The sequence below is a fragment of the Delphinus delphis genome, chromosome X (genome assembly GCF_949987515.2).
Source record: "Delphinus delphis chromosome X, mDelDel1.2, whole genome shotgun sequence".
In the NCBI taxonomy this organism is placed as follows: domain Eukaryota; kingdom Metazoa; phylum Chordata; class Mammalia; order Artiodactyla; family Delphinidae; genus Delphinus; species Delphinus delphis.
In genome coordinates this window covers 111,543,595-111,664,022 of record NC_082704.1, presented here as the reverse complement: position 1 = coordinate 111,664,022, position 120,428 = coordinate 111,543,595, and the positions used below count along the sequence as shown (strand labels likewise).

At 46.5% G+C, this 120,428-nt stretch overlaps 1 protein-coding gene across 1 annotated transcript; it reads right to left on the bottom strand.

Moving 5' to 3' along the window:
• Positions 1-2,467: 2,467 nt before the first annotated feature.
• RAI2 (retinoic acid induced 2) lies at positions 2,468-62,424 on the bottom strand. Its single transcript, XM_060002927.1, has 2 exons — positions 62,074-62,424; positions 2,468-4,430 (listed from the first exon to the last, which is right to left on the bottom strand). Exon 2 carries the CDS (start codon positions 4,404-4,406, stop codon positions 2,826-2,828), a length of 1,581 nt encoding a protein of 526 aa, XP_059858910.1. The 5' UTR covers positions 4,407-4,430; positions 62,074-62,424; the 3' UTR covers positions 2,468-2,825.
• Between the last annotated feature and the right edge of the window lie 58,004 nt (positions 62,425-120,428).

The following is a 120,428-nucleotide window of genomic DNA, read 5'->3' as shown; positions in this document are numbered from 1 at the left end:
TCCGGTGCGACAGCAGGCCCTTCGCCCTTCTCTTGATTCCCTAGCGAAGAAGATTCTGGTTTCCACCAAAGGCTGAGAGGGGGGCAGGCAGAGGGTGTCACGGCCCCTGTAGCACAACCCTGGTCCCAACACAACACTCTTGTGTCTAGGGTTCACAGATCTCATTGAGCAGGTCTCCCAACTCGACAGCCAATCCCCACCACAAAGGCCTCTCTCCAAAGACCCCAGTAATGACTGGCAAGGCCCATGGATGGGCACGGCTGGGGTGGGAGCAGAGGCCTGTTCCAGGGCTGGGGGATGGCCCACGCTGGCTCAACACCCACGGTTGGCGGTGAAGCCAGCATTTCTCACCCAACCAGAGCTGACATCTGAAGAGAAACGGGCATCTCCAGATACAACAAAGAGGAATTCGCAGCCTCATGTTTATAACGTGATTACAGGTTACAGATGCCTTCCTTTCCACCTAGATGTCACTCAGTCAGCTTTAAACACTTGCTTCTAAAGGGCAAATTGAGAATTCTGTTCCCTCAGAGACAGATGAGCGCAGCTTTTCCCAGTACATTGTGAAGACAGGGGCCCTGCTGGCTGGTGCAGAAAGGCCGCCTAGCACTGCAGGGGCAACAGAAACTACCACAAACATGGTGAGAAAAGGCCAGCAGGTGAATGGGAAACGCTAGTGCCTAGGCACATCTCTGTTGGTTGTATATGAAACTGGAATGCGCACGCCATGCTCAGGAAGCATGGCCAGAAGCCCACAATGGGAGTAAAACTGGAAAACATGGCTCCATGCAGAAGCTTAAAGGATGGAGTCTGGCTGGCGTAAGAGAACGGGACTAGTCAGCCTCACGAGAAGCAACTATTTGGTTATTTCTCATCGTGTCACACTTTGAAAGAGAAATTTTAACAACACAGGCAGAGAGCAGGAAAAAGAAAATCCATTATAGGGGTATGATACAGGACCAGCTACAACTGTAACCCTATACACGGAGGGCCTGGTAATAAAAGAACAGACTCGCAACTGCTTTCCCTCCTGTTCGTGTTCACAGTAACAGCTGGATACATACTAATTGCAAGAAGTGAAAGAAAGAGGCTGAACTTTAAAAGCAGGCATGCTGCAATCAGTCTCTCACCAGCACAATTTCAGACCCAAGTGTGCTGCGCCGCCTAGCAGGTCTATTTTAAACGCACACTCACGGTTCCTCGTTGGTATGGATGGCTTCGTGCTGTTCTCTCCTTCCAGGTGCATCGCTTCTGTCCGTCGAGAGGTGGTTTAACGGCGGGTTCTCAGCCTCAGTGCTGTGGACATGGGGATTGGATCACTCTCTGCCCTGGGGGCCGCCCTGTGGGATGCTTAGCATCCGGGTCTCTGCCCACCAGGTGCCAGGAGCACCCCCCAGCCCCAAGCCATGGCAACCAAAAGCGTCTCCAGGCATTGCCAGATGTTCCCTGGAGGGCATGATCACCCCCAGTTGGGAATCACTGAGATAAACTAATAAGGAATGGCTTTCTCTTCCCTCCTCGACCCCACTCCCAAACATCTCTACCCAGGGCCGGGAACTTGCGTGAGACACCTCCTAATCCACTGGACTGCCCTCTTGTTCTGAGTGGCCTTCGGTAATACTTTTGACTTGCAAGACTATTAGTCATTCAGAACAGTGCTCCTACTACCCTTGAAGAGAAAGTCCTTTCAGCTAAATTTTGGGAGGAGGGAGGAAAAGAAGCAGGTAAATTTCCCTTTAGAGACATTTGTCTGTTTTAGTCTATGGAAGGTTTCAGACAGAATTCTGCACATCCAGGGTCTCTGTGAACATGAGAGGGGGGATTGGGTACTTGAAACTCACCTCCCCACCCCCTGCCTTTGCCACATTTCTACAAATGAAGAAAGGGGCCAGAAGGGGAAATGACTTGCTCAAGGTCATACATATTCCTAATCCTCCTTTTCTTTTTTTTTTTAAACATCTTTATTGGAGTATAATTGCTTTACAATGGTGTGTTAGTTGCTGCTGTATATAACAAAGTGAATCAGCTATACATATACATACATCCCCATATCCCCTCCCTTTTGCGCCTCCCTCCCCCCCTCCCTGTCCCACCCCTCTAGGTGGATGGACACAAAGCGCCGAGGTGATCTCCCTGTGCTATGCGGCTGCTTCCCACTAGCTAGCTATTTTACATTTGGTCGCGTGTATATATATGTCCATGCCACTCTCTCATTTCGTCCCAGCTTACCCTTCCCCCTCCCCGTGTCCTCAAGTCCATTCTCTACGTCTGCATCTTTATTCCTGTCCTGCCCCTAATCCTCCTTTTCTGAGGACATAGGCCAATATGATCCTTCTTTGCCCAATATGCCCGAAGAGCTTCGGTCTCTAAACACGGATAGCTTGCAGTGCTTCACAAGCGACAGTTTTGGCCAAACCCTGCCAGTTCAGGAATGCAGATTTTATAAATGATAGAATACTGCAACCAGTTAGTGCAAACAAACATTTATTGTGAAATAGTCATCCTACCCTTTATTAGGTATTACATCATCAAAGCACTTTGTGGCAATGAAAATAGCTTTTTTACCCCTCTGATTCACCCAATATTCCATTAAAGCTGCAAAAAAATGTGCAATCTGCTTGAAAAATAGGTTGCTCTTATTTACTCATTTGTGAAAAGTCAAAAATTAAAAAAGAAAATGAAACTTGCTTAGAGCCAATTTGCCTTCCCGCTTCCCAGCTACTCCCCAAAATAATTAACAAAGATAATTTGTTTTAAATGCCTTTTTATAAAACCAATGCACCTTTCCCCATATTATAATCATAAAAATTTTAAAAAGCCGTTATTTACTTCCTTGGAAAAAAGGTGGCCAGCCGTTGTTTTTTGATTGGGAGCATGTGTATTTCCTGGGAGTTCACTTTCTTTAACTTTATGCTCCGGTTTTTGACGGGTTTCCTAAGGGGCTCCGCGTTTCCCATGGACTCTTCTCCTGGGCTGTTGATGTCATAGCCCTGAAGCATGGAGTCTTCTCTTTTGAAGGAGAAGTTTTTGGTGGACACCCCCGAGAGGCCTTTGATCTTGCCACAGAAGACGGTAGGCACAGTGTCTTCCACGGAGACGATCACCTTGGCCGCCTGGGACTCGCTCACAATCTCAATGTTATTTTCAGCCTTGACCTCACTGCTGGGCTGGCTGGGTGGCTCGGCGGCAACGCTGCTGCCCATGTGACTATCCATCGCGGCTGAGGCCTCGTGGGGCGTGGCAGGGGCAAAGGGCACTTCCGTGCCACTGGGAAGTTTCTCCATCACAGTGTGACCTGGGCTGTCCGCTGACCCGCTGCTGTCATACAATGTCTCAGGGGGGGGCTCAGATTTCCGGTGGGCTGCCAGTGACAGGTCTAGGGCTGCATCTTCCTGGCACATCGGGGGACTGACTTCGCCAGCCTTGAGCCAGGGCACCGACTTCATGGAGAGATCCAGGGCCTCGTTCTCACTCCCCATCTTGATGACGGTGTGGCGGCCGAGCTGGAAGTACTCCCTCGGCGGGAGGAGGTCGAAGGGCTTCAGTTCCTCCTTCTGGAGAGGGGTCTGGGTGCCTTTAAACGGGTGTAGGCCGAAGGAAGATGGCGGCTTTCGGAAGCTGGGGCTGAACTTGGATTCAGAACTCTGAGGCACTGGGATGGGGATGGGAATGGGGACCGGCACAGGCAAGGGGACGATCACAGGGTAGGGAACCAAGAGGGTGGCTGGCGGGACCAGGGGGGACAAGGGGGAGTTAAAGGGCTGGGGGGGCACAGGGGCGTATCCCGGCGGAGGCTGACAGGGTGGAGGGCCGAGAGCGCCCTGCGAAGGAAACAAATTCTGGAGCACGGCTTCGAAGGGCAACGTGGGCTCCTGCGGCTGGCTGGGGATCCTGAGGTCCAGGAGCTGGGGCTGGGCCTCGGGGTCCTCGGCTCCCTGGAAGAGGTTGCTGTGGATGGCGCTGGAGGAGCACGGGGCCTCCTGTGGCAGGACCAGAGGGGAGTTGAGGTGCTGGAAGACGTGCTGCTCCAGCACCACCGGCAGCTGCACGGGGCCCTGTGTGGTCATGACGTAAGTGGCGTTGCCGTTAGGGTTGAGCTCAGGCGCGGGGCTGCCCTCCACCTGCATGTGAATGGGCATCACCACCGGGCTCTCCCCGAGGCACAGGGGCTGAAGCACGGTGGCCGCTACCTTCAGAGCCATGCCGCTCTGGGACTCAGCCGGGGGGTTCAGAATGGACGGGGCCGGCACGGTCACCAGGGCCTTCTTTACCAGGTCGGTGGAGTTGATGTTCCAGGCCTCAGTGGTGATCAGCTGGGCCATGCCGTTCTCCAGTCTGTTATTGGCCAAGGCAGGGGAGGAGTCGGTCATGTCCATGGAGAGGTTCTGGGACTGCAGATCGTCCATCACTCAGCTCTGATGCCACTCGGCCTGCAACACAGAACACACCATATGAATCTTCCTTCTGAGACTATAATTGCCTTGAGAGCTCTCTCTACATCTTTCAAAAGTTTCCACATCTTAGTTAACCGGGGAGCACACCCATCTCTCTGTGTATACATACATGTTACAGATATTTCCTAACATATACGAACACACCCATACGATCAGCTGTGCGTGGACAGCCCCAATTTAACAGACGATTAAACTATAAACACAGATGATGTAATGACTAAATAGCCAAGTGCGGTTAAACAGAGTATTGTGAGGCCGAACACTCCCTCAGCTTATACGTTTAGCCTGCGACAAACACAAAGTTTCATTCCACATCGTTCTATCGGACAGTTAAGATATGCGGGGATTGGACTTGTTCAAATTCAAATATGCAGCAAAGACTTACTTTCCTTTAAGAAAAAAAATAGAACCCTGTCACGTTAGAATATTGTATGAAATTGGAAGGGGGCCATCCCAGTTATGGAAAGCATTTAAAAAACTCTTTGTAGCAGCAATAATTCTTCCAAAAGAGGCTTGATGAGAGGAACAGCAGTGTATTTATACGAGGCTCATTACAGCTGTCTCCCTCCAACCAGTGACACCCCCTTTCCTCCAGTAATAGGAAAAGCCACTCCAAGGAGTGAAGACAGGATAACTTGCACGAATGCTCATTGGGTCCAGCGTCACTGTCCCCATTCCGTCTGTCTGACCTGTGACCTCTCTCTCCTAACTTCTAGCTGTCAAGAGGAACAGATGTTGACGAATCTAGGGCCGGGGAAACGGAACCCTTGTTGGAAATAAACATCCTCAGAGGTGAGATATACTTTCTTGATGTCCGCGGCACCACTGGCCACCTCCTGAGAAGCCAAAGAAGCCCAGCGCTGGTGCTTCCTGGAGGAAGCAGGGCTGCAGCTGCGATATGGCTCTCCATGGAAACGCGTCCATATTTAGCCTTGTTACCATGGAGAAGGCAGGCACCATGTCTAACTTGGGGATCTGTGCAGCCCTGGAGTCTGGTTGGGCTCAATAATAATTCAATAATCCTCAGTCTTGCCGGGCAGGCCTTGGGCAACTCCGATTCTTGACCTCACCTGTCTGAGCGGTCTAGACTTTCGTCCTGGGGTCAACTTGTCCTTCTCTCCTCACCCCGAAATTACCAACACAACCTCCAAAACAAGAGAGGCGGCCCAGCACACCATGGGAATAGAAGTGAACAAACGAGGCCTCACTACAGGAAGGCAGCTTTAAGAAATGAACAACTTTGTGATATTTCCAGACAACCACAACGTGTCAAGTGCACAGAACAAGGAGTTTCTCTGAAGCAGGAGGAGGGGAGGACAAGGGGAAGGATGCTGTGCAGAGAATCCTATGGAGAAGGAATGGTGAGTGACGCCCTCGGCAGGGCACACTGCGGAGCCTCTGAGGAAGCCCGTCCCCAGGGAGCCTGAGGGGGCTTGCCCCAGCTGAAGGGCCTGGTTTTTCCTGAGAGGAGTGCTCCCTGATTCAGCCCAGAAAATGCCGTGCCTCCAGTACACCATTCATTCATTCTTCCATGCATTCATTCACCCACCCAACCAATCAATTTGCCGAGCGCCTACTGCCTGCCCAGCGCTTTGCTGGGGGCCGGAGATGCTGTCATGATCTTGCAGATGCTCCTGCTTTCATGGGGATTAGAGTCTACCGGGGCTGCACGCCGTTGATCGGACAGAGACTGGCTAGCATGAGAAGGCGGCAGCGTGAAGCCAGGAGGGGCATCAGCCTCGGCGGGACAGAGCTCTGTCGGCCACTCACGGACAGCCCTTCGAAGGCCTCCTCCAGAAGGGCCACCCTGTCCCTCACAGTGGCCAGAGCTCAGGGCGGGGTGGCAGAAGGCTGAAGGGAAGCTTGCGCGGGGCTGGTGCGGACAAGGACAGCAGCGGTCAGAGGAGGTACCGCGGCCACCCGTCCGGCCCGTGTTTCCCGCGGCCTCGGGACTACCCGGCTGTGAGGCTGCTTTCTCATGACAGGCTACACGTTCTCGGCGCCTCCCCGACCGGCTCCCGGCACATACCTTCGGCTCCGGCGGCGGCTCTCATCTCTCCCCGCGCAGCCTCACTCCTCTCCCGGCCTGGCCCTGGCCCTAGGACTGCTAAGCCTCCAGAACCTTCCCGCTCAGAGTACGAGGCCGTCCTGCCAGAGGTGAGGGTGCCGCCCACAGGGGGCGCTCAGTGCCTTTAAACTCTCGCCATCGGGCCCCTTGCCGGGGCCTCAAGCCTCTGGGGACAGGGCCGGGGCCAGATGCGCTGCGGGACGGGCCAGGATGCAGGTGGCAGTGTGCGGCATCTCGGGGGCCAAGGGCGGGGCTGCCACCCCTGCCTCCTCCCACGTGACAGCTTTGCACCTGCCTGATGACTGAGCCAAGCAGGCCCGGGGAGCAGCCGCAGTCGCTCACCTAGAGGCCTGCTGAGACGACGCCCGCCGCTCCCCACCGGGGACTGAGCACCCGCTCCGCGTCGCGTACCACGCGGGGCCCAGGACTACACTGCCTTCGTCAAGCACCCTCCCGCCTCCCAGGGGGCTCTTCCCCTCTTCCGCCCCGCTCCTCCTCCCCTCATTCACCCTGACAGCACGCCCCCCGACTCTGGGTCAGCAGCTGGGGGGCCGGAGCGGCTGTCACTGTGGTAGGAGCCAGTGCTGGAAGCCGCAGGGATGCCCTGAGGAAAACAACCAGCTCCTGAGATGAGGGTTCACAGCGCAAGTCTGTGTCCCTGAGGACAAGCCAGAAGCCAGATGCCGACTGGAGAGGTCGTGTCACAGAAACCCCGTAATGCTCATGCTGAGGGAGTGCCGTTTCTTCAGAGGTGGCTGGGAGCCTTTCGTTTGGGTTTTTCAAAATATTAAATGGATTTAAATGAGATCGGCCATCATTCGGCCTGCACCCATTACCCCCGGGGGTATGGGGCGGGGCGTAAAGGGAGGGGAAGTGGGCGATCTGGATTCCGCGGGTGCTGGAGACCCTCGCTCTCTTGGCGCGTGGCCAGTTGCCTACGCGCCCCCCAGATGGAGACCCTGCGGAGAAGCCTCAGGGCACAGAGCAGCTGGGGAGGTGAGGAAGGACTGTCTGGGGCAGTAATTGGGCTCAGAGACCTGTGGGGTCACAAAATTGCCACCTGAACCCCTTGTCTAACTATCACGAAGATCTAAGGATACCAGAGGCACGTTGTCCCCAGGATCTGTCCCTCAGCTTGGAGTCCTCTCGGGCCTTGACCTTCACCCAGCCAACTCCTGCTCACCTGTCAGACGCTGGACTCTCATCCTCTGAGATCTCCCCCAACCCCACTGAGCTCCCACAGGACCCCAACTTACCTTGGCAAGTCCTGAACCTCCCCCTCATACTGGCATTGCCAGTATGAGAAACCACTTTCTCACCCGCTCATCTTTATAACCGTAGCTGGTGAATCCTTTCAGAAAGGAGGGCATGAATGAGTATCTAGGCCTTTCGCAGCCTGGCGTTCTCATACCCAGCGTCTTGTCACATTTATAGAATCATGGCATATCAAGACTGGCAGGGACATTAAAGCTTACATCTCTGTCCTCTTCCCGATCTTTTTTACAGATGAGGAAACCGTGACCCAGAAAGGCTAAATAAAACTCGCCAGAGGCCAGTTATCACAGAGGTCACCCTGCTCTTGGTGTGGAGAGAGCAGAGGGTCAGGCCCACAGGTGCCACGGAGGGGAACATGGCAGTCACCCACCTTCACCAGCCAGGGGGAGACTCCAATGACGAGACAGTAGATGCGAAAGCACTTTGTGGACAGTGAAGAGTCTGACACGGTGACCTGTGAATGGATTCATCCTAGGGTCCCGTGTTTCTCTGACACACACGGACAAAGAAAACCAAAGCAAAGCGACACGTGTGCCGTTTTCCTGATAAGGAGTTACATTCGTGAAGAAGCCAACCTGGGGCCCAACTCCCAGGCGGTAGGTCAGTGACCCGCCCCACATCTGCACCCCACCGGGCGCCCTGCAAGCCGAGCCTGTCTCTCAGGCCTCCTGCCTCCAGAGCATCGCACAAAGGACTCAATTTACCTTACAGGCTTCCAGACAGGTTGACATTTTTTTGACAAGGATTCATTTATAGCTTAATTTCAAAAGTGAAAACAGTTGACCACTCAGATAATTTAGACTACTCTCTAGGTCGTAGAGTCCATCTATTTCCCTGTTGTGGGCATTTAACACCTAATCTCTCTCTCCCTCTCTCTCTCTCTCTCTACACACACACACACACACACACACACACACACACACACACACTCACACACTCAACTTAATACCCTCAGCTACATCCTAAATGATCCCATGGGGACCCCCTGAGGAGCCTGCACCGACTCCAACTGAAGGAAGTTCAGAATGTGACTGTGAACCCCACTCTAACCCAGGACAGGATCCCCGAGACCGCCTCACGCAGAGCTTGATTTCTGAGCTGGGAATTTGGACAAAAGCCCTGTGGGCATGCCAGGAGCCCTATATCACCTTCTAGAGAGGGGCCTGATTTTGTACCGTGAATTGAGAGCATTTTCACCACAGAAACAACTATCAAGACGACCGCAAGGCTCCTGGTCTGCAGCACCAAGCGCCCCTGAGGAAATGCTTGAGGACTGGGTTCCTAGGTCTGGTGGGCAGGGTCACCTCGTGGTAACGCAAGCCAGGGGCCACTGGCTGCCTGGGAGCCCTGTGAGGACCCTGGGACCACTGGAGTGAGGTCACGTGGAAGTGAGCTCAGCCTCACGGGAAGCAGTCTTAGTGATCTGGGTAGATTCCACCTCCAGGACCTGGATGATCTAGGGCGGGCCATTCTGGAGTCCCCTGGTCCCGATCCTGGGGACACCCCCTTCAGCCCGAACAACCTGCAGATGTGACCTGCCCTCCTCTTCCCCTGAAGTCAGCCTCACCTAGATATTTTATCAAGATAAATTTCTTCCTTTAAGACATTCATTTTCAGGACTTCCCTGGTGGCGCAGTGGTTAAGAATCCGCCTGCCAACGCAGGAGACACGCGTTCGAGCCCTGGTCTGGGAAGACCCCACATGCCGCGGGGCAACTAAGCCCGTGCGCCACAACTACTGAGCCTGTGAGCCATAACTACTGAGCCCGTGAGCCACAACTACTGAGCCCGTGAGCCATAACTACTGAGCCCTCGTGCCTAGAGACGGTGCTCCACAACTACTGAGCCTGCGCTCTAGAGCCCGCGAGCCACAACTCCTGAGCCCATGAGCCATAACTACTGAAGCCCGTGTGCCTAGAGCCCGAGCTCCGCAACGAGAGAAGCCACCGCAATGAGAAGCCCGCGCACCGCAACGAAGAGCAGCCCCCGCTCGCCGCAACTGGAGAAAGCCCGCGCGCAGCAACAAAGACCCAATGCAGCCAAAAATAAATAAATAAAAATAAATAAATTTATTTTAAAAAAGACATTCATTTTCTAAAAATATATCCCGATACTACGTGTTTTCCAACACGTAGTATCGGAAATCAACAGCTTTGGTCTTTATGGAGCCTGTGGGCAGCCATCATTTTTTCAGGTCAGAATTGGATCGTCCATGTCCGTGGAGCAGCAGCATTACCTGAGAGCCTGCTAAAAATGCAGAGTCTCGAGCCCCACCCCAGACCACCTGAATCAGCACCTGCATCTCGACAAGCTCCCGGGATGATCTGCGCGCACGTTCACATCTGACAGGTGCTGGCTTGGCTCCGGTTCTCAACTTGGCTACACGTTAGAATCACCCGGAAGCTTTAAAAAATACTGATGCCTGGGTCCCACCACCAAGACTCTGACTTAATTGGTCTGGGGTACAGCCGGGGCATTGGGGTTGTGAAAAATACCCCAGGTGGCTCTACCTCTACTGTGCAGTCAGAATGGCCTTAATCCAAAGGCCAGAGAACAAGGCACCTGGTCAGCCAACCTTCTTCTTAGTGGCTGATCTTGCTTCTTACTTCACAGAAAAGACTAAAGCCATCAAGTCCGGAATTCCCTCAACTTCCACCCTGGCCGTCACAGAGTCTTCCCATGTGCCCCCGCCCCCGGGAAAAAGTGAGGTGTCACTCCTTCTTGCAAGGCTGACTTCCCAGAGACCTCTGTAAGTATCCTCCCCCTCCCAACTGCACCTTATTCTAAATCTATTTCTTGCTTTCGATCCAGCACTTAAAACTACGGCCTCAATGATCAACCTAATGGTGTATAAAAGTCACCAGCCACTTACTATGAGTGAAACGAGCAAAGCATGACTCGCATCCTTTAATACAACGTAGATATGGTTTCACCATTCAGGACCTGATATGCACTAAATATCTAAGAAGTAATTCCAACTGGGTAAAAAATGGTTTTGCTCTCCCCATAGGGCGTAATGATTGTCAATTACTTGCCCCAGTGATTAAATTTTCTGAGCTTCAGACATCAGCACAGGGCGTTTCTACTGAAGCTGTGAACATAATTATCACATGAATGGATTCCCAAATTGGCTACGATACGGCGAGTACACGAAATAGTCACCTGGCTTACAGCCGATTGCCTTTTCCACGCAGAGATCTCCACGGCCCTCCGAAAGGACTAGGACAACCCAAGCTAGCTTTGGGAACGAGTCCCCAACACGTTGCTTCATTTATTAAAACGGTGGTGGCCATGCAGCTCGTGACGAGTCTCACCTTCGTGAAGGTGGGCAGCGGCCGTGGGGAGTTCTGCCAGAGAGGACTGAGTGCAGATCTTAGCTGTGATGTGATGTGATATCGGTGAAAGATGGGAGCTGTGAGACCGTCGGGCAGGAGGAAGCCGCGAGCCTGAGCACAGTAGACTGGCCACTGACGCCAGGGCACCCCCAGGCCTCCCGGGAGCAGGGTAAAGTCGTCATTTTACCGTCTCATCCTTTTTATTCCCATTTTCCTATTTTATGGCAAATGTAATAAATAAATACAGGAAGACATATATAATTTAACAATGTGTATGTGCTGAGGGGGTGTTCAATTCTTTCTTTTGTTTCTGGTAGGAGTGCAAGCATGAAAAAGGTGGAACTCGGCAGGAGAGACAGAGCTTCCAAGGCCCAGCGAGACTTCCAAGGGTCCGCCCCTGCCTGAACGAGTCTTGGGGTCACTGGCCCAGGCCACCCCTCACATTCTGCAGAGCAGGAAGCTGAGGTTCACTGGTTGAGTGAGGCTCAGAGGTTGTAGCGTGCAAGACTCAGACCTGTGCTCCTTCAAAAGCAGTTCCTCAGCCATTGCCTTGGGTTCAAATTTCACTTGAGTCAAAGGGGTCTGTCCCCTGCTACGTCTGTATCCTTAACCAGAGTCCAACACCAAAGTATGTGGGATGGTCTGATTCAACCATCAGACTGTCAAACAGAGTCTGATGGGTGAGGAGCTTGATAAAAAAAGATGAAATACACCCTCGAGTGCATGGTATCTAATGGATAAGAAATTGAAATAGAAGTAAAAGATGAGATTCAAGACACACACACACACACACACACACACACACACACACACACACGAGCTCTTTGTGACTGGGGTAAAGTCATTTTGTGTCCCTGGGACCCAGTTTCCTCTTCTGTAACGTGGGGTACTGCCCCCCTCTCATGGTGGGGTGGAAAGTTAACTCAGGCCTCCCACGAGTGAGTGGTGTCTGCGGGAAGGAGTCAAACCCGGCCTTCTAGGAATTGCTGCGGGTCCTGAGGAATGGGGACGTGTGGGAATTCAAGAGACTTGGATGGAAGAGGGAAAGGGCACAAGGGGGTGGGGGAAGGGCAGAATGGGGGCGGGTCTTTCTGGGCCACGCCCATGACCCCCCCCCCCCGCCCCCCGAGAAGACGCCAGTCCCTATCCTCCCAACTCCAAAGCCCACAGCGTGGGTGAGGGGAGCAGCTTGGAGGGAGGGACCAGGAATGGTGAAGAGGGAAAGGTTAGAGAAAGGAGGCAGGCTCTTTTGGGAGTTCTGGTTCATCTTTAAACCAGGCCAGGGGAGAAGAGAAGGCCAAAAGGAGGGGAGAAGGTAAGAAGACCCTTCGGCTCCAGTCAGAGCATGGCTTATCTCTCTTGGGACTCCACTTCCAGAGCAGGGCAGGGTCTGTGGGGTGAAGACATCACAGCGCAGTCGGGAACCCACGATGTGCCAAACGTCCCTACGACGTGGTAGGATTCCACCAGAGCACAGGAGGGATCTGGGGTCTGGCTGTGGAGGGTGCCACGCAGTGGCCCTGGTTCCTTTCTGGCCCAGGAAGAGACTGTCAGATGTCTTTGCATTTCCGATCTCATTTTAGACTCCCAGGTACCTCCAGCCTGCCCACAGAGGACCTATGGCGGCCCTCGGGCTGCAGGTCTGGGTGCGGGGCCGGAATAGAGAACTAGGTTCACGTCCACTCATGTATGTATTCTTTCAAAAACTACCTGAGTGCCTTCACTGCATGCCAGGCGTGCATCTCCTAGCCCTCCACCCTGATGCTGTTTTCTCCACATGCTCATTGCCTTCTCTCTCAGCTCAATTCCCCAAGGATTCACCAACTGATACTCTCCCAGGGCGACCTGCTTCTAACAGGGCTCCCTCAAGGTGCACAGTTCTTGCAGAGGTAAAGGAGTAAGTCTCTAAAAGGATGCCAGTCCCTAGACAGCAATGGGAAGAGATGTCAGTGCGGGGACCCCTCTAAGGTAGAGGAGAAATGCTTACTGTTCAGGGAGGGTTGCCCCTGAAACTAAGAGGAAGGAAGCACCCTCCTCAAGTCTTGGTGAGCCCAGGGGAAGGGGAGAGACACAGATCAGAATCACCAGAGAAAATCATAAAGAACTGCTGCTGGTGGCAGGGGACACCCACCTGGATGTGGGCTGTGAGAGCCCAGGAGTGTCCACCCCTGCACTCGGCCAAGGTCCCAGAGCCTTAAGCCGGACACACAGCACCCGAACACCCTCGGGTGCCGGTGCCGGAGTGGCCATCTCGTGCAGGAGCACAGGTCATGTTCAAGATCTCTGGCCAGGGTCTATCATCTTAAAAAGCTATGGTGTTTGGAGATTTTTCTGGCAATAAAGAAACCTCTTAAATAAGGAACAAAGAGGGAAAAAAACCTGCTCCTGGAAGAGAAAATACTTCTAATTAGATTGAGATACAAAGGTTAAATTTTTGTTCTGGGAAAAGGACTGTTTATAATCCCGTGTCATTAGCAGGACATTTTCCAGAGACTGGTGTGCCAGAAATAGGCCCTCCGAGGGGTCACTGGAAGGAAGGGGTGCAGATCTGCGAGGCGCAAAGGACTGGAGTTCCGATTTTCCCTTTATCCTAACGCACATGAGCCGCTCACCAACTCTCGGCATGAAAACTGTGCCAGCCTCACCTGGGCACTGCCCCCTGCCCCCCACTCCCGAGAGGGGTCAGAAGTACAGGCTTCGAACTCAGACAGGCCTAGGTTCAAATTTCAGCTCTGCCTAACTTTGCTACCTGTGTGACCTTGGGCAAGTTACTTCTAAGCCTCAGTTTCCCTCTGTGCAAAATGGAGGCTAAAAGAGACCTGGGGTGGGGGGAAGAGCTGGACTGTTGTAAGGATGAAAGGAAATAATCAGTGTCAAGTAGCTGGCACAGGGCCCGGCACTTAGAAAGTTCCCAATAAAACATGGCTAGGGCTGCTTCCCTGGTGGTGCAGCGGTTAAGAATCCACCTGCCGATGCAGGGGACACGGGTTCGAGCCCCGGGCCGGGAAGATGCCACATGCCGCGGAGCAACTGAGCCTGTGCGCCACAACTACCGAGCCTGTGCTCTAGAGCCCACGAGCCACAACTACTGAGCCCGCACATCTAGAGCCCGTGCTCCGCAACAAGAGAAGCCACCGCAATGAGAAGCCCGCTCACCGCAACTAGAGAAAGCCTGCGTGCAGCAACGAAGACCCAACGCAGCCACAAAAAAAAAAAAAGTTGGTGATAATGTTGAAAATAACATGGCTAACATCATCATCACCACTACTGTCACCATCGTCGTCACCACTGTCACTGTCTTCAGCTTCATCATCATCAGTCTCACTGTCATAGCCATCACATCATCACCATCATTACTGTCACCTTGTCACTAGCATCACTGTCATCATTATCAGATCCACTGCCTATATTTCCTCTCAGTGTCTTAAGTAGCATTACAAACGCTCCCAATGGGTTTGTACATTCAGTTTCTGAGTTAAAACCCTGTTTGTTCAGAGGTTCGTTTTAAAATCAGCTGCTAGGAACTGGGAAGGCATTTACCATAGAATTAATATTACATCTGATGGTGAGGTTTCCACAAAAACTCACTTAACCCCCAGCATAGCTGAAATATTGAACATTTGCGGTGAAAATAGAAAACAACACTGTTGCCCTACAGGAAATGAAAGACAATGGGAAAACAATTCAATAAATACAAAAATCTACTTCTCATTCAGGCTGGGAGGCTGGGGGAGAAAGAAGAGGTGGCCAGAGCCTTTTGTATCTGGAATATGGACTCATGAGCATTTGTAAAGTTCCAAAGTTATAGCTGATTGGCTGTGATGCGTCATTTCACTTCAGATCCTACAGTTTTCTTTCTCCGTGACAGAAGGGCCTAAATAGCTCTCTCCTCTCCTGCCTAGCTGCAAGATTAGGGGCATTTTCTCAAAAACAAGGGAGGGGTGGAAGAGGAGAGGAACTGGGTAAGGACAGGAGGGAGAGAGAAAGCAGAAGAATTTTCTGAGATAACTGGGCAAGAGTTGAAGGAAAGAAGGTTGCTCGGCTGGAAGAGAGAAAACCCAGAAACTGAGGAAAGCGGTGAGAAAAGCGCTGAATGACCTTTACTCAGCTGCCCAAAAGGGATCGCTGTTGAGCTACAACCACATGGTTGCTGTGCAGGGTGGTGGAGGGAGAGGCGGGAGTGGAGCTTCCCAGCAGAATGAGGGAAAATAGGAAATTGTTCACCAGCACTAGAGGTACACGAGAAAGGTGATCCGAATTCGGGGAAAGCTTCTCCCATGCTTTTAAAACCACCAAGCACATTCACTTATGACTTGACTTGGCAGTCGTAGAAAACAACATAGATTAGTCTTCTTTTGGTGCCTGACCTTTGTCTTTGCTTACCTCTCAGCCCCTCCTTGGGCAGTCAGAATTGGGTTTCCTCTATCAGAATTGGGTGTTCCAGAATGGAGCTGATAAACTCATTCTCAATGAGCTCTATGACTAATAGGTTCAAGAATTATGTTTCCTTTATTGGTATAATAAACTGAATTCAGTCAGTGATAATGTTATGGACGAAGAAATGAAATCCTAACTGAGCGATTTCAGATACCAACCAAAGGGAGGAATCTTACTTATCTTGAAATCCCTCCACAGAGACGAGAGCCTACAGCTACGACCAAGTTTGCTGGCTCCATTAAAAGGCACTTGACGTGCAAAAAGGGGATGGGACATGGCCTCAACCTTTAAGCCTTCAGAGCTTACAGAGGAAGTGAATGCGAGTCAATTCTTCATTCCTTCCTAGACTCAATCAACAAACACTTGCTGTTCACATACCAAGAACCACATGAGTATGTGGCTCCCAGGTCCAGAGGTTTTAGCAATATCTGGAACTGTCTTCACAGGGCCCTGTTACTGAACTGGCTACCTCCTCCAGCTCTGGTCTCTGTCTCACCAGGTTTCTCTGCAGAGGTTAGGGGTCTCAAAGGACTGCACCCCCACGCACACATGCTACTGCAATGTCACAGCCACGGTGGAAGCCTAACGACCAACTGTGGCAGACACGGTAAGCGGCGGGGGGGGGGGGGGGGGGGAAGCTGTTGGGTTTTGATGATCCCAACTGGCTCCTTATCTTAGTTTGGGCTCCTCCACAGACTGGCTTGACTGCAAGAAGTTTCTTTGGCAGAAGATCTAGAAAACACCAGCAGAGAAGTGAAGCAGTGAGACTGGGAAAGGAAAGAAGCCAACTTATCAAGTTAGTTACCACCGCGGGCGACTGGGGCTCAGCTGCACAGGTAACACTGGGAGACAGTGGAGAACACCTGCCTGGGCGGTGGGGCACTTATTCACCAAGCCCCAACCACCAGACGTCAAGGGCTGCTCCTGGGCGATGTGTTAATTCCTTGGCACTTCCAGCCAGCCCAGCACGCGGGCCTAGGGCACTCCTGAGACTAAGGGAAAAAAGCCTGAGGGAAAACCACAGGTATTTTCAGCGAGCAGCCTTTGGAGTACAGGGGTCACTCTGAGAGGGCATGGGGACAGGATGTCAACCATGTCTGCTACACCAGCCATGCCCTGGAAAGTTCTAGTGCTTATTATGTGACGACTCAAATGTCACCAACTCAGGCCACCACGACCAGGTGTTTCCCCAACTGCTGGCGCTTTCTGTGACCCCTGTGAAGAAGACACTCTGTTATGGTAACAATCTCCAAGCCACAGAGGGATCTGCTAGAAGTGTGCCTTGAGATCTCATAAAGAGTCAGGCACATGACGAGGCCAGAGACAGCTCCCTTTCCAAAAGCAAAATGTTCCAGAGATGCTCAGCTTGGCTAATGTGCTCCTTCGCTAGAATATAATTTGGGCCCTCAAGAAGGTTCTTTTAATCATATTTGTGCTGGCTGGAACACAAGATGTTCCTGGGATGAGTCATAGAGGGAGTTTCTCTTCTAGTGATCTTGTGTTCCAACTCGGGGCCCAAAAAACAATAAATAAACAAATACCACTTCACTTCATCAGCTGCGCACCGCCTCAAAATAATAATATAGCAACCTCGACCCGAGAAGTACACAGACAATGCAGGAAGAGGGCGGAGAGTGCTCGTCTTTTCAACAGGGAGCCTTCTTTCTGGAATTCTGTTTTGTCAGAAGCACCCCTCTGTCCGGAGTCAAGCTCTCTCAAGAACAGAACAAGACACTGCAGAATCTTTGGGTTGGTGAGTCTTTGGAAATTCTAGAAATGCACTATATTTATCTTAAAGCAAGTCTCGTGGTTGCAGCTATAGCATAAACAATGCAAGGGTACTGTATGGGGAGGAGAAGCTGCAGTGTAACATCTGGCTAGTCGACGGTGAAGATTATAGGTGTTATTTCCTATTTTCTTCCAGGGAAGAGTTCTGGAATGTGCGTTCACACATACACACATGCATACACCCCACGGTGGGCAAGCAGATTCGAATGAGTCCGCCTGTCGTCCCTCTAACACTCAAGGTGGTCCCCAAACCCAGGATCCGTGCTAATTCTCCTTTGTCCTCACCTGCTCCACCCCTGAGTTCCAGTCACTCAACCTTTACTCCCAGAAGTGACAATGTGAACCGGGTCTTGCCACGGGGCAGGATTTCAGTAGAGGAGATGGTGGAATGAGCGGGGCAGGCGGTCCAGAAGCAGGAGGAAAGGCACCAGAGGAAAGGTGTGGAGCCCGGGGCCCGGGCCTGGGGAGGGCCTGAGGGAGAGACAGGGTGCTGTGAACATGAGAGGCGTGTCTGGCTCCTCCAAAGGGGGTTAAAAGTTGCCCTTCGGAAATGAACCCATGCGCCAAAGGATTGCTGACTCAACCAACACAATTTTGATGCTTCCACAGGCCCTGCTGAACAGAAGGTCATGATTCAGTCATGAGACCATTAGATAGGGAGGAAAAGAGTGAGTAGATTAATTTGCGGGACTTGGCTAGCTCTCCCCCCCGCCCATACACACACTCACACTCACAAGATGAGAATAATAAGCTATTTACTAAGCATTCGCTTATTATGTGCCAGGTGCCCTGCTAGGCATTTCACATTCATTTTCTCGTCCGCTTTCTCAGCAGCCCCAGCACATCAGTACCACCTTGGTTTGAATTGGTTTGTTCCCTTTTCTTTTTCCCCCACAAACTGAGCTGTGAAGCCCCAGGGAATGGTTGTTCCGATGGGAGGAAGGGACAGAGCTTTCCAAGAATGTGAAGGACACATTGCAGGGAAGGTAGGTCTGGGGGATGGGAGAGGGGAGGAGAGGGCCCCATGTGGGGGGGCTGCTGAGGGTGGCGAAGGGGGAGTGTCTTCTTGCCTCTGACCAGAGCTTAGAACTCCCGGGCCTGCTTCTGCCCCTGCAGCAGGCCTCAACCTGAGCTCCCCGCTCCACCACTGCCCCTCACCAGCCACCCCTGGCCCCTGAAGGACAGCTCTCTCTTCCTAAACCTCAACGAATCCCAGGTAAGGGTTCATTCCCACCCTTCCCAGAAAAGGATGTCATCTGCGGCCAACTGGCCAGCTGTTCGCCATACCCCTCTCTTCATCTGCCTGGACTACGCTTCCCAGCCTCCCTGGTAGTTTGGTGTGGCCACGCACCTGAGTTCTAGCAAACAGAATGTGGGTGGAAGTGATGTACGGCACTTCCAGGACTGGCTCCTACAAACCTTCCATACACGATGCTCCAACCTCTCTCTCCTCCCCTCAGCTTGATGCACAGGGACCTCCTGGAAGCCGCCTGACGGAGACAGTGGAGCCACAAGGTGGAATCTGCACACCCGACTCACGGCTCGGTGGAGGGCGACCGGCCATTGGGAACACCCACTTCGGGCTTTATGTGAGGAAGGAGCAAACTTCTGCTGCACTTGAGCCGCAATACACATTCGACTTGTTCAGCACGGCAGCTAGCGTCACCTTTCCCGACACTGCGCTTCCCGGGACGGCTCTGTACACAGCGGGTGCTGGGGGCAGGCGGACTTGCAGCCTCCAAGCAACTCGAGCCCCACTGGCTGCAAACCAGAACGGCAGGAGCCGCCCAAGTGCTCAGAGCCCAGTTCGGAGCCTCCACGTGCAAACTTTCCTGCACTGAAAGCACCGACTCCCGTGGCTGTTCTTCCTGACTTCAATCGATTTATGAACATGGGTTCGGGACCATTCTTTGCTTGGTTCCTGCATAAGTCTCCACTGAAAGGGTCCATTTCCTTGGCATTCACAGAGCCGGCGGGGTCGGGAGAGGCAGGGGGAGTGGAGCTGCCATCAGAGAGCAGAGAAGGCCAGACTTTTAGCATCCTTCCGCCTGGAGACCCCCAGGGGCCCACCCGTGCGAGCGGGTAGGGGTGTGGGAGGGAGAAGCAGCGGGGCCCTGGCTCAACGCAGACACACAGACCCAGGAAGCTGGCGGGCCCGGCATTTGGCCGGAGGAAGCTGCTAGGACCACAACACCCCCTTCTCTCTTTGTACCCTTTGATGCTTTGCTGGTTTGAAGAGCAGGGAGGCCTGGGACTTCTGCCCTTTCCCCAGCCACACGGGATTCATTCTAGGAAAGGTCCCTGGGGATTTTCCTTTCGGGCGGGTCCACCATCCACGCTTCAAGGGGCTCGGCCAGCTTGCCCTTGGTTCCCTACATCACTGATTGTCCAGGCAAAGGCTGCCCTTTCGAAAGTGCCCTCCCCTCCACCGAACACTGACGTTTCACTACTCGCAAGCTCTCGTGTGATGTTTGACATTACTGCCCTCTTTCTGGGTTTCTCTCCAAAGTACGCATCCGTCTAAAGCCTCTGGGACATTGCCACACTGGAGCAAACTTTCTACACAGTACGGGCACCCTCACCTACACTGGGACATTTCCTGCCCGTGACTTAACTGAAGTGAAGCCCTAACGCAGTCACTCAGCCAGCGTTGTCATCAACACACTCCCCCCGGGTTGTGGGGAGGTGTCAGCTCAAGTTCAGACCAGGGAGGCCCAACCCTGGGCTGCTACCGGAGTTCTAGCTATCCCTTCGTCTCTAGCAATACTCGAAGCTTGGCTAGCAGAGCACAGGGGATATTAGAAATGTTCTTTTGGTGGTAAAATGGGTGGCTTGCTAATTAGCGTGATGACTGTTAGAAATGGGTAACATTAGTGATAGTCAAGATACACAGATTAACTAAAGTGTTTGAGAGGCGCTCCCCACCCTCGTAGGGTTGGAGAAGTCAGGAAGGCTGTAGCCAGCGCCCACAGGGATGGTTCCGACGCTCGCCACCTAAGTGGTCCCATGCCTGGCAACCGGTTTTGGAGGATTTCCAGTTGCCCAGGCCAACTACAAGGTAAGAAATTGGAAATGTCATATCCCCGTTGCGTGGAGCTTTCATACCATGTGTGATCACAGAAGCTGAAGGGACAGCAGGATTGTGAACTGGCCTGGGCCTGCTGGCTACTTAAGGCTTAGATTCTCAGCGTCTGTGTGAGTGCGCGCGTGGGGCACGATCTGTCCCCCTGCGGTTGTCATGGTGGCATTCTGAGCTCCCCTCGCGGGAGCCCCTCCCTCCTCCACTCTGACTCCTGGCCTGCCTCCCCCTCCCCCCCCCCCCCCGGGGCTCTGGCCTTGAGCTTGCCCTGCGGCAGTCTGTAGACAGCCCTCAGGGCTGGAAAGACTCCGCTTCACGGACAGGGATGATAAGCAGAAACCTCTGCACCATAAAAATGTAACACTTCGCTTCCCCTCCACAGGACCTTTTCAGTGTCTGAGCTGGCACTGACTGACATGCTTGAAAATTCTTAAAAATGTCCTTTAAAAGAAAAACCTAAAGGATCATATCACATCCATTAGAATGACTAAAATGAGAAAGACCGTAACACCAAAAGTTGGTAAGGACACGGAGCAACTGGAACGCTCCTACACTGCTGGTAAAACGGCACAGCCACTGTGGAGAGCTGTCCGGCAGTTTCTAATGAGGTTAAACAGCTGCCCGTCCTCAGGCTGAGCAATTCCACCCTGAGGTCTCCTCCCAAGAGAAATGAAAACATATATTCACAAGAGACTTGTGTACAGATGTTCACAGCAGTCTGGCCATAAGAGCCACAAACTGGAAACAACCCAGATGTCTGTCAACAGGTGAATGGATAAACACAATGGGCAACACCCACACGGTGGACCTCTACTTGGCAATAAAAAGCAGAGAACTCCTGCCACGAGCAATGACATCGGTGTTTCGAAAACACCGTGTTGAGCAAAAGAAGCCAGATACAAAAGTGTACATGCTATAAGATTTCATTGACACGATTCAAAAGCAAGCCAAAAGATGTATCGTGATAGGAATCAGAAAGTGGTTGCTCTGGGGAGGGGGGAGGGGGAAGGACTTTTCTGGGGTGATGGAAATTTTTATAGCCTTCTTCAGGCGGTGGTTACACAGATGCACACAATAGTCAACACTGATGTATCTGACCACTTGAGAATCATCTGATTTTGTTAATTGTCCCTTGATTTAAGAAACTAGACACTGAAAATACTATCAAACTGCAAAAAAGAAAAAAACCACCCAAAATGGTTCTGTGTGCGCACATGGTGAGTTTTGACCAATTGTGAGCATAGTGGAGGGAGGTAAGATGGAGCAGGGGATTCTGCTAGTAAGGGAGAGTAGGTTACCCCCAGGGCACCTGCCAGGGGCCCTTTATCCCAGGTACAATCGAAGGAGGCAGCCTCGGCCTCCAAACAAATGCTCAATGAAATAAAAGAACAGAGGCCCCGAAGGAAGCTGGCCCAAGAGTGTGGGATAGCTATCAGGCTTTGAGCCAAAACCACTTTCCAGGAAATGCCAATATTTTTGTGTTTGGGAAAGGGAGGGAGTATTAAGGCAAGCAAAAGCCAAAACGTGTTGGTCTTTGCACAACAACTGCTGCGCGACTGAGGGGCCCTGTGGGAGAAGCTTCAAAGTGCTGCTACCGAGATCGCCTCCAAGGGTCTCTGGGGTGGGGCACCCAGAAAATCCTGGGCAGGAGCGGTAAAGTCGGAAGTTCATTAAGGGCAAAGATCTATTTTGCATGGGGGAGAGGCATCTTCTATTTCCCTAGTAAGAGACCACAGCAGTCTCGCCCATTCACCGTGGTGTTCAGCCCTCAAATAGCCCAGGGCGGCTTTTTGACACACTGGCACAGGCATGAGCTTGTGAATCAGGCCTGCCAGCCGACCTCTGGCTCTGCCCCTTGAGAACTGTGTGGCCTTGGGCAAGTGACTCAGCCTCTCTGAGCTGCAGTTTCCCTGCCTGTGAAATGGGGAAAATAACGCCTACTGCTGGTGAGGTAGAAATTGCCTGGTGCCCAGTAATTGCTCAATGTAGAATTGTGTCTGGGCTCCAAAGGTCTTTCCCGGTCATCTCTGCCAAACTCTCGACTGGAGTAGAGACCTCCTCCAGACGAATTAGCATTCATTTTTAAATCTCTGGACCGCAGGTGCACAGAATTTGTGCAGTCATGGTCTTTGGTTCATAACACTGTTCCATGCACGGCTTCCCTTTTTTTTCATTTGTTTTATTTTTAATATTATGACATTTAAAATAACAAAATAAACACTCATGAAGGCATGGTCCACTCAACAACATGTGGGTCTGTTTCTGGACTTTTTATTCTCTCAGTTCCTTTGTTTACCCCTGCACCAGCACCAGAGTGTCTTATTATACTTTCTGATGGGGCTTAGTGCTAAGAAGAAAGTAAATCAGGGTTAGTGACACAGGGGAATGGGGTGGGGGAGAGAGAGGAGAGAGGGAGACACAGAGAGACAGAGACAGACAGAGATAGGGAGACAGAGGAGGGGAGTGAGCAAGTTCCCGAGTGATAGAAAAGAAAGGCAAGGGACTAGATCATGCCTGGCCACCTACTTTTCATTTCACAAAGACTACCTAGTATAAGCCATTTTGCAGATGAGGAAACAAAGGTAGAGAAAAGGTGACTTGCCCCAGGCCACACATCCGGGGACAAGATTATGGCTCGAATTCAAAGTCCCCTCTGTTCAAGGCGATGGTTCCTGGCAAGATGTTCCTGGCAACGCACTGTTCCTCTGGGCCCTCAAATGCCTCCAAGCGGCTTTCAGGTAATGAGCTGACAAGTAGCATATTGAAATGGTGTTCTTCCAACCAGAAGTTCTTTATTGCAAAAACGATTATTAGGATTCTGACATTTTTTAATGGCCTTAGGGCCATGTCAAAATCCATGTGAATATTTCCAAGGTATTTTCTTATCATGGGTGATATTCTCAAGGGAAAAATCAAGGATACGCTGGTGATGTTCTTTGAAATTTGAGGTGGGTGCTATGACCACATAAGCAGGACAAAGAATTTTTCTTAATAATCTACAAATAAGTGAGAAATATACAAGTAGTCGATTAATACTTTTACATGTGTTTTAATGCCATCCCTTCAGTTCAACACATAAAAATTCTTACTCCTAAAATATGGATGGTAATATTAAGGTCAGAGGGTTTAAAGGCTCACCTACCCTTTTCTTTTGAAAGTCGGAGCCGGGTACAAGATAAAACCGGGACGGAGCGCCGTGACTAAAGACACTGGAGTCAGTCTGACCTGCATTCCCTATTAAACCTTCAGGGTAAATGGATTTCTCAAATCTGTTTTCCTCGTTGACCCGCTAATCCCTCCCTTCTAGGAGGAGATTTCAGCCCCTCCACTCTGCGACTCGTCTGTGGCAACAGACCCACGTGCTGTTTCCATCCTGTGTCCCCACACTGAGCTCCAATACAACTGCAGAAATTATGACTCAAGAGATCACAATTACTGACTTCCGAGAGCCTCTGACTTCTCCCGGGAGAATAAGCAGATGAGAAGCGCTACGTATTTTCAAAGAGACAAATTCAGCCTGTTTCGGAATCATGCCCAGGCTTTTCTCTGCCTCTCATTTTTCTTGTGAGGACGATCCTGAAAGTACACAGATGTGAGGGCGCTAATGGCAGAAGGGCCTGACATCTTTTGGCGCAGGTAAGGACCGTCTGCTTTTAGTTACTTAAGCTGTGTCTCCAGGGTGGACGCAACTAAAGTGACTCAGACTTTTGGCTGAGAAGCTGTTGAATGATTCCCTTGCTAAGCTCTCTGTGCTAAGCCACTCTTTGCCACTGTGGAAGAATCGGGACGCTAGGAGACCTCACAGGTGTACCCTCACTCACACCCCGAAGCTCCAACTGGAGAAAGAAAATACAATGCTGAAGCATAAGTAATCCAAGACAATCCCTTCCGACTGGCAGAGAAGAGCCTCACTTAATGAAATGGGTTGGGATGCCCAGCTCAGCCACAGACCGGCTGTGGGTACAGCAGCAGGTAACTGAGCCTCTCTACGCCTCAGTGTACTCATCTGTACAATGGGGGTCAGAGCAGTACCTGTGTTGCAGGGTTGTGAAAGGGAGTGAGCGGGTTACCATGCAAAACACTTAGAACAGTTCCTGGCACACAGTGAGCGCTCAATAGGGGCGAGCTATTATTATAATAAGGACAGGGAGCCAAAGGACCCTCACCGTGGAACACTAAATAAATGAGGTGAGAATTTCGTGTTAAACTATAAGTAAGCAATAAATGAGATGAAAAGAAGGCGATTTTGCTTCTCGGCAGTTTTAAGCCTGGCATGGCGCTGGCCACGGTGGGCAAGGTGTGCAAGGGAACGGTAACTGCCGTTAAGTCTGAAGTGACAAGTGCAAGGTCAAGAGCAGAGGCAGTAGGGACCTGACGGAGGGCTTTCGTTAGGCCAGACTCTCCGGGATGAAGAGTGTGGAGGAGGAATCGACTCGGGCTGCACACGAGGCTCGGCTGGGGAGCTTTGAAAGATCCGGATACCCAGGCCACATCCCAGACCAATGAAATCAGTATCTTCCACGGTCGGCCCGGGTGTCAGGATCTGTTAGAGTCCCTTAGGTGATGAGAATGTGCAGTCAGGGGCGAGGACCCCACCTTCAGGGCTGCCCACCCACGCCCCAACATGAACGAGCGCTTTTCCTGGTCAGTCCTCAGGAGGCCCAGACACACAGTCTCAATTCTCATCACAGAGACAGAGAAAACCCACCAGCCCGTCCAGGGCAGGAGCCCATTAGTATTTGTGTATGAGTCCACAGTGCCTGGGACACCGTCTTGGTGCGGAATCCCTGAGTGAACAGACACATGGATGGATGAATGAATGAATGAGTGAATACTGCACCATAGCAAATGTCTGCTGATATGGAAGAAATCTTGGTTAAAACCTTTCTGGAGGGCAATTTAAAAGCATTCATACCCACTGACCCAGAAAATCTACTTCTTGGCATCACCCCAAGGCAACGAAGGCCCTGGCTGGATTTTCTCCCAAGGGCCTGCAGTTCTGATTAAAGAGAGATCCGTGGGCAACAGAACAGGAAGAGTGGAGAGTGCAGGGTGCCCATGCTCTTGAAATTCCACTTCCGTGGGAAGGTGGGAAAAGGGCATCCTCGGGCAAGGCCAATGTTTGTTTTTCTTTCATGAGGGATTGAGATTTGCACAGACTTTCAGATAAGAACTCAGCCTAGACCCCCAGAGCTCAGAGGAGTAAGCACAAGAGAGGTTCTCCCAGATAGGAGAGAGATTACAGAAACCCAGCAGCTAGTCACCTAGGCTATTAAAAACAAAAAATCACAGGAAGGCAGGGCCCAATGTTAGACTGTGAGCAGAGCGGCCCCCTCTCAGCCCCTCCCCAACCCCAGGACGGGTTAACTACAAAATGTGCCCCCAAGTGGTTACTGACGGGCCCCAGTCCTGCCAGGCGGTAAGGACAAAGGTGAAGATGGGTATTGGCCTTGAGGAAGTCAAAAACCTTCCCCCTCCGAAGACAGGATGGGTTCGCCTTTGAGTTCGTCTTGAAGGCACTATACATGAGGGTGAATCCGTTTGTCCAGAACCAAGGTCTGCCCCTCAGGACGGAACCTGTACCGGGCAGGTGATGAGGGATCTTCTATACACACAGGATCTTCTACACACACATTAAAATAATGAAACTGTGAATTAGGAGCTGGAATCAAGAAGAACTCCTGCAAATATGCCTTTAAAAAGTCAAACCATCCCATCTGAAGCCATTAAATGTGTTTGTATGCGTATGTGCTTCTTGGTACTTAAGAAAAAATAGAATCATCTTTAAATTTAAAAACATTCCCCGGGTAAGACCACTTATAAGAAGTTTAGTCCAGAAAAAATATTATTCTTGTGTTACAAAATCAAAGCAGTGGAGGAAAAAAAAAAAATCAAAGGGAACGATCAGTCAGGAAAAATGTCAGGGTTCCAAAATGCTGCGGGAGACCGCAGAAAAAGCACGGTCATATTTAAGCTTGGGCTGAACATACTTTTTTCTACAGTCACTTTTCAGCAAGTGTAAGTTTATATATGCTTTCTCAAATGCCTCTTTAAGGACTTATCCTGAGGGATTTCCTACAATTCTTGGGCTTAAAAGTTCAGGCAAGGTTACAGAGGTGGGTGGACTTTAGAAGTGAAAGGCCGTACAGAGGACAGCCGTCAGAACATGGCACTGGAGGCTCAGGCCACCACTCTGAGCCCTGAGTGGCCCACCTAGGAGGGGCCTGCGTAGTTCTCCCATGTCACAGGCAGCCCCCAGCCTCGGGCAGCCATTCTGCAATGAACTTGGGTCACGGATCGCCCAGAGGCCCAGAGGCTGTTTGTGGCTGGGCTTGCACTGTCCCGCAACTGGAAACACCAAAGAGGTTGACGGCAGGCACTTGGTGATGTCATGGACACCAAGGATGACATCACCACCACCAACATCATTGTGACCATTGCTGTTAGTTGAGAGAGTTGAAGCCAGATTAACTCCGTGAAAGCTGACCAAAGCAGTGTTAAGGACTGTTATCAAATTATTGATGCCTTGCAATGCAAATGCCTATTCCTTGGTGAGACTGTATGTTCTAAACCCAAAAGACAGAGGGCGCACCTGCTGTCTACTTCTCCGCTGCAATTGCTCTTATTACGTCATGTTGACCACGTGGCCAGATCCACTGAGTCAGCCCTCATGTTACTCATCTCTATAGCGTTCCACACGGTTGGCCATTCCTTCCTTCTTTTCAAACATAGATCAGAGTGCTTTACTCAGCTCACTGGCTTCTCGCTGGACTTTAAACGAAAAGCCGAGTCTTACAAAGCCCTATCAGACTGGCCCCACTTTACCCCTTTCCAACCTCCGCTCCTATCACTTTCCTCCTCCATCAGAATACTTCTCTTCTTAGAACTACCACACTCTTTCCTGCCTCAGGGCCTTTGCACTGGCCATTTCCTTGGCTTGGAATGTCCTTCTCACAGCTGGTTCCCGGTCAGGCTTTAAGTCTGAAAACCAGTCTCGTTAGAGAAGATTCTATGACCATCTGTAAGCCCCCAACTTCATCCCAGCTGTTCTGTCTCACATCAACTTCTATGTGTCTCTCCTTCAGCATTTGCAAGTTATCTTTTTTCCCCTTGATTTACTATTTATAGTCTGTCTCCTCCATTCCATCTGGAAGGTGAGCTCCTCATCTGCCACGTTCATCGCAGTATCCCCAGCACGTGGACTAACACTCCGTCTGTAGACAGTGCTCAGTGACTACTTGGAGGAAGGAAGGGAGGGGAAGAAAGAGGGAAGGAGAGAGGGAGGGAGGGAGGACAGTGTTCCCAACTAGCGCACCTAACGACTGGAATACCTCAAATTCTTCAGAGAGGTGCCGCTAAATTTTGAAGAGTGGGTTCCATGTATTTTGGCTGTAGCTGAAGCTATACAGAGTTGAGTCGCTGTCAAACGGAGTGTTGAGCCAACGGCAAGGTGAAGTAGGGTTCCACTTATGATAAACAAGAAGCACCGCGTGGGGTGCTAAGGCCGGATGGTGTGTCCACTGGGATATTGAGGGCTTTCCTTGGGGACTATATAGGAGAGCATGGCCAGGGCGGTGCTTCTTACTAATTTACTTACTGACTTAACACACCTAAGTTACTGTTGGCTCATGGCCAAACTCTGAGCACCTGGAAGGTAGGGGTGGGGCCTTGTTCAACACCGAATAAACATTTGTTGAATGGCTGTGTTTAACAGAGGTTCTGCATCCAGATTATTTATGTTTTATTTACAGAACACTTACACAAAGTGGTCATTATGTGCTGGTACTCTTCTAAATGCTTATAAGTATCCAATCCTCACCAACAACCCCACAAGGGAGACGCTGTTATTATCACTAGGGATGAGGAAACAGTGGCATGAAGAGAACAGGGGACTTGCTACTCAGTGGCAGAGCTGGGATTTGAACTAGGGCCACAGCACTGTGTACCAAGGACAGGTGGGAGGGAGGGCAGCAAGGAGAAAGGGGAAGTGGGAAAGTTGGAGGCTTACCTACCCCTTAAGGGAACCTGGGTGGTGCAGGGTTTATATGCCTGAGGGAAGGTGGGGAGATGGAATTTGGGGGCCCCCTGCCCCCCACAGCAGATCTCTTCCTCCTTTCCTATTTCTACTCTAGGTCTCGGCCAGCGATTCTCAACCTGGTGTGATTCTGTCCCTGCTGCCAAGGGGACATCTGGCAATGTCTGGAGACATTTTCTGTTGTCACAACTTGTGAGAGGAGGGCGCTAAGGCATCTGGGGAGTGGAGGCCACGGATGCTGCCGAAACATCCTACAGCGCACGGGGCGGGCCCCTACGACAAAGACAGACCTGGTCCATGGCCACAGTGCCAAGGGGGAGTAACCCTGCCGATCCAGAGACCACCTTTCAGAAAACTCACGAACACGGTGGCAAGGCCAGCAAGGGGAGGCCCGTCTGGGAATCCCTGAGAAATGCCGCCTGGGTCCTGCTTCACCTCTACCGAGTCTGAAGGGCAGAAGGCCAGCACCTCCCCCCGGCCCTCCTCTCTGCTGTCTCCTGGCCCCGCAGCCGCTCCCTCCTGCTGAGAAGCTGAGAGCAGCCCGGCCCACCCGGCACACAGCAGAGGCTGCTAATATCTACTTCCTTTGGCAGCTTCGTAAGACTCTTGGCTTGGAACCTGGTATTCCTCGAGCCCTTTTTCTTAATTACATTCTAGAGCTGAAGGGCAGCCTATGTATAATTCAGAAACGAACAGTCCTACCCCCGATGGCTCTCAAACATGCCAAATCAGAACAGAACGTGCCGTTCCTCCAAAGAAATGATGACGGTCTCTTGAGAAGCCAGTGGACCTTCAGGAGCCCAGCTGGGGCTGAACAAGATCTCCAAGCTGGACCCCGGGGCAGAACCACAGATTACTTAAAATGCTCTTTATAGATGACAGCAAGAAGAAAGTGCAGCGGCAGACTTGGGCTTGGAGAGAGTGGGCGGAACTAGGTCGGGGTAAATCCCGAAGGCCTGGCTTCAATGCCGTCGGTGCCCCTGAGCGCTGGATCATCACTCCACCTCACCCACTTGTGAAGTGGGGTTCCCGACATCCCCGGAAAGATGCTGTGAGGGTCAGCCGGGGATGCTGTAAAGGGCCTCACACTATGCAGATGAGAGTAGAGCCTCGTCAAACGTTTGTTCGCTCCCTCGCCAACTATCACCATTTATCCTTTTAACCATCCCGACACCCGAGGGATCCAAAAGCCATTTATATCTCTAGCCCACCAACCCAGGAGCAGTCAGATGTCCTGAGTACTCAGCAGAATAATAACAAACAAAAATAAACCTTGAGAAGCACTGTATGGGGCTTGATTCAAAGTCATTTAAAGGAATCATATAGTTCATTGGATTTTAAAATTGGGCTTCAGCTAATGAATAAACGTATAATCCAGGGTCAATGGCATTTGCAGAGATGCTATTTCATGGCCAGTTGTGTGGCAAAAAATTGTCTGGGATGGTACGGATAGGATCCTGTCCAGAGGAATGGACTAGGCCAGCAGTTCTCAAATTGGGCTAATCATCAAAATCCGAGCATACAGATTCTCTATGTGACCCTCAAGTGCCTGGCCCGATACATCCGACGGGGTCCGGAAACGTGCAGGTCCCAAACTCCCGCCAGGTGATTCTAAGGTCAGTCGATTGGATTTAGGAACCTCTTGATGAGGTTTCTAAATGGTGTGAGGCAACTGACCGACTGCCAGGCATCAAGCCATGATCCTTAAATCACTTTCAAAATCCTTAACCAAGATACTTCCCAAGCATTGTTTGAAGCCGCGTTTGCTTTATACATCAAAGAGAACATTTTTAGATACGGGATTTGTTTTCCTTCCAGCAAGATGCTCTACATCACTACTACCAATTAGGCAAGTTCATTTAAAAGCTTTGAATCCATACTTGTAAAATTCCCCCTTTGCTCATCCAACTTTATGTCTAAACAGTGCAGCTGACGGCCGTACAGTTCCACTTATGAATTCTGCTCTTGTGAATGTATTTCCAAAATTGTCTCAGAATTTCTTTGTCTGGGAAAGCCAGAACTGCTGTTTTTAATAATAACATGGTTTAAACATAGTTATCCAGGTCACCCCAAAACGCAGCACACAGCACCCAGAGAACCTCCTCTGTTAAAAATGAAGACGGCCCCCACCCGATCGCACCCTTTCCTCTTACAAAAGGTCTACCTCCTTACTCCCTCCTGGAACAAGTTTTTCTTTAGAGAGAGTAACCTAGTTCAAGAGAATGAAAACTGAGGTTAGACCAAGCAGAAACCAAGTCCTGCCTCTGGTTAAAACTCATCAGCATCACAAAGTGATCCTCGACAGTGGCTTCCACCCAATAGGTGCTCAAGCACTAAGTGAATGAATTCAATTGTTTAATAGAACTCTTGCACCTCTGTTTAAGAAAAGCGAGACAAGAATTCTCTGAACAACTGAGACATTCCATAGCGTTCACATCTGAGAATGTGTTCTATTACATAATCAACAAAGTAAAAAGAACTTTATTTTTAGCTACTGAACTTCACAGGGAAGATCTGAGTCCTATTTAAACTTCTCTTTCATCCCTAACCTTCAAATGACACTCCTATGATTTGCTTTTTCAATTTGTATTTTTTAAAGAAAAGACTCAAAGATGGCCTTGGGCGTATTTAAAACAATACAAAACAACAAGAGAAATAAACCAGATGGCAAAAACTCATAAATCAGGACAAGTGTGCTGAACTAGCTACAAAGGAAGGCATCGTCAAACTGTAAAGGGAAGAGGCGCTTCGTTCCTCATGGCTAAGTCTCCATTATTGCTTCCTTTCGAAGGAAAGCTCGGAGGTCATCTAGGGGAGGGTGTCATGGTCCCTCCCTAACCCGCCACAGCTCGACTGGAAAGGGCTGCATGATAACTGGGAACCCCCAAGGGTCACTACTCAGAGCAGGTGGCTGGTACACTGCTTCCCACGTGATAGAAAAGAAAAATCGTTTGGAAGGACTTGTTTTAACTGCACAGTGGCAAAGGCAGGGCAAGAAGCGAAACAAATGAAACAAAAGAAAAAAACAAACCCTCACCCAACAGATCTGTGCTAACACACGATGAAAGTTCCCCTCTAGAAAAAATCCTCCACCCCTATCTCTTCTAGAGACACCAATAAAAGGACACAGCTTACAGAAACACCACTGACACCGTCTAGGCTGAGAAATATAAGAAAGAGACTCTAAGATTCAAGACCCATCCTGCTTGGCTATGTCTTTGACAATGGACTAAATGTTTGGACCTTCTCATGGAGATAAGGGCTTTCGTCTGGGGGATTTTTTTTTTTTTTTTTTTTTTTTTTTTGCGGTACGCGGGCCTCTCACTGCCGTGGCCTCTCCCGTTGCGGAGCGCAGGCTCCGGACGCGCAGGCTCCGCAGCATGTGGGATCTTCCCGGACCGGGGCACGAACCCGTGTCCCCTGCATCGGCAGGCGGACTCTCAACCACTGCGCCACCAGGGAAGCCCTGGGGGATTTTTTTGTTGATGCTACGTGATGGCTGGGTGGAAAGTAAAATATTCAGGGGCATATATGTCAATAGATATCTGTGAAATGAATGGAAAATGAACAAACCTGCATTGGGCTAGCCTTTCAGATCTTACAACAGCTGCCATATATTTCCAATGCATTAAACTGTTTTTCTTTTTAAACCAACAATAACTGGGCCTCTTAGGCAAGAACACATGTCTATTAGTTTTACATACTTAGAAGTACATGCTGTTCTGTTCTGGCACTAACTTTTCACTCCTAGAGCCCTGTTTCCAAACATACTGAATTATTAACCCCAGTACATCATCCCTGCCCCCTCCCCTCCCCACAATATTTTATCAACACGACCCAAAAAGATGGCAGCAGGTTTACCAGGCCATGCTCATCAGTGTGGATTCACGCGCATGGACAACTCCAAGATCTCGCCACACAACTGCCTGCTCTGCACCGCCCAACAGGTGCCCTCTGAGCGGGAGAAATGCAGGGAGGCACACCTGGGGGTCTGAGCGGTTCGGAGGATCACAAAGCAGACCTAAATCAGTCTACTTCCTTGTCAACCCCCGGCCCCACCTTTTTTTGCTCCACGGCCATTCTGAACGCATCGGTTTGCTGTAAATTGCTTTTCTGAGCAGCTCAAGAACTTTGTGGATATGCAAAGGAGCTAAAGGATCAGTGGTGCACCGTCTTCCCCACCTGCTTCCGTAGCGTCCAGGATTTTCCCAATTAAAAGTATTGCCTTATTATCCCTATCAGAGCAAGCACTGCACCGGATTGTAATCACTTCTTTAAATCCCACCTTTCCCTCTAGAGGAAGTACTCTGGAAGGGGGGCCGGCATCACTACTGCCTTGTTGATTAGCACTCTACCCCCAAACCTTGCAAGGTGCATGGTCTGTCCTAAAGGTTCAATATTATTAGTTAACTGAATGCATAGAAAAGTGAGTGAAAAGGTCTTCCTCTTTTAGGGCGACCAACCATCCTGGACTGAGGGGCTTCTCAGGACCTGGGATTTTCGGCGCTCACCCTGAGACAGGCCCAGGCAAAAGAGACTGTTAAACGGCTTACCCTTTCCCTTCGTTTCCACATCACCAGGTCCAGCTGGCAAAGCTGCCCTGCCCAGAAGGTCCCGGCCCTGCCACACCTGTATATACAGTTGCTGGCCTTACCCATCAGCTGGAGGGTGGGGGCGGCCTTCTAAGATGACAACCCTTTGTGCTCCATTTCCGCCCAGTGACAAATGCCTACCCTAGCCCTACTGCCTGGTCACTTTCTTCTTCTTCTTCTTCTTTTTTCCTTTTTAAATTATTTATTTAAGGCTGCGTTGGGTCTTCATTGCTGCGCGTAGGCTTGTCTCTAGCTGCGTTGAGCGGGGGCTACTCTTCGTTGCAGTGTGCGGGCTTCTCATTGCGGTGGCTTCTCTTGTTGCGGAGCACGGGCTCTAGGTGACCGGGCTTCAGCAGTTGCGGCTCACAGGTTCAGTTCCTCCGCGGCATGTGGGATCTTCCTGGACCAGGGCTTGAACCCGTGTCCCCTGTGTTGGCAGGCGGATTCTTATCCACTGCACCACCAGGGAAGTCCCTGATCGCTTTCTTTATGAGAGATGAGAATGGTTTCTTTATTTCCCAGATTCAGAGAATGGGAAGGTGTCAGAATGATCAGGAAGGATGCCCAAATTTAAGCTGCGTCCCCGAGTCTGCCCAAAGGTGGGCATGGTGCCAGATACACAGGCACTCCAGATGAGAAGCTGCTCCTCTCCCTTCCTCGCTGCTTTCAAACCCACCCCAAGGCCCACCCTCCCATCTGTTTGCTAAGCTGTCTCGTCATAACTGGCCGCAGGCCCTGCTCACCTCCCCTTCCTCCATCTCAGGGATAACGGAGGCAAGGCGATGAAGCAGCCTCCTCGCCCCACAATTCTGTGGGGGATGGGATGAGAGAACGTGAAGCTGGCTTGATTCTTAGGAGGAAGATAACCCAAGACTGTCCTTTCATTCAGGAGACAGGACACTTGCTTATGGGGTGGTGAGTAGATTTTGCTACCAGTTTGCAACAAGTTCACCCATGGGCATATCATGCTTGCTTATTTCTGGATGCCCTTCTATAGACTATCTAGAAAAATAAGCTAAACCTGAAGGCAAGGGGGAAACTGGAAATAACCCGAATGTCCATCAATAATACATAAACTCCGCTGCTATATTCACATAACAGAATATTACAGAGCAATAGCAGAGAGTGAATTACTGACACGCACAACAACATGGATGAATTTCACACTGAGTGAAAGAAAACAGACACAAAAGGACATTACTGCCTGATACACTTTATGTGAAGTTCAAAAACAGGCGACTGTTTTGAGAAACTGTTAGAAGTCAGGGTAGTGGTTACCTTGCGGGCAGCAAGAGGGGTTAGATTGATTGGGAAGTGAGCTTTTTGCAGGGATGGACATGATCTATATCTTAATTTGGATGGTGGCTATGTAAACGTACACATTGACAAACATTTATTAAGTTGTACCTTTAAGATAAACTCACTTGATGTACTTTTTATACATCAATTAAAGAAGTAAAGGGAAACAAAAACAACAAAAATACAAAAGCGACGGAGGAGCTCTCCACTTTCAGCCTGATCCAGCAAGCCCTGTCATTGAACCCCAGGAAGCTTTCTCACCCCCCCTGTAAGTACATTATTCTACCTACCTGCTTTGGTTGTCAAATTAAATTAGGTGAAACTGAGTGGTGTGGTTGTTCAATCTCATTTGTTAAATGTACGCTCGACAAAGGCAGTGCTGTCAATCTCAATGAAATTAGGGTCTGTCAAATGAAAGATCTGATTTTTTCTTTTTTTTTTTAATAAAAGACAGCTTTCTGCATTTAGAACTCACTCTCAAAAAATCCTTCCGGCAGCTATATTTCTCAGCCTGTTAGTCAAGGACAGGCACCCAGCCAGCTGTTTGCTGCATTTGACTTCCCTGTACATGATCATTTCAAAGGTCGTGTATATGTTAATTTACTACCTGGTTGTTATTTAAGAGGATTTTATTACATCATTTTATGTTGATTTATTCTTTCTCCTCCTCTAGGAAATTCTGGATCCTAAAGCAACCAATGGCGGGCTAGCTCTGGGTGAGTATTAGACTTCAAAGAAATCACTGTTGTCATTTTTCAAATTAAACATGAACACACACGAGCAATACGTTTTAGCTGGACACGATTATGATCGCCGTTGTCTACTAGAAGAAAGAAGTGGTTTAAACAAAAAATGTTCGCATTAAAAATTAAAAAGAAGGAGAGAGAGCAAGCGAGAGAGACACCCACAGCAAGCCCTGTCTAAATAATTACTTCACAGTAGAAATGCCCAGATGGTGAATTTGACAATGTCTAGGTCTTAATAATTTGATTCAATTTACTTTTTTCCTGAGGGCAACCTAAAGGCTTTTAGCTATTGTATCATAAGGCTACGCAGTGCCATTTTCTATGGGTTCTGCGTGGCCAACAGTATCCTAAAGCTAGGATAATATCAGAAGAGAATAAAACACCAAGAGAAGAAGGAAGCTCTGGAGAAGGCCAGGTAAGAGAGGGGAGATGGCCAAGCCATGGGAGCTTACAGGATGGGACGGAGGGCCGATAGCGTGGGATCCTGCACGAGGCTACCGCTACCCCAGATGAAGAGTTACAGAAAAGGATCCTGTGGCCGTGGTTCGGGGCGGGGAGTGCTGATGGGAAAGGGAAATGGCAGAGAGCCCCCAGAAGAGGCGACATGGAGAGATAAGGCGCAGATAAAAGCACTTATTCGCTTCTAAATGAACAGTCCAGGGCCAGTTTACTTCTCAGCAGCACCTGCAATCTGTGGGACCTCACCCACACGTGCTCCTGTGTGGGTTTCTCCATTTGCTTTGGAGAAACAAGTGACTCAAGCTCAAAATCGTCAGTGTGTGATCACCATTGCTCTGCTCAAATGTCACATCCAGGCGCCCTTACGCTGCCATTCAGAAATCTATTAGCAGCATCCCAAAGTCAGGAACTTCCCTGACCTACTTTTACCAGGCAGGGGAGGCTTCTAATTCCACAATCAGTGAAACAGCAGAACGTTTAGGAAATGTGTGTGGCGGTGTGCTGGATCAACGCGGGCAAATACAGCCCTGGGGAAAGGTTAATAGAATGTAGCTTCAACGGCTTGCGTGCTTCTAAATGTGCCCGGGTGGGCTGCCCGGGTGGGCTTCCCCGGTGGTACAGTGGTTGAGAATCCGCCTGACGATGCTGGGGACGCGGGTTCGTGCCCCGGTCCGGGAAGGTCCCACATGCCGCGGAGCGGCTGGGCCCATGAGCCATGGCCGCTGAGCCTGCGCGTCCGGAGCCTGTGCTCCGCAACGGGAGAGGCCACAACAGTGAGAGGCCCGCGTACCGCCAAAAAAAAAAAAAAAAAAAAAAAAAAAAAGGATTTGAATATGCCCGGGTGGTGAGGAGAAAGAACCAAGCCAAAGGGAGTTCTTCAGAACCCAGAACACACCCGCCCCTCTCCTGGTCCCTGTAGGGTGAGTTTATCTGTGCCCTCCACACAGAGGGACTATCGTCTGTATCTGCAACGTCACACCCTGCCCTCCCTCAGTGCTGCAGACCACCGATCACCCCGGCCCCAAGGAGAGGTCTGCGTGTTTATCCTTTCAGAACGGCAAACTCAAACTCAAATCATCGAATGCTCTATCTAATTATACCTCTCTGCCCCCAACGCCACCTTCCTCCTCTGTTTCCCTTCTTCAGTTATGTGGAAGAATACCTCTCCAAGAAAACATTAGAAAGAAACTGCTGCTTTGTGCATTATGATTTTTCTCCCCCAAACAATTCATCTTAGAATTCTTTGAAGATGTTCACACCTACATTACAATCGCATTTTGGAAAAACAAAAACAAAAGGAAAAATTCATTCAGGAGTCTTATGCCCCCAACAGCTCGAAACCATTTGATTTTGTTTTCATTTTTAAGGAAACAACCTATCGTGGCAGAGACAATTTTCGGCGTTTCTTTCTCGCTCTGTTTCATGATAAGCCGTTTTCCTCGGGGGCTACAGAGTGGCTTGGAATCTCCTTAAATAGCAACGCCCATCCCCCATCCTACTCCTCACACCTCTGTATTCCCCACACCCCCCGTGGGTGTCTTAAATGATTTCATTTCACCGCAACTTTCCACAATGTCACACCCATCATGCACAGTACTGGGAGCAACACTGATGGGGAGTAATGGGAAGAAGGGTTGTCCGTCTTCACTGTAGCTTGAAAATGAAATACTATTGATCGCTGTTCTCCCCTGGGTCAGCCACCTATCTCAACCTTCTCCACAGCAAAGGTAACTGGCACTGGCTTGGCTGAATCCCAGAGTGGGTGGTCAAAAGGCACCATGGAATTTGCAAAATCCCCAGACAAAATGAATGTATGTGCCAGAGAGCGTGTTTGGTTTGGGGAAAGGCACTGCTTCGCTTGGGATCCCCCGGAGCAGACCCTGAGACAGAGACTCAAGGGCAGAGAGCTGATGTGGGAAGGGTCCCAGGTAGCCCCAGGGCGGGGAGTTGGGGCAGGCATGCAGCTGGTCCCAGGCGCTCTGATGAGCAGGTCCCGCCGTGGGCTGCGGGGCTCAGTCCCTCTGGGAGTTAATTTCACCTCAGGGCCATCCCCGCTGAGATGGGGAAGCCATAGGGTCTGCCTCCCAATTCCACTGTGCCACTGGTTGGGGGCTGCCCCTGGGGACATAAACTCCAGCACCTCTTGCTTGCTCTGCCTCTGGGCCAAGCATGCTCCCGGGGCCCCTGAAGTGTGCTGCGGAGAGCCCTGGGGGAAGGGCATGGCGGTGTGCAGACAGGCAGGTGGATGGAGTGCCAGGGACGCAGGGGTCACCCCAGAGCTTCCATTGGAGAGCGTGGCTAGAGGGTAGGTGCTGCAGAAACCAGAGCGTCGGAAAGGGCCACTGGGCAGGTGCAGGCCGGTTGGTTCCTTTCTTCGCTCCCTGAAGTCCCTCCCTGTGCCCCGGGGTCAGGCAGCAGGCCGGCTGCTGCCCAGGTCCCAGCTCCCTCGGAGTGAGTTGGGGCATCGTTCAAAGTTGTCTGGACCCAGCCTTACAGGGCTCCCAGTAGGAAAATCCTGGCGTTGGAGCCCAAAGCACAGCCCACAGAACCTGCAGCAGCCATTGGCCCGTTCAAAGACCCAAGTTTACCCAAGCTACCCCTAAGGAGTAACTTTTACACTGGGAAACCCGGCTGCGGAAATAGTGCTGTCCTCAGAGGTGATCCTGTTTTGCAGCAGAGTCTGAGCCCAGACGGCCTGCCGCTCTCCCGAAGGCGGAGGAGTGGTCCGAGTCAAGGCCAGCAAGTCGACTGCTTCCTTTTTCCTGGGAAACCTGCTGGAGTAAGTTGGGGCTTTCGTTGTTGTTGTTTGATTTCTGCAAGCTCTATCTTTGTCAAATGCTCTCACAGGCAACATTAAGACAGCTCTACATATGGCCACCAAAAGACATGTTCAAGAATGTTCGTAGCAGCTTTATTTGCAATAGCCCCAAACTGGAAACCGCCCAGATGTCCGTCAGCAGGAGAACAGATAAACAAACTGTGATACATCCATACAATGAGATGCTACAAGGCAATAAAAAGATGTGAACGCTGATGCACGCGGCAGCACGGACGGGTCTCAAGAGCACTGTGTGAACTGAAGGCGGCCAAGCACAAAACACCACGGGGTTCTAGAACAGATGAAACGGATCTATGGAGACAGGAGTTAGAATCATGGTTGCCTTTGGGTGATACTGACTGGGAAAGGGCACAAGGGGACTTTAGGAGGTGCTGGAGGCGGATTCTGTCTTGATCTGAGGGGTGGCTACACATGTAAACAGCCATCAGATTTGTGCACTCTGTGCACTTTATATGTTATATGTACCTCAGTGAAGAGGTAAAAGAGAACAGTAAGTACAAAAAAGAAGAAAAAGAGACGGCTCTAGAGGACACTGTGTCCCTTTCTCTAACTCTGTCAGGTGATGCAATGACCAGCAGGAAGAGCAGGAACTAGTGCTTCCCTAGAGCTTGGCCTCCCAAGGGACAGAAAGGTCAAGAGGGTTCTCTTGGGGGAAGCTGGCATCTTTGCCACAGGAAACAGGGGAGACGGGAGGAAAAACTCAAAGTGAGAAGCGTGGAGTCTCCAGTAGGCCACACTAATGCCTCGGGGGACTTAATGGGCACCCCCTCAAACACACAGCCCACTCACACACGACCACTGGGACACCCCACATAGCCCACACGGTCACACACACCCAGAGCACTGCACACATCACACATACACGTCACACTCACATACACAACACACTGCACAGACCCCCCCCCCCCCAACACACAGCAGATGCTCACAGCACACGGGATCACACACACACACACACAGAGGGGAGGAGCCCTTCTCAGAGGTCCAGCTCTGAAGGCCCCAGCGCCGTCCGGGTAATCATCTTCCTCCTCCTGCTGCCAACCAAGGCCACTGTCATCATCATTATCATCATCACCATCGTTCCGGGAACATCCCTCACGGACAGGACGTCTCAGCGCATACACAGCTGTGCCCACAAAGACATCTGCCTGGAGCTGCCTGCTCGCCCCGAAAGCTGTCCAGGCACATCAGGTTTACGTCTGGTCCTGAGGAATGAGTGTCCTGTCACCTCCAGCTTCAGCCCCGGCAGGAACCTTGCGGCGATGTCTATACACCCTCCTCCTCCCTTTCTCCCTGGCCTACTGGCCACTGCCCCCTCCCCCAAAAGGAAGCCTTGCTTCACTTTTGTGCAGGGTAGTATCTTCCCTGGGGCCCAGATCAGCCCTGGCCTTGCAGACAATGCTGACCTCATTGCCAGAAGGTGGCAGGGAAAGCAGCCAATGCCCAGCAGGGGCCACCGCCTCTAGATGGGTAGATGGGGTGCCAGGGCCTCCTCACTGTTAATCTCTGTCACGGGCTTGGAGCATACCTGCCACATTCTGAGATGCTAGAAACCCTTTCTTCCACTGTTCTTTGTTACCTTCACTTGAAGAACTAAACCCATCGAGTCCATTTCAGTATCTGTTGACCATCTGGACCTTCTGCAGAAATAGGTCTCCACGCACAGAAGGCAATGAGACGTGCCTGTCGGTGTACCCACAACTCCCCTCTTAGGATTCTACCCGAGAGATACGCACAAGCATGTTGGTCACAGCTCCTTTGTGTTATAAAGACTGAAGCAACCTAAATGATAACCAAGAGGGAACTGGTTAACTATCGCAGATTGTTGCTGGTAATACAGAGTACTACCAGTCATTGCAAACTATGATACAGATTGGTATGTCCTGATATGGAAATAATGGCCAAGAAATTATTTAAGGGGAAAATAAGGGAAAAGGTCACGTGGCGGGAGAGAACCTGGATTTCCTTTTGTTAAATGTGTGTATACGTTCAGAACGTAAAGAATAAAACCAAGCTTGTACCAGTTTTCTCTGGTAAGATTAAAGAGGGTGTTCCTTTCTTTGTTTTAGATGTCTATAATATTTTCTTTTTTAAAATATGTTACTTTTTCCCATCCGAAATACAAGATGAGAGACTAAAACCTTTCTTCTAAGGGCCCATCGCTGGCTCCCCACCCATTCTTTTTAAAGTCTTGGGTTACAGATACTCAGAGGGAGCTGGACCTTGAAGCCAGGCACACCAGGATAAAATAGTGAGTCCAGCATTTTCCAGATGTGCACCCTGGGCGTGTGACTCCGCCTCGCTGAGCCTTCTTTTCCTCCATCATCAACAAGCCTCACTGAGAGCCTACTCAATGCCACCTTCTGTGCCAGCTCTGAGGACCATCGTTGTGGACAAAATCCTCACCCCCTTCCCACTTGGAGTTGTACCTATGGCTGTAAAATGAGGGTAACGTTGCAAGCCTGATGAAAGGATTATTATTAACGTAAACAATTCCTGGCAAATAAAAGGCCTTGGAACACTGCTGGCTATTCTTTTTTTTTTAATATCCATAGAGTATGACTTAGTTAAGGTAGGATAAACTGCCTGACAAATCGCTCCACACTTGCAGTGGCTCACGAACGGAAGCTTATTTCTTGTTTATGGAACAGTCTAGGGTGAGGGCTCTGGCTCAAGCACTTCCATTTCACACAGTGATCCTCTCCAGGCAGAGGAGGCTCAGCTACCTTCCTTCCACGGTTACCCTGGGACTTTGCTCCATCCCAGACAGCCAGTGGATGAGAAAAGAGTACGGAGGAAAACTTGGAAAGCTTTGATGATTGGACTAGAGGTGCACACATCATTTTCACTCACATCCTATTGGTCAGAACTTAGTCACATGGCCACACATAAACCTGCAAGGGAGGCTGGGAAATGTAGTCTAGTTGGGTGCCTGGGAAGATGAACAAAACACGTTTGGGGGACTAACCAGCAAGTGCTGTCACAGTGAATTAGAGGAAACACACCTCAGAGACTGTGTGTGTGTGTGTGTGTGTGTGTGTGTGTGTGTGTGTGTGTTTGTGTCCAGTCTGCAAAATTCCAATGCTCAGGAAGCCTTTGTTCTGGAAAGTTCCAAAGCTCTTTGCTGAACTTTTAGCTTTCCGGAAGAACTCTAAGGGGATATCTTTTTAAACGTCTCTTTTTTATTATCAAGATTGTTCTGCCACCATCTGAGATATTACTAAAAAACATCATCAGCCCCCAGCTCTGACTTTCACAAGATTTGAGATGCTGTCAAAAATAAATGCCAACTCATCAGATTCCGTGTGAAGGAGATGCCAACACACATAACTCAAACTAAAAGCTACAGACAAGAGCTTTACCGTGCACACGGTATCATCTCTCCTCTTCGAAAGGAATTCCACGCCAGCCAGCGAATCCATGGACTTAATCATGGGAACTAAGAGGAACTAGAATTTTTTTCCTTAAGCTGGCTCTCTGCAGAACCAGTAAGTATTGCGTCTGTCTGTCAGAAGCTTACACTAGAGATCCAGAGGGCTAGAAACTTAATTGTATAGTTCGGTTTACTTTTGTCATCCAGGAGATTATAGAAAGCCCACAGGTGTGGTTGAGATATGGCAAGATGTGTACAACGTGATACTAGTCATTCATTCATTCATTCACTTAATAAATACATATTGAGTGATTCCTCAGTTACAGCACTGTGGGTCCTAGGTTGAGGATACCAGGATGGAAGGCCCACCCATCTACTGTCTAGTGAGGGAGTCAGCTAGGTAGACACACAATAACAACACGCCAAGACACGTGCTGCAGGGGAAGCACAGATCCTCAGAAAGCCCACTTGATTCTTTGCCATTGACGATTTACTTGGCACAGAAGCAAAAGGTAACTCATCAGAAAGTCTCCTATGCTCATTAGATGAAATGACTGGAAAAGCAAGGAGAAAGGCAGTGTTCTGGGGCGCATGGGCTCTTTATTTCTGCTGTCATTGGAAAAAGAAGTGGGAACAATCCGAGGAGCTAGAGATTTTGGAGCCTGGGTACCAAATATCACGCATACCTGTCACTGATTTTGTCAGGAAAGTATTATCACTGCCTATTTTACAGATGGCATCTCTGAGGCCCACAGAGATTAAGACTCTTGCCCCATTATGTAGCAATCTGCAGACCTGGGGATTTGGTCTGTTTGACTCCACAGGCTGGGCACTTTTCACTGCCACCCCTCACTGCCTCCCCACGTGGATGACCAGGGCAAGCAGACCCAACAGACAGCCGTGGGACCCATGGCTTAAGTGTGCTGGTCGGGAGAGGCAGCAAAGGAAGGAGGGGAAAGAGGTCAGCCTCAGGAGTCAGTGCTCACCTCCTGGAAGTAATGTGAGGATAAACTCTCACCACTCATTCACTGATTTGATTCAACAAATTTATCAGGCAACAGCTGGCTAGGTGCCAGGCGCTGTTCTAGGTGCTGGGATACGGCAGTGAACAAGTGAGGTGGGAAGGGACAGTGGAAGAGCGGGGAGTAAAAAGGCCAAATTTTTTTGTCACACATGAGGGGTAATAAACAGATGGCTTTTCATTCTTAATATTGATAATTAGAGAAATGTATGTTAACAGAGTTTTGGGGTGGGGGTGGGAATCGATTTAAGCACAAGAACACTTTGAATTGCGGAATATATCTTCCAAACTCCTGGAGAAGATAAAGGACATACACACAGGAAAAAAAGACTCTTAAGGACAAGAACCAAAAACAATCATACTTATTCTTTTCTTGTCACCTTTCTATACTTGTAACTTTTCTAAAATAAGTATTATTACTTTTATAATCATAGAGAAACACATTTACTAAAATGTTAAAGAAAAATAAACTTCACAAGAACCAGAACCTTCCTCTGCGAGCATCCAGGCAGTAACTGACAAGTCAGCCAGACAGGCTGATGCTTCACCGCTATAGTCACGCGGAATGATATCTTATTTCAACACACTGCCTGATTATTTCAGAATTCACTCGCAGGGGCAGCCACAGGAGGAAATACACGCTCAGCACTGAGATATTAGGGACTGAGTCCTGAAGCTTAATTTTTCATTAGGGCATTGTGCCATTTTTCTATTAAGACAGGTTCATCTTTTTTTTTTTTTTTTTTGAGAAGTGCTGATGTGTAAAGTCTCATTTTCTTCCTCAGCACGCTGGCCTATGGATTTTATTTTTAATTGATTTCCAAGTGCTGCGTAGACTGGCAGAGCAACTGGGCTGGTGAGCTGTGTTGCCACAGTATTCGTGGTGCTGGAAAGGAAACTGCAGCTCTGTGAGAACAATGCCTTGGAAAATCTGCAAAACCCAGTCAAACACACCTAAGGTTTGTATGAAAGGGTAGGCATTACTCACGGTGCCTCTGACAGTGAGAACGGAGACCGAAAAGCCATCCAGCCCTTCAGCAATGAATGTGCCCGGATAAATCGGCCAGGTCTAATTTAGAAGCCAAGGAATAATTGTCTAATAATGTCTCAATACGGTAGATTCGATGCATTATCTTCCATGTTTTTTGAATAAAAGAAGATTCCTACCGCCCCTCCCCCACCAATATCAAATACGGAAATGGAAATATCCTCGCTCGAACTAACAGGGTCTGTGAGGGACTTAGGATCTTAACATAAGATTCTGTTTCCTGCTAGAAATATTGTTTCAGAAAAAGTAGAAGCAATGATAGAAGGACCACAGGAAACATCTGTGTATACAAACAGGCCAGCTCACTAGGAATAAATATGCATTATGCATCACGAAGGTCTAAATATTTTTATTAACATAGTTTGTTAACCAAGAACTGAGAAATAACGTTCCCTAAGAGTCCCCCATCAAATGCTTTCTTCAATATTTCATTTTATTCTTAGGAGAGAAGTAACTCTGAAATCTTATCTTAGATTTTAGCAATGAGTTTTCTATTAAAAGTTATTTCTTTTCCATCTCAGGCTGAGCAAAGCTCTGGGCCAAGGGGGTTAGGGAATTTGTTTCATAAAACTGACAGCTTGGCGAGCATTCAATCACTCGGCACTACACAACCCAGGAGAACAAATAAGTCCTTTTCTGATGCCGCTCCAGAAACATTACGATGTATGTTCCATAGCTTTATTCCTGCATTCATCCTGTTTGCTTCCTGCAGCAACAAGAAAAGGAGGCAGAAAGCACATCGAAACCTACCAGGAAGCGAAATTAATCAATCACACTCTCATTTGGAAGTCGGAGAAAAATGAGCCTGTTGGGTAAGCTGTTTCAGTGGTGCCTGGCCTTCCTTTCCAGAAGGCCAACACGTTCGGGGAACTTTCGGCCATTTTGCTGTGCTGTCCCCAGTGCCTCCAGACACGTGTCACGGCAAGATCTGACAGAGGCTTTAAGGAGGCAGATAAGGCAAGCTCGGTGGCTGCCTCTGGCAGAGGTGGTGCCAAGGGCAGGCAACTGGCTTGCAGCCTGGTCATCGTTCTGGGCAGCAGAGACCAGTCTGCCCCAAGCCCTGCGCTATCAGGGCCCCAGCTCAGAAACTTCCTGTTTAACAGGCCTAACTCAGAGCAGCTAGAGAAAGGAAACTGTTACAGAATTTCTGCCCTCCTCCCTAAAATAATTACGGGGAGTTTTGGGTTTTTTTTTTGTTTTGGTTTTTTTTTGGTACTCATACACAAAGCTCTGCTTGAAAAAGTCTTGTGTGAGACAAAACTCATCTGTGCTGTGGGAAGATGGTGGTTACTGTTGGTGAGCGGTAACGAAGATGGCACAGGGGGCTTTGGGGAGCTGGTGTGGTCCCCTGTCTCCACCAGGATGCTGGTGATGTGAGTGTGCTGTTTGTGAAAAGTCTTCAAGCACTGCTCTTAATAATACATGCACTTTCCTGTATGTATGTTAGGAGTTCAGATGAAAATCTGAAAATAAAAATCTGTGATGGATAACTTTTAGGACTTCTCCCATCCACCTAAGTGGCTTTAGAAGTCAAACTTTGCTAATAAAAGAATAAACCCTATCCCCTCACTGCTTAAAAATTCTGACCTATTTAAAGTGTATGTGAAATAGAAAACCTTTTTAAAATGCTGATACTATCATTTCAGCTTTTACCCACCAAGTCCTTTATGCTTGGGAAAGAATATACTGTAGGCAATTTTGCTACAACTAATATCCACTCCTCAGAAAGTGATCCAGAAGGGCACAGGGAAACGACAAAGCTCATTTTCACTCTCCGACTCATTTTAAGACAGGCTATTGTTGGAGGCTCCTTCCACAGACCCACGTCCCATTTGCGTCCTTTCTCGCTCCTATGCTACCTGAGCCTTGTGGCCTGAGGAATCTCATCCTTACTTTTTTCACATCTTCCTCTATTTTTCTCTTTCTCTTTTATTTCCCCGCACGGAATTTCTCCTTATTCCTGCTGCTGCTGTCCACCACAAGAATGGACTCTGATACCTTTCCCTGGTATCACTGGTGTCCGCAGATGAGTGTCACCTCACCCTCCATTTCTCTCTGCATTTCTGAATGGAGTGGAAGGCTTGTGTCAGGCCAGGCCTTCAAAGGAAAGAGCTGTTTCGTTAGTTTCCTATTCCAAGCGCTCCTCTGTCCTACCATTTGGGACACTCAGTCGGCTTATTTACTGAGGTTTATTTTGGAAGAGAAATAGTTGGGATGGGGGTGGGGAAGGGAAGTTTTGAGGACAAAAAAATTGTCATTTGGTTTCAAAAGGGTTATGAATAATGGAGGGCTATGGTCGCTTTGCAAATGAAGATCTGAATGTTCTACTGCTACAAATGATTCTGCATTTTGCTGCTTTTAAAAACATAAAAAGGCCTTTCTAACTATATTGGACATAGGAACACATTATGTAAAGAAAGTGTTCTGCTCACCCAGGACCCAGTTTAACTCTTCCCACGTCTGGTTAAGGACTTGCAAGTCCAGGATGCCAGCAGGACCAGAGAATTTGTTCACTCACCTAACGTTCACTGGAAATGCCCGGCTGAATCCCCACATGGGCAGGATTTTAAGGAGCACGAGGCACAGGCTAGTTTCCAGGAAAGCAGAATGGAGCGCTCAGCCTCCTATTTTAAGAGAAGCGTTTTCATGCAGACCCAGAGAAGCTATCTGAAAGGGCTCGGGATATGTTCTTGCCTTTTCCATTCCCAAGCTCCCTTTCTGCTCTGTGGTGGCATCCCCATACCGAGTCCCCAGGCTGAACTGAGTCTCCACTGCTTTGGCCCTGATCAGCCTGGCTGTCCAGACTGCAACTCCTCCCCCGGCAGGTGGGGTGACCAACTTGTCCCAGTTTGCCCAGGACTGCCGGGTTTTAAAGCTGAAAGTCCCATGTCCCAGGAACCCCCTCAATCCCAGGCCAACCAGAACAGTTGGTCACCTTGGTGGCAGGCCACCAGCCAAACTCCTCTCTACCAGCTGGGCCCAGTCAAAGCCTGAACCAGCAGGATTACCCATGTCCCCCAGTGCTTACAAATTCTGACCTATTTAAAGCATATGAACTTGGAAAGTGTATTTAAAGCTGCTGACTGAAGGTGCTCCTTGCTGTTGACTGTGTCTGTCAGGTCTCCTTTCTTCCCCCATTTTCTGGTTCATTCACTCTTTTCATCATATTCCCTTCAGAACTGGGTGCTCATATGATTACGTGGGCCAGGGCCAAGGTTTTCTGACCACTCGCCTATATCTGGGCCGCCCCATCCCTGGCTACAAAGGGAGGGTGGGAGCCAGGTACCCAAACTCCCCCCGCTCCTGGCCCATCAAGGGGCCTAAACGAGAGAAACCAGGCTGTTGTCACAATTTACTCTACCAGCCATTGCCAAGTCTCACAGAGTCAGCCTCCTAGATGCTTCTGGAATCCCGCCACTTGCTTCCCCATTCACAGCCACCATGCCGCTTCAGCTCAAGGTCAAGGCCATTGGTCTCCCTGGATTTCTGCAAAGGAGCCTTTTTGGTCTACCTTCCCTCCCGCCCCAGTTCATTCTCCACTAGGGAGAAAAACAAAACATGTAAAGTAAATAATGTCACTGGCTTCTGTGAAACTGCTTAGGATAAAGTCCAAGTTCTTTACCAAGGCTTACAAGACCCATTATGATCCGGACCCCGCCCACCTTTTCTGCTCGTCGTCCGTAACCTGCCCTTCTGCCGCCTCAGTTTCCTCATCTGCAAATGAAAACAGCTGTTTCTAAATATTACTGTGCAGTTTAAGTGAGAGCATGTAAATTAAATTCCTGTCCAGATGCTGTCCTGTCAGCTCCATCATGGGTTTGGAGAACTTGGAATCTCCACCGCACCCACAGAAGTGGAAAAAGGAATGGAGCACTTGGCACTGGCCATCCCAGAGAGGGGGGAAAGCAACAGATCTGAAGGAAGGGAAGAAGCTTTCCGTACAGTCGGGGGATTAAGAGCTTTGTGTTCCAAGCGTCCGAGATGGAGGTGAGAGTGGGTCCAGTTGAATAGAGGAAGGTGGGATGAGTGGTGGTGATTAAAAACAAGAGGGAAGTACTGAAAGCACAAGAATTTGACATTTCACCACCGATTAACGGGAACAGACCCCTGTAAATAAGAGAAATGAGGCTTTGAGTTCATGCCTTTGAAGACTTGCTTTCGGAAACGGACAAACGGGGAAAGTTGCCTAGCTGTAATTTTTTTTAATTAAACATATTATCAGCATCTAAGTACTACGGAGCATACTGCCAGGAGCCACGGAGGGTTGGGTTGTCCTAGATGGTGATTAAAATGAACTTTAGGAAGTGCTGCCTGGCTCAAGAGAATGAATGCTGGTTTGAGACCAAGCCACAAAAAAAAAAAAAAAAAAAAAAAAAGACACATGATTCCTGCTCTCAAAACACAAAACAAAACAAAGAGGGGGAAACAGAGAAAGAAAAGAAAAAAAGCTCAGGTTCTGTGGGAGAAAATATGGATATGTGTACACTTAGAAAAAAAATGATTTTTTTATTCTACAAATATTCATAAGAAGAACAGCCTAGCAGCTACTTCTTTACATGTGTATTTATTTTTAACAAGAACAACATTCTCAGCACCGATGAAAGCTAGATCAAGAATTAAGGTGGCCAGGGCTTCCCCGGTGGCACAGTGGTTAAGAATTCGCCTGCCAATGCATAGGACACGGGTTCGAGCCCTGGGCCGGGAAGATCCCACATGCTGCGGAGCAACTAAGCCCGTGCGCCACAACTACTGAGCCTGCGCTCTAGAGCCCGCGAGACACAGCTACCGAGCCTGCGCTCTAGAGCCCACGAGACACAACTACTGAGCCCGCGCTCCACAACAAGAGAAGCCACCGCAGTGAGAAGGAGCCTGTGCACCACAACGAAGAGCAGCCCCAGCTCTCGGCAACTAGAGAAAGCCCGCGTGCATCAGTGAAGACCCAATGCAGCCAAAAATAAATAAATAAATAAATTTATATTTAAAAAAAAAAGAATCAAGGTGGCCAACACGACAGCACGCTTTCCAGGGACCTCTCTTGGCCCCCTGGCCATTCCCACCACTTCACCTCCAATCCTGCCCCAGGGCATTTGTCCTTTGCCCTCCAAAATGGACAAAGACCTTAATTAGGGTGAAGATACAAGGATGGGGGACTCAGCTTTGTCACCTGTCTGCCTTACCTGCTTCACTTTTTTTTTTTTCTTTCCTGTTTAAGTTTTCTGCCACCGTTTAATTGCAGAGAACAGCAGCTCGGCCAGTAAATGGGCCTCTCCGACCAGGCCTGCCCTACGTGGTTAGGCAATTCCTAGAGATTATACTTCTTCCTTCCCCCTGCCAGGCTTTCCAGCCCCTCCCAAGGAGCCCCTAGTTAAAATGAAGGCACTCCAGAACAGCTGACAAGGGAGTGACCCAAGCTAACAGTGGTACAAGTAAAGTTGGGACTGACAGAGGGCCAGGTCCTCAGGACAGGAGCAGGAAGGCGGATTCTCCCAGCTGATGTGAGCCAGCAACCACTGCTCCTTGCGGGACCGGGAGGTAACAGCTAAGCCCCAGGCCACACCACTTTAAGAAGCAGGAATTAGTCCTTAAGCCCCGATAGATAATGTTCATCCAAAGATCCTAGCACCAGCAGCCCCGGAGCACCTGGGAACTTGTCAGAAATGCAAATTCTTGGGCCCCACTCCAGGCCTGCACGGGGAGCAGGTCCTAGGAATCTGTGTTTTAACAAGCCCTCCAGATGATTCTAATGCACGCTAAAGCTTGAGAACCACTGGTCTACGGGCCTCCAAGAAAGGGAGGAGCTGTGCCGGGCTGGGAGGGAGGAAGAGAGGCGCAAAGCGGCTGGGTGTTACAGGAGAGGTGCACGTAAGCGAGAGCAGAGGGGCAGAATGGCACAGGGAAGCAAGCACGCTCTAGAGCTGCGCTGTCCAGTATGGTAGCCACTAGCCACAAGTGGTAATTTACATTTAAAACAGAAAGACAAATATTGCATGATCTCACTTAAATGTAGAATATTTTGAAAAAAACCACAAAACCACATTTATAGTAACATAGAGTAGAATGGTGGTTACCAGAGGCTGGGATGTGAGGGAAAAGGGGAGACTGAAAAAGAAAGAAAGAAAAAAGAAAATAGAAGGATGGTTGCCAGGGGTTGTTGGGAGGAGGGTGAATAGCGAGTTAGTGTTTAATGAGGACAGAGACTCAGGGTTCTGGAGATGGATGGTAGTTATTGCTGCACAACAGTATGGATGTAGTTAACACCACTGAACTGTACAGTTAAAAATGGTTAAGAAAAAGATTAAAAAGTCAGGCCTCAGCCACACCAGTCACATTTCTAGCGCTCAATAGCGACTTACGGCTAGTGGCTACCATATCGGACAGCGTAGGACATGTCCATCATCGCAGAAAGTTCTATTGAACCACACTGTAGAGAATCCCAGTTCCACCTCCTTTGAGCTGTGTGACCTTGTGTAAGTTACTAACCGTCTCTGAGCCCCCGATTCCTCCTTTATGAAATAAAGCTCATAACATCCACCTACCTCATATGGCCGCTATGGAGCTGGAACTAAAATAATAAATGTAAATCGCCTGGTACAACTGTCCAGGCTATAGAAGGAACTTGATAAATAATAGGTAATACTCTTGCTACTATGATTTTATAAGCAACCATCAGAGACATTTTCTAATAGAATGGACAATCTGCATTGGCTAAGATGGACTCCTTTCACTACGTTTTGACTGCAAATTTCGAAGCTTGTGGGAGTGGCTCTGTTTTCAGCAGGACAAGCCAGCAGTGCCATCCTGAAGCAATACCCATCTGCTGGCAGGTCAAAAAATGGGGCATTCTAATCCAGAAGCAGCACTGAAGAAGACTTGTAGGAAGGCTACAATTCTTGAAGTCGGAGAGCCTCATTTTGTGTGGAGATTTTTCCTTTTTCCTTTTAAACCACTAATGTCACAATCCATGGAAAGGGGCCATTACATTAGACTCAAGGCTTCAGTGTTCTTCATCTAGAAAGATGCCCGAGAGATCTTGTAACCTTCTTGCAAACCTCCCCCCATAAAGAAAGCAAACAAAACACAGCCGAGATATCATCAAAAAGTCTACAAATAATAAAAGCTGGAGAGGGTGTGGAGAAAAGGGAACCCTCCTACACTGTTGGTGGGAATGTAAATTGATACAGCCACTATGGAGAACAGTATGGAGGTTCCTCAAAAAACTAAAAAGAGAATTACCATATGACTCAGTAATCCCATTCCTGGGCACATACTCAGACAAAACTATAATTTGAAAACATACATGCACCCCTGTGTTCACAGCAGCACTACTGCCAATAGCCAGGACATGAAAACAGCCTAAATGTCCATCGACAGATGAACGGATAAAGATGTGTCATGCATACACACACACACACATGCATGCACGCGCGCACACACACACACACACACATATATATATATATATAAAATGGAATACTACTCAGCCAAAAAAAAGAATGAAATAATGCCATTTGCAGCAACATGGATGGACCCAGAGATTATCACACTAAGTGAAGTAAGTCAGAGAAAAACAGGTATCATAAGGTATCACTTATATGTAGAATCTAAAAAAATGATACAAGGAGCTTATTTGCAAAACAGAAATAGACTCCCAGACATAGGAAACAAACTTATGATTACCAAAGCGGAAAGGGGGAGGAGGGATAAATTAGGAGTTTGGGATGAACAGATACATACTACTGTATATAAAACAGATAAACAACAAGGCCGTACCGTATAGCACAGGGAACTATATTCAATATCTTGTAATTATCTATAATGGAAAAGAATCTGAAAAAGAATATATATATACAACTGAATCACTTTGCTGTACACCTGAAACTAACACAACATTGTAAATCAACTATCCTTCAATAAAACATACACACACACACACACACACACACACACACACACACACAGCGAAGAGCAACTGTACAACCCGGAAACATCCTCTGTGCTGAAGAGCAGTCATGAGGGAGAGAATGGGCTGGGAAAATGGGAATAGCACTTCATATGGGGTTTTATTCTAATTAGGAAATAGGGAGTCACTGAATGTTCTTGAGCTAGAGTGACGAAGTTAGAGGGTTGCTTTAGCGAGAGGAAGAGCAGCTGGGGGAGCAAGACAGGAGTGGGGCAGAGTAGTAAGGAGACTGAGGATCCTGCCAGGTGAGCCATGCTGAGGCCTGTGCTCCCGACAGCGGTGGGCAGGGCTGAGGAGAGGAGGACGGTGGGTCGAGCCTATGTGAACTGGCAGCAGAGTTGACATGGGGAGCCAGGGATAAAGGGTCCAGGCTCCCGGCATTGAGGCTGCATGCTCAGACATCATGTCCAAGAGGCCAGTTTTCCCCTTCAAACTCCTTTGGAGGGACTTCCCTGGCAGTCCAGTGGTTAGGACTTTGCGCTTCCACTGCAGGGAGCCCGGGTTCGATCCCTGGTCATGGAACTAAAATCCTGCAAGCGGCGCAGTGTGGCCAAAAAAAAAAAAAAAATGAAAAACAACTCCTCTGGAGAAGCATTTCCATTCTTCACATGGACTCTGGACAAAGCCAGCTCTGTGGGTAATGGGTCAGAAGAGTCAGGTAAGGGACTGGCAGCAGGACCCTTGCTCAGGTTGGGTTCTCTGGCTTAGAAATCATAACAAAGCCTCCCTTTCCTGATCTACTCAGGCCTCCTGGGTGAATCCCAGACTTTCTAATGTTCTGGATGAGTAACATTAAAAAAAAAGGAGGCTCCAACATGAGTTGGACAACTTCCGACTTTGTCAAAAAAAGATGTTAAACTACAAATGTCATCATTCATAAAAGAGACTTTAACACTAAGAAAAGTGGGAAAGGCCATTTTAGAATAAAGGGAAGCTCTGTAAAATGGAAAAGGTTTAGCTTTAAAAAAGAGACTGAGTACATTTTCACTCTTCTTCCATTTAACTGTGCATGGGTAGAAATTTTGTCCCACATGGCGTGGTAGTCCTCAAGCCCGGTCTGTAGGGATCACGGGTTTATGTGACTTTCCAAAACGGTTCCCTGTGCAGTTTGGGCTGTAAGAATCAGGCTTGATGACCCCAAACCCAACTGCCCAGCTCCTAAGAGCAGAAACAAGGCTTAAGGTTTCTGGCGCAGGTGTGTCTGACATGGAAAGGCCAGGCAGAATCAGCCTCTTCTAGCCTTCTTAAAATGCAAGTAAGCCACAAAGGATCCTAGAACAAATATTGATATTTTCACATTCAATAATTTCATATTTAGTCTAGCGGGTTAGTGATTTCTTTTTTTCACAAAAGGAAATTGCAGCCAGAGCTAATTGCTCAATCTGAAATGTATCTGGACATTGTTTAGATGTTGGAAAGGAAACGGTAACACTGCAGAGTTTTAGCAAAGAGGAGGGCATTATTTGAGAAAAAATGCAAATGCAAATTAATAGAAAATGCAGTCCTGAATGGTTTTCAAAGCTTCAATGTACACAGTGGAAATAGCGCCTCTATTTTGAGCTTTCCTTGACATTTTTCTTATTTTTAAATGCAAAAGGAAATTCATCGGCACAGGCTCAATCCATTCCCATCCATTGATTTGTTGGCCAATCAACGGCCACTGTAATCTGAAAAAAATAACACCAGTTTCTCTGAACCTTTCCAAGAGAGGCTGTGTTCAGCTAAGCTTAATAAAGAGAAAAACAGCAAGGACCATCTGGAAAACACTCTTCCGGAGTCGCGAAAGATAGTGGCAGCCTTTGCCCAACCTGCTATAAATAAGTGTCTCAGGAAAAAAAAAAAACACCCGATTTTCAAATCTGTTTCTACTTAATACAGCTGCAATAGAGTTTATTTAGCTTTTCCCTATAGCAGGAAGACTGTTTGCATTTTTATGACAAGGGTCTAAATGTTTTTCACAGCCATTTCCATTGCCATTATTTTGAGGAACAACATACCACTCGGACCTGTCTGTTGGCTTCTGCAGCACACAGTGGTGGCCCCAGTGGGCTCTGCACCACAAAACTGGCCTCCAAAGCCCAGATTTATGATCCTGCTTCCTCTCCCACTGTTGCAGCCATCACCCAAATCCTACCCTGCAAGGGCTGGGCAATTCAGAATGACCAAGAGTCACGTGCTGCATATCAATTATTTATCTGCCTGGACCCAGCACTCGGTGGATGTCTGCCAGCGCATTGCCTCTTCCTTCACGCTGACAAGGAAGAGTCAAACTACTCTTCGAGGGAGGCTAGAACTCACCACTGAGGGTCTAACTGCTGGCTTGGCCAACCCCTCCATGCACACCTTTCCATCTTTCCTCACTGGCTACGCCTGCAAAGGAATCCCTCTACAATCGACACTTGGAACTCCTTCGGACACTCTTTAGAAAAGGTCGGCCTGCCTTGGATGGCTGCAAAATGAAGTGGCCCCCAGTGATGTCTGCACTGAGCACCTGGCCATACCCTTGAGCACCCGCCAACACCCATCCCCCTCCAACGACTGTCAGGGCAGCCTTGGTCCTGGGACACTGTCCTGTGGAACGAGCAATCCACCTCTCTGTTCTCTCTCTGTCCCCCAAACGCCCATCCCATTTCCACGGATGGGCAGGGAATGGTTCAACCCCATGACACCTTCCCCGTGAAGGCGTGACCACCCCCCTTCTAGCCTTTCCAGGGACCACCAGTAAGAAGATGGCCGAGGGCTCATCCAGCGGCAGCATTCCATCTGTTACTGTTGACTGCAGGCATTACCAGGACCGAGCTGGCTGAAGGAGCCCTGCTGCCGTTCTCTTTCCCAAGCAGAACTGCTGCAGGGAAATAAATGTGTGTAAGAGGGGGGAAAACCGGAAGGGGTGGTGAGGCCCACCTGAATTTGAACGTCCAATAATTTTGAAAAATTCTCCATCTCCTCACCATTGACTTTCTCTCTCAACAGTGCTGGAAAACACACAAATGAGTGGTGGGTAAAGCGCTGCTACAATCTGAAATGAGTCTATTACAGTGTTATGAGCAGAGCTCTCCCAAGTACACTAAAGGGCTAAATTAATTGGCTCAGGCTTAAGATGCTACAGGAGAAATGACAGTGGGGGGAGGGGGTGGGGTAGAGGAAGATGCCTGGTGGCTTTGAAGGCATGCCTGGAATCAGGTGCATATGAAAAAGAAATTGGGGAGAAATAAACCTGTTCTCTTCATGAAGAAACAGAGAAGCTGTTAGTTGTTACAATGTGCCCCCCAATTACCTATGACTTATTTGATCACCTGACTTAAAAAGAAATCTCTGGGGCTTCCCCGGTGACGCAGTGGTTGAGAGTCCGCCTGCCGATGCAGGGGACGCGGGTTCATGCCCCGGTCCGGGAAGATCCCACATGCCGCGGAGCGGCTGGGCCCGTGAGCCGTGGCCACTGAGCCTGCGCATCCGGAGCCTGTGCTCTGCAACGGGAGAGGCCACAGCAGTGAGAGGCCCACGTACCGCAAAAAAAAAAAAAAATCTCTGTATAATCTCTTATACAATCTCATAGACCCTTCCACCCTCTTTAAAATTAAATCAGGCACATGACCCACTTCCAACTGTTAATTAATCACCCCCATGAATTGTACATGTAATTCAGAGGGGGAAATTGTGTCTTTTATTATTTCAAACTGAAAATTTCCAAAAGCCACAAATTACCTATTAAATCTTGGTCTAGACCAGTGGTTCTCAACCAGGGTCCATTTTGCCCCAGAGGGGACATCTGGTAAGATCTGGAGACATTTTTGGCTGCCACAACTGGGGTGGGGAGGGGGGCAACACTTCTGGCATCTGGTGGGTGGAGGCCAGGGATACTGCTAAACAGCCTACAGGGCACACGGCAGCCCCGCAGCAGAGTGACCTGGCCTAAAATGTCAACAGGGCCAAGGTGGAGAAACCATGCTCTAGATAAAGGCAAATACGCTTGGCCTTCGATATTTGTATCTTTGGCAGTCATCAAAGGAGGAAAATCCCATTTTCCTTGAAATCTAAGGTTGGCTTACATATATGTTTACTAAGGACATATTTACTCCTTTCCAAATAAATGAAACAGGTTCTCAATCTGAATCTGGGAACATTAAAGAAATACTGTGATGATGGTGGAGCTAGGCAGGGTGCATTTTAAATGCATATTTCATCAGTCTAAATGGATGGAAATTAATATCTCATAAAATAAAATGATTATCTAGTTACATTCCATACAAAACCAAAATCAATACACTGCATCTTACTTAACCTGCAATTAGTGTTTTAAAGAACTAAACCAAGGAAATGCCATTCTTTCCCATTTCTTGCTAGCTGGGTACACATTTCTGAGCATGAGGCATTAAAAAGCAAACAAGCAGACAAAGCCCCCCTTTTTTTAAGCAGATTTTTCCAGAGCATAAAAAGCTTTCTGAATCATTCTATTTTATTTACTATAGATTCAATCATTCTTTAGTGAACAAAACATGCAGCCCATTCTGTTGGTTATGCCTGCACGGCTTTCCAAATACCCTCAAAACTGGGATGATGAATCACACACTTTGTGGCCCCACTGTGTGTGTGTGTGTGTGTGTGTGTGTGCGCGTGTGCGCGTGTGTGTGTGTGCGCGCGCGTGTGTGTGTGTGTGTGTGAGGTGGGTGTGGGAGTCCTTCAGTCAATTGTTTCCATAAAGTCTTAAGAGCAGGTGCTGAGATTCTCTAAAATTCCTTTAGTTCTAGAACATTCTGTGTGGCTGTGTGGTGTCCCCAGCATGAGGATGGGCTTCGGGCAGGAAAAAAAGCGTGTTCCTAGAGTTGGCCTAGAGCTTCCAGGCTAAAACCGTGGAGGGAAGAATGGCTGACAGCTATAGCATTTCGACCCTTCCAGGCCACCGTTCCTTTCCGTGAATTATAAGGCCAAAGTAGGCAAACACACAAAGGCAAAAATAACAGCAATGACAAAAACGCCAAAGCATACCCAGCCTTGGCTGCCAGTGAGGCCCAATTCCGCTGCTGAGAAAGAACAGTTGCTACAGTGCAGCTGGAGGAGCTTTTCCAGGGAACTGGTAATACCCTGGCTGTTAATGAATTATTTTTCGCCAGAATGTCGGATTCTTCCTGTGCTCCAGTAAACAGTCTGCTTCTGCCATGGGAAACAAAACCAGCTCCTTCCGAGGAGCTCCAGGAGGTCAGCCAAGGGTCCCCTGTGGGGGCAGCCCCCTCAGGAGCCAGAGCCACAGGCGCCTGACCTATAAATCACCGAAGCCCCAAGTTCATTATTCCAGCTCTTTCTGTTTCCTCGGGCCATGCCCAGGGCCCAGGGTAGGGCCCAGGAAGACCGCAGTGCCTGCTGTGAGCCTTCCCCCGCCCTCCTGAGCTGCCCCTTGCTCAGGGCTCCTCATCGGTGGTACCACATGTGTGTAAAACTGGCCTTCCTGGCGTTCATCCTGTCTCTCTCGCAGAAACTGCATTTATTCCCTTGCTCTTGTTTTCATCAAGCTGTCAGGAAATGACTATGTGCGTCCCCCTCTTTTCCTTTCTCTTCTTTAAGACTGGCCCCAGACCCAAATAACCCACGCTCAGCACAAGGCTGCCTACTGGGGACACTGTTCTCCAAACACACATCCCCGGGAAGGATATTATTAGAGCAGGTGTCAAGGAAATCAGTCGCTCAGGAGGGAGACAGCTCTCCAGGGGGCAAGGACACTGGCCTGGGCTGGAGGAAAGGACGGCCAGCCCTGCCCACCCCACCCCTGTCTTGCTCTCTCATCTCCATTCAGTTTCAGGAGCCCACGTTCCTCACGGAAGGTGACTGAGCAAACACGCAAAATGGCACCTTAGCTACTGATAATCAAAGTCGCCTGATGCCAGACTGTTGTGGCTCTTGAGTCAGTCCCATGCCTCCCACCTGCCACGGGGATGGAGGGCGTTTATGCCCCCCAAAACTTCTGGAGGTGCTATGAGGCTGAAGGCACAGGCTGGTAGAGCAGAGCTGCCTAATAGAAATACGTATGCAATTTTAAAGTTTCTAGTGGGCCCGTTAAAAAGATTAAAAGGAACAGGTGACATTAATTTTAACGCTAGCTTATTTAACAAATATATTCAAAATATTATCATTTTAACATGTCATCAATATACAAATTATTAATGAGCTATTTTGCATTCCTTCTTTGTACTAAGTCTTGGAAATCCTGTGCGTATGTTATCGTCATAGCATACCCTGCTTTGGACTAGCCACCTTTCCACCTGCTGAAAAGCCACATGAGACTAGTGGCCACTATACGGGATGGTGCAGGTATAGTATATTTCCGTCATCATAGAAAGTTCTATTAGACAGTGCTGGGCTGAAAGACCAAAAAAGCTGTGGAAAGAACAGTGACGTGTGAGAGCAGGATGGGCGATAAGAATTACAGCAGAAATGGGAACTGCAAGGATTGGGATGTTCTAGGAGCCCAGCCCTACCTCTAAGCGGAGATTAAAATGGGCTCTTACGAAAGGCCCAGGGCCCATGCCGACATGGTGCGGGGCTGCGGGCTGCCCAAGGCCGGCGAGTACAATCATTACTTAAGGCATCTGCTGCTTGAGCAGCCTGTATCTTAGCTCTTCGGATCTCTTTAAGGCAGGGGCTGGGACAGAAGATCACCAAAGTCACGTATGTTCTTTCAATAACAATTCTGGGTTTGCAATCTAATTTGGTGAAGCAGATACAGAAACATGATCCAATTACGTGCGCCTGCGTCTGCGCGTGCATGTGTGTTCCTATGAGTGTTCTTGGCTGGAGAGAGAAGGAGGGTCATGTGCGAAATCCAGAAGTACTAACGTGGCCGCCCAAATCACCTCCTCAGCAGCTGCCGTCAGAACACAGCAGAGCGGCAGCCTTGAAAGGCTCATCAGAAATCGCGAGCCACAAAGGAGACGCCTTGAGTCTGGTAAAAATGAGATGATGGGCATCCGGGCAGACGGTCAGGTGGGAGGGAGAAGCGGCAATCAGAGGCATTCTCCAGAGACAAGCGCTGCCAACTCTGCAGCAAGGATGTCACCCTGATCCCCAAATCAAGCTTAATTCAGGGTCCCACGCAGGCTTTTGTGCACGGGAGAGCGCAATTAGCCATCTTTCCCCTTCCTCAAGAGCCTCATTCTCTGAGGTCCCCCTCACATTCTGATCATGGAGGCAGCAGAGTCAGAAACACCTCATATGTGGATTCAAATCCTGGCTCTCCCAGTGGCCCCAGAATTTCTAGGGGGTTAAAGGCCACCATCTGGTTGGAAGGGGGCTAAAAGACTTGCTTTGATGGTGCAGTTGCGGAGCAAGAACCCACCTTATCTTTATTTAGAGTTTATTTATTTGAGACGGTTAAGAGTCAGAAATACCTTACCTACCCTCTGGGCCCACCATAGACCTCGGGCTAATTACTTAATCTGTCTCATCCTCAGTTTCCTCGTGTATAAGGTGGGAACGCTAACGCTCATCTCACATGGGCTCGTCGGCTTGGAACTACCCAGGGCTAGAACTGCAGCATGACACCAGGCGCTCCGAGACCCCAACCAAACACAAATCTCTGGATTTCTCCCTGCTGGTCTCCCTTGATAATAACTTACAGCTCCCTCCCACCACCATTCACTCCATCAGTTCCATCATTTAGTCACTCAACGCTCATTCATTAAGCAACGGTTGGGTGTTGGGAATTCCAAGACGAAAAGGCACAGTCTTTGCATCTGAAATAGTTAAGGGCTATTTGGGGTCTATCTACTTGGCACATAAGCATGTACCCTGGGTGGCTGGGCTGCCTCACTGGTGCCCCCCTCCCCCAGTTAGGTACTATATTTGGTAGGGGCTGAGGACTCCGGTCTCCAGGAGAAATAAATAAGAGACTTGGGGGAAGGGTAGAGGAACATGTTGCCCCTTTAAGTCATAACCACCGAAGTCTGGAATCAGACACTCAACTGGAAATTTCTCTGAGCCTCAGATTCCTTATCTGTAAAATAATGCCTCTGTTACATCATGGTTTCCCACATGTAAAGTGTCTGGCAGACAGAGGGCAACAACAAATGTTAATTTCCTTCTTGACTTATTTCCCTCCACTACCCTCCTTCCCTGAATCTAAGGTTACAGGAGGAGCCAGAGAATAGACACTTGCTATTTTCTTCCTGTACATTCAGAGCACACTGTGTGTGGATGTCTGCACACACAGAATACCTCCACTCTGGGTCAGATGGTTCTGGGAAGACCAGTCCTATCTAGTTTTCAGGTCATTATAGCTAGGGCTATATTGGTCTTCTGGTGCTATAGCGCTTCCAGCAACACCTCGTCACACACCTTCCAGCCTTTTTCTTTCTTTCTTTTCTTATTTTTTTCCATTTCAGGGGTCCTGTCTTGGTGGCTCTGTTTTCTGGCTACAAGACATTTATTCATTTATTTTACAGTTCTTGACCAGAATGCCCATCAACCGAGTTCTCATATTGGCAATTGGCATCACCTGGAAAGCTGTTTTCTCATTTGTTCCTGAGACGGGCAGATTTTCCTGGGCCAAAACTCACCTGTGGAGGTCTGGGGCTTCTTTGCATGATAAAGGACCTCTCTGGCGGGCCGAATGGTACCATGGGCTGGTGCCAAAGCAGCCAGTACCCCAAGATCCAGTCTGACTTGGCTCGTGGTGCCTGGCCACCTTGTCGACGTCTCTAGTGGGCATCTGTCAGAATGAGGCGGAAGCGCCCATTCACAGGATATTGTGTGTGGGGTGGGGGGTAGGTGGCTTCTCTGGGCTTCCAAGGGGCAGAGAAATCGGGATGCTACCGGGCTTATAGCCTTCCAGCCACCCCGCCTTCAGAAAGTAGCACAGCTCCCTGTGTTCCCCTTTGAGAAGAAAACACCGAGGACAAAACAGTGGGTAGGGACATGATGCTGCTCGGGTGAGCAGCTCCCATTCACTAGGCGCCCCACTGCCCTCCTCCCATGCTGCCACCCCTCTACTGGAACAAAGGCATATCACAACACATTTTCAAAGTTATCAAAAGTCTCTTGGTCAATCAACAAACGATTCTGATGACGCAAAAGGAGGAAGAGAGTCGTCTAGAAAACGGTGGGAGATTCCTTGGGAAAAGCACACAAAACCTTGCCCGATGCACGCAAGGCTAAGAATTGTTTTCTCCCTGCTGGCTGCTTTTCTCTCTGTTCTAAAGAGCAGCTTCCAAGAATCAGCTAAATAAAGGGCTCGCACTAGAGGATGAGAGATAATGCTAAACCAACAAAAACAAAGACCCAAATGAAACAGAGCCAGCCTGAGAATCCGCGGTTATCAAAACTTTGTTTGGCCGTATCTATTTATCATCGCTGCACACCCGGGCTCTGCGGAATATCATTCTGTTGATGTCACTTATCCTCAGCAAAATATTTACACATCCTTAAAAACGCCAGATGAGGGGGGCCGCCCCCGCACTGCCGCGAGCGGCCCCTCAAGCCCCGTCGCCGAGTTCTGGGTAGACCGTGAGGTGGCTAACGACGGTGGGTGGCTCCAGCGGGCACAGGTAAAAGCTGCTGACAGTTCCGGCAACGCGGCCACGCAGGCGCTGCGCCCTGCCCTGCCCACCTCTCCCCTACCTGACTCTGTAAGAAGCAGCCACATCCCCGATACGGTGTCAGCGTCTCCTCCTCCTCCCCCTGCCTTTCTCATTGATTAAGTTCTCAAACCATTGTTAAAGCCGGGTTGCTTTTCCCTGGAAAACTGGGCTGAATTCATTAAGCTTCCCCCATCACAAAAGGAATATTCATAAAAGTTTGGCAGGCAGAGAGGGAAGCTGACTGCGTGCCTTGGGGTGGGTGACAATTCGCTCCTCCACAGCCACCTTCTTCTTCCGTGCCCCATCCCTCTCTGCATCCATCCGTCGTGCCCCAAACCCACTCCAGGGACTTCTGACAGGGAAAAACAAAGCAGCAGCTGTTTGGCAACATTTCTACCCCCTCGCCGGCAACTGTGGTGGGATGCCATTTCCCCACCCAGGCGGAGCTTATCCTGAACAATAGTCGGGCTTTAAACGGCAAACAAGCAAACACACAGAGCATAACCCCAACCCCGAAAAAGCCAACGCGGAGGAAGGCAAGAACTCCCTCCGCAGCAAAAGGCACCGCTGAAACGCACGCAAAAATGCAGCGAGAAGGCTGCTCGGTGCCTAACATGGCAGAAAGCCCGAGCTGGTGCGGCCACCCCGGGTCTGGGCATTGGGGGGCACGAAGGCTCGCGGGGCGCCGACGCACACTCACCCAGCTCCGGAAGGATGCGGGGCTGGCCGAGCGTCACAAAGACGAGCCCAGTGAGATCTGGCAAAACCCAACTTTCCACCCTGCTCGCCAGGGCCGCCAGATACGTCAACAGAATCCATCTTTCGAAGGGCCTGGAAGGCGCCGGGTTTTCCGGGCCAGGGCAGAGCGGCAGAGCCGAAGGCGGCCCGGGTGCGATGCCCGGGCGCGGAGTCCGCCGCGCGCCGCCCTCTGCGCCCGGTGCCAGCGCCGGTGGCGGCCCGAAACCCACTTCGGGGCCCCCGCCCCGCCGCCCGGCGCCGCCTCCCCGGCCGGCCCCAGCCCCGCCGGCCAGTGCGCGGCGCCGGGAGCAGGAGCGGGGCCCGGGGACGCCGCGCGGGTGGCGGCCTCGGCTCGCGTCCCCGCCCCCGCCCGGCCCTCCCCGCTGGCCCCGGCCTCCGGGCGCCGTCCTGCCTCCGGGAGCAGGCCCCTCCCCGGGCGCCGGGCCCCGCCAGGCGCGCCCAGCCCGGCGCGCCCCCTGCGTCCCGGTGGCAGGTCCGCGCGGGGAGGGCACGGGGGGGGGTACCCCGGCCCGCACGGGGGCGTCGCGGCCGCTACCTTGCAATCGCGGCCGCCGCCTCCAGGAAGCCAAGGGGTGGTCGCGGGTGCGGGAACTCTCCGGTCTGGCCTCGCCGCCGGCCGCCTGAAGGGGGTGCGCAGCGGTGGGAGCTGCCGTCGCCGCTGTCACCGAGCTGCTGTCGCCGCCGCTGCTGCCGGTCGTGCGTGAGCGTGTGTGCGCCTGTGTCCAGACGAGTGTGTCTGCGTGCGGCGCCCGGCCTTTACTATATACACCGAGGGGTGGGAGGAGGCGGGGAAGGGGAGGGCTTGGGGGAGGTGGCGGAGGAGGGGGAGCAGGAGGGGGGCGAAAGGGTACCCGAGGAGGCGGCGGCGGAGGAGGGACAGGTGATCTCGCCCACGGGGAGGGCGTGGCTGTCGGAGGCGCGGGGTGGCGGGTGGAAGGGGTGCCGGGGCGCGGGGGGCGGGGCCGACGCCGGGGAGAGCCGGCGGAGCGGGGACCCTGCTGCCTCCCGGCGGGCTGGGGACCATTTCAGACCCCAGGATGCAGAGGAGAGAGAACATAGCCCAGGAGGGAGGAAGTGGCTGGTGGATGGAGGCCGGAGAGGTGGTGAGGGCCCAGCGACCACCTCCTAAAATGCCAATTGTGATACAGGTCGGAGATCCTTCTCACAAGGGGTGAGATTATTAAAGACAAAATTAGCCTACAGACATAATCTCATTTCCGCATACTTGCCTTTAAGGTGATTCATCTGTTAATGTTAACATTTATTAAGCACCCAGTGTTTGCCAGACACTGGGCTAAGAACTGGCGTTACAGAGATGATGACTATGTGGTCGCTAACCAGTAAATAAATCATAGGTGTCAGTAGCAGTATTGATCATTTTAAAACAAAGTAAAAAACCTAAATCCTATAAATGTTTTAAGAGGGCAAAGGAAGCAACTCCACTGGTTTAATTAATCCCGAAAGGTGAAAAGATTTTTTTTCTGGTAATCAAAACAGGATGCAGACATTTGAGAGAGAAGGGCAGAGAAGAAATTACTTGAATCAGAGCTGAGAGCAGTCTGAATCTAGCTGTCCTTTGCGTGTTCAAACCTCCTTGAGTTTCAACACTCACATGAGTAGTGGCTATGACTTCCCTCTTGTAGAATTTGGGGTGGCCAGAGGGTACAGTACATAGAGAGCAGTCTGGCAAGTTCATGATTAGTATGGGCACCTGAACTTGTGTTTGAAAGGTTCTACTCTAACCCTGTCGTGTTGCAAGCATAGTGTGGTAGAAACCAGGACCACGTTATACCTTTCGTGGGCCCTTTGCCTTTGTGGACTCTTTCCTCCATAGAAAAAATAGTAAAAACTACATTTTACGACTGCATTGGTGTGAAGACGAATGAATTAATATTATATATTAAAACAACTTCTTCGACCTCAAAGATCACATTTTCTTCTGATTTTAAAAGAAATGAAAACATTTCCCTGAGGCCCTGAAAAGTATTTTGGGCCTCAGGCACCGTGCCTACTGGTCCTAAGGGAGAAGTGAGCCCTGGTGGTACCATTCCTTGATACTGAATTTCCTCTTTTGAAAAAAAAAAGAGTTCAACTAAGGAGTACCCAATCGACTTAAGGGCAGAAAGACACACAATGCAAGCTTAAGAACTGATAGAAATGAATATCAACAAAAAGTACCAGTTCCTACTTGTTTCAGTCAGCCTCTGGGAGTTTTAAGTCAGCTCCAAGTCATTAATGATACCTGTGGAAATATTTGTCTGTGAATTCGTCTTCAACCATTTCAGAAACCAAAGACTTCCTCTATAGATCTCAGAACTGAGTCTTTGGGTCAGGTGCGTGAGGTCTCGGTTGCCAGGACCGAGCCTGAATACAACTAAAGACACAGCCGGGCAATTATAATCGGGCAAGTTCATGGCTGAAAGATCCATAAAGGTTTTGTGTGTGTTGAGGGGGTATGTGTGTATAAGGTAGGGACTGATATCCTGGAAGGCAATTACTAGCCTATTTCTTTTGTTGGCCTCATCACAGCCCTGGGTTAATGTTTGATCCTCACTGGCAGTTGTGATTCATATTTGCTGCCCTTTGAGGTGCTTGTGTTTTCAGGAAGGACTATATTGATTCAGATTAATGCATAATAAACAGGCATCACGGCCCCCATTTCCAGAGAAATGTGCAGTGGCACCCCTCTGTATTTTCACTGTGGCTGCCCTTGCAGAGAGAAGGGGAAAAGAGGAGTCCATAAAGGAGGGTCTGGATTGCGGGGAGGAGATGTTTGGGGACAGAAATAGGACATTAATATGGAAGAACTGCATTCATACAGAAAATGGAGGGAGGAAAGGACATGCCCAAACAGCAGGAAAGAAGCAAAAAAATCTTTCAGGGTTGATCAGGGTGATTTTTGAGATCTATAATTCAAATATTTGGTGATTTTAAATAAGGACTCAGGAAAGTTCCCATTTCAGATCTGATTCTTGATCTATATCCTGCTTCTCTAATACAGCATCTATTAATAATCTAGTTTTCACATACTCGCCAGACGAGTGATTCATTCACGTGTCCAATAGACATCTATGAAGCATCTGCTCTATGCCAGTCACTGAGCTAAGGACTGTGGTGAGAGAGATGGTCAACATACGTTGCTGAGCTCAAGGAGCTCACAGGCCAGTAAATAAGCTATTAACAATACAGTGCGACACTATATGTACATGAGGAGTTGTAAAACGGGCTAGGCGAACCCCGAAGGAGTGGGCCCATCACTGTGTGGGAGTGGCATGGAGCAGGGCAGTCAGAAAAGATGGCATAGAGATGGTGACAAGAGCAGAGCAGTGAGAGATGAATGGGAGTTTTTCAAAGTAAGAAAAAGTCATTACAAGTGAACAGCAGGCACCAAAGCTCGGATGCAAAGCACGTTCTGGAGGCTGCAAATACTCTGTGAGGCTGGAGCAGGGGCTGTGAGGAACAGCAGCAAAGAGGGGTGGAGGAAGCTAGGGGTCAGTTGAGGTCCCTGGTCTGTCCTGTAAAGGAGCTTTTTCTTGTAGTCAGTGGGGAGCCATTGAAGGACTTTAAGCAAGGGAGTGACCAGGAAAGATGTGGGTTGAGGAATGATCACTCTGGTGTTGAGTGTAAAGGGCTGAATGGAGGGGGGTGAGACTGGCAGCAGGGAGACCAGGTGACAGAGACTGTAGCAATGATCGGAGTTTGAGTCAAAGCAGTGCCAGCAGAGATGAAGGATCGGAACTTGAGTCAAGCGATGCTCGGGATACAGAATCAACGGGGCTTAGTGCCGGAGGAAACAGGAGTTGGAGTAACTCACGCCTGACTTTCTGAATTGGGTGACAGAGTGGGTGAGGGTGTGATCACTGAGACAGAGGTCCTTAGGAAGAGAGGCAGATTTGGGGCTGGAGATGATGAATGCTGTAGGGTCCCCCAGAAGCGGATCCTGAATGTGAAAGTGAAGGAAACGCTGGTAGGGGAGTAGAGAAGGGAGAGAGAGGGGCGGCAGCCAATAGCGGGGATGTTATCAAGGCCAATTTCTACCATGGGCAGCTGCAGCTTAATCCCACAGGCAAACTCTTGGACACGATGAAAAACACTCACTTCAGAATTGTCCCATCAAGAGGTGAGGAAGCTGGTTAAGGGCCCAGGGGGTGCTGAGTTCCTGGCACTTTTGACCTGCTACCCAGCGTAGGGAGCGAGTCCTTCTCGGGTACAGGGAGAAGATACTGGCAGCTGGACGTCTGTGAAGCACGTTAAAATGGTAGCATCCCAGGGAGGGGGCTGGAGCACGGTCAGTGTGCGCTCCAGGGAGCTCTGGTTAGGACATCTTGAGTTGGAAGTACTTGTTGGGTAGCCACATAGAGAAGCCCAACAGGCATTTGCCTAGATTTTGGAGTTCAAAATCTAAGCTGCAGACCTAGATTAGGGAGTTACTGGGCTCTGGGTGTTGGTCGAAGCAGTGGGTGTTGACGAGCACCGCAGAAGACACATGTGACTTGAGTTGTTGACTGAGCCCATCACCCTGGGCCATGCCAACGTGATTTGATCTGATCTGCATGAACACTGTTGAGGATTTCTGTAAGAGTTCCTGGAAGCCATGAAGTTGTTGATGTCAGTTAACGCTCATAGGTATGAATGTGACTGGGGGAAAGGGTCCACTGCTTAAAAGAAATTCTTAAGGGGCCTATATTTTACTGAAGTTGAATAATGTATTTAAAATTGAAACTCTTTAAAAATTTTTCTGTGGTCAAGAATATTTACTGGATGATTAAGTGATTGAACGAGGCAGGCATTTGAAAACATAGTCACAATGCAAAAGGGACAAATACTGGTAAAAAAAAATGCAAGGGGTAATTAAATCACAGAGGATTGAAATCCAACCCAGGCTCCGGGAAAGAGGATGAAGAGCATTGAGAGAGACAGTCCAGCTGCAATGACATTTTAACCTAAGGAATATACAGAGCCACAGGGTAAGGGAAAGGCTTTGACAATTTTGATAGAACAGCGACTTCTAATGTGGTCGGCATGGGGGCTTCAGTATTCTTCATTCAGAGATTTCATACGAAATTTCTTATGCTCTGATTTTATCCAAAGACCACAGTAGAGTCCATGTGAAATCTTTGATAATTTTAGCAAAGAGTGAATCAAAGGGTTTGTGAGTGGTCCTTCAGTTAGGCAATCGACAAGCGTATCTCAAACAGCTATTACTTTACAGTAATAAGCTACATGCTACAACACCCGGAGTAATGAGGTACCATCCCTGCCAGGCACTGAAGTCTCTCACAGTCCAGTTGTAGCTCTGTGTAGTCTCAATCAGGGGACATTTGATTTCAGAGGATTTGGGTAAATTGTTAAGAGCAAGAAGGAGGCTTATTAGAAAGGGCATTGCTTGTGGCTGCTCCATTCTGCATTCTCCATTCCTCTTTCCTAACAGAAACCTAATGCTGTTCAGGTATCCATCCCTCTCCTATGAAATCACGTAGCTTAAATTTGATCCTAACTTTAGGGTGGGGTCTGTTTGATCTGAGGCTAATTGCATCCCTCCTGCTATAACTTGGACCAAACAGATGAGAGGAGAGATCTGCTGGGGGCTTTATGGGTAAGTTCTTACCATTCCAGGAGAGAGTACCACCCTCTCCCAATGGACGTGAAGACAATGTAACCATAGTTGCAACTGGCAGCAAGAACACGATGCAGGTGACCATATAATTGATCATCTAAACAGGGACACTACTGAGGATGAAAGGGGTTGCTGTTGCTAATTATGTCAGGGCAAAAGGCATAAACTGGGTTTTCCCAGCAAAGCAGGATGGATGGTCACTATGATGCTAGGAGGGAGCTGATGCTCAAGGCAGCACAACAGAAACAGAGAAAGAACCTAGAACTGTGAGGATGTTATTGAACTTGCTAGAACAACCAGCCACATCTGGGGCCACCTGAACTTGCACTTCCTATTACGTACATCATTACACTGCTTCAAAGCTTCTTCTTCGAGTCAGGTCTCTACTGCTTGCAACTGAAAGCGTCATAAGACGTACATGCAGGATTACAGGATTGTTTTTATTTTGTTTTGTTTTGCTTGAGTCCCAGATAAGGGGTAAGGGCTGTTCTGAAATCAAGAGATCTAACAAAAATAAGTGGAGGGAGGGAGTAGGTCAGTAATTGATATTTTAATTTGATTGAAGACAAGTGCAGAAAATGATGTGAACTGGAACGTGGTTGAAGTACATGGCTCTGCTGAATTTGGAAGCCCACTGTGCACGTGGTGGCTTTCACACTAGCAGCATCTTGGAGGCACTCTCCTGACTCTGACAGAGCGCTAAGAGTCCTGCGCCCAGGGTCAGGAGAATTTGTTTCTATCTCCTGTCCTCTCACTGCTCTGAGTGGCTTTGAGCCAGCAAGGTTCTCTCTTTGGACTTGGATCCCTTGTACCAGCAGTAGCTGCTATCACCCTTATGTCTTGTCTTTCTGACTTGACTGTCAATATCAAGGGAGGACCCATGGCTTACATCTCCCACAAAACCTACTTTAGTTCTCTTTATGTAGGAGGACTTCGACAAGTAATTGTTAAAGACATGGAAGCAACCTAAACGTCCATCGACAGAGGAATGGATAAAGAAGATGTGGTACATATATACAATGGAATATTACTCAGCCATAAAAAAGAATGAAATAATGCCATTTGCAGCAACATGGATGGACCTAGAGATGATCATACTAAGTGAAGTAAGTCAGAGAAAGACAAATACCATATGATATCACTTATATGTGGAATCTAAAAAAATGATACAAAGGAGCTTATTTACAAAACAGAAATAGACTCGCGGACACACAGAAAACAAACTTACAGTTACCAAAGGGGAAAGGTGGGGAGGGATAAACTAGGAGTTTGGGATGAACAGATACACGCTACTAAGTATAAAATAAATAAGGAACTACTGGATAGCACAGGGAACTATATTCAACATCTTGTAACAACCTACAACGGAAAAGAATCTGGAAAAGAATATATATATATAGTTATATTATGTGTATATAATATAGTTATATGTATAACTGAATCACTTTGCTGTATACCTGAAACATTGTAAATCAAGTATACTTCAATAAAAATAAATATATTAAAAATAAATCTAAAAAAAGGTAACGGTTAAATCCATGATTATCTCCCCTCACTCAGTAAGTGCTTTGGTCTTATTACTAAGGAGCATCAATATTCCCCATCTTGTACAAGTCTTACAACTGTCAAATGCACTTTCTTTTTCCATGTGGTGGGAGGATGTGGACTGAGTGAGTTTGGGGGTTGAAGCCAGGTGATCATCACCTGAGGCTTTCAGGGTTTGTCCAAATCAACGGAGAGCCCTGTACAAGCCAAGTGAGAAGCCAGGTTGCATGAGACAGAGTAGCATGCACATTCGTCACCAGGAAAGGACCAGAAACGAAAATTAGAGCTGGGAGAGAGAGTTGGACTCAGGGGCGTGAAACAATAAGGCAGTGGATTTTGGTTAAGTGGAAAACAGACGCAGATTTGGTTTTGGAGAGGCAACTTAATTTGCTGGATGGGATAACAATGCCAACTATGACATGAGTGTCGTCGAAACACTGGCACACAAAGGACCAAGGATAGGCTCGCTCAGAGATGGTCCCACACCGCCCAGCCTTTCGATGGGGAAAATGATGCTCAGAGAACTACACACATACACACACACCCCTTTACACCTGCCAACTCCTCTTCTCTTTCCAGGTGTGAGACTCACCTTTTCCTTTCTTAAAGATCCTTTCACAAATGAGCCAGACTGATCTCCCAATAAGAAAGGAAAAATCGACAAAGTTACCCTGGAGTCACTGAGCACTGACAATTAGAATATTAGCCAAAACAATCCTAAAAAATAACTGCTGAGACACTCCAAGGCATGAGTGTTCATGTTAAAGGGGACAACAAACAGTGGCCCCTTAATATCCCCAGTCACTGAAAACCACAGTCCCCTGTGCCTGGGGCTGTGGTCAGGACAAGATTCTATCTCTGCAGTTGTCTCGAGTAACTGAGGGCCTTCTCAGCCATCCAACCATCGGCTGTTGGGAGTGATTTGCTAGCTCTCCCATAGATACACCCTATTTGACCTAGCTAGCACGCAGCTTATAAACAAACGAGAACACAGCCATCAATTTCACAAATGGTTTATGCCGCAAAATGCACTGCACCCTCCTGCAGCTCCAGTGTGTGGATGGACTGTCAGGTTTGTCCGATTCAAGAGTGGCAAGTCTCTCGAACAGAACTGACAAGGTTTCTGTTGCTATAATTTCAAGGGTAAAAGGAGTTGCAAGGTCATTCATTTTGAACAGGACATCAATGTATAATACAGAACGGACTTCAATCATTTCTTTTTTCTTCAGTTGGGAAATTTCTCAAATCACAGAATTTTATGAACAGAACAATTTTATAGAAGGAGGCAAAGAGAGCAGGAGTAAAAATCTCTCTGGCTAGGATGGCTAGCAGTTTGCATCGCTGTCCTTGGCATTTGTGGCCTCTCTGCCGGGTCAACATCCAAGTGCTCTCACGAGATAACTCTCCATCAGCCCCTGCCTACCTTGGCCCCTCCAGGTGAATCTCAATGCTCTTCACTCCTAGGATTATCCCTGCCTCATTTCTGAGCCAGACCACCAGTGTGAGGATCTGAGATGAAGCTGGCTTCTCCCAGTGCCCCTGAGGCATCGCTCAGCCACATTCACCAGGTCACAGCATTCACCAGGTCGTCCTCTCCACGACCCTCCCCCACATTGGCCCCAGCCCTAGGATTAGGCTTCTGGGTCTGTTTCTCTGCATAGCTCTCATGACTTGCATGGGAAATGGAGCTCCACCACCAAACCTCACTCACCAGCATCCCCATCAGTCTCTGAGGTCCACATTGCTGTCTGTATAGGATAGAGCTGGTTTCTCATTCACTGACATCCTGCCTTAAAGAGACCGCCCCCAAACATGACAAGAGCATTTGCATAAATTGCAGACTACCACCATCCTGGATTATCTCTTTCACTCCTATTAGATGGGTCCTCGTTAGAGATTTATAGTGGTTGTTTTTGTTTTTTTGAAGAACGAACATTTTATTTGCAAATAGAGGCGACCTTTTAAAAAATACATTATTGCTTTAGAAAATATTCATGTTTAACGTAGAAGTACTGTACAATACATATAATTTATTCTTTTAAAAACGATTTTTCATTATAACATTCATTAAAAATTAAATATAAGTGTAAAAGGCTATTCTATCTTCAGTATAAACATTCAATCACACCCACTCTCAAATATCTGTATATTCCCTTCAAGTTTTTCTCCTTAGAGCACTTACTCAAGTGAAATAATATTGTATATAATTTTAGTCCTGCTTTTGTCTCTTAATATCTTCAACTAATAAGTATTTCCAATAGCATTCTAATAATATTACATAATCAAAATAAACATTTTCAATGGTTCAATGAATAATTTTATTAAGTGGATTCATCACCATATACTTAGCTTTTGCCCTACTTTGGAAGTGTAGGTTATTTCCAAATTCTGCTGTTGTAAAGAACCCTACAATTAGTATCTTTGTGTATATCAATGTTTCCTATTAATAATTATTTCTCAGAATAAAAACACAGCTGTAATATTTCTGGGGCAGACACAGAAACACTTACATGTTGCCAAACTGATTTTAAAAAGGATGTTCCAGGGCTCCCCTGGTGGCGCAATGGTTGAGAGTCCGCCTGCCGATGCAGGGGACACGGGTTCGTGCCCCGGTCTGGGAGGATCCCACATGCCGCGGAGCCGCTGGGCCCGTGAGCCATGGCCACTGAGCCTGCGCGTCCGGAGCCTGTGCTCCGCAACGGGAGAGGCCACAACAGTGAGAGGCCCGCGTACAGAAAAAAAAAAAAAAAAAAAAAAAAGGATGTTCCACTTACAACCCCAAATAGGAGCTCTGAGAGTACTTGCCTTATGAGTACTCACTGGGCTACACCAAAATATTTGTCTCATTTTGTTTTAAATTATATTTCACTGATTCTAGGGAGACGGGCCATTTTTATTTGTGTGCCCTCTCCTCGTATACCTAAGGGAATTGTGAGTTTACTGCTTTCACTCACTTATTAATTAAATCATAATGTTTGCATTTTATTTATGTGTGTGTCTTTTATTTAATACAAAATAAATGTATGTCATAATAGTGACAAACAAATCGCAGAAGTGAGAGTTCATAGGGTAGTTCTATTTTTAATTTTTTGAGGAAACTCCATACTGTTCTCCATAATGGCTGCACCAATTTACATTCCCACCAACAGTACACGAGGGTTCCCTTGTCTCCACACCCTTGCCTATATTTGTTACCTGCTGTATTTTTTATCATAGCTGTCTTAACAGATGTGAGGCAATATCTCGTGGTTTTGATGTGCATTTCTCTGACGATTAGTGATGTTGAGCATCATTTCATATATGTGTTGGCTATCTGTATGTCTTCCTTGGGAAAATGTCTATTCACATCCTTTGCCCATTTTTAAATCAGGTTGTGATTTTTTTTTTTTTTTTTTTTTTTTGCTATTGAGTTGTGTGAGATCCTTATATATTTTGGATATTAACCTCTCATATTATATACCTCAGATATAAGGTTTGCAAATATTTTGTCCCATTCCACGGGTTGCCTTTTCATTATGTTGATTGTTTCCTTTGCTGTCTAGAAGCTTTTTAGTTTGATGTACTCCTGCTTGTTTATTTTTGCTTTTATTGCTTTTGCTTTTGATGTCATATAAAAAAAATCACTGCCAAGACCACTGTCAAGGAGCTTTTTCCCTGTGTTTCAGTTAATATCATACACAACAATGAAAAGCTAAAAGCTTTTCCTCTAAGATTAGGAATAACAGAACGGTGTCCACTCTCACTATTTCTATTTAACATAGTACTGCAAGTCCTAGCTAGAACAATTAGACAAGAAAAAGAAATAAAAGGCATCCAATGGACCTAGAGACTGTCATACAGAGTGAAGTAAGTCAGAAAGAGAAAGACAAATACCGTATGCTAACACATATATATGGAATCTAAGAAAAAACCAAAAAATGTCATGAAGAACCTAGGGGTAAGACGGGAATAAAGACACAGACCTACTAGAGCATGGACTTGAGGATATGGGGAGGGGGGAGGGTAAGCTGGGACGAAGTGAGAGAGTGGCATGGACATATATACACTACCAAACGTAGAACAGATAGCTAGTGGGAAGCAGCCGCATAGCACAGGGAGATCAGCTAGGTGGTTTGTGACCACCTAGAGGGGTGGGATAGGGAGGGTGGGAGGGAGGGAGACGCAAGAGGGAAGAGATATGGGAACATATGTATATGTATAACTGATTCACTTTGTTATAAAGCAGAAACTAACACACCATTGTAAAGCAATTATACTCCAATAAAGATGTAAAAAAAAAAGGCATCCAAATCCAAAAGGAAGAAATTAAATTGCTTCTGTTTGCAGATAACATGACCTTACACACAGCAAACCCTAAAGACTACACCAAAACACCGTTAGAATTAATAAATTCAGTAAAGTTGCAAGATAAAAGAATCAACGTATAAAAATCAGTTGTGTTTCTATACACTAACAACAAACTATCTGAAAAAGAAATTAAGAAGACAATCCCAGTTACAATAGAGTCGAAAAGAAGAAAATACTTAGGAATAATTTTTTTTTTTTTTTTTTGCTGTGCCACGAGGCTTGTGGGATCTTAGTTCTCCGACCAAGGACCAAACCTGGGCCCTCATCAGTGAAAATGTGGAGTCTTAACCATTGGATCGCCTGGGAATTCCCAGGAATAAATTTAACCAAGGAGGTGAACAATCTATATATGGGAAACTATAAGACAATGATGAAAAGAAACTAAAGAAGACACAAATAAATGAAAAGATATCCCATGTTCATGGATTGGAAGAATTGATATTGTTAAAATGTCCACACTAACTAAAGTGATCTACAGATTCAATGCAATCCCCATCAAAATTCCAGTGGCATTTTCCACAGCAATGGAATAAACAATTCTGAAATTTTATGGAACCACAAAAGACCCCAAATAGCCACAGCAATCTTGAGAAGGAACAAAGCTGAGAGCTTGTATCATGAATGAGTATTAAATTTTGTCAAATGTATTTTCTCCATCAATTAATATTGATTATTTGGGTTTTCTTCTTTATTCTATTGATATGATAGATTTCATTGATTTATTTTTTAAAAGACTTTTTTAACATCTTTATTGGAGTATAATTGCTTTACGGTGGTGTGTTAGTTTCTGCTTTATAACAAAGTGAATCAGTTATACATATACATATGTCCCCATATCTCCTCCCTCTTGCGTCTCCCTCCCTCCCACCCTCCCTATCCCACCCCTCCAGGAGGTCACAAAGCACTGAGCTGATCTCCCTGTGCCATGCGGCTGCTTCCCACTAGCTACCTATTTTACGTTTGGTAGTGTATATATGTCCATGCCACTCTCACTTCGTCCCAGCTTACCCTTCCCCCTCCCCGTATCCTCAAGTCCATTCTCTAGTAGGTCTGTGAAAAGACTTACTTTTTTAAAGAGCAGTTTTAGGTTCACAACAAAATTGAGAGGAAGGTACAGAGATTTCCCATATACCTCCTTCCCTCACACATGCGTAGCCTCTGCCATTATCAACATCACCCACAAGAGGGGTCCATTTGTTACAACTGGAGAACCTACACTGACATATCATAATCACCCAAAGCCTATGATTTACCTTAGATTTCACTCTTGATGTTGTGCATTCTATGAATTTTGACAAATGTATAATGACATGTATCCATCGTCATAAACATACCGAGTATTCTCACTGCCCTAAAAATCCTCTGTGCTCCACCCATTCATCTCTCCTCTGACCCCCACCTCTTGGCAACCACTGATTTTTTTAACGTCTCCATAGTTTTTGCCTTTTCTAAAGTGTCATATAGTTGGAATCATACAATATTTAGCCTTTTCAGATTGGCTTCTTTCACTTAATAATAGGCATTTAAGTTTCCTCCATGTCTTTTCACGGCCTACAGGTCACTTCATTTTAGCGCTGAATAATATTCCATTGTTTGGATGTACCACAGTTTATTTATCTGTTTAACTACTGAAGGGCATCTTGGTTGCTTCAGAGTTTGGGCAATTATGAATAAAGCTGCTATAAACATCCATGTGCAGGTTTTTGTGCAGACATAAGTTTTTAGCTCTTTTGGGTAAATACCAAGGAGTAGGGTTGCTGGATCCTATGGTAAGAGTATGTTTAATTTTGTAAGAAACCACCAAATTATCTTCCAAAGTAGCTATACCATGTTGCATTCCCACCAGCAGTGTATGAGAATTCCTGTTGTTCTACACCCTGACCAGCATTTGGTGTTGTTAGCGTTCCAGATTTTGGCCACTTTAATAGGTGTGTAGTGGTATCTCATTGTTGTTCTAATTTTCATTTCCCTTATGACATACGATGTGGAGCATCTTTTCATATGCTTATTTGCCATCTATATATCTTCTTTGGTGAAGTGTCTGTTAAGGTCTTTGGTCAATTTTTTAATTGGGTTGTTTTCTTATGGTAGAATTTTAAGGGTTCTTTGTATATTTTGGATAACTGTCCTTTATCAGATGTGCCTTTTGTAGACCTTTTCTCCCAGGCTGTGGCTTATCTTCTAATTCTCTTGACATTGTCTTTTGCAAAGCAGAGCTTTTAACTTATAATGAAGCTTACCAATTATTTCTTTCATGAATCGTGCCTTTGGTGTTGTATCTAAAAGCCATTGCCATTTCCAAGGGCATCTAGGTTTTCTCCTGTGTCATCTTCTGGGAGTTTCATAGTTTTGCATTTTACATTTAGGTCTAGGATCCATTTTAAGTTAATTTTTGCGAAAGGTGTAAGGTCTGTGTGATTTTTTTTTTTTTTTGCATGTGATGTTCAGTTGTTCCAGCACCATTTGTTTTTTTTGTTTTTTGGGGTTTCTTTAGAATTTAAAAATGATTTCATTACAGAATAATCACCATTAGGGAGTATAATCTTTCAAGCCTACTGGATTGCTGACTGGCATTAGAGTTCTGGATTGTCCACTGGCGTTGGAGTAAGGGTCATTCTTTGACTTTTTAAATCATTCATTTATTCATTTAACAAATATTTGTTGAGCACCTATTATGTGCCAGGCACTGTTTAGGCTCTGGAAGCATAGCGACAGCACCGTTTGTTGAAGAGACTATCTTTACTCCATTGTATTGCGTTTGCTTCTTTGTCAAAGATCAGCATTTTGCCACTTCAAGTAAGGTGTGGAAATCTTACTTCCATTAGGTCCCTTTTACTCTCACTGCTTTCAAATATCTTTGTCTTGAGTATCAGACGGTGTTATGACTTTTGTTTCAATTGTAAAATATAACTTATAAAATTCATGAGGACAGTCTATTGTATTCATCCATATTCACCCATATTCTGCTCTTTCTGTTGTTCAAGGAAGTAAGTAATAAAGATAAGAGCAGAAATAAATGAAATAAAGACTAGAAAAAACAATAAAAAGGTCAATAAAACAGGTTTTTTTGTGAAGGTAAAATTGAAAAACCTTTACCTAGACTAAGAAAAAAAAGAGAAGACTCAAACAAAATTATAAATGAAAGAGGAGACATTACAACTGATACCACAGAAATACAAAGGATCATAAGAGATTACTATGAAAATTATGTGCCAGTGAATTGGACAACCTAGAAAAAAATGGATACGTTTCTGGAAACGTACAACCTACCAAGACTGAATCACGAATAGAAAATCTGAACAGACCAATAATGATTAAGGTGTTTGAATCAGTAATAAAAAAACTTCTCAACAAAGAAAATCCCAGGACCAGATGGCTTCACTGGTGAATTCTATCAACCATTTAAAGAAGAATTTATGTCAGTCCTTCTCAAACTCTTTCAAAAAGTTGAGGAGGAAGGAACACTCCCAAACTCATTTTATTATGCCAGCATTACTCTGATACCAAAGCCAGACAAGTACACTACAAGAAAAGAAAATCACAGGCCAATATTCTTGATGAACACAATGCAAAAGTTTTCAACAAAATACTAGCAACCAACTTCAACAGCATGTTAAAAGGATCATTCACCACGATCAAGTGGAGTTTATCCCTTGGATACAAGATAGTTGAACACACACAAGTCAACAAGTGTGATAAACATCACATAACAGAATGAAGGATAAAAACCACATCATCTCAACGTATACAGAAAAAGCATCTGAAAAAATTCAACATCCTTTCATGATCAAAACTCTCAACACATTAGGTATAGAAGGAATGTATCTCAACATGACAAAGACCATATATGACAAGCCCATAGCTAACATCATACTCAAGGGTGAAAAGGTAAATGCAATTCCTGTAAGATCAGGAATAAGAAAAGGATGCCCACTCTCACCACTTCTATTTAAGAAAGCACTGGAAATCTTAGCCAGAGAAATTAGGCAAGAAAAAGAAATAAAAGGCATCTACATTGGAAAAAAAGAAGTATAATTGTCTCTGTTTGCAGATGTCATGATCCTATATATAGAAAATCCCACACTCCACAAAAAAACTGTTAGAAGTAATAATAAACATTCAGTAAAGTTTCAGCATACAAAATGAACTTTCTTCCTTCTTGATGCTTCAAGATTCCTTCTTTTATAAGCTCATTTCTGCTTGAAGGACATCCTTTTGCCAATATTTAAGAGTAGGTCTGGTAGCAACAAATTCTCTTAATGTTTTTCATCTTCGAATGTCTTGATTCCCCTTCTCACCTAAAGGATGTTCTGGGTTGGCAGTTCCTTCCTTTCAGAATTTGAAATATATTGTACCTCTTCCTTCTGTCCTCCATGGTTTCAGATGAGAAATCCACCGTCATTCGAATTGGTGTTCCCTGATGATAGGTAATCATCATTTCTCTCCGGCTGCTTTCAAGATTTTATCTTTGCCTTTAGTTTTCAGAGGTTTAACTATGGTGTGTGAATATGAATTTCTTTGAATTTATCTTGTTTGGGGTTTGCTCAGATTCTTGTATCTTTATGTTTTCTTTTGCTAAATTTGGGGTGTTTTACATCATTACTTCTTCTAATATTCTTTCAGCCCCACTCTCTTTCTCCTCTTCTTCTGGGACTCCAATGACATGAATGTTGGATCTTTTCTTATTGTTCCACAGGTCCCCAACAGTCTCTTCATTTTTTTCTAATCTATTTTCTGTCTTTTTCAGATTGGGTAAATTTTATTAATTTTTCCTCAAGTTCATTGATTATATCTGCTGGCATATTTACTCTACTATTGAGTCCATCAAGCAAGTTTTTTTTTAATTTATTTATTTTAATTTATTTTTGGCTGCATTGGGTTTTCACTGCTGCGCGTGGGCTTTCTCTAGTTGTGGTGAGTGGGAGCTACTCTTCGTTGCAGTGTGTGGGCTTCTCATTGCAGTGGCTTCTCTTGTTGTGGAGCACGGGCTCTAGGCGCACAGGCTTCAGTAGTTGTGGCATGCAGGCTCAGTACTTGTGGCTCGTGGACTCTAGAACACAGGCTCAGTAGTTGTGGCGCACGGGCTCAGTTGCTCTGTGGCATGTGGGATCTTCCCGGACCAGGGCTCGAACCCATGTCCCCTGAGTTGGCAGGAGGATTCTTAACCACTGCGCCACCAGGGAAACCCCATCAAGCAAGTTTTAAAAATTTTGGTATATTTTTCAGTTAGAAGATTTCCATTTAATTCTTTTCCATAACATAGCTCTTTGCTGAGATTTTCTATTTTTTCATTTGTTTCAAGAGAATTGGTTATTGCTTGTTGAAGTTTTGTTTTGTTATTGTTATGGCTACTTTAAACTCCTTGTCAGATAATTCCAACATCATATTGTGATTTTCCTGGCTCTTGATATGATGGGTGATTTTCTTTTTTTTCTGGCCGCACCGCACAGCATGTGGGATCTTAGTTGCCTGACCAGGGATTGAACCTGTGCCCCCTGCAGTGGAAGCCGGAGTCCTAACCACTGGACCACCAGGAAATTCCCTGATGAGTGATTTTCAAAAGTATCCTGGGGCTTCCCAGGTGGCGCAGTGGTTAAGAATCCACCGGCCAATGCAGGGGACACGGGTTCGAGCCCTGGTCCGGGAAGATCCCACATGCCGTGGAGAAACTAAGCCCGTGCGCCACAATTACTGAGCCTGCGCTCTAGAACCCACGAGCCACAACTGCTGAAGCCTGTGCACCTAGACCCCGTGCTCCGCAACAAGAGAAGCCACCGCAATGAGAAGCCCGTGCACCGCAAAGAAGAGTAGCCCCTGCTCACCACAGCTAGAGAAAGCCCGCACGCAGCAACGAAGACCCAACGCAGCCAAAAATAAGTAAATAAATAAATAAATTTTATTTAAAAAACATTTTTACTGTTATGTTGTAAGACTCTAGCTCCTATTTAAATCTTTTATTTTAGCAGGTAGTCACCTGTTTAGGTTTAGCATGCAGGTCCTGACCTACTTTTGTGGATTGTGGTTTGAATGACAGCTCCTGCAGTATTTTTTTGGCGTGCTTGGTTTATCTGCTGCTGCTGGGGCTCCCACTGGTCCCTGACGGTGTTGCCTGAGAGGGCCAAAGGGGTTGCTCCAGGCAGGGTCATGTGATGTCTCTACGTGGAGGAAGGGAGTCAGGGGGCCCATAGGGACGACGCATGTTTCCTGGGCCAGGCAGCTTGTTGTGTGTGGCAGAATCTCTCTTGCCAGTGCCAACGTGTGTCACTAGGTGTCTCTCAGCAAGAGAGAGGAGTCTCGGGTCTGGCAAAAGGAAGGAGCACTTCCTTTAGCTGCTTGTTTTTAGTGGGGCTCCTGACCCATCCCCCTTGCCCGTGCTGTCAGGTTCACCTGGTGTTGTCAGAGGGCCTACTATTTCATCTGCTGGAGGAATGAGCCTACCTGGGCTACCCTGTGTTACTAGGTTGGGAGTCTAGAAATGCTAGGCCTGGGTTGCCTTCTTCCGTTGAGGGGAGGTACAGATGTAAGACATTCTGCTGCTGTGTTGTTCTCCTGGGATCCCTAAACAGCTCCTCTTTCCACATTTCAGAGTGCTCCTTTGGTTGCCTTTTAAGTTCTCTCCAGGGTTTATAGTTGTACTTAGCAGGGGGAGTCAGGGAGAAATGGGTCCGAGCCATCTTGCCCAGACCAAAATTTCTTTTAATTGTTTATTTTAAGACCAAAGAATAACGGAAGAAGATGATCATTGTGATTATTATATGACTGATACCAGAAATAATTTTGGCATGGAAATAAAGGGCATTTAAAAAAATGATCTGGTCCAGGTGTCAAATACACTAGCTTTGCCACTGAGAGTGAGCAAAGTAAAAGGAGAGATTAGAAAGGTTTTGAAGAAGGGCCTTGAAGCCAAGGGTAGAAAGAGTGTTAAGAAGCTGAGAGAGGTTATTATTATATTTGTTTTATTATGGGATTAGAAACCAGAGGAGCTCAAGCATTAGGTTGCTTGCCCCAAATTGCTCTGCCATTTGGCTACAGGATGGTTGCAGAATTCAGGATTATGACATTCCAAGACCATGGTAACAGCACACTGTTTCCCACGGTGCCACTTTCAAACTCCAAACACAACCTTTGCTAGAAGATATACGGCAACAGTCAAGTACCTTTTACCTATCTGGCAAAAGAACACAAAATTTCAATAGCAACAAATGTTTAGTAAATTTGACAAGTATTAAATGTCTTTTATTAACTGTCTTTTAATCATCCTGCTTGGAGGGGGCTTAATTAATGTTCACGAATTCATTTCAAGATAATAATTACCAATGGAGTGCTTACTCCTAGAAGGAGAGTATTAAATTATAATCGGCGTTTGGATAAGTTTGTGAAACTGTATCTTATCCTTCTTTAAGCTTCTGACTTCTAGAATTTATCCTTGACAACTTCTAAAATGTCACATTTCTGAGTTTCATTTGCTCATGGTCACTTCCATATAAACTAAACCTTTGTTCCCAATGGTATATACAGGATCTCAGATAAAAGCTGACCATGTCCCAATTAAATGTGCTTCATTAGATCTTTCATTAGAGTCTTTCTCTCTATATAATGGTATCTATATTTCTGCCTTTTTCAGGGTCAATTTTTAGAAATCTAATGAAAGACTCACACACATTTTTATATATATAAAATTTAGATTTTCCCAGAGAGAAATTGTCTTTAAAAGAAACTCAAGACCCAGCAATCCCACTACTGGGCATATACCCTGAGAAAACCATAATTCAAAAAGAGTCATGTACCAAAATGTTCACTGCAGCTCTAGTTACAATAGCCAGGACATGGAAGCAACCTAAGTGTCCATCATCGGATGAATGGGTAAAGAAGATGTGGCACATATATACAATGGAATACTACTCAGCCATAAAAAGAAATGAAATTTAGATATTTGTAGTGAGGTGGATGGACCTAGAGTCTGTCATACAGAATGAAGTAAGTTAGAAAGTGAAAAACAAATCCCGTATGCTAACACATATATATGGAATCTAAGGAAAAAAAAAAAGGTCATGAAGAACCTAGGGGTAAGACAGGAATAAAGACACAGACCTACTAGAGAATGGACTTGAGGATACGGGGAGGGAGAAGGGTAAGCTGGGACAAAGTAAGAGACTGGCATGGACATATATACACTACCAAATGTAAAATACATAGCTAGTGGGAAGCAGCCGCATAGCACAGGGAGATCAGCTCAGTACTTTGTGACCACCTAGAGGGGTGGGATAGGGAGGGTGGGAGAGAGGGAGACGCGAGAGGGAGGAGATATGGGGATATATGTATATGTATAAATGATTCACTTTGTTATAAGGCAGAAACTAACACACCACTGTAAAGCAATTATACTCCAATAAAGATGTTAAAAAAAAAAAGGAAACTCAAGAGAAGAGACCTTCTTCCCCCCAAAATCCTCCAGGAAAACTACCTCCAAATGAAATCAAACTGCAGATAGCATCCTGGATGAAATTTAGATCTTCACTACCCAGTATAACAGGTTTATGTATTTTGATCAGTGTGACTGGGTGTGAGTATTCGTTATACTGAGCCACAGGAAACTACTCACTGGAAATGGATTAAGGTATGTTTGGAAAATCTCTTAACTTTTAAGACGTTAGGATGCCATCTCACCCACCCCCAAATTTCTTCTGGCGCATTAAATGGCTTCCCAGCATCCCCACAAAGTGAACCGAGCTGCCCAAAGTGTCCACATGCAGTTAGCTGACACCTATATATGAGGTGTAACTGATTTGGGGGGGGTCTTAACTTCCTCCTGCATGTCTTGTAGTATTTGTGGTAAAAGTTACAATGCTTTGTTAAGACCTTACCTCACAGCTGAGCTATTAAATCATGACTCTATGAGGAGGTGAGATGGCGAGGATCTGGGTAAGAATGATCAAGTTTATAAATTACAGGTGCAACAATTCATCCAGTAGTATAAATTGTTACTCAGCCTGGAGGAATCTAAGGGTCAGAGCCACAAAATATCACTCGTATGATGTACAAGTGGTGCACCAGGAGGAGTGATACACTCACTCATAGGGCAAGTTCTTACACCTATAATTTTGCAACTCAGGGCAGCAGGAAGCAAGTCTGCCCTTGCAAACCTGCTTGGATGAAGCAGTAATATTATTAATTCTCTTCTTCATTTGTTCTTCAATATCATATCATCAACTGATGCTTCACAATATTCTCCTGCACCAAATACTGCCCTCATGTGAAGTGAACAGGTAGAAAGTCACTGTTATTTTCTCTGCAGTGTGGCTGGCTCTGCAGTACCAAAGCAAAGTGAAGAAATGATTATTTGATGTTAAATAATCATTTACTTATTTGATAGTAAAAAGAACCCAAATTATTATTGTGAACCAAATGTCTCCTGGGGGATATGAATGAGGTCAAATTAATCCAAACTTCCTGGCCCTTAACTCCACCTGCTAATTCAGTCACCAGTGCTGAGGTCTGAATATTTTTGTCCCCCTCAAAATGCATATGTTGAATCCTAGCCCCCAAGCTGACGGCATTAGGAGCTGCAGCCTTTGGAAGGTGATGGGCCATGAGGGCGGGGCTTTCATCACTGGGACTAGTGCTTTATAAAAGAGACCCCAGAGAGCTCCCTGACCTCTTCCACCATGTGAGGACACAGCAAGGAGTCAGCAGTCTGCAACCTAGAAGTGGACCTCCACTAGAACCTGACCATGTCGGCACCCCAATATTGGACTTCTCAGCCTCCAGAACTGTGGGAAATAAATTTCTATTGTTCATAGCCACCCAGTGCATGATATTTTGTTATAGCAGCCCAAACAGACTGCTTTCTGGAAAAGCCCCCTCCCAATCAAGTATTCTGGGATGTCCCTGGGGAGATTTCACGGGGAGCTCAGGAACCAGTATGGCAGCTACAAGTCCCACATATCCACTAGGATCAAATTTTGCTCCTCTCCTGCCACAGCTTCCCTGTGTCAGTTTCACTTGCTCAAAAGAGGAGTGAGAATCTCTTCCCAGTGTTACTGCTGCTGCTGGTGAGAACTCCAACTTCCTCGCCGAGTGTGCTCTCTTGCCATGCTCGCTAAATGGTCCGTGTATGGTATTCTTTGTCACCTGAGCCCCAAACAAAGACGCTGTGTTCAGTCTCATCAGACTGCCTCAGAAAATGGCTCCTTCCGTGTTGGATCTCAGTAGTACCTTCCTCCATGAAGGCTCAAAACCACTCTACCAAACCAGGCAAGAACAAAAATCTTGCCTTCTCATCTGTTGTACTGATTTCTAATTTCTCCACCCTTCTCTACCTGCACACTTCATACATCTAATTGTTCTTTCTTCCTTCAGATACAGAACTCAAGGACTCATGGACATCAATTCAGAGAAATACTGCCCACTCTACCATACCCCCTGTGCCCCGAGCGGCGATTCTCTGTGAGAGAGTGGCTTCTTCATTGGCCTCAGTCCTCCACTTCGCTTTGGCTGTTTAGACATGGCCTTAGAGTCTCTAGAGCAGTGGTCTCCAAAATGGGGTGATCACATCCCAGGAGTGAGTGACATAACACACTGCGGTATAGGGAACAAATGTCAGCATGAATAGACAGACAGACTCAGTTTTACCACCATTTGATATACAGAATGTCACCAGTGCCCTCTCTTGGTCTGTATGAGAGGGTCAAATGTTTCATGTTTTACAAGGTGTCCTGAGGAAGGAGTGAATGTTCCACGCTGGGAACGGTTGACAATGGAGCCCTCACGTGATTGTGCCTTTCAGCATATTGCAAAGTATTACAGTTTACATGCTCCTGGTCAGGCGGCATTACAAATTATGCTATCCAGTTTTAATTAATAACTCTTTCAAAACTGGCAAGTAACTTTTAAAAAATCCCTGCAAAGAAACCATAGATCGAGATACTACCATTAACTGAAGCTCACAAAAGTATAGGAAAATTGGCAGCGCTGCCAATCCTCCCATCCTAGTAATAGCTCAGCATATTACATAAAATAAGGAATTCTAATCAGATTACTTGAGTTTTTATTTATTTAGCTTTTAGGCCTCAACTCACGGCTTGAGAGATCTTAGTTCCCCGACCAGGAATCAAACCCTGGCCTCCTGCAGAGGTAGCACAGAGTCCTAACCACAGGACTGCCAGGAAATTCCTTCAGATCACTTTAAAGTAGAAACTGTCAAGGAGATCATTTAAAAATATGTTATTAACAACTATCTTCATTTGGAGTCCCCCCAAAACAGACTCTAAGACCAGGATTTAGATGCAAGTATCTTACTTGGGAGGTGATTCCAGGATGTACAGTGAGGGAGTGGGGAAGTGACATAAAAAGGCAGCAAAGGGGGCTTCCCTGGTGGCGCAGTGGTTGAGAGTCTGCCTGCCGATGCAGGGGATGCGGGTTCGTGCCCCGGTCCGGGAGGATCCCGCATGCCGCGGAGCGGCTGGGCCCGTGAGCCATGGCCGCTGAGCCTGCGCGTCTGGAGCCTGTGCTCCGCAACGGGAGAGGCCACAGCAGTGAGAAAAAAAAAAAAAAAAAAAAAAAAAAAAAGGCAGCAAAGCCACTAAAGGATATGTTGATGACTGGATTACGACTTTGGGCGACCAGGACTCTGTCCCACTGGGGACCCTCTGAGGGACTTTTTGGAACAAAATTGCCCCTCTGATGTTTAAGGAAGTTGGGCTATTTATCCATTGACTCTCATCTCTCATTGGTTAAGCGTCATTCCTAGGGTGTGTTAGGTCCTTGGCACTTCCAGCCTCTCCTGTGCATACTGACCATGCTTTAATAGTCAGAGAATGCTTTCATGAAGAGAGACACAGGAAGCTGTTGCTTATACAGGAAACTTCTGCAGGTGACCGATAGGGCCAAGGGGATCTTGGTTGGACACCGACAGTGCCTGTAACCACAACGAACCTTTCTGTGACTGTGTATAATTTCTTGACGTTTTAGAAAATTACAGTAGGAAGCTAACACAATTACCTTTTCCCCATTCTTTCAAAGTATATTTTTGTGTATGTGACTTATTACGTACATAGTACATTAGATCAGGAATACACACATATAATTTAGAAACAAATATGTCTGTATTGGCGGTTCGTGCACAAAATATTTTTATTGATACAGGTGCCCTGGATCAAAACAGTTTCAGAGCTCACTCCTCTAAGCGGGGTTGGAATCTCAGAATGGTTTATGAGCACTAACCACACATCCTGTTGAAATACCTCAGGCCACAGTAGAGTCTCAGAACAAAAATCATAAACCCCCTTTTTTTTGCCCCAAAGTGTCTTACAAAGGACTCTCTCCCTCTGTTCTCACAAAGCTCCCGCAACTCGGTTGGTTAACTTCTCTTTGGGCATCATGGAATTTAAGAGCAGGTTGTCTTGCAGATGAAGATATCAGAATGCAGGATTCATGGTGGGCAAGAAGGGAAGAAAATTATAGAAGAAGATGGTATTGAAAGGGTGGGGCCCTCACTTTACCTTCTGAGACAGGATGAGCAACCTCTCATGATGTTTGGCCATGAGGCCCTCCATGTTGAGAAGGGTCACTTCCCCAGGGAGTAGGATGGGGGTGGGCAAGAGCCACCGGGTCCTAGTGGTTGATCAGATTGACCTTTCTGAGATACCATTTACAGACCTTTTGTCTTAAGTAACCAGAACTGGGCCAACAAACTTTCCTAAATCAAGAGTTTTCTGGGACCTGCTTTCGTCATTGGTAGCTGACACACCAACGGTCTATGTCAAGGGTTGAGATGAGGAAGTGTTAGGAGGAATAAGGTTGGGAAAGTGGAAGATGTGTTTAGGAGGATTCTGAAGTGAAGAGATTGTATAAAAGAAGACTGGGAGAAAAGAATGTAAAGGTCTGTCTGAAGATTTTGGAATTCATCCTGCAGGCAACTGGGAGTAAATGAATGTGTTTGAGTGGTGACAGGACATGACGGAAACCTTATTTTAGGACTATTTAATCTGGTTGCAGGATATTCCATGGTGTGGAGCAGGGGAGAGGAAGAGATAAACACAGAAAGTACATGAAAGAGCTTGTGAATTTATTTAAGTTGTTTAAAAGTCTATTTTATATAGTGTTCTTTCCAAACAGAGGTGAGGAAAGAGGTGCTTCTCGGGGAATTAAAGTTTGGTGAGAAGCTTGGGCCAGCATTCCTCTCAGAAAAGAAGACAGAGGCAAACAAATGGAATTTGAGCTTTGGTCTTCCATTATTCAAGTTTTCCTAAAAAGTGACAGCATGGAAATCTTCAAGTCTGCTCTGAACCTGAGCCAATTTGATGGGAGAATCTGCAGATTTTCAAGCAGTAAGTTGATCCGTGGTAGCCTTCAACCCAGGAGTGAGGAATTTTCTGTTTATAGTCTTGACTCAAAAAAGGTCCAAATTTGCCCCACCCTGGGAGTGCATCACAAAGGGGGAATTTTCAGTGTTTAAAAATGGTTTGTACTTATTGTGATAATCATTTCGTGATGTATGTAAGTCAAATATCATTGTGCTATACACCTTAAACTTATAAATGCTATATGTCATTTATGTCAATAAAACGGGAAAAAAAAGGTTTATAATAAGATCACGCTGAAATTTTCTTTTTTTTCCTCTGTGAAGATAAATGCAATGTGTGTGACACTGATACTAAATTAAGCAAGAGAATTGTGCTCTGAGGAGATACACACACACACACACACACACACACCATTGAGCATTGGACGGGTCTCTGCTCTGAGAGAGATGCTCGGGCATATTTCTGCATGAAGCAAAATCAATATGGGTGAACCTGAGAAACATCTGTTGGGAACCTTTGGAAAGGTAGATGGAAGAGGAAATGGGAGACAAGGGGGAAGACTTGGGAAACAATACTAGGAAGCTTTATCTATTCTCAAGTCATTATTTAACATTGATGTAGCCATCTGTGAGGCCCCAAGGTAAGCCCACAGACCCCGCATGAAGGAGTTGAGAGTCAACATGGGGGTGGGTACAGTTGAAAACAAACTCTGGCAGCTGGAAATGTCCCGGATCCTTTGTTTTCTTGGGTTCCACCTCACCAGGCAACCCTTCTTCTCCTCTGTGGTTTCTCTCCTATTTCCTGCTTTTCTCCTACTTTAGCCACCACCCAGCTCCCTACGGGTTGAGTAATAACTTAGTACAAGTTCAATATTTTTCAAAACGCTTTGCAATAAAAACTTATTGCTTTTGTTCTTTGTGGCTAGAGGGGTGGTGGCCTGGTACGACTGCCCCAATTTTAAAGACAGGAAAAATAGGGATAATGGATCGAGTGATTTGCCAGGGATGAAATGAATGAGACTAGCACCGTTACTTTTTATCCCAGCAACTGAAATAAATACAAGAACTGGATTGTAGCAATTATTTGCGAAAGCACTGGAAAACATCATTCTTTGTGATTCTCGTGGAATGAATGTGGCAACAAAGAAGATGGCTATGCCAGTTTTTAATTCAGTGGAGGTTTGAACATATTTCTAATTCCTTTGCCACATCCCTGGTTTTCTCATGCATAAAATGGAGTGAATGCAATAATTAGTATCTACCTTATAGGGTGGTTTAAGGATCAAATGGCTTAAAACACTTCGAGCACTTGGAACAGTACCTGGTATCTAATAAGCACTTAATACATTTACTATTTTTATTATTATTGCAATAGCAACAATTACTTATTTTAAAGTGACAACCTCAATATTCAGATCTTCCAAAAATTTATACCAGATAATGCCCTGCTGCAAAGGAATAATTCTGGTTTGCTTGAGAACCTTACTAGAAGGAAAAAATGAGGGGTGGGAATTAATTAATGAGTGGTCTACCACTCTTCCAGAACATTTTGGAAATTAAACTCTTCATTAGGTTATTTGTATGAGGGCTGGCTGTGCCTATGAGAAAATGGAACCCAAAGGTTGCAGGTGCCACTCCTGTTCTCACCTACATGCACCCCATTGTAGCAAGAGCCATTTCCCAGCCACTAAGAGATCAAGAGTGTATCGTGATTGGGTTCTGGTGTGACACCCAATTTATCTGTGACTGCTGAGGCAGTCAATCCAGCTTGTCACACCTGTGTCACCTCTCAAATATAAGCCCCACAGGTCATCGCTCCCCTCTCATACTTTCAGCCAAGGGTTTCTTTGCTCTGCTTATCACCTCTCTTGCTCTTCCTGTCCCTCCCAATCCTGTCCACTGTGTCCACTGGAACTCCAGTGCCCACTTCCACAGCAAGTAGCCCCGTGCACTGCCACTCCTCCGTCACCTAGTGTTAAATGAATTCTGGCTCTCCCACGAGGCTCTACTTCCTAAAGCTCCTTTAGGCAGATAGTGCTTATTCTACTGGGTTTCATGGAAATTATCATCATCATCCAACTGTCCTTCCTCCAGACTGTTGTTCCTCTACCTTTATATAAAAACCTTTTGGGGAACTTCCACTTCCAAGAAGATGGAATAGATGTACTTTTCCCTATTCCTTTCACTAAGTACAACTAAAACCCCTAGCCATTATATATGAAACAAACATAAGAAGAGTCTGAAAGGTGGAAAGAGGAAAGGAGACTGGCTAGGGACGTCAGGACCTGAGGAACAACAGGGTGGTGAATTCTCTGGGTTTTCTTTTTCTTTTTTTTTTTTGCGGTACGCAGGCCTCTCACTGTTGTGGCCTCTCCCATTGCGGAGCACAGTCTCCGGACGCGCAGCCTCAGCGGCCGTGGCTCACAGGCCCAGCCGCTCCACGGCATGTGGGATCTTCCCGGACCAGGGCATGAACCCGCGTCCCCTGCATCGGCAGGCGGACTCTCAACCACTGCGCCACCAGGGAAGCCCTCTGGGTTTTCTTTTTGTCTCATATATCACAGAATATGAGCTGAAGAAGCTGACAATCTGGAACAACAAACACGTGCAGACAAAAAACAAGTCCAAACAAAAGCCTGCTGTCTCCAGCCAAAGTACCAGGAAAAGGACAGCCTAGCAACACAGAACCTTTAGAAAATAACCAGCTTACTTCAGAAAAACACCACCCAAAGAATTGTAGTCTAGACTACCCTCTCACCAGGGTGGGTGTCAGAGGAGGCTGAGTAGCGAGCCATGTCTTTCATCCCTGCTTGGTGGTAACAAACACACTTCCCTTGCAGTGTCGGTGGATACCATGTGGGAAGCGTGGACCCCCATCCCCACTTAGCAGTAATGAGACACCCCTCGCCCTCCCCTCCCCACTGCGTGATGCCAGGGGAGGCCTAGTGGAAAGTCAGGATAGTGAGGCAACCACCCAGACATCAGTGAAGGCTATATGGGGAGTTGGCACTGCTCTAGGATGACAACAGAGGCTAGGTGGGGAATCTGGGCTTCTGCACTCACTTGTCAGGAAGAAAATGGCATTCCTACTTCCCCTGTCAGAGCAGTGTCAGAGGAAGCCAGCTAAAGCAGAAGGCTTAACTCACAGCCAGAGTACCACAGCATATACGTCCAGGTCTCAATAAAAAACATTACTCATCATACAAAGAATCAGGAAAATCTCAATGTGAATGAAAAAGACAATCAACAGATGACAACACTGAGATGACAGAGATGTTAGAATTATATGACAAAGACTTAAAAGCAGCCATCAGAAAAATGGTATCTAATAAGCACTTAATACATTTACTATTTTTATTATCTTGAAAGCAGTGAGAGAGAAACAACAAATTGCCTGGAGGGGAAAAACAATTTACATAACAGCAGATTTCTCATCACAAACCATGGGAGCCAGGATAAAGTGGCGCAACACTTTTCAAGTAGTGAAAGCAAAAAGAACTGTTAATTCAGGGTTCCACATCCAGTGAAAATATCCTTCAGGAATGAAGAGGAAATAAAGGCATTCTCAGATGAAGAAAAACTAAGAATTTCTCACTAAAAGACCTAACTTAAGAGGATGGCTAAGGAAAGTTCTTTAAACAGAAAGGAAATGATAAAAGAAGGAGTCTTGGAACACCAGGAAGGAAGGAAGGAAGAACAACAGAAAGAGCAAAAATACGGCTAAATACATTTTCCTTCTCTTGAGTCTTCTAAATTATGTTTCATGATTAAAGCAAAAATTATAACACTGTCTGATGTGTTTCTGAATGTATGCAGAGGAATTATTTAAGACAATTATAAATGAAGAAGGGTAAAGGAGTTAAGGTTTCTGTACTTCACTTGAATGGTAAAATGTCTAGTGGACTGCAATAAGTTGTGTATATATAATGTAATATGTAGAGCAACTACTAAAGAAGCTGCCCAGGGATACTCAAAACTCTATAGATAACTCAAAATTTAATTCTAAAAAATGTTCAAGTAACCCACAGGAAGGCATGAAGAACAGAACAGAGATGATAAACATAGAGAACAAATAGAAAACAAAATTATACAATGGAAGACTTAAGCCTTAACATACTAATAATTACACTAAATGTAACTGATTTAAACACCAATTAAAAGACAGAAATTGGCATAGTTGATAGAAAACACGATACAGGGCTTCCCTGGTGGCACAGTGGTGGAGAGTCCACCTGCCGATGCAGGGGACGCGGGTTCGTGCCCCGGTCCGGGAAGTTTCCACATGCCGCGAAGCGGCCGGGCCCGTGAGCCATGGCCGCTGAGCCTGCGTGTCCAGAGCCTGTGCTCCGCAACGGGAGAGGCCACAACCGTGAGAGGCCCGCGTACCGCAAAAAACAAACAAACAAACAAAATAAAAAAACACAACACAACTATATAGTATCTACAAGGAACTAACTTTAAATATAATGATATAGGTAGGTTGAAAGTAAAAGGATGGAAAAAGATATATCATGCAAACAGTAAAAAGAAAGCAGAAGTGGTTATATTAATATCAGATAAAATAGAGCAAAGGAAATTACCAGAGACAGAGGGGCATATTACATAACAATAAAAGAGTCAACCCATCAAGTACACATAGCAATCTTAAATGTGTATGCATTAAATGACAGAGCTGCAAAATCTGTGAAGCAATAAAATGATAAAGCTGAAAGGAGAAATAGACAAATCCACAATCATATTTGGAAACTACAATACAATTGATAGAACATCTAGACAAGAAATCAAGAAGGATATAGAAGAACTCAACACTACTACCAACCAACAGGATCTAATATTTATACAACACCCTGCCCAACAACAGAAGAATACATATTCTTTCCAAGTTCCCACAGACCATATGCCAAGATACCATATCCTGGCCATAAAACAAACCTCAACTTATTTAAAATAATTGAAATAATACAGAGTATGTTCTCCAACCATCATGGATTCAAACTAGAAATCAATAACTGAAAGATAATGGGAAAATCTCCAAACAGCTGGAAATTAAACATACTTCTAAATAATCCATGTGTTAAAAAGGAAGTCTCAAGGGAAATTTTAAAAATACATTGAACTGAACAAAAATGAAAATACACACATCAAAATATGTGAGACCCAGCTAAAGCTGAGAGGGAAATTTATTGCACAAAATGTTTACATTAAAAAAGAGGAAAAACTTCAAAAAAAATACTATGCATATCCACCTCAAGAACCTAGAAAAAGAAAAGCAAAATAAGCCCAAAGCAAGCGGAAGGAAGGAAATAATAAGAACAAAAATCAATGAAATTGACAACAGAAAAACAATAGAGAAAATTAATAAAACAAAAGCTGGGTTTTTTTTAAATCAATAAAATTGACAAAACTCTAGCAAGACTGAAAAATATAAAAGAGCGAAACACAAATTACCAATATCAGGAATTAAACAGGGGTTATCACAACAGACTCTGCAGACATAAAAGGATAAGGAAATACCAGGAAAACTGTACACATATAATTTGACAAGTTAGATGAAATGGACCAAGTCCTCAAAAAGTGCAAACCAGTACAACTCACCCAACAATAAATAAATAATTTGAATAGCCCTATAACTATTAAAGACATTGAATCTATAATTTTAAAACTCCCCCCAAAGAAATCTCCAGGCCCAGAAGGATTTATTGGAGAACTCTACCAAATGTTTAAAGAATAATTAACACCAATTCTACATAACCTCTTGCAGAAAATAGATGAGGAAGGAACACTTCTTAATTCATTTTATTAAACTAGTATTACTATGATACCAAACCAGACAAAGACAGTACCAAAAATATATATCTCTCATAAATATAGATACAAAAATCGTTAACAATATTTTGCAAATAAATTCACCAATATACAAAAAGAATTACACACTGTGCCCATGTGGGTCTTATTCTAAGGATACAAGCCTGGTTCAAATTCAAAAATTAATCATAATAACAGGCTAAAGAATTAAAATCATATGATCATATCAATTGATGCAGAAAAAGCAACTGACAAAATTCAACACCCATTCATAATAAATGAAAAATCTCAGAACTAGGAATAGAGGGTCACTTCCTCAACTTGATAAAGAACACCTACTAAAAACTATAGATATTACATTAATGATGAAAGACTGACTGCTTTCCTTCTAAGATCAGGGAAAAGGTAAGAATGTCTGCTCTTCTCATTCCTATTCAAGATAGCACTGGAGGTTCTTCCAGTGTAATAAGTAAAGAAAAAGAAAGGAGATATAGAGTTTGGAAAGAAAGAAATGAACTGTCCCTATCTGCAGATGACATGATTGTCTATGTAGAAAATCCCAAGAAACCTACAAAATGGTCCTAGAATTAATGAGTTCAGCAAGGTGGCAGTATATAAAGTGAACATATAAAAGTCAGTCACATTTCTGTATACGAGCAATGAACATATGAACACTGAAATTAAAAATGCAATACCATTTACAATCCCTAAAATAAATACTTACGTGTAAATCTAACAAAACCTGTGTGGGACTTATATGCTGAAAACTAGAGAACACTGATGAAAGAAATCAAACAAGATACACATAAATGGAGAGACATACCTTGCCCATTTTTCAAAATAGAAAAAGTGTCAGTGCTCACTAAATTGATATGCAGGTTTAATGCAATTCCTATCAAAATCCCAGCAAGATTTTTTGTAGCTATAGATAAGATTATTCTACAATATATATATGGAAAGGTAAAGGAACTAGAATAGCTAAAACAATTTGGGAAAAGAAGAATAAATTGGGAGAAATAGCTCTACATAACATTAATGCTTACTAAAGAGCTACCATAATCAGAACAGTGTGGTTGGCAGAGAGATAGACACATAGGTCAATGGAACAGAACAGAGAACCCAGAAATAGACCCGCATAAATATGTCCAAATGATTTTTGACAAAGGTGCAAAAAACAATTCAAAAGAAGGATAGCCTTTTAAACAAATGGTGCTGGATCACAAACTTAAATGCAAAACGTAAAACTATAAAACATGTTAAAAGAAAACACAGCAGAAGATCTTTGCTAGATCTAGGCAAAAAATCCTTAGACTTGACACCAAAGCATGATCCATAAAAAGAAAAACTGATAAATTGGACTTTATCAAAATTAAGAACTTTTGCTCTGTGAAAACCCTGTAAGAGGATACAGGGGCAAGCTACAGACTGGGAGAAAATATTTGCAGACCACATATCCAACAAAGGACTATTGTCTAGAATATATAAAGAACTCTCAAAACTCAGCAATAAAATATGAACAAGCCAAATAGAAAATGGGCAAAACACATGAACAGACATTTCACGGAAGAGGGTATACAGATGGCAAATAAACACAAGAAAAGGTGTTCAACATCGTGAACAACTAAAGAAAATGCAAATAAAAACCACAATGAGCTATCACTACACTTATCAGAACGACTAATATAAAAAACAGTGACAACACCAAATGCTGGCAAGGATGCATAGAAACTTGATGACTCACAAATTATTGATGGGAATGTAAAATGGCACAGCTACACTGGAAAATAGTTTTGCAATTATTTTTTAAAAATGAAACATGCAACTATCAAATGATTCAGCAATTGTACTGTTGGGCATTTATCCCAGAAAAATGAAAACTTATGTTCACAAAAAAACCTGTACATGAATGTCCATAGCTGCTTTATTCATAACAGCCTCAAACTGAAAACGAGATGCCCTACCACAGATGAATGCTTAAACAAGCCACAGTACTATTCAGCAACAAAAAGGAACAAACTATTGAGACACATACAAAAAGGTTTGGATGAATCTCCAGGGAATTATGCTGAGTGAAAAAAGCCAATCCCTAAAGATTACAAGCTGTATGATAATATTTATATAACGTTTTTGAACTGACAAGGTTTTAGAAATGGAGAAATGAGTAATGGTTGCCAGTAGTTAGGGATGGGGTGGAGGGGTGAAAGATAGGTGCGTGTGGTTATTAAAGGGCAATAGACGTATCGCTGTGGTGATGGAAATGTTCAGTACCTTGACCATATCAGTGTCCATATCCTTGTTGTGATATCGTACTATAGTTTTGCAAGATGCTACCCTTTGGGGAAACACTGGATCTCTCTGTGTTATTTCTTTTTTTTTCTCTGTGTTATTTCTTAACTACATGGGAATCTACAATTATCTTAAATAAAGGGTTTAATTTAATAAAAACATACAAAATAAACTTCCTGTTTTGAATCATTATCTTCTGGCTGTACCACTCACTATCTCTCTTCATCACTGTCATCTACCAGGTGTGAGTCAATGGTGACTTGGACTAGGGAGGAAGTTGTGAAAATAGTGAGAAGTGGGTGGTTTCTGGGTGTATGTTGAAGGTAGAACCAAAAGGATTTGTGGATGGACCAAATATGTGAAACAAATGGAGGAATTCAAACATGACTCCAAATTTTTCCTGAGCCATCTAAATGATGGATTCATTATTTACTGAGATGGGGAAGACTGAAAAAGGAGCATGTTTTGGAGGAAGTTGAGAGTTTGGTATTAGATATGTTGAGTTTGAGATTCCTAGTAGAATTCCAAATGGAGACGTATAGCAGGCAGTTGGATACATGTGTCTGGAGTGAAAAACAGAGGTTATATCTGGACAATCAAAGTGAGGAGTCACCAGCACAAGGATCATATTTAGTCATGAGTTTAGATAAGACTGTCTACGTAATATGTATAGGAGAGAAGCAGCTTGGGACTCCAAAGTTTAGAGGCCAGAGAAATGAGGAGAAAGCAGCAAAGACCCTGAGAAACAATGGCCATTGAGCTAGAGGAGAGCCATGAGAAAGTGGGGTTTGGGAAACCAAGGCTTAACTCTCCGACTATCCCTCCTTGACCTTTTTCATGTGAGCACTGGCCTCTGGTTTCATCTTCAGTCCTTTTAACCATTATATATATTCAGATTCTCCCCCAAATTATTGTTTTCAGCATTGAGCTCTCCCTTGAAGTTCCAATTCATGAAATCTATTGATTGTTGGACACTCTGTTGAGACAGCACATAGGTACTTGTTCTAGTTATTCATTAATGCCTAAGAAATCTCCCCATAAACTTAGCGGCTTCAAACAATAACAATAATTTATTATCTCTCATAGTTTCTACGGGTCAGGAACTTGAGATTGGTTGGCTGGGCAGGTTTTGGCCCAGGATCTCTCAGAAGGATGCCTATGGCTGGGGTTGAAATCATCTGAAAGCTCACTCATTCATATAGTCTGGCACCTGGGCTGGGAAGACTCAAACCATTGGTCCAGGTACACCTCATCAATCTTGGAGTTATACAATACACAATGCAATTGCAGGGTACGGTATTTTCAAGTATAAACAAAGTGGTATCCATCACCCTCAAACTCTCTGAGTTGGCACAGTCTAAGTACATACCAGAACTCACTGGTTTGGAACCAGAAGCAGATGTTGGTTTTCCAGGTATGGGTCAGAACCTTACCAGATAGGATCATATTATCCCTGTGTGTATATCGCAAGCAGTCTATCCTTCTGCAATGCCGCTGTACCACAGATAAAACGGTTGATCTCAATCCCTAAAGTCACTGCATCCTCCATATGACACACAATAAGCAAATCTTACCATGTTGACAATCCCTACAAGCCTCTCTGTGAGCTTTGGAGAAGACTGCCATTGCATGAGCATTTATGTACCAGGGTTATCAGATGTTCCACTTTACCAAGACAAACATCTCAGTTTTTACACCTGTTGCCCCACCCTAACGTTCAATAGTGCCCCCTTTATTCACACTCAAAACTGTCCTTGTTAGTTGATAAACAAACAAACAAACAAATAAGTATGTATGTATATACGATTTATTTCTCCCTGCAATCAGATTGTTTCAGAATCAGGCTGGAAGTACACATTATTCCTCCAGGAGGCAATAGACTGATGTGTCAGCAAAGGGCTCTGAAGGAGAAAAGAACCAGCCTTTCCTTGAGTATGGGGCAGGGAACACATGAGAGCTCAAAGTATTCAACATCAAAAGGGAATCCAGAGACTTCCCTGGTGGTGCAGTGGTTAAGAATCCACCTGCCAATGCAGGGCACACGGGGTTCGAGCCCTGGTCCGGGAAGATCCCACATGCCGTGGAGCAACTAAGCCCGTGCGCCACAACCACTGAGCCTGCGCTCTAGAGCCTGCGAATCACAACTACCCACGCACCCTAGGGCCCACGTGCCACAACTACTGAGCCCGCGTGATACAACTACTGAAGCCCAGGCACCTAGAGCCCATGCTCCGCAACAAGAGAAGCCACCACAATGAGAAGCCTGCGCACCGCAACAAAGAGTAGCCCCCGCTCACGCGGGGGCTACTAGAGAAAGCCCGTACGCAGCAACGAAGACCCAACACAGCCAAAAAAAGACTCCGCACTCCCAGTGCAGGGGGCACAGGTTCGATCCCTGGTCAGGGAACTAAGATCCTGCATGCCGCACAGTGTGGCCAAAAAGAAAAAGAAGTTGGGGTGGGGGGGAATCCAGATAGACAGTAAATGTAAAGTAATCACTCCCATAATAGTAATAAGTAAAGCACGCAGAAGCTCTCAACCCATCTCTGCTTACTTGATTCACCTGATTAACCAATGCTCTCCACTGGAAATAATACTGATGCCAGGACCTGAAACTGCTCAGAGCTAGAAGGCTACTCTCTAAGATGCCAGATGTTCCCACTGGTTGAGTTGTATATTGAGCAAAGAGTGAGCTGAATTTGTCCCCAAACCTGTTTATGCTTGTAGCTGTCATTAGAATTCTGTAATCTAATTAGATATGACCTAAATTGATGGAAGAAAGACTATAAAAAGCCTGAGAGTTATTGGATAGGCTTGATGAAGGCAAGTTGCTGGGGATATAAAAAGAAGGCTATTGGTTTGGATGTAGTAGATTTCAGGTGTAAAATATTAGGTGAATATTTAAAAACTCTCAAAAGAGTTTGTATTCAGATTTCCTCATAAAATATGAGGAAATTATAAGTTGTGACTACTCAGCATCTTTTGAAAACCCTTCCTAGTTTTGGAAAATTACCTTCCTCAAGATACAAGTCAGAATTCATGCTCCTAGCCTCCAGTGCAGCTGGGGAGCAGGCACAAGGCTCTGCCAATCAGGATTTAAGATGGAAGGGAGTGGGCTCCATGCAAAATTGGTCTGGGGGATGGGTGGTGGAGGAAGAAGCCTTCTTTCTGGGAGGCAGCAGTGGCAGAGCTTCGGGTGTCCATTAAGAGGGAGAAGTCTTTACGACAGAAGGTTTGAGAAAAATAACAGTAGCTCCATTTCAGGCTCATTTAAGTTGAGATGTGTATTAGACCTCCTAGTCAAGATGTCCAGTAGGCAGGTGGACATACAAATGTGGAGTTTAGAAGAGAGGTCTGAGCTAGAGTTACAAATTTGGGAGATATCAGTATACAGGTGTTTTAGGCTGTGGGCTTGGATAAAAATAACTAGGAAGTGAAAGAAATGAGAAAAGACATGAAGATCAAGCCTGGGGTGCTCCAAAACTTAGAGGTCGGGAAGGTAAGGAAGTACTAGAGGAAAGGAGAGTGAGAAGGAGAATCCAGTAAGGAAAAGGCAAACCAAAAGAGGGTGGTGTCTCAGCGACAAAATAAGAATTTAGGGAAAACATGGTGGTCAACTGTGTCACGACTACTGATGGGTTAAGCAGGATGAGGGCTAAGAACTGGCCATGGGATTTAGCAACATGGAGGTCATTAGCATCCTTTATAAGAGCAGTTTCAGTGGTTTATCTTTGGCTACCTGCAGTTCAGACCATCCTGTGTTCCCATTCAGGGACTGGTGGGGGCCATTGAGACAGCTTGATCAGCTCTCACCTCAATCAGGTGGGACTGTTTTTGAAGCTCTTTCCCCAGACTGGACAACACTGTCAAGGTTGGCTCCAGCAGCCTGTCTATTGGGTGGAATGGAAGTTCCTCCTGGCCAGTTGACCCTCTCAGACCCTCTAAACACAGTGCCCCTGAGGGGCCCATGAATCGTCCCAGACGTTGGGAAGGACCAAGTCAGCCCACTCTCACAGATTACTATTTCACACCATATCTTGTTTCTTCAAACCACAAACAATTCTCTCTTCCTTACACCTGACGACCTTGTTTCTTAAGTCCCATTTGTTTATTTTTGCTTATGCTTCCATTACTCTAGGAGACGGATCCAAAAAATATCGCTGCGATTTATGTCAAAGAGTGTCCTGCTTATGTTTTCCTCTAGGAGTTTTATGGTATCTGGTCTTACATTTATGTCTTTAATCCATTTTGAGTTTATTTTTGTATATGGTATTAGAGAATGTTCTAATTTCATTCTTTTTACGTGGTAGCTGTCCAGTTTTTCCCAGCATCACTTATTGAAGTAACTGTCTTTTCTCCATTGTATATGTGTGGGTTTATTTCTGAGCTTTCTATCCTGCTCCATGGATCTATGTGTCTCTTTTTGTGCCATATACTGTTTTGATTACTGTAGCTTTGTAGTACAGTCTGAAGTCAGGGAGTGTGATTCCTCCAGCATCGTTCTTCTTTCTCAAGACTGTTTTGGCTATTTGGGGTATTTTGTATTTCATACAAATTAAAAAATTTCTTGTTCCAGATCTGTGAAAAATGCCATTGGTAATTTGATAGGGATTGCATTGAATCTGTAGATTGCCTTGGGTAGTAGCTGATGACCCTGTTTCTTATTCCACTGGAAAGGCAGAAGCAGTGGGAGAGAAGCCCCTCAGGTTCCCACCACCGATACATCCACCAACCTACCTTGATTGTGCCTCCCCTCCACTATGGACGAACTGTCCGTTCTTAGCTAAGGCTGACCCTTCACTTGTGCACTGGTTACCATCCCCACTTGCAGGACCAGCTACACAATTTGGGAGGCCCAGTGCAGCATAAAAATGCAGGGTCCCTTATTCGAAAATTATTAAAAATGTCAAGACACCAACAGCAGAACATTACGCCAAGCATGGTGCCCTTCTGAGGCCAGAGTCCTGTGTGACCACACAGGTCACATGTCCATGAAACTGGCCTCCATCCCTGGCCCAAGAAAGGATGCCCATTCCTTGGGCCACCCTCTCCCACAGAGAGAATCCTGGCAGTGGTGAGTGGGTCTCTCTCTGAGGTAACCTGAGGAGGTAATTTGGGGAACAGGCATTGTCTTCCAGAGAAGCAAGGACCCCCAGGAAGCCACGGCTAGGTGGCCAGCAGGGAGCCACTGCCATCTGGGGTCTTGAGACACTGCCTGATAGCCACAGAATGAAACGGGGGTTCCTTTGCCCTCAGCCTTGCATGTCTCAGGACAACCCAAGAAGAAGCTAAGGAGACACCAAAGGACTCCAAGGGTGCATCGTGTGGTGCTGCCGTTGGTGAAGAGCAGCAAGTTGCTCCTGATGACATATGCACTCCGTGGGGGTGGAGAACTGAATGGAAACAGAGTGAAAGAAGACTTGTCCAGAGGAGTGCAGGTGGAAGGGCCGAGCAGAGGGCAGTGTGCTTCCTCCACTGGGCTCCAGAGCCTGGATATCAAAATGGAAGGAGCCCTTGCAGGCACAGGGTGCTGGGGGGGGTCAGCAGCCACTCTGCGCTGCTGGAGTGGGGCAGGTAGCCTGAGTCTGCGCCCTCTCTCTTTCTCAGCCTGCCCTCTGATGCCTTGGTGTCTGTCCCAGGACTTCTCCAGGGGTGTTGTCTGCTGTCACTGCCACCGCCAAGGCTTAGAGGCAATCAGCGATGTCTACTCTGGCATCTTATGCCAGGAGGAACCCAGGGGAAGCCACATTTTAGAGTCCAAAGGGGTTCCCCGTTGGCAGTCCCTACATGTGGGCCTGGACAGGGAACAGCTTCTGATTTCAGGTCTAGGCTCTTAGCAGCGAGGGGCAGATGTGTGGTGGACACTGCCCACCACCCTGGGTGCCCGGAGAAGGAGGTCCCTCTGATGCCCCATCAACCTTCCTCCATTCTGAGTGTCTCTTCAGCCTGTCTCCCTCCTCCGGGAGGCTACCCTGTCCCCATCAGACTCAGGACAGCTGGAGGTGCTGAGGTGTGTCTGGATCTGCCTGTGCTTATATAGGTTGCTTGGGGTTACAAAATCAATGCCACAGGTGGCACACAGGAATGACCTCTCGTGTGTGTAGGACTGGATGTGCTTCTCCTAAATGCCGAGCTTCAGGAAGTACTGGCCACAGTGCAGGTGCGGTACTTGTGGGCTTGGTCATCTTCCCTGGGAGACCCAGGCCTGGCGACAGGGCAGGCAGAGGGCCCATGGTGTTCATGCTCAGCACTGGGGCCGCTGGCTTCCCTAGCTGGACAGAACTAGTGACCACCCTGCCGGGCCACATCAAGGGAGTTAAGGACAAAGGTCAAGCAGACCCCACCCAGGCTGCCCGTCGCTAGGGAAGCATGTGGCGGGAGACCCCTAGGAGGTACTGTGTGGTAGAGGAGAATGGGCAGGGCTTCCAGGAACACGGCCAGTGCCAGGCCCTGCTCCAGAGATAAGATGACTGGGTCCAGGGTTAGCCAGAAGGAGGTCTGCCCACCTAGGGCCCCTGGGGCGCTGGGAGCACATGCTGTCTGGTCCATGCAGGCAGAGCAGGGAGAGTGGGATCTCGCACTTCCACCCCACATCCTTCAGGGTAGCCCAGGATACTGGGCAAACTGCAGCAGCTACCACGTGGTCTCACAGGTGCCCCTCCTCTCTTCACACGGTAAACTCTTACTCCAGGCCAGACACTTACATCACCCTGTTAAAGTCTTACAACAACCCCCCAAGAAAAGTGCTACATTGTCCACGTAGGAAAAGAGGAAACCGAGGCTCAGAGAGCTGAAGTGACTTGTCACGCGGCTTCTAAATGGCACAGTCAAGAGGCAGACCTGGGTTGGTTTGAACCTGCTCCTTGCCCCCTACACGGGCCCCATAACAGGCTTGTCACTGGTGAGTCTCCAGCACCTGGCATGGTGCCTGGTGCAGAACTGACCCTCAAAACCTGTATTGACTGCATGGGGGAGAAGATGCACAGCTTGCCCAAGATCCTCACGGTCCACAGGTGTGCAGTGCACTGGGAGCAAGCCCCTTGCATTCTCTAGGGCTCCATTTCCAGATCTGTAAAATGGGCAGGCACCCGGCAGCTTCTCACGGCCCTTCCCATTCTAGGGTCCGTCTCTGCCCTGGGATGTGCACAGCAAGAAAGAAAACTGACGCAAGGGAAGGGAGGCTTTCTTCAGCCCCAGGATCAGGCCCAGGGCTCTCCTTGGAGGCGGGGCTGTGAAGCCCCTCCAGCTGTGGGCAGGGCAGAAGTGGTTCCCTCTGAGCTGGGGTGGGGACAGCTGGGAAGAAGCTGGAGAAAGGGGCCAGAGAGATCGAGCAAGCGCTTCAGAGCAACTGGAAAAGAAAGTGCATACAATGGGAGTAAGTGGGACAGGTCCACGGCTAAAGCTCTGACGCGGGGATCCCCGTATCCTACCTCCTTGGGCACCCAGCCACCAGGAGCTTGCATAAACACATCTCACCCCCACTCCCTGGCTTGGCTCCCCTAAAGCAGTGATGTGCTGGAGCTGGCTTGTACTGGTTCATACCAACTCACATCTGCCCACACTGCTTACACCAGCGCACACTGGCTCACGAGAGCCGATTGTTCAATTTTTAGGAATTGAAACAGCCATTATTTAAAATTAAATTGAATAAACATACAATTTCATAAATTATATTAAAAACAAAGGTACTAAACACTCAGTGCTCATCATTTGATTCTACTTTATATTATCTATGCTCCTAAGGGTTTCTTAATGTCTCGCGTCTGTACGATGGAAATAGCATATGATGCTGTGTTGCCTGCTGCGCGTCCCTCTCTAGCTCGTCTTCACCTTGGTAGCTTGAAATCAGCCATGGTGGGAGGATTTATACCATGGAAACTGGCAAAGGCTATAAATCAGGTTTTTAATTTTTACTAAGAGCTGGTTGTTCAACATTTGCCAGCACTCCACTGGAGAGAAGGGAGGGCAGATAAAGCCATCTTGCCCATCCTCTTCCGACTCCAGACATCTAACATTCTGTATCTTGCACACCATCCCACCTGCAAAAGCCCCCATGCTTCTCCAAAAATCTGAGCCCTTATACATTTTTAAAGGGAAGATTTACAAACAGAGCGCCTTAGGGATTAGTAGGTGGCTACTAAAATTGATAAGAGCTGATATTAAGATAAAGGCTCAAGGCAAGATACTGCTTCACTTCTGCTGGCTGGAGAATTTCAAGGTGCTTCCCAGGAAAAGGACAGACCTGAGGTCCTGTCCCTCCTTAAGCATCGAGCTCACTCAAGGATGTTCTTCCTCAGCTCTAAGAACAGTGTCATTAGGGCAGAATTACCAGGAGAATCAGATGAGGTCACTGATGTAAAAAATATCTAGCGCAGTGGCTGGCATAGAGTAGGTATTCAATACAAAATTTGTGGGGACCGGTTCAAAATGAAAATATGGGCCACCTTGTTTGAAAAGCAGGGGCAAAGGTACTCGAGTATAAAGCCTTTTCCTTTCTTCCTCAGTCTCTCTCTCAACTTGTCATGGCACTTTTATTTGCTGTTCAGTGTCATTCTAGGTAAAGAAAAGGGCCAAAGGTTTAAATTATTAGCATAAATTTTACTGCACACACTTGGGCCTGTTGGCTGCCGGGTTTCCCCTCCCACTAGCCTCCATGCAGACCCACTGCACTGAGATTGGGGTGAGCTCTGCGGAAGTCCAGCCCAGCTCCCCATGGGTTTGTCTCCCTGATCCAAGGCAGTTGGATGACCCTTAAGGATATCTAAACCTGTGCGCCAGGGCACACGAGGTACCTGGATTGGCAGTGGGCAACAGGCTTGTCCCCACCAAGATGCAGCCTGTTAAGCTGCCTGGACATGCCGCGGCAACGCCAACCCTGGGGCAAGACGGCCACCGCCACAGTCTGCCCTAAAGCTCCCCGGGGTGTGCAAGCCTGAGCTCCACCACCCTGTCCCCAGGCCCCATTGGGAGTGGAGGAAGACAGCAGAAATCGGGTCCCCCTCCATCTCCCCGCAAGGCAACCCAGCCGCCATCCCAGGCAGAGGGCAGTGAGCTCGCGGGGCAGGGACTGGGGAGGGTGGAAGCCAGATGGGACCTGGGGCACTAAAGGGCTGGGGAGCAGGTGTGTAAGAACCTCTTCCAGGGAGCTGGAGAAGGCAGGACTGTGTGTGAGCCGAGGCTCCAACCCCTGGCACGTGTTCCTCTGCTCCTTTAGACTCGAAGAAATACCAAGAATTTCAAGACGGTGACAAGAGGGCACTAAACCGAGCACAGGGCCTTTCTGAGCATGGGGCCCTGGGCACCTGCATGGGTTGCAGGCCTGGATGCCAGTCCTACCCACGTGCCTTCTCAAGGACTCACCCCAGCCTTTCTCTCATCAATTTCCCCCTCTGTACAGGAGAATGCAGTGCCAGCTTACAAGCACGCTGAACATACTTCAAAACTTTTAAAACACACGCACCTCCCTCAACTCGATGTCCAATGTCACTTACTGCCCTAATGTTCTGCTCCCCTTTTCACCCAGATCCCTAGAATGAGTTGTTTATACTTGCCATCTTCACTTGCCTCTTTTTCGATCCCACTCCAGTCGGGTTTTGTCCATCACTCCATTGAAACTGCCACTCCCATTCCCTGAGCACCCCTGCAAGGGCGGCTTCACAGGCTGCCACTAGAGCTGCTGCTGTCTCTTTCTAAGGTTGAGAATGGAACTTGAATCAATCTCTCTGGGACCTGTCCCACCCAAGGCCTCTCTTCTTGGAGAACACCTCAGCCACGGCAAAGATTCGAAGGAAGAATCAAGCTGCCTTCCCTTAGGGTGGTTGATTTATTTTCCTCTTCCCTTTATTTCCCATCAAACAGAATGCCCGTGCAGACGCGGCATGACAGTGTTGAAACTCTGAATTCAGAACGTCCTCAAGTTATCACTGCTTGCAAGATGTTTATCTAGAGACTAGTTTGAGTTCCACATTTTTCTATTGTTATTTTATACTTTAAACGTACTCCCCCAAATTCAAATTAGGACCAAGAGAGCGTTGCTGCTAGTTATGAAACACCTGGCTTTTGGAATACTTAAATAGCTATCCTCTAATTGTGGTACCAGTTAATGTCTCTAAAAGCTAGAAACGTGTCGTCTCCTTTACAAGTTTTCTTTTTGAGATCACAACATCACTGTGTTCTTAAGAAAGGAGCTGGTTGGCACATTTGCTACATATATCAGCAACTGGTCTCACTTTTAGGAAGTCCAGGGAGAAGGCCCATTGGATTTGAAATTCTTCTATAGCATCGGCCATATGTAATGCGTCACAGCTCTGTTCACACTAGACTTTCATGTGGGGAAAAAATTTAAACTATCTTATTTTTCTGTATTTGACCTAACCATCCTCATGTTCCCTCCTGTCTATTAGCAGAGCAAGTTCGACTTTTTAATTGATCATGTCTTCATCTCCCCCAGTTCTAAAACTTCGTTTTCAGTTAAAAAAAAAAACAAAAACCTTTTCTGGGTTAATCTCCTTCACATATATAAAGAGCTCTTAAAGAAGAAAAAGACCAAAAGCAAATTTAAAAAAAATGGACAAATATAAATAAGACAGTCCAGAAAGAAATATGAACAAATGATTCTTAAATATAAGAAAATATGCTCAACTTCACACATGACAAGTTAAAACTACACATTTCACATCCATCCGTTGGGCAAAAATCCAAAAGCTTGACAAAACACTTTGCTGGCAGTGCTGTGCAGAAACAGGCGCTCTTCTACATGGCGAGTGAAAGTGAAAAATGGTAGAGCCACTATGGACGAGAATTTGGCAATATGTGATAAAACTACATTCACTCTCTTTACTACTGGAAATAGAGTCATTAGCATCTTTAAATCTAATGAGGTTAGAGAGCCAATTCCAGAAAGCCCAGAACCAATTCAGAAAACTCATCCTTAAAATTCTGTTCCTCTAGTACTACTTTTGGTACCAAAATCTGTATTAGTCAGGGTTATCCAGAGAAACAGAACCAATAGGAAAGATAAATAGATCAATAAGAGATTGATTGTAGAAATTGGTTCAGGTCTTATGGAGGCCAAGAAGCCCCACAACCTGCCATGTGTGAGCTGGAGACCCAGGAAACACAGTGGGGGAATTCAGTCCAAGTCTGGAGGCCTGAGAACCAGGGAGGTGCCACGGTGTAAGTCCTGCTCTGAGTCCGAAAGCCTGAGAACCACGAGCACTGAGGGCAGGAGAAGATGGAGGTCTCACCTCAAGCAGAGAGAGAAAACCTGCCCTTCTTCCACCTTTTTGTTCTATTCAGGCCCTCAAGGGATTGGATGCTGTCCACCCACATTGGTGAGCTGGATCTTCTTTACTCAGTCTAGTGATTCAAAGGCTAATTTCTTCCAGAAACACCCTCACAGACACATTGAGAACTAATGTTTTACCAGCTATCCGGGCATCCCTTAGCCCAGTCAGGTTGACACATAAAATTTTCCACCACAAAGACTAATGACAGAAATGGGTTATAACGCACATTATGCTGCTTACTTTCAAATGTTTCAGCAAGAAAGAGAGAGAGAGAGAGAGAGAGAGAGAGAGAGAGAGGAGAGAGAGAGGAGAGAGAGAGAGAGAGAGAGCAGGAGAGAGAGAGAGAGAGAGAGAGAGAGAAGGAGAGAGAGAGAGAGAGAGAGAGAGAGAGAAGGAGAGAGAGAGAGAGAGAGCAGGAGAGAGAGAGAGAGAGAGAGAAGGAGAGAGAGAGAGAGAGGAGAGAGAGAGAGAGAGAGAAGGAGAGAGAGAGAGAGAGAGGAGAGAGAGAGAAGGAGAGAGAGAGAGAGAAAGAGAGAGAGAGAAGGAGAGAGAGAGAGAGAGAGAGAGGAGAGAGAGAGGAGAGAGAGAGAGAGAGAGAGAGAGAGAAGGAGAGAGAGAGAGAGAGAAGGAGAGAGAGAGAGAGAGAGAGAGAGAGAGAGAGAGAGAGAAGGAGAGAGGTGGGGGGAGAATAATGGAATAATGTTAGAATAATGGAGAGATGTTAGGGGACTCTTGGTGAAGAGTTTACAGGGGGTAATTGTATTATTCTTTCAGCTTTTCTTAACGTTTAACAATTTTAGAAATAAAAATTTTGGGGAAGATCTGAGAAAAGTCCCTCCACTCAGCATCCTCAAGTGATGGGGGTGTGGGTAGGGAGTAGAGACCTGCCATGTCCTCATGACACTCATCAAGTCCCTGCAGGCCTCAACAGCAATAACATCCCTGTTCTTTTGCCCCTGTTCACCCTGTTGTCTCTGCTGCTGGAAAAACTGGGACTCAGCCACTCAGGGCCCCACATCCTCTCTCCCGGCTCTCACACGGGCTGTGTATCCCCCGAAGTCCAGCTGGGCCCGCATAAGGCGCCCCGTCTGGGGTTCACCTTGCAGTCCTCAGTCCTGGGGTCAGTCTGCTCCCACCTAGAGCACCTCCTCTGGTGGGCTCACCAGCCAGCATCAAGGCTACTGCTGGCTTCCCTCTACAGCAGGGCTCCCCAACTTCTGGGCCGCAGACTGGTACCGGTCCACCACGGCCTGTTAGGAACTGGGCCGCACAGCAGGAGGTGAGCGGTGGGCAAGCGAGTGAAACCTCGTCTGCCGCTCCCCACCGCTCCCCACCGCTCCCCATCACTCGCATTACTGCCTGAACCATTCCCCCCCCACCCGCCCCCCGCCCCCCATCTGTGGAAAAACTGTCTTCCACGAAACTGGTCCCTGGTGCCAAAAAGGTTGGGGACCACTGCACAGGGCCCTTCTGGAAGCCTTCCCTGCTATCCCAGAGCCAAGATCGCCAGGAAAAGGGCATGTGTCATTTCTATCCACATTTCATGGGCCAGTACTCAGTCATATTGCCCCCAAGCTAACTGCAAGGGAGGCTGGGAAGTGTAAGGTTCCTGCATACCCAACAAGACAGTCCGCTGAGTACTTATAGTCTGGCTGTGTCATAATTACCTAGAGAGGCTAAGCAAGACCAGGACCCGCTGAGAGCTCAGACCAACCCCGTCAGACCTGAGAAGGGCTGGGGCAGCCTGACAGATGTGGGAAAGGGATGGGGAGCAGAGCCGGAGGGTTCCCAACAATTCAGGGGATGATAGGAATGTCACAGGCACACTACTTATGGTTCCCAGGCAAGTCAGCTGGTTGAAAGCCAGAGAGCCTGGTGGACTCAAGTCTCTCAGTGCTGTTAAAATAGGACTTATTAAAACGGGACTGAAATACACTATTTCAGGGACCCACCTAATGTCTAGATCAGGGTTTGTCAACCTTGGTACTGCTGATATTTTGAGCTGGATCCCTCTTTGCTGTAGGGGGGCCGTCCTGTGCACTGTAGGATGTTCAGCAGCAACGTGGCCTCCACTCACTAGATGCCATCAGTACCCGCTCCCCTGTTGTCAAAATCAAAAATGTCTCCAGACATTGCCAAGTGTCCTCTGGGGGCGCAAAGTCACCATCATTTGAGAACCAGCGTTCTCAAATTTCAGTGGCTGTCAGAGTCACATGGGGAGCCTTTTTAAGATGCTTCCCAGGCCTCGCTTGTGGCGGAGTGGGGCTGATTTGGAAATGCTGGGGAGGGTCTGCCTGATAAGTGAGATACAGAACAAGGGGCCTTGCCCTCACATTAAATTCTAATTTGATTTTAATTGGATAAAATGAGATTTACAAAGAATATCTCGGGGCCATCTACCGTCCAGAGGTCCTCAGTGGGGACAGTACTTCTCCCCCACAATGAGCCTAAGGGAAATTTGGTGATGTTTGAGGAGGATTCTGATTGTCAAAGACAGAGCCTGTTTCTGGTATCTAGTGGGCAGGGGGGCCAGGATGCCAAACGTTCTGCACACATGGGACAGTCTGGAACACCAAACTTTTGTCCCACCCAAGATGCCATTCAAAGTGCTGTTGAAAGACCACAAGAAGCACAAGCAATTTTCGAGCTGTTTACACTACCTCATGAAAATCCTTTTTGTGCAGGATAGTTGTAAATCTAGAGGTTACTGGGTTCGCTTAGGATATAAGCTTCCAGAAGGCTTAAATTGCTGGTAGATTTCTGAAGAGCATGCTGTGAACAGATGCTGATGCAAAAACTGGAGTCAGTTTTTCATGCCCAACGACAGACAAGATTTTTGGGGGGCCGTGAAGCTTTATAGGATTTGGTGAGGGAAGATGGTTTAAAAAGCATACAAAATAGCAGATACAAAATTAGATACAAACATAAGTATTTACTAAGAATGAGAACAAAACTCGGAACAAATTGTAAATTTCAAAAAAAAAAAGAGATAAAGATCCCAAACAAAAATAAATAAGATAATATTTTGTATTAATTAACTTCCTGAAATATATTTATAATATTTTTTCCTTCCATTTTGGGCTGGATCCTCTTTGATCACATCTTCATGTGATAATAATTTTATAATATCATGTTCTATAGAAATAACAGAAATAATTCAGCTTACTTCCATCATGGCCAAATGAAATACGTCATAAAAAGACTGATAGCTGGGATGCATATAACATGCAACTTCACACACGCGTTCTTATCCTTTATAGTACTGCTACAAGCTTATGGAAATAAGCACAGGAATTCTATTTCTATTTCTTCCAATTAATAAAAGAAAAAAGACATGTTACGTGCTTATAATTGTAAACATTGCATTTATTAAGTGTATTCATTTCCTAGAGCTACTGTAACAAATTACCATACACTGGGTGGCTTAAAACAACAGAAGTTTATTCTCTCACAGTTCCGGAGGCCAGAAGTCCAAAATAGAGGTGTCATCAGGACTGTGCTCCTTCCGAAGTTTGTGGGGGAGAGTCCTTCCACGCCTCTTCCAGCTCCCCGTGGCTCCTGGCATTCCTTGGCCTGTGGCAGCATCACTCCAACCTCTGCTTCCATCTTCACATGGCCTTCTTCTCTGTGTGTCTGTGTGCCTGTCTCCTCTTCTCATAAGGACATCAGCCATTGGCCTTAGGGCCCACTGTAATCCAGTATGACCTCATCTTAACTTAATTACACTGCAAGGTCACTATTTCCAAATAGGGTCACATTCTGAGGTTCCAGGTAGACATGAGTTTGGGGGGACACTCTTCAACCCAGCACATCCAGCATATCCCTGTCAGGAGAACTTCCATGTATTATTATTATTATTTTTTATTGGAGTATAGTTGCTTTACACTGCTATGTCAGTTTCTGCTGTTCAGCAAAGTGAATCAGCTATACGTATACATATATCCCCTCGTTTTTGGATTTCCTTCCCATTTAGGTCACCACAGAGCACTGAGTAGAGTTCCCTGTGCTATACAGTAAGTTCTCATTAATTCTCTGTTTTATACGGAGTGGTGTATATATGTCAATCACCATCTCCCAATTCATCCCACCCCCCTCTTTCCCCCTTGGTACCCATACATTTGCTCTCTACGTCTGTGTCTCTATTTCTGCTGTGCAAACAAGATCATCTATATCATTTTTCTAGATTCCACATATATGTGTTAATGTACGATATTTGCTTCTCTCTTTGACTTACTTCACTCTGTATGACAGTCTCTAGGTCCATCCAGGAGAACTTCCAATTTGATTAAGCATCAATGAGAACTGAATCCTCCACTTGTGTCTGTTGATGGGAAGAGTCTTCTACAACATCAAGCTACCAAAGTTTCCAAACCTTCCTCATCCACTACTCACATATCTCTGGTACTAGGTGCTGTAGGTCCAGCTGATATCTCAATACGGCCAGGAGTCATATCGTAACCTGAGTCTTCATGTCACGAGGCTGCATGTGTTGGCACAGTGGGTAGCAGAAGGATTCCGGAGTCACTCTTACAATGGGATGGCTAGCAATAAACTAACTATATACCCAAGTCACTGTGAACCACATAAATATCTCCCACTGAGAGTAAACTAAGTGTACCCCCAACTCAAATCACCCAGCCTGATCTCAAAAATGTCCATGGCCACTTCACCACCACCAGACTTGAAGGGGCGGTAAGAACTTGAGACAGAGGACTTAACCAACTGTGGTCAGAACATCTTATTTTTGCAAATTTTGCAAAAATACATGACATCTGAACACATTGCTAGGGCCCCTTCCAAGACTGTGCAGGTGAGGGGCCTTGAAACTTAAGGTTTGTTAGCTCATGTCAGTTAACTTTTTTGCTAGGGCTATCAAACTATTAAACCAGGGAAAGGCCATAGACTGTGTATCTGGATTTCAGCGAAGGAGTTAGCCAAGATCTTCATCATTTCCTTTTTTTAAAAAATTAATTAATTTTTGGCTGCATTGGGTCTTCGTTGCTGCACACGGGCTTTCTCTAGTTGCTGCAAGCAGGGGCTACTCTTCTTTGTGGTGTGCGGTCTTCTCACTGCGGTGGCTTCTCGTTGCGGAGCACAGGCTCTAAGCGCGCGGGCTTCAGTAGTTGTGGCACACCGGCTCAGCAGTTGTGGCACACGGGCTTAGTTGCTCCACGGCATGTGAGATCTTTCCGGACCAGGGCTCGAACCCGTGTCCCCTGCATTGGCAGGCTGATTCTTAATCACTGCGCCACCAGGGAAGCCCACCATTTCTTTTTTTTTTTAAACATCTTTATTGGGGTATAATTGCTTTACAGTGGTGTGTTAGTTTCTGCATTATATAACAAAGTGAATAAGTTATACATATACATATGTTCTCATATCTCTTCCCTCTTGCGTCTCCCTCCCTCCCACCCATCCTACCATCATTTCTTGATAAACAAATTATGGCCAACTGGATGGAAGTGAACAATCACATCTCAAGAGGGTTGCTGGTGGATCAGTGGGAACCTGAAAGAATACCCTGGGATACTCTACCTCATCTACTCTATTCCAGCCCTACTGGGCCCCCTTGCTTTTCCTCCCCTCTTCTGTGCCAGATACACCCCTGCCTCAGGCCTTTGCATTTGCTGTCCCTTCTGGCTAAAATGCTCTTCTCTCCCCCGCCACCGCCCCCTCCGCCGAGATCTGCATGCTGGCTTCCTCAGTTCTTTGAGGGAAATGTTACTATGGCAGTAACATTAGCTGCTCACCAAAATTCATGCTCCCCTTCAATAGTGTAGAAAATGGTATAGTTTCTGTTGCATCTAGGTAAGGATATGTGCTAAGGCGACCAAGTCATCCCAGTATGGCTGGAACTTTCCTGGTTTGAGCACTGGAAGCCCCATATTTCAGGAAAACCCTCAATAACTGGCAAACTGGTATAGCTGGTCACCCTACATGTGGTTAAGTTTTGGCCAAGTGAATGCCAGTGAAAATGATTACACCATTTTCAGGCCTGACCCACAGAAACCCACAGAAACCTCTTAAACAACACTCTTTCTCTTCTCCCATCTGCTGGGTTGAGGGTGACGCCCAGGGCAACTCTGGAAGCTCTGGGTTGTGGACGGCAGATCATCTGTTAGCCTGCGGCCCTGAATGACCACATGGAACAGAGTCCATCTAATGATTCCACAGTCTCTCCCTACAACCCTTGACTGGAGCAAGAAATAAACTATTGTGTGTAGCCACTGAGATTTGAGGGATTATCTGTTATATCAGCTAGCATTATGTTAACTAATACAGTCACTTTCTCAGTGAGACCTTCCCAAACTACCGTATTTAAAATTGTAACTACTTCCCCTCCACTCCTCCACTCCTGCTCTCTATTTTCCATTGTTGCTTAATTTTTCTCCATAAACTTATTACGATCTGACATAGCATTTAGGTTTCATGAAGACAGGAAGTGCCTGTTGTGTTCACTACCGTATCTCCAGCATCTAGAACAGCACTATCCAATAGAACTTTCTGTGACAATGGAAATATTACACATCTGTGTTGTCCAATGTGGTAGCCACCAGCCACATGTATCTGTTGAACACTTGAAATGTTGCTGGTGTGACTGAGGACCTGAGTTTCTAATTTTAGTTTATTTAAATAGCCATGTGTGACTAATGGCTACCCTATTGGACAGGGCAGATCTAGAGCAATGGCTCAGTGTAGCCATCCAACAAATATTTGTTGAATGTAAGAATCAGTGAATGTATTCAATAGGCTTTTGCGGAGTCTGTTACGTGTCACACACAAATGAGACAGACACTGGTTACTCCTGGTGCATTGGCCTGGGGCTCAGCTCGATGTTTGAGAAACAAACCCAAATTTTCACCCTTCTCTGTGAGCTTAAGTTGGACAAGATTCATTTCTAGAACATGTTATGTTCAACCTGGGTGGGAGAATTCCTTCACCATCACTTGCAATACTAAAGCCAAAATAATATCGGAGAAGAAAGTTCCCGTGCTTTGTGTAGTGATTCCCATGATTTGGAGACAGTTGGAAAGGTTCATTTCCCAAGAGCATCCTTCTTCTTCCCTTCTCCCATAAGTCTGAGCTCAACACTCAGAATGTGATAATTAAGTCAGCCCTCAGTATCTGTGGGGGACTAGTTCCACAGTGGAACTCTGTGGATACCAAAATCCGCGGCTGCTCAAGTACCTTATATAAAATGCTGCAGTATTTCCGTATAACCTACGCACATCCTCCCGTATACTTTAAATCATCTCTAGATTACATATAATACCTAATACGATGCAAATATTATGTAAATAGCTGTAAATAAAATTGAAATGCTATGTAAATAGTTGCCAGTGAGCCGCATATTCAAGTTTTGCTTTTTGGGACTTTGTGGAAGATTTTTCTTCAAATATTTTTTTCATCCACAGTTGGTTGAATCCAAAGATGCAAAACCCATGGATACAGAGGGCCACATGTATACATGGTAGAGATGGTCTCTGGTCTCCAAAAGTTACGTTCTTGTCTTCTCGAACACACAGTTCCTTTTGCAGTTAGGTTTGGTCATGTGACTAAATTACAACCTGTGTGGTTCCTTTGCAGGTTGTTTGTTTGTTTCTCTCTCTCTGGTTTCTTTTGAGATTTTTTTCCTCTGCAGGAATGCTCTGTAGTTTTACATTTTTCTATGTGTGGATTTATTTTAATTTATCTTGCTTGGGACATGATATTCTTTTAGTCTAAATATTCATGTCTTTTTTTAGTCCTAGAAAATTTTCTGCCATTATTTCTTAGGATATTGTTTCGCCTCCATTTCCTTTTAATTTTTCATTCTGCAACTTTGATTAGACATATGTTGGAACTTCCTCTAAATTACTACCATAGTCCATTTCTCTCTCTCTCTTTCTCTCCCTCTCTCTCTCTCTCTCCCTCCCCCGACTCTGTGCCACATTTTGGGTAATTTCTTTACACATATCATTTAGTTCACTAACTCTCTTCTTACCGTTGTCTAGACTACTGTTTAACCTGTTGACTAATTTCTATGCCTATATTTTTCATTACTAGAAACTCTTTGTTTCTCATTCAAATCTCTCTGGTCTTTTTTCACATTATTTTGGGCTTTCATTTTGGTTTCTCTCTTTTATGTCTTCAACTATTTAAAATATACTTATTTTATGGTGTCTTTAAAATTAATCTATTATACCTAATGTGTGGTGCTAATTCCCTTATTTGCTGAGTTTTCTATCTGTCCCTCACAATGGATGCGTTATTCTATATACATCCATAATCTTTTATTGTGAATTTCTCTTTAGCAGGTTATTTTTTTTTCCTGGCGTCCTGTGAGCCACTAGGTGTGAGAATGGACCTGTGGACTGGTTTTGCTTTTGTTTCCGTTGGGAATTCTGGAGGTGTCAAAGGTTTTAGATACGTTTTAATGATAGTTGTTTGGCTTGGGTTTCCTCTGCCACACAGGAACTGTGAATGTGAATTCGATATTGAGTAGGGTGCAGTCCTGGGTTTTTCAATTCCTGGAGATGACTTCTTTCTACTCGAGGTCCCAGATGCCAGCCTCCTCATAAATGCCCTGGGCTGCAGTTGCTTCTCTAGCAAGTGTCCCAGTCCCCTTTTCAGAACCTGGACGGAACGGCTGTCTGAGACGGTGGCCCCCCTGCATCGTCAAGGTCCGGATCCTCATTTCCTGTACCATATAGGTATGAGAACCCCAGTCCCCAGTCTCTGGGTCCTGTATCTGGGTGTGAAATCTTCATCGTCTGCTGTGGTAGCTATTTGGCCTTACTACTCTATGATTCCTTTCTTCCTGTCTGGCATGTGGGGGTTGCCCTTTTATCCTTTTCTGAGCGCATATATGTATTTAAATTCTGGGGATATGTTTTTACAGCATTACTATGTGTTAGTAATAGGAGAAAGGTCTTAGTCTGTCTTATTGTTGGAAGGAGTCTGCTGTTGATTCTTTTGAGAATGTCTCAGAAGAACTCTCCGACCTCTTTACTCTGATTTACTTCCAGCGTTCTTGTGACAGGGGTGGGAAGGGGACTGAAGGATGATCTGTGTGACATTCCTAATATAGACTGAATACCCCATCATGCAAAGAAATCATAGAGACACATAATTTATGTAAAATTAGTCCCAAAAAGACATGATATACTTGTGTATGCTCTTAATGATATACAATGTAAATGTCAGACAGTAGCTTGAAAATTAGGGTCAGAAAACAATGACCTTTGCATTCTGCCAAAGATGTCCTTGGGATAAATTGCATTTTTATTGCATTATATTATATTACATCACTGCAATTATATGAGACTCTTGTTAGATCTTGAATGCTTCTCTTTATCATTTTAAATATGCATGTATATTATATACGGCAATTTGAGTGTTCTATAAACAAAATTCATATATAAAAATGAAGAAAAATATGATAACTCAATAATTCATAGAAATATGTTCTAAAAATAATAGGATATAAAAGAAATTATACGGCTTCTAAGAGTAAATATCTCAAGCAAATCAGACCATCATATTGGGCCTTGGACAAAGGACCACTTTTGTTTATTTTATCAATATTCCAAGAGAAAAATAAGAAGAAGAAATTCTCAAAGCCGCATAGCACAGGGAGATCAGCTCGGTGCTTTGTGACCGCCTGGAGGGGTGGGATAGGGAGGGTGGGAGGGAGACGCAAGAGGGAAGAGATATGAGAACATATGTATATGTATAACTGATTCACTTCGTTATAGAGCAGAAACTAACACACCATTGTAAAGCAATTATACTCTAATAAAGATAAAAAAATGAAATAATAATTAAGGTGTAACAGAAGGTTGTATTTTTCATGTTGGATGGTTCTGAAAAAATGGTAAAAAGGATCCTTTTGGCTTTTCCCAGCTCCCTTGAGAAAGATGCTGATAAGAAAGACAGGGAGAAAAAAATGCCAGAATTCTGTAACACAAACAAGACACACAAGCCATTTTCCTAACTTCACACGGTTCAGGAGAGTGACAAAACACCAATTTCCACAAGATGGTCTGTCTTTCAAATATGGAACACTTCCCATTCAAATAGGTATCTGGGGCATTCTGGGTAAGCCAGCCAAAACGGGTAGCAATAGCATGTAAATTAAAATAGCAACTGTCCCAATCCTGAGTATTCATCCGTGCCACTGACACACTGCAGAAAGGATGCCAGACCTGTCACTGACAGAAATCTCACGTCTGTAGCCTGCTGCAAGATCTCCAAAAAGCACTGCTTCCAGAATGTAGGGTTCCTTTGTTGGTGACATGCAGTTGAGAGGAGGAAATAACATACCATTTGGTGTCCTCTGGGCAGGTCTGTGAACAGACTCGTGCTGGGTCCCTGTACTGCTTTTTCAAGATGTTCAAGATCTGCATGTGTTATGTGCTGCAACATCCAAGTGGCGCATAAACAAACCTGGGTTGATTTCCAGGAAAACGCAATTACCATTTTAGGAGAACCATCACATTTGTCTCAAGCCAAATGATTTGCCAAATGACAAATTGCAGCTTGTCAGTATGGCCTGTAAGACAACCACCTGATCCCCAGAAGTGCACACGTAGCCACAACTTCAAATGAGGCCTGGGCTACTGGAGCAGACACTGTCAGGGTTTGGCCTGTGTCCCCTTGTCCTTACCACTTCAGCGCATTCCAGCCTGACTTCCATGTGCCAGAACCTGTATTTCTTTGCCTTTTCTGGCCCCTTAAGTCTGCACTGCCCTCCCATGTGGTAGGCCGGAAGTGCTGAGTAATTAATGCCAATTGCCCACAGGGATAATTGGCTTGATACCACACTCCTTATTGGCAGCCTTCTCTTCCCTGTTTCACTTCCCTGCTCCCCTACTGTGTTTCCTTGGACCAACTCTCCAATCAGCTCTGTGTGCTTGAGTCCCTGTTTTGGAGTCAGCCTCTGGAGGAACCCAAGCTAAGACAATTATCTTCTCCCAGAAGTCCTGGCAACCTGGCATTTTGGCAGGCTTCAAGATGTCAGGGTTTCAGGGGAGGAGGACATATATTAGAATCCTGGATCATATGCACCCCTATGTTCACTGCAGCATTACTTACAATAGCCAAGATATGGAAGCCACCTAAGTGCCCATCATTTGATGAATGAATAAAGATGTTGTATATATATACAGTGGAATATTACTCGGCCATAAAAAAGAATGATTTCTTGTCATCTAGGACAACATGGACTGACTGAGAAGGTATTATGCTAGGTGAAGTAAGTCAGATGGAAAAAGACAAATACTGAATGATTTCATTTATATGTGGAATCAAAAAGAACAAACATAACAAAGCCAAAATAGAGTTATAGGTACAGAGAACAAACAGGTGGTTGCCAGAGGGAAGGGGTTGGGGGGAGGAGTGAAATAGGTGAGGGAGATTAAGAGGTACAGACTTCCAGTTATAAAATAAATAAGTCAAAGGGTGTAATGTACAGCACAGAGGATATGGTCAATAATATTATAATAACTTTGTATGGTGACAGATGGTAACTAGACTTATCATGGTGACTATTTTGAAATGTATAAAAATATTGAATCACTGTGTTATATACCTGAATAATATGATATTGTAAGTCAATTATACTTCAATTAAAAACAAGAATGCTCTACCAATTGAGTACACATTTCCAGTTTACCATTCATCTTAAAAGGTATTTTTGCATTCCAAGTTCACATCTGTATACCTAGCGTGTCTTCCTTCTTCACTGCTCAGATCAGCCTTGCTGTAAGGTTTCTGCGCTTCTAGCTTGCCAGAAGTTCTCTAGTTCCTAAAACATCCACAGGCTCCCTTCATATGATGGTGAAGCCACTACTAATAGCCACGACAATAAACAGTCAACCAGGGCTTCCCTGGTGGCACGGGGGTTAAGAATCTGCCTGCCAATGCAGGGGACACGGGTTTGAGCCCTGGTCCGGGAAGATCCTACGTGCTGCAGAGCAGCTAAGCCCGTGCACCACAACCACTGAGCCTGCGCTCTAGAGCCCACGAGCCACAACTACTGAGCCCGCATGCTACAACTACTGAAACCCATGTGCCTAGAGCCTGTGCTCTGCAACAAGAGAAGCCACCGCAATGAGAAGCCCGCGCACCGCAACTAGAGAAAGCCCGCGCGCAGCAATGAAGACCCAACGCAGCCAAAAATAACTAAATAAACCTAAACTAAACAGTCAACCATTTTACAGGACAGCCTCGAGAGAGGACACTAGACTGTGTTTGGAAGCAAAGTTTGAGTGGAGGTAAGGCCAGCATGGAATTAATACTGATCCATACACTTTGGAATTAAAGTACCCGTTAAAATAACTAGAGTCTTGTTTGAAACTTACAGAGTCACTCCGGTGGCCTTGGGTCTTGTGGGCCTAAGAACACTTGTGAAAATTATCATCTTCACCATCAATTTAACAGATGTTTACTGAGCATTTAGTACGTGGGAGGCACTATTCCAAGCACTTTACATGTATTGACTTATTTAATCTCCACAAAATGCTAAGAAATAGGCATTATTATTATTACCCCTGTTTTATGCATGGAGGAGCTGAGAGATTAAATAAAGGTCACAGTGATCTTGATCTTGTGCTTACACCTCGAAGGAATGGCAGTACACGTGGCCTTGTGGGAGCTGGCATGGACTTGTAGGACCTTTTCATTGGTAGCTCATGGCTTCATGGCCGCCTTCTCTGGGCTCTGCCGTTTCTATGACTCTTGGACTCTGAAAAACTATGTGAGGCTCCATATTTGAAGAGGGATGGATAAGGTGACAGGCTTTTTTATTTCCTTTGTAAACTTTTGAAATTGAAGAATAACATACATAAAGACAGTGCACAAATCATAAGTGCACAGCCCAATGAATTTTTACAAGGTAAACACATGTGTGTAACCACCAGCCAGATCAAGATATGTAACAGGAGGCTTTTCTCAGGGCTCTGGAAGTGTTCCTTACCATTCTATAGTTCATAGGTCATAGGATGCTAGAAGACACTTTTGAAACAATTGGGCTAACATGATCATTTTGCATAAACTAAACCCCATAGCAGTCAAGTGTCATGCAAAAGACCATGCAGTTAGAGAGCATCTGTTTTTTTGTTTTGTTTTGTTCTAAAAAAAATCAAGAAGTTTTTATGTTGCTTAACTAAGTCAGTGCCTGTGGAGAAATCACCCCACCTCTCCACTTCCCCTATTTCTTTGTTCAACATGCCACATTAACTTTTCCCTTCCCATTTTGTGCTCACTTTATGGTTAAACCATCTAGGATCATGAATTCTTCTGGGATCTCTGTGCCTGGTGCCCAAAAAGCTAGCTCTCCTCTCATTTCAGTAGCCAGTGACAGCCTGTGGACGTGTGATGACATCAGCAGAGAGCAGCTTTAGGGGGTGTGGGGAGAGTTTGGCTGGATTAAAGGGTCACTGAGAAAGGAAATAACCCTAAACGTCAGCAAAGGTTGTGCTTTTGATGCTTTTCCCAATTTGTATCTCGTTTTCAAATTTTCTTTGTTAAACATGTATTGTTTTTATAATGGAAATAAATGTATTTCATAAAAGCCTATGATAGTCATGTCTAGCTAATACTTTCATACGTGTTCACTGGAATTGAACAATTAAGTAAATGGATGGCAGATGGTGGGAGCCAGGTTTCCCACTGTTGGAGTGGAAATTTACAGATCAGCCGGGGAGCTAGAATGATCCATGTGGTAATGGATTAGTTGGAGACATCGGTATGAACTCATGTTTAGCTTAATATAGATACAGATGGATATATAAAGAAATATTTATAGATATGTATGTATGCATGGGTTAGTATACATACATATATTTCTTTACTCTGTCAGCTGAGACGGCCTAAAAGGAATGACACTCCAGTAACAACAAAGCCTAGTGCCCAGACCTTGGTTTCTAACACCATTTTCCAATAAAAGGAACCAGGGCTCCTTGGAGAAATGGCAGACTCTAGGGCTGAGGCAGGAAATACACCATATGAGCCTAAGCATCTTGTAGAGCCAAGAAGTAAGGAAGTGCTCAGCTACACACACACACACACACACACACACACACACATACACACACACACACTGAAGGGATTATGTCAAAGGG

What these genes read in the sequence shown, in the direction of transcription:
- RAI2 (XM_060002927.1), bottom strand. Translation starts at nt 4,406, where the DNA reads ATGGACGATCTGCAGTCCCAGAACCTCTCCATGGACATGACCGACTCC.